Below are 144,179 nucleotides of genomic sequence, written 5' to 3' on the forward strand. Positions count from 1 at the left end.
ATAAGACTACTGAAAACAAGTTAATCTTGTGTTATTAGAATTTTGTGTCTAGACTATCGGGAATGATCTTGAAAGATCTTGAAAGAGAAATAACTTATTACATGTTTCAAAGAACCAGGACTAATTGGTGAACATCAAAGAGATAAACATTTTTATCTAATATATAAATATTCTATTAATTAGAACTACCTTGAAATGAAATGACTGCCCAATAAAGTAGTGAGAGACCTAACACTGAGGGAGATGATCAAAAATATTCCTGAATTGTACAGCAGGTATAGCTATCATTTAGCTATATAAAAACTTCTAAAAACTTCCTTTTAACTCTCCAAGATTCTATGGTTCTTATACCTAGAATATATACTGTGTAATGGCAAAATAAGACGTGTTGGTTATCTTACTATATAAATCTGATACCGTAGAAAGATCTCTAATAGAGAATCACCTTTAAAAAACAAATTTCACATACAGTAAGATACCTCTTTAAACAATTTAGGCAGTTCCTAACAAGATTTATCTTTTTTTTAATAAAGATTTTGTCAGAGAAAGTGAGAGCACAAGCACACAAGCAGGGGAAGGGACAGAGGGAGAACAGACTCCCCACTGAGCAAGTAGACCAACCCAGACTCGATCCCAGGACTCGGTCCTAGGACCCCAGGATCATGACCTGAGCCAAAGGCAGACTCTTACCTGACTGACCCACCCAGGTTTCCCAAGATTTACCTCCTTTATAATCATGACATTGTAGTAACATGTAAGGTACTTAATATTTTGTATAATATCATTCTTTTCTCAGTCTTGAAAAATCTAGTTTCATTTCAAGGCTTGGATCAAATATTTCTACCAGAGAGCATTTTTAAAAATGAAAAATGGGATTAAATAATACCATCATAGGTTGTTAACCAGGTTAAATATAATTTACGCAAAGCATTGGTAAATGGAGATTATTTTTTTAAAATATTAGATATTGTAATTAATAACACATGGCTTTATTATATCACTTACCTCTATATAATTTGTGCATTGTATCCCCCTCTTAATTATGAGCATACTGAATGTAGGTTAGAGCCATGTCCTTTGCCACTGTACCCTCAAGGCTTAACCCACAATAGTAGCTCAGCAACAATTAATATATCCATGAATCTTATAGCCTAACCATGTTGCATGAACTAAAAAAATCATGGTATTCTGGAATGGAAGAAATCTTTAAAATGTTTATAATGAGAAGAGTACAACTCAGAATGATAAAGTGACTTGCTTATTATTACATGAAGTGATGGAGTAAGAATACTGGATTTATTTTAACTCCAAGTTTTCTGTACAAAATCATTTCAAAGATATTTGGAATATTGCTATCCCATATAATAACCAACTGCATTGCTCTCCATTTTTGTTTTGTTTTGTTTTGACCTTAGTGGTCAACTAAATTCTGATTTTGTTGGGAATGACAATGTGCCCACCTTAAAAAAAAAAAAATGCATTTACACGTCTCCTTTGCATGTAGAGGTAGCAGTGTGACTACCTTCTTGTCAAAACAAGATTTTTTGTGCTCTCAGGAAAGTTAAAAATATGTATAATACAGCAAGGTGACTCTAGCCTGTTTCATTGTAAATGGTGGTCTATTAAAAAAGTCATAGTCATTTCCCAATTTTCAAAATTGTACTTCAGTAATGTTCAATTTATATTAAGTACTCAAAAATAAAAATGACCACATCTTAGGCCATGTCCTTTATAATGTATAAATAAAAAATGGAAAAGTAATTTCTGGTTCAATTTTTAGATCTTGGCTCTACACCACATTTCCTATGTTAGTTTGCCATCTTGTGGCCTCTTACTCCTGTGCAACTCATTATCTGACCACCACACACTCACACATCCACTTTTCCTGTTTTATATGCAGCATGTAAGTTAGATGCACAGCAAATTTCACTCCCAGACCAACATCATTCCAGCAAAGTTGACAAATCTGTAGTCAGAAATACAAATGCTGGCAGCTACAAGTGAATCATCTAATTTAAAAAATATGCTCTGAGAGACAAGTACTTAAAAAAAATCTGAGTATTTATTGAATAGAACATGCATACGTTTGCTGAAAAGGAGTTTATGTCTTTTTTTTGGTGAAATCAATATATGAACATGGCCTCTGATAAAGATGGGAAAGCAGGTAATAACAGGATTTAGATGTAGATTTTACCAAATCAAAATGGTGACATGGTCTTTCTTCCCATTCTGACAAAATTATAAAATCTACTACGTTCGCTTTCTCTGCTGAAGGTATACATATGTGTGTGTGTGTGTGTCTGTGTGTGTACACACATATATACACCATTGTGATTACAATTTAAATTTTCCTTCAAGCAGTATTCTAGGCTTAACCTCAGTAATAACACATAGGTTTCTCAGAATAGATGAGTCAAGTGGTGACATATGAATAAAAACTGTGACAATTACCTCCAATACCAACTACTTCCTTTCTATGGCTGTGATTAAATGAGTTGACATCTAATGAACTTAGAGGTCTGACACAGTTGTTTATTAAGTATTATCTATTGCCCTTATGAGATAGATAACACCAGATTTCAGTCTTTGGCTCCCCAAACCTCCCTTCCAGGATCTTTGAGCTCAATACTTTAACTGTTGCTCCACTAATTGCCCAATTCAATGTACCAAAGACCTGAAGGCTCTGACGAATGGAGCATCTTTGTCCTTCACTTCAGTGTTGTACTTCTGAGAAAAGCTGTCCACACAGATATTATAGCTTGGTCAACGAAAAGGGAAAGAAAAAAAAAAAGTATCCATCCTATAGGACTGGGTTTCTGCCAATAAAGTTTTAAAATCAAAATTCAATTTTTCTCTTATTGTTGGGAATAGTGGCGTAGACAGAACAATAACAAGTTAGAAAACAACCCACCATTTTATGGTAGAAAGGCTTACACCATTATACAGAACATTCTGGATGTTTCTGGTCACTTCACTTCTAACAGAAGAGCTGCTGCCTCTCATACTTCTGGCTCATCAACTCTGGTTGGGGAGCTGGTGTAGGATCAAGATTTTACTGGAAGAAACGAATTGCTTCAGTTTCTCATTTTATACTGGTAACATGTAGCCTACATTAAGAAACCTATTTTTAAAGTGTAAGACAACATATGCCATGACATGTGACAGAACTTCAAATTTTGCCTTATTTACTCCTAAGTATACTGCACTGCCTTCCATATTTGCAATGATAATTTTCACTATATAATCCTGACACTCTCTACAATCATCCTTCTGCTTTGAAATGGCAATACTTTCAGCCAGCAGGACGGTAGAGAAAGCATTCTAAGTGAGGGCTCAGACCCGTTTTGTAGGTTTGCTGTTATAAGTCATTACATTTCTTCACCTCACTGCCCTCATCTATAAAAAGGTTGCTACTTTTTCTATTCCTCTTATGGGACACGCTATTTGAGAATTCCATTTTAAATTGCCTAAGTAAGTTAAGACCACCATCCAAATGCCATCATGGGATGAGAAAATTCCCTTTAAGGGCATATATTTCAGAAAAACTTTGTAATGCTCCAGCTTTAAGAAGCTGTTAAGGTTTAGTAAATACTTTTAAGGGATGTTTTGAAACTTTGAAGTAAGTAAATATAATAATGTGCTTACCAGCTATGTTTTAGGGTTGGAGGTAACAAGTAAGAATTGCCAATACGACTTGTTTGAATATTTGGGCTGTATAGATTACAGAAATGTTTTTCCCAATATGTAAGAGATTCTCTGTACATCCCATCCCCCTTCCCACCCAAGTGTTTAAGTGTTGGTTAACATCTTGAAGTCTCCATATAAAAGGCGTTACTTTGGCTTGGTGAGGAGGGGGGCACACTCATTGTAGGGGTGACTTCTAGGTACCTGTTTCCAATGAAGAACTTCCTGGTGTGATCTTCTCCTTAATAGTTTGAAAGTTTTTAGGCAATTAGGAATGGTAGTACTAAAGGCTGTTTTAAGGGCAGCTTGCGTAGTGATGTCCTTTGACATGCCCATAGTTAGAGAGAACTTCGAAGAAACACAAGAACCTGGAAGCTGAAATGGCAGCAAACAAAACATGTGACTACCAGTTTCAATTATAGGGCTCCCAGTACACACCATAGAGTGAGAAAACAGCTGGTCAGAATTCATTCAATCCCTCTACAACTGCTTATTTTCCTCTCTTAGCTTCTTTGGTTTAATAGTACACAGCTGCAGCAAAGATCCCTAGTAGTAAGTTGTTCTTCTGTGCTCCCTACTTTCATCAACACAGCTACCTTCTTCATGGCAGACTTGATTCCAGAAGTTCATCTTTGGATGAACTCCCCCCTTTGAAATCAATATTAATTAACTGTAAACAACAGCAAACAATGTGTGTGTGTGTGTGTGTATACAAACACACATAACAACATTAAAAATGTCATTTACGAATTATCTACTAATTGCCTGGGGGACAATTCTCTTCAGCTACCACAACTTTTACATCATTTCAAATAAAGACACTAAGCAACTTGTTACTTCATTTGGCTGCCTATGTTTTCCAAATAAAGGCATATGTAAGCTCTGGAGTCTGAATATGGAGTCTGAATATGGTTTCAGCTCTCAGCTATGCCACATACTAGCTGTGTAACTATTAGGCAAGATACATAGTTTTTCCTCATCTTACTCAATTTCATCCTAAAATGAGAATATGAGCACCTAAGAATTGATGTAAGAATAAATGGAAATACAAGGGAAGTTCTTAAGCACAGTCTAGCACATAGCAGCCAATAAATATTGTTACTATCATTAGCAGATCTGATACATGGGACCTAGGCCTGGGAGAGCTTGGAACAGCAGATTTTCATTAGACTGTATGTAGCCTTGGTCTTGAAGAAGTATTCTCCGTACTACCTCCATTCTTACTATTCTATTTCCTCTCCCTGACTTGTGCTTAACCCTTTCAACTCTATTACATTCTTTAAAGAGTTATCTCTAGGACTGTTTGCTACTTCACAAATTTGTATTCAGCAGCCTTAACTGAATCTGGATCTCCCAAGACTGCTGGGCCAAGAGGATGTAAGAAGCTACTTTCCCAAACTCCTTCCATGTCCCACAGAGCGTGGAAGCTTTCTTCCTGACAAACCTCTTAATTAAGGACTTCAGCATTTGACTCTGTCTCCTTACACCCAGTTCCTACTAGGGATATCTTCTGTGCACAGTCCATTCAATAAACTAGACAAAAATTCTTTAGATTTTTCAACTCCAACAACTTTCATCTACATTCAAATTCAGCAATCTACTATAGCCATTTCCAAACACTGCAAGCTGCATTATTCCTGAAGTCTTAAATTTCAGTGCCCTAGTCCTTCATACCTAAATTTTGGCTTTATTCCCATCGTACTCTTTGGTGCCACAAGACCTCCAGTCCCTTGACTCTCTTCTCTTCAGTCCTTTTCGCTTTGTTTCCTACTCTAACTGGGCTCACTTCATTGATGTATTTACTCCTGCCATAGACTATCCAACCTCTTCTCTCTCCTCCACTCAAGCTGAGGAGCAGTACTGGAAATACTGCATAATCATACAGATGGTGCCACTACAGGATCAGGCTCTCAACTCAGCTATGTTGAATGCTAATCATCCTTTTATATCTGCTACTTAGCTCCTTCTCCCATTCTTCAGCTCAAACCTTTTTTAAACCCTGGTTTCCTACTTTTCCAAGGTTTGCTATTCTGTATCTTTGTTTCCTTTCTTCATGACAAGGAGCTCAACATTTTTACTGAACAACAGTCTGAGAGAGAAGGGTGCCTGGCAGGCTCAGATCATGATCCAAGGGTCCTGGGATGGAGCCCAACATCAGGATCCCTGCTCAGCAGGGGGCCTGCTTCTCCCTGTCCCTCTGCTTGTGCTGTCAAATAACATCTTACCAAAAAAAAAAAAAAAAAAAAGCCCCACCACAAAACAATAGTTTAAGAGATGTCCTTTTTCATTGTGTAAAGCTAGTATTTCTAACCTGAGATCTTAGGGTCAGGTTCCATCTACTTAAACTTCTACCTCTTTCACAAGTACCTCCCCAGAATCCACAAATATTCAAGACTCATCTTAAAATCCTTCAAATAAGAGAAAGCATTTACCCAATTTCCTTTTCTTTCGTGCAAGATGCTTAAATAATTCATTGCCTTGACTTCCTTAGCTCTTTCGCCAATTGAATATAACTACACGAACATTTATTACTTGGCATTCACTAAAACTTCTTTAAAGATCAATGACTACCAAAGATTAATTCTAGTAGCTCCGTTATTCTTAATGATCTCCCAGTGGCACAATACAGGACCCAAAACTACCCTTCATCATTCTCTTCCAGCTTCTGTAATGCCCTATAACCTTATCTCCATTCCTGGTCCTCACCTAATTTAAACCTTCCTTTCCAGGTCATCTTTGCTAGTTTCTTTTTTCTGCCTACTAAGTGTTGGTGTTCTTCAGGGTTCTAGCTTTGGTGATTTATCCTTCCCTACATGCTTGCTATTTCTTTCAATTCCAGCAAAATTTAGTAAGTGCTCCCTATATCTCAGATTCTGAGCAAAATGCTCATGAGACAGAGGCCAAGATACTTGTACTCAAGGAGTAAAGTCCACAACTGTAGTTTCAGACCCGATAAAGAACTGATCACTATTCCTCTCTGCCTTAATGACCTATAAAAACCTCAAATTCAGTATTAGCCTTTCATCCAACCCTATTTCTTCTATATTACCTTGGCAAACAATGTCACCATTCTTAATTACCCAAGCCAAAACTTGAGAATTTTACAACATATACTATTTTTCACATCTTAACCCCTACTAAATCTTTCTCACTGGAACTTAACCCGTTCTCTAGCAAATCCTTTTCAATGGAACCTGAAAATGCTCGATTTTCCTATACTGTGAAAAACTGGTTGGACTCCATGACTCTTTTAGCAACTATTGGGTTAGTTTTTTAAAAAATTATTTCAATAAAATACCAAAAATAGGTGTTTACACTTGCTCTCTACACCTCTCAAACTGACTTGCACTCAAACTAATTGCAAACGTCACAGATTACTTTACCACTAAATCCAAAGGAGACTTTATAATTCCCTTATCTCAGCAGAACATGACACCTGAAATAGTTCCATCCTACAAGGCTCATGATTTTTTTTTTTTTTTTCTATTTCTCTTTTCATCTACTTTCAAAATTCTGAGTTTCTCAGAGTTAGGTCCTGGATCCTTTTCTATACAATCTTCCCTTATGCAATCATCAATTCACAGAACTGCTCTTTTATCCTCACCCTCCTAAATAACATTTCTTCAACCATTTATTCAAACTAAAAACCTGTAAAATTTCTCAATTTCTATCCTCTTCCTCTTTTCCCATAATGATCAAGTCCTGTCAAATATCCTAGATCTCTCAAGTCTGTCCCCTTTTCTCCTTCAGCCATCACCACTCTTCAAGACTGTATTTGTTCTTCCCTGGACAACTTGGGCAACCTCTTTAACTGGTCTCCTTTTCCACTGGAACACCCCCTCACCAGAATGAACTTTTAAAACCAGCTTGGGAGTTTTCTCTAACTTCCTTCCCCTTATCTCCTTCTTTAGTGAAGTCTTTATTAACTGTTTTCCCTCATTACAGACTACATAGTACCAAATTCTCATTGTTATATATCCTTATAATGCCCTTGGCACTAATAATTATGCTAATTGTACAGACTCTGAGCTCCAGAGACTCTTTATTCCAGTCAGAGTCAAGTTCTCTTTATCTCCCATTTAAGCATTCAAGAAGTTTTTACTACCATTAAATATGTACTATGTTTGAGGTATTGGATTGTTCCTTGGCACAGAATAAGCAGCAATTACAACCTGATAAATGCTATCAAGGAAAGCTGAATGCTGCAATGGAGTAATTGATAATGGGGATGAGGTCTGAGGCCTAAAGAATGAGGAGCTAGAACACAGTAAAATACAGCATTTCAAGCAGAAGGAACCACTAGTGCAAGGGCCTTGAGATATTAAAGAGCTTGGTCGGTTTGAGGAACTCAAAAAGAAATCCATGTGGCTAGAACACAATGGGCAAAGGAGAATAAGAATTTAGATGGGCAGGCATCATAGTAAAACAAACATCATGTTTTATCTAAAGGGCAGTGTGCAGAGAAAATTTCATTTCTCCACACACTTCCCACAGACCCACTAGAATTACCTTTAAAAAAAAAAAAATTTAACCCAGCTGTTCAGTGGGGAATATTCTGGAAGAAAGCTCATAAAGAAAGTTACAGTGGGGTAGGCAAGAAATGATTTGGATGAGAAGTGGGTTCCTTTTTGCTTGAGGTAAAAATGCCTAAAATTGTGACCAAACATAAAGGGTGTGACTTGGTTACCATGATGATGTTAGAGAACCTAGAATGAGGAACCTAGGTAGTTATTTCACTTATCCAGATTAGGAATAGCCGAGAGGAACGGATTTAAGGTGGGGTAGGGAAAGAAATGATTTGGAGGTGTTATGTTGGAGGTAGGCAGTTGAAATTACAAGTCTGTAACTATGAAAAGTTTGGTCTTAGAGGTATAAATTTGGGTGTGACAGCACATTCATACTGAACACCAGAGAATGGGCTAAATCACCCAGAGAGAGAATGGTGACATACACACACAATAAGCCAAGGTTAGGTATTGGGAGGGAATAGGGTTGGACTCAGCAATGTAGCAGCCAAAAAGGTAAGATAACCAAGAGAGAATTATTTCCAAGAGAACTCATTAAACCTATTAAATGCTCCTAAAGCAGTGAACAAGCAGAAAAAAGAATAGATATGGCAGCATGGAAGAGAATGGTGATCCTGATGAGAGCAATTTCACAACAGTTGTGGGGAATATATATAGTGGGAGTAAATGAGAAGAAGAGGAATGTTTGACAACTCCGATTAGCTGATGAGAACCTAATAAAAGGGATTATAGTGAAATGGAATCTCTTTGAAATTATAAATTTGCCTGTTGTAATGATTTCCCTCCCATTCAACTGCTCAAGAGCAGACAGGTTTTGAAATTGTTCTAGATTACGACAGAGAGAAAGGCATGGTCTGAGGATACCTGTATAAGAGTGCATGTAACAGTGGGATCTAGTTTCTAAAGTAGGACAAGTTAAGGACAGGGTGGTAGGATTAACTGACTAGTTTCAATGAGGTAGAAGTATTTTTTTAGTGGATATATCCCAAGCAGGTGAGCTAGCAGTTTGTGGTTGGACAGGGGGAATCTAAGTTCCAAATATGGAAGTGATACATGTAGGGCTCCCATTCATGGAGAGCTGATCACTGAAATGAACCACCTCTAAGGAGCAAAACCATTGAGAAGTAAAGCAGATACTATCATTTTGTTCACTGAGAGGTAGGTAGTGTTGGGAGGCACAGACAATAAACAATACAAAATTAAAAGCACTGTTATAAAAGGACATGTGAAACCTATCAACTGGAATGGATAAATTGGCCAATCTGAAAAATCACCATTTGTAAACAGCTGCTACAAGTTGCACTAGTGCACACACCTGCTTATTCTCAGCCCTGATATAATGAATGCTATTTTAGAGGAATGGTTCCTAAAAGGTTCTCCCTAGAACACTAAGTTAGTAGGATATATTTAAGTATTTCTTTCATTAAAAAAGAAAAATATTTTCATTTTCAGTTAAGTCTGAAAAATTCCCATGTAACAGTTAATATGTTCCCTGCATAGAACTTTTTTTTTTTTTTTGAACTTTCAGTCTTTAATATACTACTGCACACTGGATTCTTTAAACTCGCAATTTAGACAACTCTGATGACAGGATGCTCCAACCTGGTGCTATCTCACTACAATAAACATTCTGAAAAAGAATGTCTTACTGTTCTACTTCTCTGTTAAGACCTTTTCTTCGGGCCCCCACCATTTTTTGCTTCAATTCTCCCAGCTTTTAACTTCCAACTTATCCGATCTATCTTCCTCTATAGAATACATATTATCTTTCTAAAATTGGCACCTGGTCAAACTGTTGAACTTAAATGCATTCAGTAACCACTCAACAAATCAAAACTGAAAACTATATGGCATACAAGAACCTTCATGACCTGGCCCATTTCCTCTTCAGCTTCTCCACCCCCTATCTTTCCACACAGACCACTTGCAATATTGCAAATGCACTATGCTGCCTCATACCTCCATACCTAGAATTTCCATTTCCCCATGACCATTCAAGGACTAGTCATTCTTCTTTCAAGACTCACCTTTTCCAGATTTTCATAAACACCCGCCCCTGCAATACAGCATTCTCTCCTTGATTATCTCTAGCTATAGTATTTATGTCATCTTAATAACTACAGCAACTGTTTCCTTACCCGATGATCAAAAAGAAACTCGATCTCTGTCTGGCCCTTTAAAATAATTTAAGCTGAATTTAACACAACTGAAAATTTCCCAAACTGTTACCTTTTCACTTCACATGATATATTATGAATAACATGTTCTGATCTGTAGATTAAAATTCTTTGGGTTTAGAAGAAGGGAAAAAAAATCCATTTTTAAATGATAAAACCTAAGCAAACTAAGGCTGTAGAAAGAAAATACCTCAATAGACTGAGGAAAAGTATACATGAAAAATACATACTTTAAGATTCCTTTTTTAATACTTAGGCATTACATTCCATATCAGATTTTACCAACATGCTGTTCTATAAATCTGTATTTTTATACCATAACTTGATTTTTTCTGTTTCATGCTAAAAAGCCCACTCTGCTATAATTATGTTTAGTAAGCAGTACCTGGAATAAAAAAAAATTAACTCAATGTTGGCGAACTTTCTCCTGACATGTAGAACAATTACAGAAATGTCTAAAGGGTCAATTTTCTTGAGCTAATGAGCGAAAGAAAAGCCCCAATACAATGGTATTTTCACTTAACAGTGGTTCATCACTATATTCACCAGAAATAAATCTACTTGCTACTGCACTATTTAGGGCAGTTTTTGCCAAATGCTTATCTTTAAGAGCTAGGTCAACTTCCAAGAAACTTACGGAAACATTCAGTTGTTAACAAAAATTTAATATTAAAATTATTCAGAGTTAAGTTACTGTTAATTTAGAAAAACATGATTAATTACCCATAAGAACAACTTTTATTTTAATAAATAACAGTGGGCTTATCAAAGGGAAGGAATTTTAATGTGTCAAGTTTTATGCATATTGGTAATAAACCTTAAGAAGGTGAAACCAACTATTCAATACAACCCATTAGGCCCTAAAAATAAAACTATAATGCTTTAATAAAACTTAAAAAAAATATTTTCCAAAAGAAAATAATTCACTCCTTGACCATGCTTATTTATTCAGAGTACCAGCAATTTCAGTTAAGTGCTTCATTTTTCCTGCAAATCTGATGTTGCACAGGGAATATACACATTTTCTTATTATTACAACATCGTCAATATCTCAGGCTAATAATATTGTGAATGCAACTGGTTTATAACAAACATAAAGTCAAAAATCAATGCTACTATATATGGCAAACAGAAACAAAAGTAAATTCAAAAGGTGTTTTCTTTTGTTTCCAGTCCTGACTTTAGCTGGACTTCAAATGAAGGTAATAAACTCTCCTGAAATAACCTCTATCTCTGCCGTGAATCCACAGTATAAATATGGTGAATAAAGCTAAACTATAAGAGCTAACTATATACTGAATAACCAAAATAATCAATTATAACAACTAATACTGCTCTGGAAGACCAATCTAATGAAAAAAGTATCATTAGATGTGGTGGGAAAATACAAATCTGTACAATCTAACATCTATAAACAGTAAAATCAAAACATCCAACTTCCTTATAGAAAGTGTTTCATCTATGTAATTATAAATGTTAAGGACTCTTGCATTTTATAAACACAAGATGGGCTCACTTTGATGATACCAATTTTAAGATTTATAAAAATGTTTAAAAAAATCTTTCCACAAAAGTTTATACAGTTTAAAGCTATACACCAATCTATAAATCTCAGAAAATGGAAAAAAAAAACTTTGTAAGATCACATGTATAAAACAAGAAATGAAATGTGATTTTATTTAAGGCAATACTGGGCTACTTCACAAATCACCACCTCAAATATTTACACTGCTCCACACTACTAGTTTCTATCACATTCACAAAGGATTTTTTTTTAATACCAAATGTTTAAAATCTTTGATGTAGTAAATTCTTTATTCACATTTCCATTATATTTCATGGAATCATAGTAACTATACCCAATTAGAAGCATTGAAAAAAAACCTGTAGCTATAGGAAACCGCTAAAGAATCTGCTATAATTTCACATGATTACCACCCCAAAATTCTGGAGGATAAATTTACAAAGCAGAGCAAGATATTGATATAATATGTCTACTTTGTGAAAAGTAATTCTGAGATCTTGTAAATAAATGTTTTATGTAAAAATCGATGAACTATGGCAGTTTCTACTTTTAGTTCAAAAAATTCTTAATTTAAAACAATAAAAGAACAGTTTTAAAAACTTGATCACTCAGTTAAAAATTAAAATTCCAAATATAAATGTGTCATTTAATAGTTTAGACTTACACACTGCTGGTGGCAGCAAATGATTTACAATAATAAATATATACAAAAAAGGTATCTACAAACAAAGACTACTGTCCTACATGAGCAGTGACCTGGTGAAACCTATCAATCACACAGATAATTCAATTTAGTTCATGGAAAGGGCAACTGGCTGATAGAAATTTGAGGTGTAGCTCAACTATTTACAATAACTGATTCTGTTCCTCAAGTCCCATAGGGATAAAAAAAAAAGTTTTACATGACAAATGTCATGTTTTTTTTTTTGTTTGTTTGTTTTTTTTTTGGCCAGGTTAATTCATGTCAACAACAAAAATTAATGAAAAAGTTTCACAATTCTAGCATGCTTAATGGCTTCCTATTTAAAATGAAACCGTAAATAATGTATTTATAGTACATTAGTTATCAGTACTGCCCTCTACCTGTAGCTTTACCCATACTAATTTCTTTCATAACAGATACATCTGGATCATTTGAATGTACTTCAAGTTTTTTCAGACTGACGGTAGGTTTCATTTCCTGAAGTTGTTTTAACACAAGTTCAGTGCAATCTTTAAGAGTCTTGTCTAAAACAATTTTTACATTATCACTGCACTGAAGCTGTGATGGATTGGCAAACTGTACAAAGGTTTCACTTTCTTTACAAGAACATACATGATTTCCACTAGTCACAGCAGTCTTATCAATATTTTTTCTTGAATTTGAATGGGATCCTTTCTTATTTCCACTATTTGGATGGTCTTTGTCAGAATTTTTCTTCTGCTTCACTGCAGACTCCTCAAGAAACTTCAGAAATGATACTTCAAATCCCATCGGTTTAAATGAGCTCCAGTCAAAAGATGCAGGATGCTCCTCTGTAGTTTGAATGGCAACAGCAGTTTCTTCTTCTTTATGCGTACTACTTAACTCAACTGCCGATGCTGGTTCTGCTTTTTCAACTTTTCTCTTTTTATTTTGGGAGACATTTTTTTCTTTATTAACTCTCTTCAAATTACTTGTTTTTTGTTTTTCTGACTGGCAGGGGTTATTTTCCTGAAAATCATTACTTACATTTGAAGAGGTGTGAGCTTGGGTCTCCATACTTGCATTGTCTTCATTTATTAATTTTGTAATAAATAATTCTGTTAGCTCATCCATTTCATCTTTTTCATTTTTTTCACTTTCCCTCTGTGGAACTGTAGCTGTTCTGGAGTTATCATTACTCTCTGATACACATGCATCAGAATTTTTCACATCACTCTTATCACCTTCTTGCTCAGAAGTGTCCTTTAGTTGTGATTTGAAGACAATGAGAAGGTTACGGTGTTGTGATGTAAATGCCTTTGATAATTTATGGCATTTATAATGTCTTATTATATTGCTTTCACTTGTAACAACTGAGGTGCACCCTTTTATCATACATGGATACTGGGTCACAAATCTGCTCGTACACTCAGATAAGGCATCATTTCTAGCCTTTATAGAATATACGTGCTTTCCACGTTTCAGAGAATAAGGCTTATTTTCTTCGATCTGCACAATTTTAGCAGTCTTATTTTCTAAGTTATTTTTTTTCTTTCGTTTTGTCTTAGGCATTTTGATTCCTTCCTTTCCAGATCTGTGTTTTGTCCCCCGATGCTTAGATTTTGTCTTTTCTTGGTTTGCTTTGCTTGATATATTTTCTTGACCAGGTGTTAGTCTTCTTGGCCGAATCAAATGAGCTTTATGTTTGTCATTATGCTTATTAAAAATGTGTCGGAGGAGATTTGACCGAGTTGCATATATACGGTCACAGCCTTCACAGTCACACTTATATATGCCATCTTCTTCAGTTTTACTTCCCCTGATTCCAATTCCATGATCTGCCTCAAGATGAACAACATAGTTCAAGTATGTGGTAAATGAAGACTTACACTCTAACTGGTCACATGGAAATTTCCCAACATCCACAGAAGCAGTCATACTTTCAATTTCTTCAGGAGTCATTTCATGAAGTTTCATGTAGTGTTGTATCAGGCCAGTAATTGCTTGGAAAATTCGAGAACAGTCACTCACCTGACACCGAAATTCTTTCACAGTCTGTTTGGTTTCAATTTCTTCACTTTCTTTACCAGCTTCACTTTCCTCTTCAACCTCTGCAGAAAATGCAGGTAGATCTGACTTGTGTACAGCCTGGTAATGCAGAATTAAGTTTTGCTGTATAGTAAAAGCAGCAAAGCAACCCTGGTGGACACATCGATAAGGTCTGTAGGGGCTGTATCTTGTTGGAAACTCAAGAGAGTGAGAAACTGGTTTCTTCCGTTTTTTCTCCTCCTTTTCTTTCTTATGTCTCCTAATTTTTCGTCCTTTGGTTTGTATGTTTGTGAGAGAATTTGTATTACATTGTTCTGAAGTAACTGTGATCACCTGCAAGGTATTTTCTGTTTTTTCAGGACTTTTTTTTTCTACAAGTTGTTTTTCTGGGATCACAGCTACATTACTGAGGGCATTCTCCTTCACTGCTCCCAAGTCTAAAGCAGGCTGGAATTCCCTTTTATTTTCCTCTGTCATAGTTAGCTGTCTTTTTACTTGTGTAACTCGTGGGGCTGATAAATTTTCACTCTGAGATTTTCTCCCATAAGGTCTTTTTATTTTTAACTTTACCATTTCTTCTGTTGTAAAATGATGGACCAACTGGCAGTGTGCCCGGAGATTAGAATTTCTTGTAAATGTTTTTGTACAGGTAGGTACTACACATTTAAATGGAGCAAATTTCAACTGATTCTTTTTAATTTCAAGAATCATTTCTGGAGTGTACTGATGAATCTTACCATAGTGCTTAAATAAAGCATCCTTTGTCATAGCACTGTAATTACAGCCTTGGTTTTGACACACAAAAGGTTTATTAACTTTGTCACTGAACTGAATGTTGCTTATCATTTCAGAAACTGGCTGAACAACTGTGACATTTGGAATTGGTTTAACAGGAGTGGGAGTCAGTGTCACTGATGTATTTACTAGTACACACTGGGGTGCTGGAGTGGACAGGTCATTTTCTAATTTCAATTTCTGCAAGCCTTCTAAAATTTCCTGTATTTGATCCTCCTTATGTAATATTTCAGATGGAGGAATGTTACTTTTTGCTGGCATGACACCTACGAAGGAGGAAAACTGAGTAGTATCAGGTAACTTGTTATTTTGTACAGTGTTTACTGAAGGAAGCTGAATGTTATAATTTATTTGAGCATTCTGTGACGTTTCACCAACACTGTGAGATCCAGTTTTTACCTCAAGTATTTGAGAATTCATAGCACTTTTAATAATTTCAAGAGTCTTTTCAAAGTTTTGTATAACATTGTCTTCAGAAATCTGCAAATCAGAATTTATTGAAGTTGTGCATGAATTCAAAGCCATCATTTGGGAATCACCATTTTCAGTTTTTAATGTTAAAGGCGCTAACACTGTATGGGACTCAAGATTGGTTTTAAAGTTTTCTTTCACATCAGTAATAAATAACTGATTGTCAACACTATTTAATTTCTGTGTTAGGTTTTCCACCAAACCCTGAGGCTCACAATTTGTAATTACATTTGAATGAAGGTTACTAGTTGGTATCTCAATACTCTTTGCTATAAGTCCCATTGCTGTTAAGTCATTTGTTACCAAGTTTTGGGAAGCATTAGGTGCAATTAGGGGAGGAGCAACTTTCTTCCTTCTCTTTGAAGCACTGTTTCCCTTTTTATTTAAATGACCAGACCTCGTGTTCTGAGGACCACTTATAACTGAAACACGTGAACTGTTATTGGTAAAATTTTGTGATGGCCCACTAGAATTAGGGAATGAACTAGAACACAAACCATTTTCAACAGTCTTCAGTAGTAAGTCATTTGTTGGGAAAACGGGCAAACTGCTGCATTCCTCAATGGAGGAAGTTTTCGAGTTTGGTGTCCTATTCTGGTTTGTCAGCAGGGGGTTTGGGTGGCATACAGTCTGCAACAGGGGTGGTACAGCTGGATTTGGCATCACTGTTGTATTTACTTGTGCTGCATCTGGAACACAACCTGCTGGAACATGAGAAAGGATTTCAGAACCCTCAAATGTACTGGGAATGCCAGCAGTTTCCAAAGCCTGTTTAATAATTTCACTTCCTTCTTGGCTAACACTGGTACTAAAGCTAGTCACACCAGTCCGAGGAAATGTATTTGGTAAAAATGTTGGGCGATTTTCAGCAGCAAGAAGTTGCAGGAACGATGGATCTTTAAAACATGCTTCTGGATTGAAGGTAGACTGTTGCGGTTGCTGCAAATTTACTGCGTTTGTGGAGAGAATCATGCTGGCAAGAAGAGAAGGCTGTCCATTATTCTGTAGAAGTTCTTGAGCAATTTCTGCTCCATCCAGTGGTTTACAGTAAGATCGCTTAGATAAGTGTCCACCCAGAGATCTGGGATTAGTAAAAGCCCTGTAACATCTGCTACAGATAAATTTCCCATCTCTGATAATTGCAGGCCATTTAGCCCTTTTGTTGTGCTTGGGTTTTCTTTCCTTCCCATTTGGGCCCCGCCCACGGTCTTTTTTAACCTTTTCAGGTGCAGACTGTTGGGCACTGGTGCTATTGAAGTCATTTGCAACACTGACTTGTGAAGGAAAAACTGCATTTTCACCATTACCTCCCTTCAAAAAGGAGGAATTAGTGTTTCCTTCAACCTGTGAGGAAAAATGATTGGCATTGTTTTCCAGTTGGGAAAAAACAGAATTAGCCCCACTCTCTGCTGGTGAAGGGAAGAGAGACATTGAACTACTTTCCGCAGGCAGAGGAAGGAAAGGATCTGAACCACTGTCAATATTCAAAGGCAAAACTGTTTTGGTTAGATCTTCCATTTGTGCTGGCAAGGTAGTAGTAGATAAATTTTCCATCTGGGAACATATAATACCACCACCTTGTTCATTTTTATCCTGAGAAGGTATATTTGGATTTATGACACTTTCCACTGAGGGCAGCAGTGGAGTGGACACACTTGTTAAGTGAGCTGGAAAAATGGAAGGCGAGACATGCTGCAACTGATTTGAACAAGTAGGATTCCCGTTGGCTTTGGTCTGTGGTGTAAAAAATGCATTGTTAGAGCTGCTCACCTGTGATGGCAAAAAATAAACAAACTTTCCATTATTTGGTGTATTTAAGTTGTTAGATTTCTGACCTTTTTTACTTTTGCGCTGCATTTTAAATGCAGCATACTGGTCAGGGTGTGCTGTCTTCATGTGTTTCCCAATACTCTGTGAAGAATTATAGGTTCGAGTACATCCCTCAACCTGGCAACTGAATTTCTGAACTGGCGCTTTTGGAGGCACTGATGGAGTTCCTAAAGAACTACTTGGGTTGGGCTGTGGTGGAACAAATGTGATACTTTCCAATGTCTTAAGAGGTAAATTATAAAGACTGGATGATGTTTTGACATTACCTCCACATTCAAACTTGGAAGCTGGTAAACTGTTTGGAAATCCTGCCTGATTTTGCACAGAAAAGGTCATTAGGTTGTTTACTTGTCTTTCTAAGTTTTGTGGGGTAAGGTCACCTATTTTGAGGGTTTCTGAATTTACTAAAGAACTCTGTGTAATCTGGGCTTCATTAAAGCAATCCTGCTTTCTTTCTTGAAAAGTTGGACGACATAAATCATTACAAGTATCTCCACCTGCTGTATGTAAGTTTGTGACCAGTGATTCACTAGTGCCTTCCACAGTTGAGTTTTCCTGTTTTCCAAAGTTATCCTCGATCCCCTGATTGAGGGACACTTTAATGGACACAGCTACTTCACTGGCCTGAAGCAGAGGAGTAGTCTCAGAGTTCTCCAAACCATTTGACAATGGTCCATCAGCTGGCCTGAGCTCTGATGTAGAAATCTGGTCTTGTTTGGTCACAGCTGATTCTGCTTTGCTTTTATCCCAAGCATCACCTCCATCTGTTGGTAAAGTGTTTTCAATATTATTTTCTGAAGGAAGCACAGACCTCTCTTTCTCAAAGCTCACTTCTGTGTTTGGATTCACTTTAGAAGGCTGAACGCAATCTCCAGATGAAGTACGCTGGTTTTCAGGAGGCAGCACTTTTTCAGGAGTACTGTGATCGTCCAGATGCTTTTCTAGCTCGCTCTGAGAACGATAAACTTTACCACAACCTGTGAACTTACAAGTGTAGGTATTATAATGCTGTGCTTCATGATCATACAGTAAATAAGCTTCTGAAAAAATTCTGCCACATTTAGGAAACATACACTTTGCTCTAAAAACTTGATGTTCCTTTCGGTGTGTTAAGAGCTCTGCGTAACTATTAAAACCAGCCTTACATTTCATCTGTATACAGATATATGGTTTACTGCCACAGTGCATTTGTAGGTGATCATTAAGATGAGTAACACTTACAAAATGCCGTCTACAGTACTGGCAAATAACTTTTTTGCTTTGCATTTCAAGAAAGCGCTTGGCATCTTCATTATCCTTATGCCCCTTTACATGAGCGATTAAATTTTTAAAGTACTTAAAGCCCTTTTTACAAAAAGTTACAGGGCAATTAAATTCATTAACAGGTACTGGTTTTTGGACTGGGATTACTTCTGGTTCATAAGATTTATCTTTGTCGTCATTCTCATCATCTGAACCATCATTGTCATTAAATACTATGAAGTCTGTTGAATAGAGACTATTCTTTTTTATAGGTCGCTGTTCCTGTTTGGTCACAGCATTAGTCTTCTGATTCTCGTTGGTAGTTGTGATCTTAGGTGGCCTCCCCAATCTTCTTAATGGTTTCATAGCTGCTAGTCTCTCTTTACTAGATTGTTTAACATGCAATGTGACATGAGGGACAAAAGTTTCTTTAGAATTGAAGTTCTTTGCACATATAGGGCAACTGTAAATCCCATCTTTGTAATGTTTTTGAGCATGTCGTACTATTCTATGACCAAGGAATTCTTTGTCACATAGCACACAATATTGCATGTAGGCCTGCCAATTCCTAAACCTAGCAGAAATAAATCCCCTCTCTCTTAATTGTTTTATTTCTCTCTTCTTCTGCTTTTCATCACAGATGTCTTTAAGAAGGCCAGAATTAGCACCAATTCCACCAGAAAGTCCATTCACAGAAGTTTCTTTAATCTCTTCCTGGTAGTCCACTACTTTCTCATAAACTTCACTGTCGTTTAGTTCATCTATTGAAGACACAATAGATGCTTCTTCTCCCATTAATGCAAGACACTGTCGTTTTAACGTTTTCCAATCCCAGAATTCTGGATCAAAGGGCCACTGAGTTTTCAATACAAGTAGGAGCTCACAGCGTAGAGAATTTGGTATTGGAAGATTCTCTTCATCATATTTCTGGTCTGGCTGGTTATACAGCATCTCCACAGCATAATATGCATCTACGGTAGGCTCAATAAGAAATTCACTTAGCTGACAAGCACGTTTAACCTCTAGATCATCAGGCAACAAGCATGAAATGGTCTTGCAAATAGATATTTTCACTTCAGTATTTTCTGTAGATTCCAAACGAAGGGCTTTTACACATAATTCTATACAGGTGGCAAGTCCAGCCCCTTCAGTCTGTGAAAAAGCAAACAGGAAATGTTAATTTAATCTATACTAACCAACACATATTTGCGAATTCAGTAATTTTGAAACTAACGTTTGCTACTCTCAAATTCTGCAGCTGCAACATATGAAATGCTGCCTCTTCTAAAGCACTGTAGCTTAGCTGTGTGTGTGTGTGTGAGAGAGAGAGAAATGAACTATAAAGAACAGCAGGAGAAAGATAAGCATTGGGAATAAAGAGAAGACCTGGGTATAAAATCACCTAAAATAGCTAGGCAAACCTGGAAGCTACTAACTAATCTAACCGTTCACAACCCACTTATAAAAATCGAAATAGCATTTAAACTTTGTTAAACTACTGTGAACATTAATAAATATGTATCAAAAGTATATGATACAGTTTAGTATAATGTCTGGTACACAGCAAGTGATCAATAAATGTCAAGTTTATCACAAATCTTATTTCCTAAGTTTCTATTTAGAATACTTCTGAAATAAAAACCCAATTACAGAACTGAGGAAGTCCCTGTATTTCCTAATTTACTAGAATGAAAGGAGATTTTCACTTTTAACAGAATAAAGTTAACCTGATCCTTCACCGGTGGGGGGGGGGGTGTTCTATTATACACTGGCTGAATGCCAAATCACTTACCTCATTGTTGAACCATCTTAAAAATCAGAAGTACAAGGAGACACAATAAATGTTTTTCCTTTTGAATAAGCATCTTGAACTATTATTATAAGATAGCAGTAATGAAGGTAAGAGTCATTTGGAGGTAGAGGTAGTGAAGAGATAAAAATGGGTTTTAAAAGGACTAAGAGGACATAAATCTAAGAAGTAAACCAGTGTAAGATGTGGTCACATTCATGGGAATGGAATATGTATTATACCAGATCAAAAGGCAGAGAAGAGAGAAGTAAAAAAAAGCTGACAGGGTATTTTCACAGGCTAAGAAGGAAATAGAATATTTTACTCAACCAGCTTAGATTTGTGGGCCAATACGAAAGTGAGGGGAGGATACGAAATTGGCTTGACTTCATGAAAAGCAAGGGTACAAAGACCAAGAAGAAAATGGACAATAGATGATACCTATTTTTAAAAGTGACAGTGAGGAAAGGACAACAGGAAAGAAAGGACAACAGGGACCATATAGTTGTCTCCAGCTTTCATGTCAAAACCATATATTTATTTTCTACTATTTGAGATAAATCTGAGCCAGAAAACTTTAACTGTAAAACATCTGTACCTATGTTACATGCCTGAGGGGCTACTACTAATAATGGATAATCAGGTCACTCCTTTCTTGTAGTATGAAGGGGAAAAAAAGATGTGGTGAGGAAAGGTATGTATTACAGAGAGGATGTCTTGGAGAAATCCAAGGTGAAGTCAACCATAAAGATGATATGAAGTGATAATGAAGACATACCAGAAGGACTAGTACGTTTATACAGAACAAGAATTGTGGAGAAGGATGTTTTTCTTTAGAAAAATTCGGGAAATGATGGAGGAAGAAATGGCTTTAAGAAAGGTTTCAGGAAGCCTGTTTTGTGGATGCCATCTGCACTGAGGAAGAGGGACTGTAACTATTCTGTCATGTGACTGTTGATCCCTTCATAAACAACAAAAGCAGATTCAAAAATTCTACTTACTGCTTAAAAAATGCAACTAAAATTATTTCAGAGAGAAACTCAACAGTTCTAATACAGTCTTCTATTGGATTCAAGGGTGATTTCAACTCATTAAGGGCAAATGGCTTTGAATAAATTTGCTTTAAAAATACCTTAATGTTGTAATTAAATTTGAAATCTTAATGCCAATGAAACTACACGAATGTTTTTTTATTCTTGTGAATTTTTCATCTTTGTGATTAAAAATTGTTTATAGGTAAGTAAGTGTTTTTAAAGATGAGTTTGAATTAATAACTTCCCATAAATATGTAATTAACAATTAGCCCATAAAAATCTACTTAATTCCGGGGTGCCTGGGTGGCTCAGTGGGTTAAGCCTCTGCCTTTGGCTTAGGTCATGATCTCAAGGTCCTGGGATCAAGCCCTGCATTGGGCTCTCTGCTCAGCAGGGAGCCTGCTTCCCCCCCCCCCCCCCCGCTACCCCACCTGCTTCTCTGCCTACTTGTGATTTCTCTCTGAAATAAATTAATAAAATCTTTTTTAAAAATCTACTTAATTCCTATCATTAGTTAATAAAAGTTACTGATAATACCAACTTGAATTTAAGAGTGACAGATGAAAGTTGAGTGCTAAAAATTGAGAGGAGGAACATAGCATCATCCCCCACTGACAACGATCCAGCATGAGGCAACCTTCTAAAAGATAAAAGATTTCATCTTTGGTACCGCGCCCCCCCCCCCCCCCCGACTTTTCTGTTCCTTTCCTCTGACTGCCTAGTATCCTTGGCCCAAAACTACCCGAGGTTTAAAGACTGATTAGCTTCCCCCCACCATACATCCTATTCAGCCTTCTCCATTCACACACAGCAACATGTCTTAACCTGCTTTAAAATTCTTAAGTGCTTACCTTTGTACCTCAGATATATATTCTTAATGGGGAATACAAAAGGGCCTTCACAATCTTTAAGTATGCCTCATCTGGTCTAGATTTAACTTTTATCTTTTGCCTTATCCAAATAGCCTATATTCCAGGTAAACTAAGCTAACTGTATTTCCTCAAATATGCCATTCCCTCATTTGTCTTGATACCACTTGTGATATTGTGATATAATACATACATATATTTTTTGGTTTTCATCCAGGGTTCCCAGCAAGTAGCTCCTAAAACCTTTGTAATTTCCTAAGTGATAAGTGCTGTATGGACATCTTTTGTTCCCAGCTCCTGAAACAGCTCCAGAACCTTAAACTGTGAAACAGGTGCTGTTACTAATAAGGCCCCTTTAACCACAAAGAAGTTTATTTATGTTAATGAGGCAATTTTTGGAAAGCCCCTAGATAACCACCGGATGGGGGCTGACAGGGGAACAAACCTGTGATTACAGGGTTGAATCTTTCAGCTCTTGCCCACACCCCCATCCCAAGGAAGGGAGAAAAGCTGGGGTCTGAATCAGTTGCCAGTGGTAGCTGATGATTTAATCAATTATGCTTATGTAACGAAGCCTCTGTAAAAACCCTAAAAGAATGGGGTTCAGTAATCTTCTGTACTGGTAAACATATGGAGATCTGGGAAGGCAGCTTGCTCCTTACCCTATGCCTATCTTCCATCTGTTTCTTCCTGAGTTGTATCCTTTCATAAAATCAGTAATCTAGTAGGTAAAAGTGTCTTCCTGAATTCTGTGGGCCACTCTAGCAAATTAATCAAATCTGAGGTGGTGGTTGTGGGAATTAGCCAGTTGGTCAGAAGCACAGATGACAAACTGAACTTGTGATTAGCAGCTGAAGGGGTGGGTGGGTGGCAGTCTTGTGGGACTGTGCTATCTCCTGGTAAATACTGTTGGACTTAAGTTGTAGGGTACCCAGATGGTGTCCACAGAATCAGGTATCTGCTTGATGCAGAGACCATCCAAACACATTTGATGACCCAAAATATTCAGTGAGTAGTGAAGAGAGGAGAAAAGTTTTTTCCATATATCACTTTTCATGCTTTTTCTATTACTAGGAACACTTTCCCCTCCCACTCTGTGCGGCTACCAGAGTCAACACAGACAAGTGGGTTAGAATGCCCACCTCTTTTATTCATTCAGCTACTTTATACCAGGCACAGTGCTAAGCAATGTGCTCTGACAGGAGTCTCAGCATTCCACCAAAAGAGAAAGACCCATACACCATATTGCAACTGTTTGTGTGTCTCCATTAGTAGACTATGAAAGCCTTAGGGCAGGGCTGTATTTTTCAACTTTTAATTTCAAGGGTCTAGGAAAAAGCATGAATAAACTATCCAATAGCTCCTGGAATTCTGAAAGAGGGCTGCCAGGTAACCCAAATCACTATCTTTGAGACTAAATTACATCATGTGAAAAATAAGGAGTTACACTAGAATCTAGTTACCAGAGCATTAACTTTAAAGGTTTCTTTATTATGTATAGGTTTCTTTATTATTATTATGTATATTATTATACAGTAATAATCTACGATTCTAGAGTTTTTCTGTTTTGTTCTGAGAGAGAGAGTATGACGCACACATGCCACTGGGGGTAGGGGCACAGGGAAAGAAAGCTCAAGCAAACTTCCCACTGAGCTTGGAGACCAACGTGGGGCTCGTTCTCACTGAAATCCTGAATGGAGCCGAAATCAAGAGTCAGATGCCTAACCAACTGAGAAACCCAGGTGCCCTAAGATTCTAGTTTTAAGATAAAACCTCTAGAGGAACCTGGTGGCTCAGATGGTCAAGCAATTGCCTTTAGTTGAGGTCACGATCCCAGGGTCTTGGGATGAAAGTCCGCATCAGCCTCCCTGATCGATAGGCAGCCTACTTCTCTCTCTCCACTGCTTGTGCTCTCTCTCAAATGAATAAAATCTTAAAAATAAATAAATAAATAAATAAAACCTCTGTCTGATCAGATTTCAGAAAGTAAACAACAAAGGGCAAAACATTTTATGCAATAGGAAATAAGATTTTGGGGGCAGAGTAACTGATTAGCAGGTTCCAAGTTATTCTTGTGAATAGGTGAGCTCCCCTGACCCAACTTTCTAAGCTATTATTCATGCTTGTAACTGCTTTTTAATGGGCTTTACTTCCAAACCTAAAGTCTCTCCACAAAGGTACTATTCAGCAGAACTGTCCATGATGATAGAAGCATTCTTTATCCTATTCAAGGTCACTAGCCCCATGGAACTACCGAGCACCTAAAATAAAGGGTTACTGGTTACCATAATGGACAGTATAGCTCTTATCCAAGTTTTTCCCTCTCCAACACAATCTCCTTATTAGTGGGGTGTAAGGTTGAGGGAGGAGAGTCATTTTTACCTAACTTCCTTGATTAATCTAAGTAAGAAATGAAATACAAAGTGGTTCGAGTTACCAGGTGGTCAAGAGAAAGTCACCCAATCTGCCAGGCTTCTAGTTTCAAAGTCCTTCCACTTTGCTATACTGCTCTTCAAGTTAGACATAAAGCAGTGGCACAACCTGTATTTTAAAACTGCACAATAATTTTTAAAGAAACTTAATATTTTCTTTTTACCTGCAGCACAATATATAAAATGAAAAATCAGAATGAATTAACAAGGTTGATAGACAAAAACTATATAGATGAATTAATTCACCCCTGTTCTTTACTCCTGAAAGAGAAATTCTATTGTTCTGAAATTATTTCAAGAAAAAAGGGGAAATATGTAAGATTTACTGACCAACTACAGATTTTAAAAGTTACTTTTAAAGGGGGAACAGGAGAGTATCTTTTGTCTGTCCTTTCAAAAAAAATTACAGATGAATTAAAAAATACTTCTTGAGGCTTCTGGGTGGCTCAGCTGGTTAGAAGTCCGACTCTTGAGATCATCTTAGCTCAGGTCATGATCGCAGGGTCCTGTGATGGAGATTTTCCCTCTCCCTCTCCGTCTGCCCATCCTCCCCCACTCGTGTGTTCTCTTTCTCTACAAATAAATAAATGAATCTTAAATACTTCTTTCAAGTTGCATCCCCGTTCTTAAGGATTCCTAAACACTGTTTGGCACCCCATTCTACATAATATTGGCAACTTTAGAAAATGTCTTCTGTGTACATTTAAAATGGAAACCAACTGCTTTACTATAAGGGTTACTGTAAGAAAATAAATTAATTCTGGGGTACCTGGATGGCCCAAGTGGTTAAGCATCTGCCTTCAACTCAGGTCATGATCACAGGGTCCTGGGATTCAGCCCCATGTCAGGCTCCCTGCTTAGCAAGGAGTCTGCTTCTGCCTCTCTCCCCTGCTGGTGCACACTCACTCTCTCTATATCTCAAACGAATAAATTAAAAAAAAAAATCTTAAAAAAAATTAATTCTGTAAAACTTGGACTCCAATTGAGATAATGAGAAACATTTATGTAACCTCTGCTTATCAATTTCCTCTTCAGTTATATCTAATCTTTGATCTACTTATTAAGTGTTTTCATTTCAATAACTATGTTTTTTATTCCTAGAAGTTTTGACTCTTTAAAATCTGCTTGGTCATTTTGATAATATCTTTCTTTCTCATGCTTTACTTCCTTATTTTGTCTTTCAATATATGTATTTTATGTAATTGTCCATAATTGCGTTAAACTGTTACGCAAATCTAGTTCTTTTTCTCTACTGAAATGTATTCACGTCACTGTTTGTTATGCTTTACAAATTTTTAAAAAAAATTTTGTGTGTGTGTGTGTGTGAGTGTGTGAGAGAGAGAGAGAGAGAGAGAGAGAGAGAGCCGTGCACACACACACACATGCACACAAGCAGGTAGAGGGCAGAGGGAGAGGGAGAAGCAGGGAGCCTGATGTTGGGCTTGATCCCAGAACCCTGGGATCATGTCCTGAGGTGAAGGCAGCTGCTTAACCAACTGAGCCACCCAGGCACCCCGATGTATAAATCTTGATGGTTAAATTTATGTCTTTAAATAGTCTATTTAATTCTACTGTTATTTTTCTCTGATAAAATTCCCTCATGACAAACTGTTTCATGTTCCATAATTCTTGATCATCAACTCATCTTAACCAGGGCTTTACCTGAGAATCCAGTACTGAGTATATGTCCCTTCAAAGAAGTTCTGCATTCTGCCAGGTGTTACCAGCCCAGTACTCCACTCTTACCTTCTTAAACATTACTTACTTGGCATGGGGATTTCTGGACTATATAAATAGGGTAAATTTAGGCCACAAATCTGTGTGAGGGTAGACCTATCCTTACAACTTCTTAAGGGAAACATTTTTCCTTCTCTGACCCACAGCCCAGTAGAACATGCACAAGCTTCCCTATCATCTATCTGTACTAAAAAGCAGCATTTTTCTAGTCTACTTTTTCAAAGAAATTATAGAACTTTGTAGGTGGGACAGGGGGACAGATTGCTGAGTTCCAACTCCCCAACTGGTGAGGGCCCATAAAGCTATCTCCCATCCCAATGTGCAAATACCTTGGTTACTGCCAAGTAGTAACCTATTCCAATACCCATCAGGCCAGGAGAGACCCAGAAGCAGCTTAAGAAAGCTTTAAGTTCTGCTTCAGAAAGCTTTAAGTTCCTCTTCATTTTGGGCCTATGGATTCTCCCTAACAGTCCTGCAATCTTAGATGCTATATATCAAAAGAAATATTTATTTTATTTCACCGAGTATGTTAAGGCACTTTGTAGAAGGATTTTTAGATAATGTAATCTGCCAAACTGCTAGCAAAGGAAGCTATTTCCATATCTCTCTTTATACTTTCTTAAATTTCTATAAAGCCAATTATCAAAATAGTGTAACACCTAGAAGCAAAAATTGTCAAATGATAAAATACCAGTATATGCATATTATTTTTCTTTAGGTCAAGAGCAAGCCCCTGGCTCTCATTTGTAGTTTTAAGTTTTTCTGTTATCAAATGCCTATAAGACTAATTAAAGCAATGTTCCAAACTCTAAATGAAATAACAGAAGTTCACTGGAAGAGGTGCCAAAATAATAAAGTTTTTATTAAAGGTAATTAATACATCTTAAATTGAGGAAAAAATAGCTTGATCATTCTTACCTCTGAATTAATAACTTTAATCAGGAAGAAAATGTGATATACTGTCTTGGTTAACAGAGAAAGTTGCCGACATCTTTCTAGGTACACTTGTATAGATGGTTCTACTCTTTGCTGTAATTTACTCCAAAAGAGAGTGAGCTCCCTAAAAAAAAGTATTAAAAATAGTTGGAACAATAATGTAGTAATCATGGACTATATTGGTCCAGTCATTACATTTGAAATTAAAACTGGTTTTAGATTCCAAATTCTACATGTGGAAATTAAATTTAAATTAGATATAAAATATAAAGTATATTTCAATTTTTTTAGAGACTAAATAAAATCAGGATATCATTCTTTTAATATTTTTCAATGTCAGAGAGAAGCAATACCCATTACTAGTAAAGCACCTCTCATTTAAACACGTTATACAAATGGTATCTGAGCCACATTGATCTATACAGATCAATGGTGTATTTTTTAAAGTATTTAATTTTATCTTCTACCTGAAACTGACCAACTGGCCACTTAAATTTAAAAATTTGTTATTAAATATTAACAATCAATGATGACAAAGAACTCAAAAGAAAGTAACTAATTTCTGTCAAATTGGTGGAATAATAAACTTTGAAAAATGAACTTTGAAATTTATTTCAAATACAATTAGAATGTATGTTTTACAGAAAATAATCCTACGAAACGATGAATTTTCCTCCCTTTTACCCATCGTCCTATTTCTCTTCTGTCCTCTGTGGTTAATTTCCACAAAAATCTTCTTTCTTTCTTCAACTTTTTTCACCAAGTAATCTCCTCAATACAGGCCTTTCCTATTATTAGTTCCTCAGGAACTCTGCCCTTTCACCACCCACTTGAATAACTTGCTCATTTACTGAATTTTAACCTATATACTGAGGACTTCAAAATCTGTCTCTCCAGTCTTGACCACTTTCACCTCTCTAGTTCTTTATAAGACTTCTCCAATTTGATCTCTTCTGAAACCTGAAACTTAATATATGAAAAAGATGATTAACATTCTTTCCAGTTCACCATCTTTGTAATTTAATGCATCATTATCACTGACCCTATAAAAGTCTCTGCTTTCTATTATCCTAAAGACTGTTTGTGTCAACATTTTTTCAACCCATCCTGCATCCATAAGGAAGCCTTCTTAACTTCCCAGATAGACTGTTAACTGGCTTTCTAGTTGACTTTTCAAGCTCAACTCTGTTCTGCCACTTCTTCCCAACCGTCCTCACTGTTGAGACCCCAAAGCATTCTCAAGTACTTGTATTAAATAGCATTTCTTAAACATAAATTTCTTTTTTACCCCCCTTACTTAAGAAGTTTTAATAGATCGCCTTCGTTGTAATGAAATTCAGACTTTGATGAATTTTTCAAAGCAATGTAAGAGTTAATTTTTAAGTCACTACTAGTAATTTATATTACATGGAAAATCTACTTCTCCTCAGTTAAATGCATGCTTTTTATTATCTCTTCATAATCTATCTACCTTTTATATCAATCCTCTGTGTACTGCATGACTTTCCCTTCATAACAAAACTCAAAACTGCTCAGAAAACCTTTATAACTGTGAACTTTATTCTTCTTTAATTACACACTGATTTAGCTTGCCTGTCCCATATTCGTGGGATTTGTATGTCGTATGTCATTTGGTAAAAATTCTTAATGTCTGAATGTTGTAAACTGAATTTTGTGTTTCCAGTATTACCAACACAACACTGAAGACTAATAATGCTGTTCACTGGCCAGATAAATTGTCAGTTTTAGCTAACACATTAATTTAAGACAGCTGATCTTAAGATTTTTTTTTTGAGGCAGTTGAAGTCAACATCTCTATTAGTTATATGTTATATATAACAGGCTTCTGCACACTTGAAAATGTACCATATAAAGAAATATGCACTCAAGAAGTTAGTGAAGTAGAATGGTAAATGAACTTTATTTCCACACATAAATGACTAAGCTAGTTATGTAGTTGGAAGTGTGTAATATGTAGAGGAAAAAATATACACAATCACAGACTGCTTAGGTATCTGAAAATATTGTGGCATTAGACAAAATAAACATTTCCTTCATCTTCTAACATCTAAAAATTTCCTGATCATTATTAATCATTATACAACCATTACTGGTATACTAAGGAGTTGTGTGGTCCTTAACATAAAAAAGTTTTAAAGTTACAATATGAACTACTTCATGGTCAGTCTGAACAGCATGTAATAACAGAAAATAACTTTTATAAGCTTTTTGTTTTGGTAAGATTTTAAAATATTAAGAAGTATATTCTTAAGCACTCTGAATTCTCACAACCTATCTTGTATTCTTATTTAATAAACTTTTCTTTACAAAATAAAACCAACTCACCAAGCACAGTACATATCTCCTTGTTGGAGCTGACGTGATAAAAACGCAGTACATAAGACAAGAGCACTTTTTTCATCACCCTCGGATTCTAAGTTACAAATCATTTCTAGTGCATCTTTGCAGTCAACTTCTGAAATCTAAAGAAAAAAGGATATAGAAAATATGCCATAAAATGGTTTTATTATTAGGATATATAATAATATACTTTTGAATCTTCACTAGATATTTACAGATCATTTTTTATCAGTAAAACCTCTAGTTTGTCATTACTGGGCTGCAGTAAAGAAATAATTTTTCTTCAAGTCGGAGAACTATTTTCATAAACTTTACAAATACTTATTTATCTGAAATAACTAATGCTAATTTTAAGTATACTCTACCCATTAATCAGGACTACGATACTGAAAAAGAAAAGCTGTATTTTCCCCCCTTTATCTGGTAATTTTAAAAGCATTAAAATCAGCAGAAAGACACAGAAAGGTATGCTGGATATACACTAATAAAGTGTCTATTCATCTGAGGGGGAAGAAGTATACTATGAAACATTTTATTTAGTTATACCACCTTTAAATTAAGCTCACCTCAGTGTTCTATAAATCTCCATTATTTTTCTTTTCATATAAATTCATTCCATCTCAAAGCCTGTCAACAGTCATGCATGCATAAGTATAACCTAGATGAAGGCAACTTCTTCATTTAATTACACATGTATTATCTATTACTTATTTTTTGAAAAATTAAAATTACATTACAATGATTTAATGATTTAATGATTTAAGTATGTAAACAGATCTCCATAAGCATTTGCTGTAAGACAAGGATATAAGCAAACAGCATATAATCACAAATCACTGGTGTTCCACAAAATAAAAAGATTAATTCCAACATGGTATAACTGACAAATGGGGAAAAAAAAAATGAAGACCAATACAGATGACTGGCACCCATGTACCAGAGAGATAACGATGCCCCTCCTTGCTGACCTTCTGTCTGTCCTGACCAACTCTTGAGTAAAGGGAAAGTGTGTGTGTGTGTGTGTGTGTGTGTGTGTGTAAAATGTAATGTGTTTGGGACTGAACAAATGTCTAAATGAGGATAATCTTGAGACTAATCTTTGAGGATAAAGGTTGCATGAGGATAGATTCTGAGGTTCCATTTTATACATTAAGTTGGGCTAGAAAACTCTAAAACAAGACAAGACCCAACTCTGAGTCTGTGTATTAGTGGCCAAGTTAAATTAGTGGCCAAGTTAAAACTGAAACCTATGTCTTGGAATTCCCTGGTGCAGTGCTCTTTCCATTATTCTTTCATTTCTTTCTAACAAATCTTTAAGTGACCCCACTTAAAAAAAAGGGGGGGGGGCAAATCAATATATAATCATACAATGAATATTTTCAAATTTCTACATTGTTAAGTGCATTATCAGACATATTTTATTATTTAATCATAAATTTCCTACTAGGTAGGTATTATCATTAACATTTTATAAACAATGAATGCGGCGTTCAAAGAAATCATGTTCATTTGCCCAAACTGCAACAGTTAATTAAGCAGTAGAGCTATAAATCAAATTTTGTCTAACTGGCATTAAACACTCAAGCTCTTTCCATTTCATCACATTATCTTTTATTGCACGCTGTGTTAACTTTAAACAATTACCCCATTACAGACATGCGGAAAAATGTTAGAAGTCACCCCGTCAGTTTTATTTTTTCATGTTAATAATAACAATAATGGCAGTTACTATTTATTTATTAGTGCCAGCTTCTTCAGAAGTAGCACTGCTAACCAGCACAACAGCTTGCCTGGTAGATATTACTACTAACTTTCTAGACGTAAGGTTCAGAGAGGTTAAGTTACTTGCTCAAAATCACATGCTTACTTAATTAGTGGCGGTCAAGACTTTAACCCAGGGACAGCTTCAAAGTCTGCTCTTTCCAGAACTCTCCATGCATAAACATACTGAGGCCTTTTATTGCTAAATACTGACCCTTTACATGTTCTGCTTTAATAAAAAATCCTATTTCCTGACAGTACGATTTGTTTTGAACTGATCTTTTGTTGTTTTTGTTGTTCTAAAACTAAGCTAATCTTCTTGAATGCTCAAATGATGCAAAATGTGTACATTATATATATATAAGGAAATTCATTTCCCCAATGACATTACCTACATTATTAGCTTGCACTTAGTAATTAGAAATACATATATATTTGTATTAAAATAGCCTCAATATGTTTATTTCACATATATACAACATATCAAACTGTAACATTTGCCATATTCAGCAATATACAGGGAAAACAGAAACCATATTTAAACTAATGGATGGCTGAATTCAAACCATGAAAGTACAAGTCAAATATAGCTAACAATGAACAAGAATTACTATTTTTTTTTAATCCAAGGCAGCATAAAGTAGGAATTACCATTATATACATAATAACTATATAGTATAGATCTTTTCTCTATTGCTTTGAAAACTGAGCAATAATTTAAACACCAGAAAATTTAGAACTGTGAATAAACTGTCAAAGTCAGAATGATCTGTTTGTTAAAGACATATTATGTTAACTCCCTCTGTAAAACAAAAAATCATTTTATGAATGTGAATAATGATTTTTATGTTTTAATATGGCTCTTTATGCCAGGTATTCAAAAAGCACAGAACACTTCAACAGTATTCTATATACAATTGCCAAGTGTACTTTTAAAATGTATTGGCTTAAAAAAAATTTTTTTTTTTAAATAAAATGTATTGGCTTTAATCACATTTTAAGAAGTCTTGCTTATTAACATAAAATTGCTTTCCAACTAAAAAAGAAGTTAGAAGGTGCCTGTGTGGCTCAATTAGTTGAGCACAGGACTCCTGATTTCAACTCAGGTCATGATCTCATGGGTCCTGGGATGGAGCCCCTGGTCCTCCACCTCCCACCTCCACCTCCCTACTAGGCAAGGAGTCTGCTTGAAAGATTCTCTCCTCCTGCCCCTCCCCTCACTAGCCGTCTCTCTAAAATAAATAAATCTTTAAAAAAAGAAAAAAGAACTTAAATGGTAACCCTATCATACTGAAAAAACGTAAAATCAAATCATGAGCTACTATTTAACTCTCAGGCAAGCAAAAATTTAAAATACAAATAATCTCCAGTGTTAGTAAGAGGAAATTTCATATACTGTTTATGGGAGCCTAAACTGGCATAATCTTTTTTGGATGGTAGCATGGCTCTATAAATTAAAACGTATAGACTCCTTAATCCAGCCAAATGTTTCCAGAAATTTGCCCTACCAGTGTACCACTGACAAGAACGAAAGGATGTATATATAAGGAAACCATTTAAATGTCATCTAGTCTGACCAAAGATATCATAAATCCATACTATGGAATTATGCAGCCATGAGAAAGAATGAGGTTGATTTATATGGAATGATATGAAAGGACGTCCATAATAAATGGGTAAAAGTGAACAGCAGGCAGGGTGTGCATATGTATGTTTGGAGCATATAAAATATATGCATGTACATAGAAAAGGATCAGGTTATATATCAAATTTCAAACTGAATGAATACTTGGGGAAGTATTAAATGGAGAAGGGATGGTTAGAGGAAAGAGGATTTTACTTTTTAAATTCTTTGTTTATTTTAAGGACAAACCAAGAGCTATACTGGCTCTAAACAGTTCTAAAATACTAAAACACTGCTTTTAGACCTACACCAAGAATACAGGCCAAGGTTTTCCTTCCAGAGAAGCCAGATAAACACGCATCTCTCTCAGTCCCATTCCTCAGCCATCTACCAGCGCTAGCTGCTATTTCTATTACAATGAAAGGATCCTGAAAATCCTAGTCAATTCCTTGCTTACTGGCTTCCCTGAAGAAGGATTTCCTCAAAAGGACTACAGAATTCAGGCCATGGTTGACTCTCTCCAATATCTCTTCCTACCATTCACTAATGAATGGGTAAAAAACTCAAATGCTTTTAAGAACCAGACAGGTAAAAGCAAATGAATGTGAGAGAGAGAGAGCATACCTCTTATGAAGGGGGCATATCTTTGGGCAATTGTTACAAAGTGACTACCTTCCCCTGGGGCAAACTGCCTGGGTGACAGCCAATCTTAACCCACTTCACATGGAACAATGAAGAGAAAATTTCTATTATTTGTAATAGGAAGATAAAAGAGTAACCAAACAATCAATAAGCAAAAGAGGACTTTTAACAAGGAATGTGTAGACTTACACATATCCTGTCCTGTTCTGCACTTTAAGATCTAGTGTTGTTTCTGGAGTAGGGTACAGAAACTTTTGGTGAATTCTGCTTAAAAACAAGGAATGCCTTAATTCTACCTGCTTAATGTAAGAAGAAAAAAAAATCATTTTATATGATATCAGAGATACCTGAGGCCCTCACAGAGAATTTTTCCTGAGCATCTCCCAGAGCAAGCTAGGCTGCTGCTACTCAAATCTGAAAAATTAAACCAAAAGGGAACTTAAAGTTCAGTTCCACAAAATCTTTTGACTATTCAAGAGTTAGAAATACAGATTTTTCCTGCAGATTACAAATTCATAGTCTTCAACTTCAAGCAGGGACTTTAGAGCTAACCTAACAACCCTACATTTAGATAGTTTCCTATTAGAAGTTAAGTTTCTTTAGGCCAAGACTTACACCTTAACTGACATTTAACCCCCAAGGGCTTAGACAGCACACATCATTCACTTAATAAAAATTTGATGAAGGGAGAATAGATAGATGGACAGACTGACATAAGGGCAAGGAATGAACTGGTAATTAAAGCTTTATTAAGGAGCTGAAAAATATCTAAGATATAGCAGCAACACAATAATTTAAGAATTTTAGAAAAACTCTTAAAATTCAAAAGCTATCTCAAGAAACTCTGTCTGCCAACTGTCTACATAGCTATTCTGAACCAATAAGAAAACTTCAATCTTCTATATGTCCGAACTAATGATATAATTTCCTAGACTACAACCCTTAGTTCTACTCTGTCTAGCCTAGGAATTGCCAGACATCACTTTTCCCAGTACCCTCATTATCCTCACCATCCACAATAACTTTATTTCTAATCTTGGTCCAAGCCTACCATTTCCCTCTTCATTTTCTAAAAAAAAAAAAAAAAAAAAATCACAAAATTATCACTACCATTACCACCTCTAATCTCATGTACGCATTCAGCTTTTTGTCTGATGCTGTCTGATCCTTCTTCCAGACTGATTACATTATCTGTCTACACAACTGATTATGCAAGCTCTCTTAATTGTCTTGGTTTATTTCTCAACTCTTCCTGTTACACATCTTTAAGTGTGTCCTTTAGTCATTTTCTTCTCCTCTCCATTGCTCTGAGGTTGAAGGATACTTGTATTAGAGATACAAGACACTTGTGTGCATTAAATGCTCAGTCAACACTGTTAAACATTATAGTTTTTTTATCTAAACTATTTAAATACATACTCCCTGTATCTTATTCAGCAACTTTTAATTTTCCTACCCTGTCTCCAATTTCATTTTGGAATTATGAGTCCTCCAAAATCCAAATTCCCATTTGGACCATGATTCTATCTCAGAATTCTATAGTACAAAATAAATGCATGAATATTATGCTTTATGCCAAACTAGAAGTAAAAAAAGCATTATGTCTCACAGAAAATAAAACTTTATATTAAATATGCAAATAAAAATTGATCTTAATAAATATAGATACTTAATATCTTAATAAATATATATACGTGTGTGTGTGTGCACTTCTCCCTAGGAATACATTATGCGTGTGTGTGCACACACGTGTGTATAAAACAAAGAACATATTTTTAAGAGGAAGTCATATAAATTCTATAGTTACTTAAATTAGCCAGTTAGATCTACAAGTTTCCTGAAGTCAGGTAAAACTAAAGTTAAGGTCCAACTGCTAACAAATAAAAACATCCTACTCAATTATTAAGCCACCTCCACCGTCCTGTAATTTAACCTCAGCAGTAAAGATTCAATTTAAAAAGAAGCTAGGTGAAATCAGTTTACATACAACTCTGAAAGCTGCTTAGAATCACTACCCCAGGGCATACTAAAATTTAAGATTGACAACAGTCCCTCACTATCTAAGAGAAGTCAAAGACATTCTAATCTAATTGAAAATTAACTTCTTCATTTTTAAAAATAATTACTAACAAAAGAAAACATACTCACCTCTTCGATTAACTTTTCATTTGGTGATGATGTACAAAGACAAACAAGGTAAGTTTGCTTAAAACTACCTTTTGTACCAATCTCTGGATGATCAGAACACAGCTTTGCTAGAGCAGTTGCTTGACTTAACTGATTGGTTTTGATTAGATGTTTAATTCTCATATCCAACAAGATGGGACCCTCAAAAGCTAAAAATTCATTCACTTTAAAAAACAAGACATAATAGATTGTTAACATTTGGTAATAATTCATTTGCAATACAAATACTTGGAATATCTTTTTTAAAGCACAGGAACTAATTTTTTTTTTCTTTTTTTGCTTTGCAATTCTTTATTACTATTACGTTACAATAAAATAACTGACTTTAAAAGCAAAAGGAAATTATATTGCTAACTTTTAAAAGTTGCATTAAATATTTTTACCCCTGAGAGTACCATTTAGAATGAGGTGAATTAACTTCTTTATGGTAAAAATAATTTTGCACTGAATTCTAATAGTCCATGCTATTAAAATTACACTAAATTCTTTCCCCCACAGCATTTATTCTTGAATATCAGAAGTTTGCATTCCTGGAGATCTGCAGTGTTGGGGCATTATGCACTTAAATTGGTAACCACTGGATATTCTAGATGAGATTCAACTAAAACTGTGTTCGATACTAATGATGTATTTTTTATTTTACAAAGGTGAAGTCTACTTTGCTTTAATAGATATTTTAGAACAAATTAAATATCTACAGAAAAATAAATAAGGGGGGGAAGTCTACTGAAATTTCTGTAGATTTGTAATTTTTAAAACATTGACCAGTAAACCTCAATGTTTGCTTAAGAACCACTTACATATAATACATTTCTAATCTGAATTTCCTACTACTTGTTTGATCAACTACAAATAAAATTTTTTATTTTTTGTGTTTGTGAGTGAGACTTTCAATTTTAACAAGTGCAAATTTAAACTCTTCTCTGTTTCTTTACCAGAGTAAGAAAATCATGTTTAAAAATTTACTTGGTGATAGCTAGCCTGAAACCTTTGGAAGGTTTTTAGTAATAAAATTTTAAATACTCTAAATAAAACAGACAATTTCTCTACTTATGAACAGACTGGAAGATACATCTAATAAGTAATTTGTGGGTTAAAAGATGGAGAGTGAGAGATGTTCTTCCTTTTTTAAATATTCTTCGCTACCTGCTCGTACTTTCATTTTTTAGATTTAACAGCACTGTATTCCACTGTGAAAAGATTCTTCTATGAGACAGTATAATCATGGCTCCTCAGTATTAAAACCATGAACGTACAAGTATTTTAACACAGGATCCCAAATTCTATCCTTTTCTTGAAGTCTAGACCTTTGTACCTGCCAGACTTTATTCTACTCTCTGCCACATTAAATCAAAAAGTATAAAGACTGAACACAGATAAATAAAACTAAATGCATAACTCTGTGGTGCCTCTGAAGTAATGTCTTACATATACAGGTTATTAACTTTTCTTTTTTTAGTATTACATGATCCCCCTTGCACAATTATATCACAAGTATCATTTCACCATTCAGTTCACTGTCAAATCAAAACCAAGAAAGATTCTAAATGAAAACTTGAGAAAAAAAGAAGTTAAAGTTTTAGCCATAAATAAGTCATAGACTTAAAAAACAACTTTACTTTCCTAACACAATAATTCTCTCAAAGGGAAAATCCCAGCAATAAAAAGTCTGAGAATTACTTAAAATACTCCCACTAGAATTCATAATCAACAAATTCTGAGGATTGTGGCAAAGAAATGATTTAAAGGTGGCAAGTATTTAATAAAACTGATGACACTGAATAGAATCTCAAATAGTCCCTAAAAATCTCAAATAGCAACATATAAATTAGAATGACAGATTGTGCAAAATAATTTCTGTGCTACTATACAGGAAAATATATACTAATATAAAATTTCAAAAACATAGATTTTTTTTTTCTAATGATGGAAAACCACTGCCACACTTAGGGGAAAACTGATTCATTCCAAAGAAATATAGAATCTTAGAGCAGAAGGGACTTTACAGATCATTTTGTCCAGCTCCATCATTTGGCAGATGAGTAAACTGAGGCTCACAGAAAGTAAGTTAACTTCACAGGGTCATAAAGCCAGTTAATGACAGAACCAGAACCGGAATAATGGGTCTTCTGACTTCCAGCTTAATATAGTGGTGGGATGAGAAAAACATATTCACATTAAGTGTGTCTACTTTGGATTAGAATGGCACTTAAAGCAGTCAAGAGCTGTGAAGTAGCATTAACTTTTAAAGGAAACTAATCATGTATTCTGAAGCTCGGGATTCAAATGATCAAAAGTAGATTACATTCTAATACTCAATTCAGAACCTGCTGAATGCTTACTCTCCCTGGCCTTTTTTTTCATTTCTCCTTCACTGCTTTCCATTTCCCATTCTTTCTATCTTTCTCTACTTCTCTCCAATCTGGGATATGCTTTTTCTTACAGCGTTATGATATCACATCAACAACTACCTGTTTTCAGGCTTGCCAGACTTACAAAAAAAGTTTTATATTTATCCCTGGGTAGCTAGTCACATCATACCTCATTCCCTACCCTGCTTTTCCCACTCCCATCCCAGAAAAAAAAAAATATCCTGAATTTTACTTGTGTGCAGCCTTTTAATCTATTTTTTCTATTTATGGACTTGAACAGAAACACAGGTTTTACCACATTAGAGTCTATCAAGAGAGCTGGATGACATAAAATGACAATGTAAATCAGTAATTTAGCCAGTTCAATTTAATTTAGCCAGTTCAATTAAGAAAGAATGGCTTCTTCTCATAGAATGCCACTTACATAATATTAAAAAGTACTAGTTTCTACATTAAAGATAATTAGCTTTAAATATATTACAATATCTAAGTTCAATTTTTGTGACTGATCATTATACAAATATTCAATGAACATGTCCTATGCACCAAAGCTTAGACTAACTAGGTCCCGGACTTCCTTCAAAGTGGAGTCAACTTATTTACTGGGCATGTATTTCTATGGCCAGATTTGCACACAATCTTCTCTGTAGCATCTCTGAACTAGCTATTTAGCAAACATCTCAAACTCTGCATACAGAAATCTCTGTACCACAGTATCCATTATCTCAATTCACTTAGTCATGTTCAAGCCAAGAACCTAACAGTGGCCTTCAAAATGCTCTCTTGTGCTTTCTTCTCATCCACACATCCAAATCTACTTCTAATGCCTGAATACTCCATCCCATTCACTTTTCTCCATCTCTACTCCTGCCATTCATCCACTCCTCCCAGCCTGTCATTTATCCATCAGACCACTTTGTACCACTCTGCTAGTTTTCTGCATCCACTCTTACAACATCAGATCTTCTCTCAGGTTAAAATGCTCCAGTGCTTTCCCTTTGACTTCAAAGGGTAGATTCTGAACTTTTCACCATGGCCTACCTGAATCTGCATCAACTACTCCTTTTTAAAAAATACAGTTTGTATTTTCTATTAAAAACAATTTAGCATTTGGGCAAGGAAAAGAAAAAAAAAAAAAGAAAAGGCATCCAAATTGGAAAAGAAGAAATAAAATAATCTGACTACAGGTGACATGATCTTTTATTTAGGAAACCCTAAGAATTCAACAAAACAAGCAAACAATTAGAATGACTTTAGTCAAGTTATAGAATTCAAAAATTAAAATACAAAAATAAGTAGCATTTTTATATACTAACAATGAACAACCTGAAAAGGAAATTAAGAAAACAATTCCATTTGCAGTATCAATAAAAAATAAAATACTTAGGAATAAACCTAAAGAAGGTGAAAGACTTATACCCTGAAATCTACAAAACATGGCTGAAAGAAAGACGCAAGTAGAAAGATCCCCATGTTTGTGGATTCAAAGGTTTTTTTATTTATTTATTTGACAAACAGAGATCACAAGTAGGCAGAGAGGCAGGCAGAGAGAGAGAGAGAGAGAGAGAAAGAAGCAGGCTCCCTGCTGAGCAGAGAGCCTGATGCGGAACTCGATCCCAGGACCCTGAGATCATGACCAGAGCCGAAGGCAGAGGCTTAACTTACTGAGCCACCCAGGTGCCCCCATGTTTGTGGATTCAAAGACTTAATATTGTTAGGATGTCCAGCTATCAAAACTTTCTAGATTTCAATACAATTCCTCTCAAATCGCAATAATTTTTTGCAGAGAAAAATTCATCCTAAAATTCTTATGAAATCTCAAGGGACTCCCAAAAGCCAAAACAATTTTGAAAAAGAAGAAAGTTTGAAGTGTCACACTTCCTCACTTCAAAATAATTTATAACGCTACAATAATCTAAACAGTGTGGTACTACCATAACGACAGACATATAGGTATATAGGCAATGCAACTGAGCAAAAAGGCCAAAAACAAACCTTCACAGACATGGCCAAACGATCTTTAACCAGAGTGCCAAAATCACTCAGTAAGAAATGGACAGTCTCTTCAACAAACAGTGCTGGGAAAACTCATGACCACATGCAAAAGAATGAAGCTGGACAATTACTATATAGCTCAAAATGGATTAAAGATCTAAATGTAAGAACCAAAACTATAAAACCCCTAGAAGAAAACAAAGGGGATAAGCTTGAAGACACTGGGCTTGGCAAGAATTTACTGGATATGACACCAAGGTAGAGACAACAAAAACAGACAACTGCAACTACATCAAACCTAATTTTTTTTTATGCATCAAAAGAAAGAATTAACAGAGTGAAAAGGCAACCTACATAATGGAAGAAAATATCTGCAAATCATATATCTGATAAGGGGTTAATATCCAGAATATATACAGAATTCTTGCAACTCAACAATAAAAAATCAAATAATCCTATTACAAAATGGGTAAAGGACTTAAACAGACATTTCTCCAAAGATGACTTACAAAGCCCATCACACACATGAAAATGTACCCAACTAATCATCAGAGACATGCAAATCAAAACTACAATGTGATATCACTTCATACCCATCAGAATAATTACTATTAAAAAAAAAAAAACCAACAAACCCAGAAAATACTGCTGGTGAGGATATGGAGAGATTGGAACCTTTGTGCACTACTGAAGGGACTGTAAAATGGTACAACTTCTATGGAAAACAATCTGGAAGCTCATCAACATTAAAAACCGAACTACCTACCATATGATCCAGCTATTCCACTCTGGGTATGTACACAAAAGAACTGAAAGGCGGGTCTTCAAGTGATATGCATATGCACCCCCACGTTCATAGCAGTGCTACTCACAAGACCAAGAAGAGGAAATAATCCCAATGTCCACCAACAGAAGAATAAACAAAATGTGGTATATCCATGCAATGGACTATTATTCACTCGTAAAAAGGAAGAAATCCTGGGACATGCTACAACATGGATGATCCTTGAGAACATCATGCTAAGTGTAATAAGCCAGTCACAAAAAGGTAAATATAATTCTACTTACAAAGGTAACTAAAGTACTCAAAGTCACAGACACCAAAAGTAAAATGGTGGTTAACCAGGGACTGGGAGAGGTGCGGTGGAGAGAGCTGATTATTAAATTGTTACAGATTTTTAAAGAAATTATTGGGAAGCCTGGGTGCCTTAGTTAAGTGTCTGACATCAGCTCGGGTCATGGTATTGAGGTCCTGAGACTAAGCCCCAAGTTAGACTCAATACTCAGCGGGTCATCTACTGACCACCCCCTGCCCCTCCTACCACTCATGTGTACTCTCTCTTACTAAAAAAAAAAAGTTAGAGTTTTAGTTTTGCAAGATGAAAAGTTCTGGAGATATATTTTACAACTATATGAATATACTTAACAATACTGAACTATACAATTAAAAATGATGAAATAGTACATTTTGTTGTATTTTTTTTTACCACAGTAAGAAATAAATCAATGCAGCACTGTCACAAATATCCAAATTTAGAAATATAATAAAAACACAACACTTCAAGATGTACTTAAGTGGTTCTTAACCATGGCTGCACAATTATGTTGATCTTCTAAAAAGCACTGATGCCTGGGGCTCAGACCCAGAGACTCTGGTCTAGGCAGGCCTCCAGTACTGAAATACCTAAAAACTCTCTAGGGAATTCAGACAGGACTGAGAAGCACTCCTCTAGGTATCTGTATTTCAGAGTCCAAATTACCAATTAGGGATAGTCTTAATTTTTACCCTACCACTCACTCTTTCTTAAGGGAGTATATTTGTAAGAAATAGAATTTTTTACTTAGAAGATTTCATTATTTCTTAAATCAAGTTGCTTGCTTTTTCATTAAATCTGAACCTTTATGGTCATTACTTGATTACGGTAAAACTTCATGAGTTTAACTGATTTTTTGACACAGTTGCTATAAAATAGAATTTTTATAGACCAGGGGAGCTTGGGTGGTTCAGTTGGTTAAGCAACTGTCTTCAGTTCAGGTCATGATTCTGGAGTCCCTGGATCCGCCTACATTGGGCTCTCTGTTTAGTGGGGAGTCTGCTTCTGCCTCCCCTCCACTCCCACTCTCTTACTGTCTCTCAAAGAAATAAAATCTTTTTTTAAATAAAAGGATTTTTAAACACTAAAAAAAATTCCATGCCACAGATGAACCCAGTTAGTATGCAACACTAGAATTTTCATGTGAAATAAGATTTCATTATGAGTTCTGAATTTCATTAAGTTGACATATTTATCCATTAACTTTATTATAAAATACACTCATTAAAAAAGAATGCTTCAAGATGTTTCAAGAAACCAATGAGCGTATTTTAAAAACATTTTTAGTAAAAATGAAAATTTGGGGGTCACTACATGTATATTTAATTATATAAGAATATAATTAATATTAAATACAAGTATGTCATCAGCCTAAAATGGAAGTGAACACTTTTATAGGTTTTCTACAGTTAAATTCTACCCAGTCACTGATCCTCAAGAATCTAAGGGTTATACATAAGTAAAAGTCTAATTCAGAAGTGATTTTTAAAAATAAAATCTAGAATGTTCCAGTCAATTATTTTTTTCATACCCCAAGACAAGGTCAATTAAGGGCACAGAAGAGAGGAGGAGGTAAGGCAAAAAAAAAAAAAAAAGGGAACTCAACAAGAAAGAAAGAAAAGAAAGAAGAAAAAAAAACTACACAAAACTAAAGAGAAACAAGTCAGGCCAACTGTATTTCTAAAAGTACTTAAAATAGTCTTTAAGGTACGCTTTTTAGTGACTTTCTGTAAGAAATGTCCTAACACAAAGAAACTATGAATAGATTTAAGTCTAATTTTCAGAGTCACCTCTTCTGGCATTCTCTGCATAGACATGTAAAGCTATACATACATACATGAAAAATATACCAGAACTATCAGAGTGAATGCAGCTCCATGTGATCAGATCTGACCTTATCCTATTTACCTGGGAAGTATGAGTTATCACCTGCTCTCTCCTCCCATCTCCCCTCCCTTCAAAATATTACATCTTATACATGCTAACATCTGATGAACCAGGGAACAATTTTTTCACCTTCACTTTTAAAAGTAAAGTTTGTTACTGAAATAAAGACTTATTTTCTCACAAAATTCTTAAGGATTTTTAAGTACTGTGGTAAATCTTAAGCTTTAGAAATTTCCTTTGAAAAAGAAGGGGTGGGGGGAACTGCAGCTTAAGATTAAGAAAGGACTGGCAAGCTAACAAAAATGTGACTTGTGCAATTGCAAAATATCCCAATATAGAAGCATAAGGGACAGGTTTGAAGGAATTCAGTGTGACTGTAATAGGGCACTCTCAGAGTTTAGATTATGAAATGATGCCATGTACAAAATGGAAAGCAGGCTTAGGACTAATGATGCACACACTGTAAGTGTTACAGACCTGGTACTAGCCTATGCTGGTACTAACCTATGCAAAATGTTATTAAGGCTAAAATCCAAAATGATCCCTAGCTTACCAAAAATGTTGAGAACAATCAAACTGACAGAGGTGGGTGACTTCTGGAGAAAGACTATTTGGGTTTGCCTAGTATTATTTATGATGACAAAGAAAAAGGAGAATACCTCTAATGGTGGTTCTGTTAATAAGCTTTGGATTTAAAAGGGCGGAACAATGGAACAAAGGAAAATAGATGGGATAAAGTAATTTTCAAAATGGGGCTGAGCAACACATATAATCCTGAATAAATTTCAAAATTAATCATATTAAAAACATGGCTTGTGATTGTTCAGAAGATATATGAGTGTTAAGAGCCAAGACAGATTCACTAAACATAAACTAGGTTACACCTGTCACAAAAATTATCTCAGTATGTATTGGAGACCCAAATGTTAAATGTGAAATTATAAACAAATGCCAGTTATTTTACTTTTTTGTATGGATTTTTTTTTAGATTTTATTTATTTATTTGACAGAGAGAGAACACAACTAGGCAGAGCAGCAGGGAGAGGGAGAAGCCGGCTCTCCACTGAGCAAGGAGCCTGATGCGGGACTCGATTCCAGGACCCTGGGATCATGACCTGAGCTGAAGGCAGCCACTTAACCTACTGAGCCATCCAGGTGCCCTGTATTAATTCATTTTAATTCCAGTATAGTTAACATAGTGCTAATGACATGGTTTTTAAAAAGATTTTATTTATTTATTTGTCAGAGAGAGAGCGCGCGCGCATGCGCGCTCAGGCAGAGTAGCAGGCAGAGTCAGAGAGAGAAACAGGCTCCCCGCTGAGCAAAGAGCCTGATGTGGGAATCAATCCCAGGACCCTAGGCTCATGACCTGAGCTGAAGGCAGCGGCTTAACCAACTAAGCCACCCAGGCGTCCCGTGGTAATGAGTTTTGGGGTAAAACACCAAAAGCATGATCAATCCACAAATGGAAAAATTTGTGTAAGTTGAACTTCATTAGAATTTTAAAATTTCTGCTCTGTGAAAGACACTGTTAAGAAAAAGCATCAGCCACAGACTGAAAGAACGTATCTGATAAAAAACTCGTATCTAAAATATAATAAGAATTGTTATAACAACAGGAAAACAAACACACTGATTAAAAATCAAATTGATTTTATCAAATGATTAAAAAAAAACCTAAAGGGATGCTCATCAAAGATACACAGATGGCAAATATGCATATGAAAACATGTTCAGTATCTGATGTCATTACAGAAATGCTAATTAAAACAAAAATGTGGTATTACTACAGACCTATTAGATGGGTACAATTCCCAAAATAGGTAATCCCAATTACAAATGAGGGTCTAGAGCAACAGGAATTCTCATTCACTGCTGGTGCGAATACAGAATGGTATAGCCACTTTAGAAAACAGTTCGGCAGTTTCTTACAAAGCAAGACATAGTCTTACCATATGATCTAACAATTTTTTTTTTTAAAGAACAGAATCTTTATTTTTTTTTTTTAAAGATTTTATTTACTTATTTATTTGAAGGAGAGAGAGAGAGACAGCAAGAGAGGAAACACAAGCAGGGGGAGTGGGAGGGGGAGTGGGAGAGGGAGAAGCAGGCTCCTGCTGAGCAGGGAGCCTGATGTGGGGCTCGATCTCAGAATCCTGGGATCATGACCTGAGTCAAAGGCAGACGCTTAACAGCTGAGTAATCCAGGTGCCCCATGATCTAACAATCTTACCCCTAGTATCTACCCAATTCATGTGAAACTTATGTCTTCCCAAAAACTTGCATGCAAACGTTTACAGTAGCTTTATTCATAAACGGCAATGGTAGTAAACAAGATGTCTTTTAATTAGCAATAATTGCGCCTCGGATAAACCTCATTGGCTACGATACTGCCACTGCACAAAGCTAACAAGATGTCTTTTAATAGGTGAATGAAGAAACTGGTACAGTCATACCACACATAAAATGGTATACAATTCAGCAATAAAAAGGAAGGAGTCATTAAGGTATTCAAGACAGATGAATGCTAAATGCATATGCCAAGTAAAAGAAGCTAGACCAAAGGCTATAATTAATGTGACATTCTCAAAAAGCCAAAACTACAGAGATGGTAAACAAATCAGTAGTTATCAGGTGTTAAACAAATCAGTAGTTATCAGGTGTTTAGGAGAGCATTCAGTGGGTGAAGATAGTTGATTTTTTTTTTTATGTATCGTAGTGAAACAATTCTGTATGACATTATAATGGTGGATACATGTATATACTATGAATTTGTCAAAGCCTATAGAACTTTACAGCACAAACAAGAAATCTTAAGGTATGCAAATTTTAAAAAAATATTTAGAAGGTTGGGGAAGCCCAGGATGAAATGAATACAGGGGATAAAAAAACCTAACTGTATTACAAATGTTATGAAAGAACTTCACTGAAAGAGGTAGGGAACTAAAGTGCTCGCCTATCTTTGAATGAGTAGAGTCTATAAGAAAAATGGCAAGAGAAATTGTACATAAGCGCTGTATTCTAATCAGTAAAGTTGTTTTCCACAAAGGTATGTATTATCAATTCTGAAATCACTATACATGTACACTAATACTGATTAAGTATATAGATAGCCAATGGTAAAAGGTCAGTCTGAGAAGACTGTATTAGTGCATGATTCCAATTATAGTACAGTCTGTTGAAGTGAGAGGTTACAGATAAGCAAAAAGAAAAGACTAGAGTGATCCTTTTGGTATGGATTAGTGGAAGAAAGATATCTGTATGGACCCTCCTATCTAGTCTGATGTAAATACAGCTGGTTACATATGGAAATAGTTATAGATGTGTCTACACACAGATTAGTATACCTACATATAATTTGCTTTGTCTGTTGAGAGGACCTAGAAGCAATGACACCCTAGAAGCAACGTCACTTCAGTAGCAATAAACACTCCCAGATATCAGGTCTTGCTTTCTATTACTGTTCTCCAAGAAAAAAGAATAAGGGCTCCTTGGAAAAACAACTGATTCTAGGACTGAGACAGGAAATATGTAAAAGAAGCTGGAGCACCTTACAGTGCCGGAAAGCAAGAGAGCACTCAAATAAAAAACAACCCATAATGACAGGGGTATATCAAAGGAACACAGAAATTAATAAATAAGAGAATTCCCAATGGCCAAAGTTGGGACAATTTGAGTAACAAAATAAAGTAATATTGGATTATGACCAAAGTATAAAATGAATATTCATTCATCCATATTGATATAAACAAATGAATGGGGGAAAGATAAAGCTGTGTAAATTCCAATAATCTATGTAGATACTGCCCCCCTCCAGGATGTGGAGCTTAAAATGTCACCACTTAAGTGTGGGCTGCATGTAGGAACTTCCCTCCAAAGTATGGTATAAAAAGGGAGAAAAAGAGTAACTTTAAAGTGGAGAAACCTGACAAACACACTACCTCAGCCAGGTGATCAAGGTTAATATCAACAATGAGAAGTCATGTGGACAGTATGTACCCTTGATATGATGTGATAACAATGGCATTTTACCTCTGTGATCTTCCTCCCCAAATCCGTAAGCCCAGTTCTAATCACGAGAGCAACATCAGACAACTCCCAATTAAGGGACATTCTACAAAATACCTGACCAGTATTCCTCAAAACTGTCAAGGTCATCAAAAACAAGGAAAGTCTGAAAAATTGTCACAGCCAAGAGGAGCCTAAGAAGACATGACGACTAAATGTAATGTGGTATCCTGGAGGGGATCCTGGAACAGAAAAAGGACATTAGGTAAAAACTAAGGAACTCTGAATAAAGTATGGAAGTTAGTTAATAACAAAGTATAAATACTGGTCTATTAACTGTGACAAATGTATCATACTAATACGAAACATGAAGAGTAAAGAAAATTGGTAGTGGGGTATAGGCGAACTCCTCACAATTTTTCTATAATTCTAAAACTATTCTAAAATAAAAAGTTTAAAAAATTATAAATTAGGTCACACTAACCTCAGTATTAAACATTATAGCTTAAAAGAACTCTAGCAAGAAAACAAAAAACAAAAAAACAAAACTCTAGCCAAATACTTGTTATGGTGTTAGGGTCTTTCATCAAATCCTTATATACAAAAAAGGAAAATCATGGAGCAGACACAAGGAAAAACAGGCATAGTTTATCAAGTAACCATAATCAGAGTATTGATTAAGGACTGAAGGCAAGAAGGAAGATTTCTGTTAAGTATCTGAGGGGCTAGGTTTCTGGACATGACCGTTTTATGGTTATTTTCAAGGACCTGGATGTCAAAAGAATATATGTTAATAAGAGGCAACTGGTAAGGGCAAACACCTTGAATAACAAAATCAAGATTGAAAAGAATACTGAAAAGTTGCAAACACAGAATGAATCTAACACTGAAATTAAACAGGGGAGGCCTGCTTCCTCCTCTCTCTCTGCCTGCCTCTCTGCCTAGTTGTGATTTCTGTCAAATAAATAAAATATTAAAAAAAAAATGTAGTTGGTAATTTAAGGGTACTGTTTATTTTTAAAATTTTTTGTGTGATTAGTAATCTCACAGAGTTGTGAGAATGATATGGCTACCCCCAAAATTTAATGTCATCTTAAGTCACACTAGAAGTATAAATTGTCAGACCGAAAAATCAGAGAACCAATGACCTCCAAGTCAGCCAGATCATATTCAGGGTACACATTAAGTTCTGAGAATTACATATTAAAGAGATCCAAAAAATGCATTTAAAAAACCTTGCTATGGCATGAAAGAGGGACTTATACTTTGTTTGGCATGGCTCTAGGAGTAGTACTAGATCCAAAAGAAGGAATTCTAAGAATGTAGTTTTCACAATTTTTATAGTGAAGAATCACAGGTTAAGAATAGACTGAACTACACAACAAACCACTCTAGCAAATAAATTGGTGTTTAAGAGAAGGCCAATTGGGGTGCCTGGGTGGCTCAGTTGTTAGGCATCTGCCTTTAGCTCAGGTCATGATCCCAGGGTCCTGAGACTGAGCCCCACATCAGGCTCCCCACTCAGAAGGAGCCTGCTTCTCCCTCTTCCACTTCCCCTGCTTCTGTGTTCCCTGTCTTTTTGTCTGTCAAATAAATAAATAAAATCTTAAAAAAAAAAAAAAGAGAGAGAGAGAGAAGGCCAATTTATTTGTCAGTGATATTTAGAAGGCAGTTAAAATTGGGGGGGGGGGGGGAAGCATTGTCTTTCCAATCCTGAGATTATGACCAAAGAAAGATATAATATGTAAGCTTAAAGCTCCTGTGAAATTCAAAGGGCATCTACTTGAATTGTGTAAACTTAGTTATTAGAGTTACTTTATTCTAGGATGCTAAAACCTTAATAGTGAAACCAGCATTTCCACCCATCCTCAATCCCCGAAATCGAAGAGCATTTCTTGGATTAGCTGTGTTTTAGTGAGTCCAAATTTAGTCAATTAAAAAAAAAAAATTCTGGGATGCCTGGGTGGCTCAGTCGGTTAAGCCACTGCCTTTGACCCAGGTCATGATCCCAGAGCCCTGGAATCAAGTCCCACATAGGGCTCCTTGCTCAGCAGGGAGCCTGCTTCTCTCTCTGCCTCTGGATGCCACTCTGCCTGCTTGTGCGCGCGATCGCTCGCTCCCTCCCTCTCTCTCTCAGAAATAAATAAATAAAATATTTTAAAAGAAATCACAATTAGGTAGATTACTGTTCAAATACTGTATCAAACTCCAAAGGGTTCACTATAAACAAACTAATGAGCATAGCCTCTTGAGATGTATTATTCTCTAAGCTCTAGTTCTCTTCAAGCTTGCTGTAGTTAAGTTAAACTAAGAGACTGGGTATTTAAAGCTAAAAGTTCCCCATCCTTCTGAATCATCAAGCTTGATAATGTAAATAAATTAATATTTTGTGTAAAATGTTAATTCCTTCAACTTTTTCAACATACACTTCTAGCTTCTGTGATTATCCATAAAATGACTCCCATCAAAGAGACATTCTAAATAACAGAGAACCAAGTAAAGATTATGGCTGCAAAATCTGTCATTTGACATCTGACTGCTTCACTTAGTTGTATTAAAGTCTGGTTACCTACAATCCACTGCTATTTTAAGAAACTCCTCTTGGTTGAATAATCCAAATTACTCCAGTAGCTATGTCAGGCAAAGAACAAGAAATAAAGCAGCAAAGAGATGGGCAGAGACTTTGTTAATAGAAATGATGTTAGGCACATTTAAGCAAGTAAGGAAATGGAGCACATATTCTTTTAAAATAAATTTTAAATCTCTGCTAAGGTAAGGTTCCATTTTCCTGTTTTAGTGTAATGTGTGAGCTCAGCAAAAATGCTCTTCAGAAACTAACAGAAAAAAGGAGTGAATTATTTAAGCTAGGTGCAATTTTATTAGGCTAGGTGCAACAGGGCATGGTTTAAAAGAAGAGAGGTCCTGACTTCAATTCCTGGCTCTGCCTCACAACACTGGCAAGTTCATACTGAAAAGACAACCAATCTTTCTGAGCCTCCATTTTCTCATCTGTAAAACAGTGATAATAAAGATCCTACCTTTTCCACAGGATCATCAAGGTTAAATGAAACCATGAATATAAAAGCACATTTCAAACTGTTAGGAACTATACAATGTCATCTGATATTAGTAGTCATATATTATATCCAGTATTTCCAAAAGCTGAATAGATTAGAAAGTATAATTTGATTATAAGAACATAATCTTAGTGGTATTAGCATACTGGGAATGTAACTAATATGCCAAAGGCAAAAAAAAAAAAAAACAAAAAAAAAAAACTAAGATTCTCAATTTTAAATGTTGTTCTTATTATTAATTTAAATAATGAGTCCAGTCCCCATTTCTCCAAAGTCTTGAGAATACTGTAATACTGTGAGAATACTGTGGATATCTACCATGGAAGGGGGTACTAAAAATAATTTGTTTGTGAAAATTAAGAATAGATAACATTGCTAGAACTATCAGGAAAGCACAGAGAAATTTTAAGAGGTGAGCCAGGTAGGAAAAACCGGCTTGAGGAGAAGTTTGGGGATTGGCTGGAAGGTATCAATGTACCAGAAAAGTTCACAAGCAACAGACCTAACTTCTTTCTCACAGCCTTCACAATTTGCTACAATACAGCAAAATACCTAAAGTTTGCCATCCATCAACAAGCAAAGCAGCAATAAACAAGAGAAGTTTATTTACTTCTTCAGTTAAATACCTTGGGGAAAGTTTGGGTGAAATCTGGACACTTTCCTAAGTAATTTCAAGAAAAGTACCAAAGACAGTAACTATGCTCTTCTTCATGGTATATAAAATTTTTGAGCTCTGAACATAAAGCGTTTACACATATTACTTGTGATTTAACCATCTACTTCCAAGAGGGTATCTGCCAGTTGAGTTTAACTGGGATCTTTATTGCCCAAGCTCATAAAATAACAAAACAGAATAAAATAAAATGAATGATAAGCTGTTGAGAAAGAGTACTAATCTTAGAGGCAGAAGACTTGAGAATTCTAGGTTTAATTTCTTTCTCTATTTTGAGGAAAATCATTTAACTACCCTACTTCTGCTTCCCCATCTGTCAAGTAAGTTATCAAATATAAGCTAGATTGCCACCTGTCAGGATACTGCAGAGGGAATTCCTCTATGTGAAAACGTGTTGGGGAAAAATTTTAGTTTTTCTGTTATTCTAAGACTGTGTAATATCCTATAAATACATCTTCCCCCAAATAAAATTAAGGTGAAGGGCCTCAAGCACCTTAGCTAAAATTTAATTAAAGGGTCCTTCTTTGGGAAATCTTGAAATGAATTATATTTATCAAAACAATTTTAAGTACTTATTTTTTTTCTAGTCTAATAGTTCTTTTTATTTTTTTTCTCTCTCTCTCTAGAAAATTTACCTTTATCCTTATCCAATGGTTCCTGGGAAAGTATAGTGCACAGTACCGGGTTTTTCCACACCCCAGTCTCTTGAGCTAGAGTAGCTAAAAAATGCAATTCACAGCTGCCATTCTCCATCAGCTTTTCATGAGCTACCTATAAATATTAAATAAACATCCAAAGAATTACAACAGATTTTTAAAAGCAAGCTTATCAGGCTCTAAATATAATACTAAACTTTTGAAAAATCAGACTTTTATCTTAAAAATTTCACATCACATTACAAAGTGCTGAATTCCTTTACTTCCGATTCTTAAAGATGAATCTCAAGAATTTTATCAATTGTAACTTTTTAAATAAATACAATGTATTTCTAGAAATAAGTCAAAATTATTTTTCCCCCAAAATCTAAACCAAGAACAAAGTTACTTCTGAAGGAAGCTATCAGAATATCCATAGCATAAAAGACCTTACACATTTTATATCCTGTGTTAGTAAAAAAAATTTTTCCAAAAAAACTACCATTAATAAAGGACAGATTTGCCTAAAAGACAATGTACACATATTCCAATAAGAGGGACTTATGAAAACAACTAAATGCATGATTTTTCATTTATTCATTATATATATCTGGCAATATTCTATTTAAAACTGACACTAAAACTTGATTACTAGTTGTTTCCAAGTGTTCATGCAATTAGCATATTCTTCAAGACACGAAAGACCAATGGTTTTTATTCAATTCAGAAAATGTTTATTGGGAATATCTATGGGCAAAGGACTAGGGAAGAGAGCAACTGGTCCCTGCAGTTATGGGGCTTATCCTCTAGTGGGGTAAAGAAAGTTAAAATAGTAAAACACAGGTAAAATGAAACAAATGCTGTTAAGCAGGTACAAAATAACTACAAGGGAGCTCTGAAATGAGAGCAAAGTGTCATGGAAACTCTTAAAGCTATATGTTATGTTTATACCAAAAGTTTATTCCTCAAAACCATAAACTCTCCCCACTGCAACAAGTTCCAGTGCTTTAAGAAAGTTTCTTCGAACAATTGCTGAAATCTACCATATGAGGATTTAAAGAGTTATTTCCTTCTCATTAACCCATATGAAAAAGTATCAACTAGTGCTACTGTTTCAAAAAGGAAAGTTTAAAAGTTATCATATGCTGACAAAATAGCATAAGGAATTCAATATTGTATTTGTAAACAACTTAATTCTGAGGTAGAATGCCAAACAATGAAAAGTTCTAAAATAATTATTTGCCTAAAAATAAATACTTGCTGGAAAAACCACCTAAGACATGAGCTACTGATACACTGAAGTAGAAATTGCATGATCAAAAAGTTAGTTGCAATGTAACAAACACAAGACACCTTCATTTCAACAATTAATTATGTGTAAGATACTATGTGGAATCCTCTGATATTAAGATATAAATCCTTTCCAGAATTTTGCAACTGATGAAGATTTTAATGGTTAATATTAAAACAGGAAAGCTGACTTCTCTACCTAACTACAGTTTATTTCACATGCTTCTGAAATTTGAAACTAATTCTCTTTAATCGCTACAGAAAAAAAACATCAAGCCAAAACATACTTTATGAACTCTGGCTAGAGAAAGAGAAATACTTTCTGAAACTAACTAGCAAAATCATTCTTTTTAGTTAATCAATTAATCAAAACTTACTTGAAGTTATAGTATATCCAGCACAATCTAGTGCTTGAAACAAAATTTAACATTCTTGAAAATACTCCAACACAACTAAGTACTAAATTGTGTAGTACACTTCTGTAAGGTAGAGTAACAGCACTAAATAAGAGACAAAGCATGTGTTTTCAGTTATAGGTGAAAAGCATGGAATTTGAAAAAAAGAACCTTGATTCAAGTAACTACTCTGTAGTATTAGCTGTATAAATTTGGGCAGATAAATATTTTAAAGTATGAGCCTCAGTTTCCTCACCTTTAAAATGGGAAAAATATACCTTCCCCCACAAAGTTTTCATAAGGATTAAATGATATATTAAATTCATTTAAGGCACATTGCAGATGTTCAGCAAGTAAACTGTTTCTAAATACAAATTAGGGCATTTTCTTTTGTTTTCCCTTACTGGTCTGGCAAAGTGCTAATTAACTGATCTTAAAGAACGGTGCAACAATATTCAATCAATCTATTTAAATGTGTATCATCATTTAACACACATTTATTGAACGTCTAGTATATGAATGAAACTAGTGTTAATAAGAGCTGCAAATAATGCCTGTTATTACTTAGATGGTTTGAAGTGTAAACAAATAATTTATTGAGAATAAAGAAAGGATACGATATACCGATATGAAATCTAATGGGTAAATATTCTCACCTGCACCAGTGTCTGAAACTGTTCCCACTGTTTATCTGATAACTCAACAGGCAGGCATAGTAAAAGTTCAACACAGCTTCTAAAAAACAAAAAATTGGTAAGGATACAAACATTTATTAAAATTCAAAGTAAAATAAAACAAATAATCCTAGTATCAGCAGACACCCCATAACTATTTTATTTAAAATTAAACTATCCTGGGCGCCTGGGTGGCTCAGTGGATTGAGCATCCGCCTTCGGCTCCAGTCAAGATCTCAGGGTCCTGGGATCGAGCCCCAGATCGGGCTCTCTGCTCTGCAGGGAGCCTGCTTCCCCCTCCCTCTCTGCCTGCCTCTCTGCCTACTTGTGTTCTCTCTCTGTCAAATAAATAAATAAAATCTTAAAAAAACATTTTAAAAAAATTAAACTACCCTGAGATACAGAATTAAAACAAAAAAACTTAATCTAGGGGTGCCTGGGTGGCTCAATTGTTAAGCATCTGCCTTCGGCACAGGTCCTGATCCCAGAATCCTGAGATGGAGCCCTGCATCAGGCTCCCAGCTTCTCCCTCTCCCACTCCCCCTGCTTGCATTCCTCTCTAGCTGTGTCTCTCTCTGTTCAATAAATAAGTAAATTCTTAAAAAAAAAAAAAAAAGCTAAATCCAATTTTTTATTTACTCAAAGGTCTACTCACAATGCCAAGCGTTCCAGAACCAATGCTACATTTTCACATTCAGAGGTAAGGTAAGGTCGGGCTTTAACATAACTTTGGATAGCCACTGTGTATACCTCCAATAAAGGTAAAGGATCTTCTGAAGTTTTCCATTTCTCTGCATATTCAAGGAGTGTCTGTTTTGGAAAGAATAATAAAAAGTATTCAATGTGAATCAAAATACACATTGGCTCATCAACTGTTTCTCTTTCCTCCCTGAGAAATCTTGAAAAACAACATTTATTTTAAAAAGTAGCTTACACTGATTAAAATATTAAAAGTAATAAAACCATCATCTTATTTCCAACAGCCCTCTGTAGGAGAAAAGATTAGTGTTAATTATCCAACAACAGCATCATTTCATGAAGGATGTTAAGTACTGCAAGCAGCATCTTCTTTCTTCTCTAGTCAAAATGCCACCTTTCACCTCAAAACTGCTAAGATTTAGAAGTTATTTTAAAAAGAAAATACCTAGACAAGCTTCACCAGAAGGCAAGCAGTAAAGAATTTCAAATATTTACATTTCTATTTTTCATATAAGGAGCATAAAATTCAGCACCTAAAATAAATAAATTGCATACAGCCAGAAGACATGTAATTTTTCAGTTAATAAAAAAATAATAGTACAACATATTACTATTTTTGACAACCTTTATCATTTAAAAAATCATATTAAAGATATTAAAAATTGTAAGATTAACTTTTGGAATAAAGTGCTTATTTTTTAAAATAAAAAACTCTTTATCCCTTAGTGAAGTAAATATTTCAAATATACCTTATCAGAATTACTGAAAGTAAGAAAACAAAACAACAAAACAACCTCCCCTGCTATTTATCCTATAGAAGGAAGAGGTGGAAGAAACTGGCAGCAGCATTTAAAGACACCCACATTTAAGACTATACAACTATTAAAATAGTGAATTACTAAGAAGTATTATCTAAAAGGTTCTGTAATTATACTAATTGTTTTCATAAAACAGAAAACTGCCATAGTTGGTTCTCTTCATGCTTCAAGATTTAAGACTCATCTCCCTTGGGGCGCCTGGGTGGCTCAGTCATTAAGTGTCTGCCTTCCGCTCAGGTCATGATCCCGGAGTCCTGGGATTGAGCCCTGCATCAGGCTCCCTGCTCAGTGGGGAGCCTGCTTCTCCCTCTCCCACTGCTGCTTTGCCTGCTTGTGCTCTCTTGCTTTCTCTGTCAAATAAATAAGTAAAATCTTAAGAAAAAAAAAAAAAAAAGACTCATCTCCCCACATCTGGAAATTCAGGTGCCCTCTCCCAGAAAAGAGGGTATTTTGGATGTAAAATTTTACATCCTCTGGCATACAGAAGCAGCTTTTAAAAAATATGTAGATAGGCAGAAAGGAAGGAAGACAGAAAGTTAGGAAGAACGAAGGAGGAAGTTACAAACACTCAAAACACTGCCTTGTCCTCTCTAGTCCCTCTAACAGCAGTAAGTGATCAGGGAGAATAAGGAAGAAAGAAGGACTAAAAGGAGGAATCTGGTAAACTAAAGGGCAACACAGTAACAACTCACTCTCTGAGCAGTCATATATTCACAGACCCTGATCCTCTCCAAGTTGGACAGAAGTACAGGTAACCTGGAGACCCAAACTTGCCACTAAAGCGAGGGCAGTCTTGTGGGACTGAGCCTTTAAACTGGGGGGGGGTCTGACGCTAAGTTCAGGTAGTTAACTGTCAGAATTCAATGGCAGGAAATCTAATCTGGAGAGTTAGAGAAATGGTATAGTGAAAGAACATGGATATTGTGTTAGCAGTAAAAAGAAAAAATCCAACAGAACTTGTATAAATATCTAGCCCTGTGTATTCTCCCTTCCTCCACCCCTCCCCCAACTCGTGTATGCATGCACGCATGCTTGCTCTCTAATAAAAATATAATCTTAAAAAAAAAATTTATAAAATCTAAACCAAACCTACCAACTGAATGGAAATATCTGCATTTTGGGATTGTTTGTAACCATCTTTCTATTTCTAGGAATGAAACAGAGTATAATGTTCTGTTTTTAAAGTTGGTTTTAATGTGTTCCTTGGGCATTTTATGGTGATGTCGCAGAGGACGACCTCACATCTTCAAGAATTTCAGAATAAAAACTGCATACAATTCTTACTTTAGCTACACCTGTCTTTCTACACAAAATTATTAAATATTATTTTCCTTTTTCTAGAAAAGTGTTTAGATGTCTAGGAAATTTCATGCCGGGCAAATGTTTCTAATCTAACATGAATAAGATTTAAAAGTTTATGTTTCCCCTATTAGTCCTCTAGCAGTAACGAATCAATTTCCATAAAAGAATTCTAACTTTAGCTGGAAAAGAAGACAAAATATAGCACACCACTTTCCGAATGGGTTTGAAATTATAAGCTTTTTCCTTTTCTTATCTCCTAACCAAAAGAAACCCTAAAAAAGATCTACACACATGTACATATCTAGGAATACCTCTTTTGTTGCACTATACTTCATTGTGCTTCAAAGCTGAGTTTTTTTTAAAATTGAAGTTTTTTGGCAACCGTGCACTGAGCAAGTCTATCAGCATAGTTTTTCCAACAGCTATTTTGCTCACTTTGTATCTGTCACATTTTCATAATTCTTACAATAATTCAAACTTTTTCATTATAATTATATTTGCTACGGTGATCTGTGATCTTTGATGTTACTACTGTAACTGTTTATAGGGCACCACAAACCGCGTTCATCCAAGACACTGACCTTAATCTATAAATGCTGCGTGTGTTCTAATTGCTCTACTGACCATCTCTCTCCCTCTCCTTGGGCCTCCGTATTCCCAGAGACCTAACAATACTGAAATTAGGGCAATTAACCCCACAACAGCCCTCTAAGTATTCAAGTGAAACAAGAGTCACACATTTCTTTAAATCAAAAGCTAGAAATGACTACGCTTGAGGAAGGCATGTCAACAGCCAAGACAAGCTGAAAGCTAGGCATCTTGTGCCAAACAGCCAAGTTATGAATGCAAAGTCAGAGTTCTTGAAGGAAAAGTGCTACTCCCACGAACACAGGCATGCTAATAAAATCAAACAGCCTTACTGTTAGTATAGAGAAAATTTTAGTAGTCCAAATAAAAGATCATGAGCCACAAGAGTCCCTTAAGCCAAAACCTAATCCAGAGCAAGACCCTAACTCTCTTTAATTTATGAAGGCTGAGAGAGGTAATTAAGTGTCAGAAAGAAAGTTTGAAGCTAGCAGAGGTTGCTTCAAGAAACGGTTTAAGGATGGGGCACCTGGGTGGCTCAGTGGATTAAGCCTCTGCGATTAAGCCTCTGCCTTCAGCTCAGGTTATGATCCCAGGGTCCTGGAATCGAGCCCCACATCGGGCTCTCTGCTCAACGGAGAGCCTCCTTCCTCCTCTCTCTCTCTGCCCACCTGTGATCTCTCTCTCTGTCAAATAAAAAAAAAAAAAAGCTTCTGCCTTCTGCTCAGGTCATGATCCCAGAGTCCTGGGATCCAGCCCCAAATAGGGCTCTCTGCTCAGCAGGGAGCCTGCTTCCCTTCCTCTCTCTCTGCCTGTCTCTATGCCTACTTGTGATCTCTGTCTGTCAAATAAATAAATTAAAAAAAGGTTTAAGGTTTAAGAAAAAAAAACAAAAACATCTCTGTAACATCAAAGTGTAACATGAAGCAGCAAGTCACCTAGAAGATCTAGCTAAGGTCATTAATGGAAGTGGCTACAGTAAACAACAGATTTGGGGTGTAGACAAAACCACCTTCTATCACAAAAAGATGCCACCTAGGACTTTCTTAGCTAGAAAGGAGAAGTCAATGCCTGGTTTCAAAGCTTCAAAGGAAAGGCCAAATCTTCTGTCATGGGCTAATGCAGCTGGTGACTTTAAGTGAAGCCCATGCTGGAGACCCTAGGGCCCTTGAGATTTGTGCTAAATCTACTCTGCCTGAGCTCTATAAATGGGACAAAACTTGAAGGATAATACATCTGTTTACAACATGGTTTATTTAATATTTTAAGCCCACTGCTGAGAAAAAGATTCCGTTCAAATATTACTGATAAATGCACCTGGTCACCCAAGAGCTATGATGGAGATGTACAGGATTCATGTTGTTTTCATACTTAATACAACATCTGTTCTGCAGCCCATAGATCAAAGAGTTATTTCAACTTTCAAATCTTATTAAAGAAGTACTTTCATAAGGTTAGACTGCCCTAAACAGTGATTCTTCTGATGAATCTGAGCAAAGTAAGTTTAAAATGTTCTGGAAAAAATTCGCCATTAAGGACACTTGTGATTCATGGGAAGAGGTCAAAGTATCAACATTAAAAGGAGTTTGGGAGAGGCTGATTCCAATGTTCATGAATGATTGTGAAGGGTTCAAGACTTCAGTGGAGGAAGTAACTGCAGATGTGGTGGAAAGAGCCAGTGAACTACAATTAGAAGGGCAGCTTAAAGGGGTGCTTGGTGGCTCAGTCAGAAGAGCATGGGACTTTTGATCTTGGCTGAGGTACAGAGTCTGCGTCCCACATGGTATGTAGAGATTAAATAAAAACTTAAAATATATGGAGCCTGAAGATGTGTATGTATTGCTGCAACCTCATGATAAAACTTACACAGATGAGGAGGTTCATTTTAGAGATGAGCAAAGAAAGTGGTTATTTGAGATGGAATCTACTCCAGGTGAAGATGCTATGAAGACTGTTCAAATGAAAACAAAGGATTTAGAATATTACATAAACTTAGTTGAGAAAGCAGTGGCAGGATATGAGAGGACTAACTCCAATTCTGAAATACGTTCTACTGTGGACAAAGTGCTATCACAGAGCATCACACACTACAGAGAAATTACTGGTGAAAAGCAGAGTCAATCAAAACACACTTCAGTGTTGTCTTATTTTAAGAAAATGTCACAGCACCCCAACCTTCAGCAACTACCACCCTGATCAGTCAGCAGCTATCATCGAAGCAAGACCTTCCACGTGCAAAAAGAGTATGACTTGCTAAAAGCTCAGATGACGGTTAATATGTTTTAGCAATAAAAGTATTTTTTAAATTAAGGTAAGTACAAGGGTGCCTGGCTGGCTTAGCCAGTGAAGCATGCAACTCTTGATCTTGGGGGTTGTAAATTCAAGCCCCATGTAAGTGTAGAGCTTATTTACAAATAAAATCTTTTAAAAAATTAAGGGAGTATTTTTTAGACTTAGTGCTACTGCATACTTAATAGACTGCAATACAGTGTAATTTTATGTGCACTGGGCAAACAAAAAATTCATCTAACCCACTTTATTGTGGTATTTGCTTTATTGCAGTGGTCTGGAATTGAACCTGCAGTATCTCCAATGTATGCTTGTACCTACACTTTTCCCAAGACCTACATTTCTTGATGTGTCTAACTCTGCAAAGGGTACTCATCCATTATTTCTTTCCTTTATGATCTGAGTTCAGCCGCTGCCTTCGGCTCGGGTCATGATCTCAGGGTCCTGGGATCGAGCCCCACATCGGGCTCTCTGCTCCGCGGGGAGCCTGCTTCCTCCTCTCTCTGCCTGCCTCTCTGCCTACTTGTGATCTCTCTCTCTGTCAAATAAATAAATAAAATCTTAAAAAAAAAAAAAAGTTTTTAAACTGAACTCTAATAGGTAACCAAGGTTTAACAGAGTCTGAAGTGATGAGAAAAACAACTGACAAATCACAGAATGTTAGAACCAGAAAGCACCTTAAAAACTCTCTCTCCTCACCTCATTTTATTGATGAGGAAAGAGGGAGAGGAAGCAGATTCTGATGAAAACGAGACCACTCAGGTGGCTATTTAATAGTCTGGGAATAATGTAACTAGGAAGAGGGTAGAAAAGATGACAGCAGATTGAGATAATATGAGAAATGTGATGATATACTCATAATGATTACATGTAAGAAAATAAGTTAAAAAGCTGGTTAAAAAAGCAAGTATCTATGTGTATAGAGCTTTGAGAGTTGGTATTTATAGCCGGTAAGTGTATTAATAGTAGAGCTTCCATTGTTTCTCAAAACACTAAGTAGAACCACTGTGAAACTGGACTATCCCCAACATAATTAGTTAATAAATTATGCTTCTTCAATTAAAAAATATTTACTATAGGCTAAGCATTGTTCTGAGAGCTTTACACGTAATACCTATTAGCAATTAGATAAATTACAGTACTATATTAACTGGACCAACTGGGGTACGAAAAGATTTAAGTAACAAGCTCCAACACTACAGAGCTAGTTAAGAGGCAGAGAAGAGATCCAAACCCTAACAAGCTTGACTTTAGAGTTTAAGTTTTATGCTCTACATTTCTGAAGAAATTTTTGATTCTCAAATTCACAAATTTGAAGACCTGTCATGTAAGAGAAGAATAAATTTTATTCTGTGTCGTCTCACAAAACAAACCAGGACCACTAGGTTAAAGTTTGAAGAAGATACATTTCTGCTTCCTCTGAGGCAGAGCCATCAAACAATCAGAATTAACCAAAATAGGACAGGTTAGCCTCCTGGGACAAGAGGATCTACCACAGTTATTCAAGCAGGGACTCAGAGTTCAGGATGCTGTAGGAGAGTCATATTTTGGAGACACAGTCTATCACAGTGGAAGAGACTACACTTACTGTGGTGTGTGTGGGAGTGTCCCAAACCAGGGGTTCATAGAGGTTCTGAATGCTGTATTATTTTAAAATTATTTAAATTAGCTTCTGATATTTAAAAATAAGTTTTTTAAAGGGAGAAGGGGCAGAGAGAGAGAGGGAAAGATAGAATCTTAAGCAGGCTCCATGCCCAGTGTGGAACCCAAGGTGGGTTCAATGTCAGAACCTGAGATTATGACATGAGCTGAAATCAAAAGTTGGACGCTTAGCCAAATGAGCTAACCAAGAGCCCCTAAAAATAAGTTTTCCATAAAATTTGGATTTCTGGCTTTTCTCTTTAAAAAAATTAGCAATTTTGACAACTTTGGGCATATAATCCACTATGACAACAACTGGCTGGAGCTGAGTGATGAGCCAAGGTCCTTGGGCATAAACTCTCTGGTTGCTACTAGCTTTACCTAGTTATCTCCCTCTTTAAGGGACCTACTGCACCCCTATAAGGTATTTGTAGTTACAGCCTCTACTCTTTGGCATTATGGAGTAAGCCTAGAGAAGAGAAAAAAAACATAAGTGAGAGAAAGGTTAACAGATCATGCTCTAATAGGACCTCTAATGCACTGTTTTCCAACCTCTTTTTTCTAAGGAAACTTTTGACTTTTTTTCCCTAACCATCCCCCATCTCCAATGAAATTTTAATACCCAGATGTATTGTATACCTCTTTATGGGCCACAAACTATTATAATTCTAAGTTTTTCTCTTGAAGAGCCAAGTTTTACCCCCTTGGGAATAATAATGCACACTTTAACATTTTGGCTCTTAAACTTATTTCTCATTATCTAAGTCAGCAGAGACTGGAACATGAATACTTTAAGGAGAAAGACAGTATAAATTAACTTCCAGCAGCTTCCTTTTGTTCCTCTGAGGGTTATTAGGTAAGAAAAGAAAATAATTTTGAATAAAACTACAGGAGTGTTAAATTTAATGAGCATGAGGACTAAACCACATTACTGTCCTATGTAAAGCTGAGACTGGTGGAGTGTTGGATATGTTTATACTATTATACTCATGTTCTGTTCCAATTTACATCTAGGATAGTCTAGAGCAGAAGCTCTCAAAAGTTTTGACCTCATGACTCTTTATTCTCTTAAAAATTACTGAGGATACCAGTGACTTGTTTTTTACGTGGGCTACAACCACTGATATTCACCATATGAGAAATGAAAACTAAGATTTTTAAACTATATATTTTTTAAATAGATCTTTAAAAAAAACCTATGTTACTACAAAAAAGATATTTTTAGAGAAAAACTTTTCCAAAAAATTAGTAAAATGTCATTATTTTACATTTTTCAAATTTCTTCAGTGTTTGACTTAGAAAAAAGCATGACTCACCTATTCCTGCATTTAATCGGTTGCAATATCACATATCCTGTAACCTCTGGAAGATTCCATTGTACACAAGTGAAAGAAGGCAAATAACATCTTATAGTTTTGACTTTTTGGACCCCCTGAGCACTTGGTGTGTAATGCTCTTTAAATTTCAAAGTTATTAAAATTTAAGGTTTTGTGTAAAAATGACTGACTGGTTACCCACATTTTTGCACCCTGCTCTCTCCAAACTTCACGAAAGTAGCATAAACCAGGGGCACCTAGGCAGCTCAGTTGGTTAAGTGTCTGCCTTCGGCTCAGGTGATGATTGCAGGGTCCTAGGATGGAGCCCTGCATTGGGCTCTCTGCTCAGTGAGGAGTCTGCTTCTCCCTCTTCCTCTGCTGCTCCTCCTGCTTGTGCTCCCTCTGTCAAATTAATAAAATTAAGTATTATAAGCCCACATAAACCAAGAAAATAGAAATGGAGGAAAGAGAAAATTTTAAACACTAAAAAGCATATGGAAGAGTGGAAGAATGGCACTTTAAGAAAAGTGACTCCTACGTATATAAATCACTAACTGCAGGAACACCAAAGGGTTCAAGAATTGGGAGCACCAGGTACCTCTAGAAATGGGGGTGAAGGTGGGTCTAGGAAGTGGATTGGTTGAAAGTCTATTTAAGCAGTTAGGCCTCTCTGATTTCTTAGTCGCTCTCCACAGTTAGGTGACCCAAGCTAGGAACTATCCTCTCTATTGTCAGCAGAAGCTATTCTGTAGAGAAGTCCTCTTTCTCTCTTCCTCCCCCACCCCCCCACTTTTTTAAAAAGGTGTCCGTACACAATTGAGGAGAGCTATCTAACTTTTATAACAAAGCATTAATCAACTTTACACACAAGACTAACCACAGAGGCAGCTCCATTTCTCAAGCCCTCTTCCCAAAATCATTGTCAGAACCTCCAGAGACTTTAGTGGAGCCCTTCTCTTGGAACTCAAGAGAAAAGACCCAAAGATTCTGCCAGGCTTTTCGGGGTGGGCGGGAGGAGACGACTAGCTAGGTTCCCTTTAGGTGAAGATCACAGCAAACCCTATTCAGGGGCTTGGAGCTCTGAATCACTTTTTCAGTAGTATACCTTTAGATATGCACAGGCAAGGACCAAATAGACATTTGATAAAAAGCATCTAATAGTGAAATCAAAACGAACAGTAATAAACAAACAAAAACCACACACACACAAAATCAAAATCAAAACAAAACAAACAAGAAAGAAACCTGGAGTAAGCAGGGACTATGAGACTATGGGAAAAGACAAAATCCCAAAACTATCATTAACATCCTCAAAGGTAAGAGAATACATTAGACCTATGAACAAAACACAGTGTCATATTGGAAAAAAAGATTTAATTAAAAATAGCAGAAATGAAATCCTCAAAGAGGTAGAAGATAAGATGAGGAAAGGTCCCCAGCAAGTAAAATAAAAGGGATAGGAGAGAAAAGATAAGGAAATCTGGAGACCAGTGCCTGACGTCCCATAATTAACAACAGGAATTCCAGAAAGTCAAAACAGAGAAATGGAAATCAAAGAACTAATTCAAGTGAATTTCCAACAACCTAAGGACATGAATTTTAATGGAAAGACCCACCAAGTGCCCATCATAATTGCTGAAAGTAGACCTACACAAGGCACTTTTTCATAAAATTTCAGAGCTCAAGGACAAGGAGGATCAAAATAAACTCAAAGGAAAAAAGACTTCTCAACAGCAGGAATGGAGCCAAAGGAAAATGAAGTGTTGTATTAAAAACTGAGGGGAAATTATTTCCATCCAACTATCATAATATTAAGACAGCAAACTCATTTTCAGACATGCAAGTTCTCAAAAACTTCACCTTCTAAGTACATTTTTTCAGGATGCTACCGAAAGGAGAAGTTTGCCAAAATGAGAATAAAGCAGGAAATTAGTGACAGTGATATCCAAGAAAAGGGAAGCTAACAAAGAGAGAGACAATGAAGATCCAAGAAGAAAGCTGTGTAACAGGCCCAAAGAATAACTGCAACCTAACAGATGGCTCTAGGAGAAATTTCTTCAAGAGGAACCTGATGACTACCTGATGTGCCTGAATAAACTGAAAGGAGATTTACACAACTGAGGGCAGAGTCTGGATTCAATTAGCAAAACATGTACACATATATACATATGTATATATATACACATATATGTATATATGTGTATATATATATGTAATTCAGATAAAGCAAAGAGTCTTCAAAAAATGGTAAACAATTAGAGAATGAACATTCCTTACAAACACAAATAAAACATTTACAAAAACTAACCACAAATTGGTCACCGAAGGGGGGAAAAAAAAAGAAAAAAAAATACCCACAAACAATTCATGTCATATATTTCATTCTTTGAACACAGTGAAATAAAGTTAGAAACTATTACCAAAAGAATATTCCTGTAAGGAAAACTACAAACTTGAAAAATCTTTAAATGTACTTCTAAATCATGACTGGAAGAAATCATAATAGAAACAAAGAATACTTAGACTTGAACTACAGCAAAAACACAATATATCAAAATTTGTAGGATGCAGCTAAAGCAATCTAAAAAGGGAAATTTATAGATGGAAGTGTTTACCTCAAAATTCTTCTATAGTTTTTTCTTAAAAAAAAAAAAAAAAATACCCAGGGCGCCTGGGTGGCTCAGTGGGTTAAAGCCTCTGCCTTTGGCTCAGGTCATGATGCCAGGGTCCTAGGATAGAGCCCTGCATTGGGCTCTCTGCTCAGATGGGAGCCTGCTTCCCTTCCTCTCTCTGCCTGCCTCTCTGTCTACATGTAAACTCTGTCTGTCAAATAAATAAAATCTTAAAAAAAAAAAAAACCCACACATTTGTTTCAACACAGTATGAGCAAGACATGAATTTCCCACTCGCTTATGTGTGATTTATTTATTTATTTATTTTTGGGGTGAGAAACATCAGGTGAAAGCAGAAAACTGAACCCAGAGAAACTGAGCCGTGCTGGAATATGCAAAATACACAAAACTAAACACATGTACCATCTATATCAGTTCACCAGGCGTGTTGAACCACACCTACAGTATTACTCTTTCTGTCCAATGTCAGAGAACCCTCCTTCAACCACCTCACAATAACCTGCAAGCTGTATCCCTTCTGACACCTACTTCCACAAGCAAACTTCAGGTCTTTTTCAAGGCAAGTACCACATTCATTTTAGTATTTACATATGTCTTAACCACTGAATGGATATAAAAGAGTACTACTGTTTTTATAAGGTTCTCTGCCGGGGCAGGAGGAAGTAAAGGAGAGAGGGAAAAGGAAGAAGGAAGGAAAGGAGAGAGAGACATGAAGTTTTTCAATGTTGTGCCTCTAACCCCATTTTCTCTATAAACCCTGTGATTTTTTTTTAAAGATTTTATTTATTTAGGGGCGCCTGGGTGGCTCAGTGGATTAAGCCGCTGCCTTCGGCTCAGGTCATGATCTCAGGGTCCTGGGATCGAGCCCCGCATCACGCTCTCTGCTCCACGGGGAGCCTGCTTCCTCCTCTCTCTCTGCCTACTTGTGATCTCTCTCTCTGTCAAATAAATAAATAAAATCTTAAAAAAAAAAGATTTTATTTATTTATTTGACAGAGAGAAGGATCACAAGTAGGCAGAGAGGCAGGCAGAAAGGGGGGTGAAGCAGGCTCCCCCGCGGAGCAGAGAGCCCGATGTGGGGCTCCATCCCAGAACCCGGGGATCATGACCTGAGCCAAAGGCAGAGGCTTAACCCACTGAGCCACCAGGTGCCCCAAACCCCGTGATTTTTGTTGTGCAATTGCACAACAAAGTCTGCTAGGAATACATATGTTGTGATAAAGCAAAACTGACTGCATTAGAAAAGACACAATGAAGAACACTTATAAAGGATATTACTGGGACAAATACAGAAGTCTAAACATACACTGTAACTAGATAATATTAATGTGTCAATATTAAATTTCCCGAGTGTGATGACAGTTTTTGGTGTTAGGATATAAAAATATAAGAGGGACAATGTCATGATGCCTACTAACTTAAAAAATCCAGGAGAAAGAGAAAATAAAGTGTGAGACAAGCTAACACAGCAAATGTTAACAGCTAGCAGATCCTGTGAAAGGTGTCCATTGTACTATTCTGTAATTTTTCTGTAATAAAAAGTTTGGAAAAGCAAAACACTGGCGATGGCAAGAGTGGCAGACTGAATTTTCCACTCCCTGCATTCCAGGCTCTTTTTGACATGACTTTGGAATACTTCCCATACTGGTAGAGAATGTTTTCTTGTCCTTTGCAGCTTTTTTTCACCAAAAGAATGGGGCAGGAGTAATGGTAGGCCAGCTGTAAGTTTAAAGCTCTTTTCCTGTCTTTTGCTTCTACTTTCAACATGAGAAGATATCAAGAGAATGAGAAGCAGATGTCATCTGGTTGCTCTGGCTGAGGCCAACCTGTGTCAGTCAACATCCAGCCACTGTCCTACCTATGTATGACTCTAGCCAAGACAAGCAGACTGCCTAGCCAACCATCTTCCAACCTCGGACAAGTGAGCAATACATGCTGAGTGTTACATATCACTAAGACTTTTGCGGTTATTATGTAGAATTTTGTGAAAACAACTAAGCAGCCAACTTAAGCCAACTTAACTTAAACAATAAACAGTTAATAAACTCAAAGTACAAGAATTTTTTAAAAGTTAAAAAAGTGTAAGAAATAAATGAAATAGAAAATAAAGATACAAGAGAAAGGATCAACAAATCCAAACACTGGTCATTTGAAAAGATTAAAAAATAAGAAATCTTGTGACAAAATTTATCAAAAAAAAAAAAAAAAAGAAAGAAGAAAAAAAGCACAAATACATAGAATAGGAATGAGAAGAGACCACCACTACCGAAGCATAATAATTTTTTAACTCTTAAGTTACTACATTAAATAACGTTACTCCTTATTTCAAATGCTTAAAAATCTTTTTTTTAACTATTTAACTGAATTGAATTTAATAAAAAGGCTAAAAAATCTGAATGGGAAGTATTTCAGAAAAAGTTTCTAAAACTAACTCAAAAAGAAGTAGAAAGAAAGAGTCCTTTACCCACTCAATCTGAATCCAACTAAAAAAAAAAAAAAATCACCAAATGATTTTTACAGGAAAATTCAGCAAACAATCTGTCAGAAAACAGATAATCTCTTTAGTATAGAAACTTTTGGAAAAAAGGAATGAGAATATGGAGGGAAAGAAAACTCTCCCAATTCATCGTCTGAGGCTATTATAAACTTGAAGACAATTGAGCATACGTAGTATGAAAAAGGAAAATCTCAGGCCAATCTCACTTATAAACAGAGATTTTAAAATCCTAAATATTGGGTGCTTGGGTGACTCAGTTAAGCGTCTGTCTTTGGCTCAGGAAATGACCTCAGGGTCCTGGGTTTGAGCTGTGGGATTGAGCCCCACACGAGCCTGCTTCTCCCTGTCCCTCTGCCTCTGCCTGCCACTCCCCCTGCTTGTACTCTCTCCTTCCGTCAAATAAATAAATATTTTGTTAAAAATCCCACGTATAACTAAATCATATCCTATAATAAACATTTAAAAAAATTTTAAAAATATTTTGAAACAATCACAGTTACAGAAAAACTGGCAATACGTAGAGAAAATTTTTTCCTGAACCATTTGAAGTTAATTGCCAACCTGATGCCCCACTGCCTTTAAATACCTGCATGTATTTCCTACAAACAAGGATCTCCTATGCAAACAGAGTATGACCATGAAAATCAGGAAATAAATAGATAAGTTAATGCCATTTAGTTTTCAAACACAATTCAAGTGTGCCAGTTATACCGATCATTCCTTTTAGAGAAAAGTACACGGTTTGGAACCATGCAATGTATTTAGCTATTATGTCCTTTCGGTCTCTAAGACTCATTTAGGACCCTTACACTATCAAAGATTATGGACCAGTTGTTTTGTAGAATGTCCCTTAATTTAAGTTTGGTATTTTCCTGTAATTATATTCATGTTATGCATTTTGGCAGGAATACCACTGAAGTGATAGTGATTTCTTCTCACTGTATCTCACTGTATTAAGTGGTATCTGATTTCAATCTGTCCCATTATGACATTCCCTTTGATCACTTGATTAAAGTTGGGTCTGCCCTCTTTTGGGTTCTGACTTAGCATGCTGGAATTGGCTGTCTTCCACACACACTCCCCGGACCACCCTTTTCCCTCTGCTTAGGCTCTGACAGAAATGCCCCTCTTCCCCCCTGGTCGGGCTGTGAAGCTCCACCTCAGGCTGCTCCCTTTCCTCTTCATGGATGTTCTCTACTCATCACTCTTGGGCTCTAAATCTCCACACACAGCCATGTAAAAGTCACTTTCCTATGGAGCATTTGTCATCCTAACTGGGCTTTATTCCCGCCCCACTGAGCTGCTATTCTGTGCAGATACCCTCTTTGCCCAATCTGGGCTTTGACACTCACTCTGGGTCAATGCAGCACCCCTGCTCCCATCCCAGATCACCTATTTCACCCTATGAAATGGATTAAAGATAAGGACTGAGTTACTTCGGAAGGAAAGAATGGCTACAATGTATTTTTAAAATGTATCCTGGATCCAGTGGGATTTATCCTAGCAATACAAGGACAGTTTAAAATTAGAAAAATATATTTACAAATTTACCATAATAATAAATCTAAAGGGGACCTATATGATTATTTCAGTAATTACTCAAAAAAGAACATGGAGGGGCGCCTGGGTGGCTCAGTGGGTTAAAGCCTCTGCCTTTGGCTCAGGTTATGATACCAAGGTCCTGGGATTGAGCCCAGCAGCGGGAAATCTCTGCTCAGCAGGGAGCCTGCTGCCTCCTCACTCTCTGCCTGCTTGTGATCTCTGTCAAATAAATAAAAAAAATCTTTTAAAAAAAATGGAAAAATGCAACCCATTCAAGGTAAAGAAAAAAAAACAAACAAAATCTTCTTTGCAACAATGAATAAAAGGAAAGCTCCTCAACATAATTGAGGGTATTCAGTAAAACCCAGAGCAAATCTCATGCTTATGGTGAAATGTTAAAATATTTCCCTTTAAAAAGTCCGAAACCAAATAAAATGTGCCTGCTATCAGTGCTTCTATTCAACACTGTAGGGCTAATCAGTGTAGTTAGAAAAATAAGTTTAAGTAATAAAGGCTAGATGTGGGGGGGGGGGGGCATCATTTATCAGGGTGCCTGGGTGGCTCAGTTAAACGACTGACTCAGGTCACGATCTCCAGTCCTGAGATACAGGCCCGTTTTGGGCTCCACACTGGGCAGGGAGCCTGCTTAAGATTCTTTCTTCCTCTCTCCCTCTGCCCCTCTCCCTGCTGGTGTGCACTCACGTGCTCTAATAAACACACACACACACACACACACACACATTTTAAATGTCATTACTGCAGACAATGCATACATAAGAAGTTCAAGGGAATTCAATATAGCTGCAGGGTTATCAAGCCAATGCAAAAAATCAATTCTGTTCACAAGTAAATAACTAGAAAATATAATTGCTAAAAAACACCACCTGCAATAACTAAACCCATGAAAATACCTAGGAATAAATTTAGCAAAACATTTTTAAGACGTCATCAGAAAAAAAATACGAAACTTCACTTAAAGACATAAAAGAAGGCCTGAATAAATGGAAATAACCTCATTCACAGATGTAGTAAGATAAAATTAATAAAGATGGCAATGTGACCCAAAGCAATGTCAATGAAATTCCCCCACAGGAATTTTCATATAACTTGGAAAAATTCATAAAAAAGGACAAACCAATTTTGAAAAGTAAGGTGGCAGTATTTGCCCTAATGAGAGAGCAAAACTTATCCTAAAGAAAAACTAAGAGAATGTGATATTGGTAGAGGTACAGATGACAGAAGAGAATCAGAGCTTTTTTTTTTTTTAAAGATATTTATCTATTTATTTGTTAGAGAGAGAGAAAGAGCACACACAAGGGGAGCGGCAGAGGGAGAAACTGGCTCTCCACTGAGCAAGGAGCCTGATGCCGGGCCTCAGCTGAAGGTAGCCGCCTAACCCACTGAGACACGCACGTGTCCCCAAAATCAGAGCTTTAAAACAGCACTACTAGGTATACAACACAGGAGCTTAGTACATAAAAGATGTGCCATTAAGAAATCAGTGAGTAAAGTACAGACTATTCCTTAAATAATGATGAAACAACCAGTTATACGGGGAAAAAATTACAACTATTCCCGGCATACAGCCAAATTACGTCCCATATGGATTAAATACAAAAATGTGAAAAGCAGTATCTGAAAATTTTAAGAAGAAAACATAAGAGGAGAATATCTCAAGAGCTTGAGAATATCTCAAGGGAAAGTAAAGGGCTTCTTAAATAAGACACAAAATACAAAATCATAAAGCAAGACAATGACAACTGCAGCAACATTAGAACTTAAAACGTCTGTCCATTAAAACCCCACAAAAAATCAAACAAAAAGCCATGAACTGGGAAGAAATATTTGCAATCCATATTCCCAAAGAAAGCTTATTAATATATTCATAATATAAAAATAACTTACAAATCAGTAAAAAAAGAAAGAGGAAAGAAAAAAGAAACACATACACAATCCAACTGAAATGGGCCAAGGACAGAAACTATTAGCTAAATGGTTAATCCGGTATTAAGATAAAATTGTGCGGCGCCTGGGTGGCTCAGTGGGTTAAAGCCTCTGCCTTCAGCTCAGGTCATGATACCAGGGTCCTGGGATCCAGCCGCATTGGGCTCTCTGCTCAGCAGGGAGCCAGCTTCCCTTCCTCTTTCTCTGCCTGCCTCGCTGCCTACTTGTGATCTCTGTCAAATAAATAAATAAATTCTTAAAAAAAAAAAAGATAAAATTGTGATCAACTAAAATCCCAGGTAGACTCTGGGGTAATAAGATACCTCTGACTAGAACTGGTGAAAGTGAAATGTTAAAATCATTTCCCTTTAAAGTCAGAAACGAAACAAAAATGCGTACTACCACTGCTTTTATTCAACACCTAAGACTAATTAGTGCAATTCAAAAAAGAAATGAAATAAAGATTGGAGAGGAAAAATAAAAATGTCACTATGGGAGGCAATTCATACATAAGATGTCCAAGAGAATTCCAACTACCAAGCTTGTCAGAAGTCTCACTTAAAAGAACTGATGTTCATCAACATCACTTACAACTCCCAAGTCTGCCTCTTTATCTCAGGTTTGACTTTCCACCACGTTTTCTTCTGAGGATGCTACTTTCATACACCTTTTCCTAAACATTAAGAATTCAGGAGAGTCTCTTACTTAAAATGAAATGCAAGATCATTTTATCATCTTACTTCTACATTATTCTGGTCCTGATACTTGTTGCCTCACATCTTACTCTACTATCCTTGGCAAATGGCCACTATTTTAGCAATTTCAGGGCACTTTAGCATTTTTTGAAGAAAATCCATTACGGCGGCTTCCAGGATAAACACAAGAAGATACTGGGAGAGTGACATCCCTGGAGAGGTCACAGAACATTTGTGCTTTTTCTGCCTACCTTGTCCTGTGCATCTTTTCCATCTGGATGTTCCTGAGTTCTAGTCTTTATTATTAAAACCAGTAATCTAAGTCCCTAAAACCATTCAGGTGTGGGGAAGATACAGAGTAGCTGAGTACCCTTTCTTCTTAACACCATCCTCGGAATCAGCTCTGAAGATGTTTTTACCCTGTCCATCATCTGGCACAGTGCTGATTCCTTCACAGCAGTGAGGAACTCTTCAGGCTCCAGAAAGGCTGAAATTTACCTGAAGAGCACCTCAATCCCTTTCTCTCTCTCTCTCGAAAAGTTGCCACTGATATTTTTATTGGATAAAGTTTAAAAAATATTTCAATTTACAGAGGCTGATTGGTGAACTGGTGGCCTGAAGAAACTGTCTACAGCAGCCAAGGCAGAAGTCTCATACCAGCAGAACTGGCTCCCTTAGACCATGCTTCATCCCCTTTTAAAATCAAAATATTTTTCTTCTTCTGGCCTACAAGTATTTTTTTCAAAGTACAGAAAAAGACTATACTGGCACTGAGTTCCGTATCAATCCATGTTACATTGCAATCCATGATTTAAGACTACAGAATCTTGAATAACCTGTGACACTTTAACAAATAAATGTTTTACTAAGATAAAATCCATTTTCATATAATTCACACTCTCATAAACTCATTCTAGGGAGTGAGGTCATCATTCAAAAATGGAACTTATGACAGCTTTCAATCAAAAAAATTCTTCAGTACAGATGCTACAAACACTCATTCTCCAGAACTTCTCAGACTTCGAGGCCTACTTTCTTCACAGCACTTTGGTAGCATGAACATCATGATCCCCAATTTCCTATTCCCTACCCTGACATGGCCCAGTTCTTGTAGAGCATATCCTCTGCAATAAGCAAGGCTTACGTATGCAACCAGATCAGTTTCTTGGTGTAGAGGGTGTCAATATTGGATCAGTATTAACCAGTTTGATATGAAACTATTCACAATGCTCACAAGTAACTAACTTCCTATAAAACTTGATGTAATGAAAGTAGTGATAAAAAAATGCTACTACATAACCTAGAGAAGGAATGTTTCTAGATCCCATTCAATGAACTCATAATGCTATATAATTATTTCTGTACATAGGGCACCCTAAAAAGGACAATTCCAACCACGGAGTTTAACCTCCACAACATTTCTAACTTTGTATTTATATTCCAAGAACCATGACAGCATTATGTCTGGCAGATCTGTACCTTTTATCATGATTCCAATACTCAGTCCTAGAGAAGGGAAGCACAAGGCTAAAGTCGAGAGGGATGACTTTATTTCAACATACAGCAAATGTCACATGGGTGGTCCAAAATCCTGCAGAGTGGGGGAAAGAAATTCTCTACACAGAATATAACCCTACTATGTCCAAGAACCTACAAACCCACTTGCATATAACCCTATTCAAAGAAGCAGAGTCAAGATACCACAAATAACAACAGCATGAGTTTCAATCTGAACTTGCTGGGCTCAGCCAGAAAAGTACTAGGAATGCCTATCATGGGTCAGTTGCCACATATATGATATTCCCACTGTTATGGACTGAATACACGTGTATCTCAAAATTCATATGCTGAAATACTAATCCCCAAGACGACGGTATTAGGAGGCGGGGCCTCTGAGAACTGATTAGGTCTCCTGAAGGTAGAGCCCTCATGAATGTGAGTATGCCTTATAAAAGAGGTTCAAGAAAGCTCCTTTGCCCTTCCCACCATGTGAGACACAGCAAGAAGGTGCGCGCAGTCTACGAACTGCAAAGAAGGTTCTAACCAGATACTGGATCTGCCAGTGCCTTGATCCTGGACTCTCCAGCCTCCTGAACTGTGAGAAATCAATTTCTGTTCTCTCTGAGCTGTCCAGTTTATGGTACTTTTGCTACAGCAGCCCAAATGGACTAGTATACTTACCTTAGAACATGAAATACAATGGCAGGAAGCCCAGCTTAAAAGATGCTCAAATTCTTTCATTTCTAGAACTTTTAATCATTTATATTATATTCAGTGATCCACAAGGACCTTTGATTAAAAACAAATAAAAAGTTACTTCTTCCCAGGAAAAATGTTAATCAACATAAACTGACTATGAGAAGATATGATCCATTCTCAACATAACAAACGGTACTGGGACAATTGGATATTTGCATGCATAAAAGGGAAATGAGACATTTACAACACATATAAAGATTAACTCAAAATGGACTATACTTAAATGAAGAGCCAAACCTATAATACTCCTACAAGAAAACGTAGGAAAAATCTTAGTGACAATGGGTTAGGAAAAGAGTTTGTAGATACAAGGGTAAAGTGTGATCTAAAAAAAGAAAGTTGATTGGATTTTATCAAAATTTAAAATTTTGCACTTCGAAAAAACATTAAAAATGAAAAGACACAAATTTGGTGAACTGGTAAGGTATGAAACTAAAATACAAAAATCAGCTGCATTTCTATACACTAGTAACATTATCTGAAAAAGAAATTAAGAAAATCCCACTGACAATAGCACCAAAACCAGTAAAATACTTGGGAATAAATTTAACCAAAGAGATGACTATCCTGAAAACTTAAGACATCAATTAAAGAAAATGCAAAAGATATAGTTTTCCCCTGCTTCGTGAAAGTTTGCTTTATGCCACTTGGGCTTTTGCTAAAGACTTACATTAGTATCTGTTTTCACTAACTAAAAGAAATCTGAAGATTTTTGCTTTTATGAAATGGTAATTGCTCCATCGCTTTACACAATTTTGGCTTATGAAAAGTTTCATAAGAATGCTCTACTTTGGGGGCGCCTGGGTGGCTCAGTGGGTTAAGCCGCTGCCTTCGGCTCAGGTCATGATCTCAGGGTCCTGGGATGGAGTCCCGCATCGGGCTCTCTGCTCAGCAGGGAGCCTGCTTCCTCCTCTCTCTCTGCCTGCCTCTCTGCCTAATTGTGATTTCTCTCTGTCAAATAAATAAATAAAATCTTTAAAAAAAAAAAAAAAAAAGAATGCTCTACTTTGGATAGTGGGAGAAACCTGTAGATGGAAAGATAGTCCATGAACATGGATTAGAAGAATATTGTTAAAATGTCTGTAAATAACCAAAGCAATCCACATATTTAATGCAATCCTATCAAAATTCCAATGACATTTGCCACAGAGAAAGAACAATTTGTATGGAACCACAGAAGACCCCCAAATTACCAAAGCAATCCTGAGATGGAACAAAGATGGATGCCATCGACATTTCCTGGTTTCCAAACTATATTATGAAACTAGAATAATCAAAACAGTATGACAGTGGCATAAAAACAGACAGAGATCAATGGAATATAATAGAGAGTGTGGAAATCAACCCATACATACATGGTCAACTAATCTTTTGGGGTTTTGTTTTGGGGGGGGTAGTGAACTAATCTTTTGACAAGGGTGCCAAGAACAGACAATGGGGAAAGACTCTTAAATAAATGGTTTCTTCATTAAATGGTCTTGAGAAAACTGAATATTCACATACAAAAGAATGAAGTTGGACTCCCATCTTATACCACTCACAATAACCTGAAATATATTGAAGACATAAATGTAAATAAGACCTGAAACCATAAAATTCCTAGAAGAAAACATTAAAAACAAGAAACTCCCTGACACTGGTCTTAGCAATGATTTTTTTGGCTGTGACACCAAAACCACAGGCAACAAAACCAAAAACAGACAAGGGGGACAGCAAACCAAAAAGCTCTGTACAGCAAAGGAAACAACAAAATTAAAAGGAAACATGAAATGAGAGAAAATATTCACAAATCATGTATCTGATAAGAGGGTTGATAACTGAAATATATAAGGAACTCATACAACTTGCTAACAACAACAAAAATCCAATTAAAAAACGGGTAAAGGACCTGGAGACGTTTTTCCAAAGGACACATACAAATGGCCAACAGGTATAGGAAAATGTGCTCAACATTACCAATCAGGGAGTGCAAATCAAAACCACACTAGGTGGTGAGATGCCACCTCACACCTAGTATCAGAAAGATAAGATTTAAGTGTTGACCATGGTGTGGAGAAAAAGGAATCCATGTACACTGCTGGTGGGAATGTAAACTGGTATAGCCATCATGGAAAACAGTAAGGGGTTTCTCAGAAAATTAAAAATGGGGCTACCATATGATCTAACAATCCTACCTCTGGGTATATACCTCTAGGAAATAAAATCAGTATCTCAAAGAGGTATCTGTATTTCCGTATTCAATGCAGCATTACCCACAATAGCCAATATATGGAAAAAACATAGCTGTTGACAAATTAATAAAGAAAATGTGGTATAAATTCACTACAGAATAGTATTCAGTCATTTAAATAAAAGAAAATCCTGCTACTTGCTACAATATGTATGAACCTAGAGAACATTATGATAAGTGAAATAAAACCAAACACAGAAAGTCAAATACTGTATGATGTCACTCATACAGAGAATCTTTAAAAAAAAAAAAAAGCCAAACTCATAGAAACAGAGAATACAGAGTGGTGGTTGGCAGCAACTGGGGGTGGTAGTGAAGGAAATTAAGAAATTCAGTTATAAGATGAGCAGATTCTGGGGATCTAATAGTTAGCATGATAATTAGAGTTACTATATAACAATATGTATTGTAGGGGCACCTGGGTGACTCCGTGGGTTAAGCCTCTGCCTTCAGCTCAGGTCGTGACCTCAGGGTCCCGGGATCAAGTCCCACATTGGGCTCTCTGCTCAGCCGGGGGCCTGCTTCCTCCTCTCTCTCTGCCTACTAGTGATCTGTCTCTCAAATAATAAATAAAATCTTAAAAAAAAAAATAATAGTATGTATTGTATACTTCAAATCTGTTAAGAGGGTAAATATTAAGTGTTCTCAATGCACACGTGGACACACACACACATACACAGAACTGGCAACTGTGAAGTGATGAATGTTTTAATCAACTTGATTGTAATCATTTCATAATATCATCTTGCATACCTTAAATATATATAATTTAATCTATCAAGTATACCTCAAAAATGGGGGGTAAAAACATTTCTCATTTAAAAAGAAGATTAAAAAATGAAAAGAGCACAGGCTGGAAGAGAATGTTTTTAAGTGATATTATCTGATAAAGGCCCTGTATCTAGAATACATAAAGAACTATTACAACTCTATAATAAAAAGACAAATGACCCCTCAAAAATGGGCAAAGGTAAATGGACAGTTTGCAAAAAAAAAAAAAAAAAAAAAAAAGGCTTAGAAAGTACATGAAAGATTCTCAGTATCATTAGTCATCAGGGAAATGCAAATTAAAACACAAGAAACCACTACACATCCACTAGAATGGCTTTAATTAAAAGGACAAACAATACCAAGTTTTGGTGAGGATATAGAGAAAGTTTGTTTAGGATTGTTCTATAGAACCAGACTTGAAAAATTTTAAACAAATTAGTGTCCCTTAACACACAGATCCCTAGCTACCTGAATTTTCTGATATAAGGAATCAAATTTACAGAATGAATTTGAAACTAATCAAAAAGAAAATACCAATCAACATATATTAAGCTCTGCATAAATATTAATGGTTCAAAATCATATTACTTTAAAAAAAAATTAACTATAATTCAGAGGTACCAAAAAAATACTCCTAAAATAGAAATTATCTGAAAGCTACTTTTACTATAGCAACCTCAATACCCCTATTCAGAGACGGAAAATTAAAACTTTTTAAAGACTTTTTCTTTGCAAAGTATATGTGTAACAAAAAGAAATTAAACCTCCAGAGTTGTCAGAGATAAAAACATTACAAGGAGAAACCATTTCACCCTGCAAAATGGCAAAAAGTATAAAACTTTAAAAACAACCAGTGCTGTAGAATATTTATCAGTGCAGTCCTCTGGAGGTCAAGCTGGCAATAAAAACATTTCACATGGGCACAACTGTTAAACTAAAAATTCTGGTTCTACAAAATAATCCTAAACAAATATTGCCACATACATGCAAAAATAGAGATATAAGGGTATTCTGATATTTCCTGTAATCCAAAATATTGGAAATATCTTAAATGTCACTAATAGAAGACACTTTAATAAGTTATGGTATGTCCATACTATGAAATGTCTTATTTAAAAAGAATGAAGTAAGGGTTCCTGGCTGGCTCTGCTGAAAAAGTGTGTGACTCTTGATGTTGGTGTCACGAGTCAGAGCCCCATGTTGGGTGTAAAGATTACTTAAAAAATAAAATCTTAAGGGGCGCCTAGGTGACTCAGTTGATTAAGCGTCTGCCTTCAGCTCAGGTGATGATGATCCCAGGGTCCTGGGATTGAGCCCATATTTGGCTTCTCCCTCTCCCTCTGCCTGCTGCTCCCCCTGCTTGCTCTCTGTCAAATAAATAAATGAAATCTTAAATAAATAAATAAAATTTAAAAATGAAGTAGTTTTGAGTTTATTGACAAGGAATGATGATCAGGATATATCATAAGGTGAAAAAAATGTATGGCACAGAACAATATACATGATTCCACTTTTTAAGCTTGAACATATAAATACGAATGAATTATACTAATGTCAATACATAGAAAAACGTCTGGAAAGATACTCAATTTTATAACTAGTTACTTCAGGAGTAAAAAGTGGAACAGGATGGAGAGGATAACAATCTTTGTATTGTTTGGATTTTTAAATAACAAGAATGTTATTTTTATAACCTAAAAAAGGAAACACTGAAGAAAAAAAACTGGAAAGGGGCTTTTTATACTATGTACTAGAGAGTTAAGAAAAGCTAATCACAAGTGTATCTGTCTTAAAAGATGTTTCCACTACCTAAAAACTGTTAGAACTGACTTGGGATGCTGATTACATTTCTATAAATAAATTAGTATCAGTGATCACTCCCACCCCAACCAATGACCTCTCTGGCTCCTAGTAAATCCAACTATACAGGCTGATATATAGGGAAGTCCAATTACTGGAAATGAGTTTTATACCACCAAAAACTTGATCAAAAGTAAAACAAACTCAGGCTTCAAAGATGTTTTTTAGCTATTTAAACACTCCTTTGAAGGAATTTTTTCTTCAGTCTTCTTAAAAATATATATCCACTTGCTTAAAAACTCCTTTTCCTGGTAAATTTCCCTCTAGCAAGCAGAGGCATTCTTTACGGCTCTGACAACTTCAAAATCTTCCAGAATCCTCTATCCTGACAATGTTCACCAGTGCCTCTGAAATACCTGAATGAAGAAGGCTGATAGGGCATAACCACTGTTAATTATGGGGCTTTAGGGTTAACAAAGGTGTAAAAATGGAGGGATAATTAGTACATAAAACATAACCTGTATTTTAAAATTTTTCTTCTAGATCAAAAGACTTGTGCTACAACACATCCACACGCAACACACACACACACACACACACAGACTGGGGTGAAGAGCAATGTCAAAGGCATACATGAATCAACTGGAAGAGCTCCCAATGTCCAAAGTTGGAATAATCTGGGCAAGAAAATACAGTACTGGATTATAACACAAAGTATACAATAAATATCCATGAATCCATACTTATGTAAATAAGTGACTGAATAAGTAAATGCAGGAGAAGTGACAAACCTCTTACAGAAAAAAATTCCCAATAATTTACCTAGACTCCATTCTCAAGGAAGTAGAGTACAACTTCCCACCTCTTAATTGTGGCCTGTACACAGTGACTTCTTCCAAAGAGTACAGTACGGAAAGAGCTAAAAAAGAATGAATGACTTTACAGTAGAGAAAACTGACAAATACTGCTAAGCCAGGTGATCAAAGTTAGTATCAACAGTATTAGGTCATGTTGATAATATGCACCCTTAATATGACTGTGATGACAATGGCACTTTACCTGTGTGATCTTCCTGCCAAAATACCGTAACTCCAGCCTAATCAAGAGAAAAACATTAGACAAATTTCAACTGAGGAATATTCTACATAGTACCTGATCAGTACTCCAAACTTAAAGTCACCAAAAGTAAGAAAAGTCTGAGAAATTGCGCCAGCTCAGAAAGGCGAAAGGAGTTAAGACAACCAAAAGTTAATGTGGTATCCTCATGGGATCCTGACAGAAAAAACATTAAGATAAAAACTAAGGAAATCCAAATATAGATTTTAATGATACTGTATCAATATTGGTTAATTGTGACAAATGTACCATACAAAATGTGACTAATGTGGGAAATTAGCTGTGGGGTATTTGGGAATTCAATTTATACTGTCTTCACAATGTTTCTGTAAATTTAAAAATACTTTAATAAAAATTTATTAAAAAAAATACAAAGATTTATCGGGGCACCCACATAGCTGAACTGGTTAAGCATCCAACTCTCGATCTCAGCCCAGGTCTTGATCTCAGGGTCATGAGTTCAAGCCCTTCACTGGGCTTCATGTGGAAGCTAACTTAAAAAAAAAAAAAAAAAAAAGGACTTGTATTTGCAATTATTTATTTTTAAAATTTGTATTTTTAAGGTTTATTTACCTGAGAGAGAGAATGCAAAAGGGAGAGGGACTAGGGAGCCCAATGTGGGACTCCATTCCAGGACCCCAGGATCATGATCTGAGGCAAAGGCAGATGCTTAACCAACTGAGCCACCCAGGTGCTGCCCCTAAGTTTTGTATTTTTAAAAACCCTTCATTATTATACTCCTTTTTATACTTGATATTGGTTATTTTTACCGGGCCATCGAACTTGATACTGGCTCTTTCAACACTGTGAACTAAACTTGCTAAAATAATCAGAAACTAATACAGCTGTCCATTATTAATCTAAACTTGAGAATTTTCTCAGATAATGCAAAAAATTAAGCAATACTGACGTAATATAAACTAATTTTAACGTAAGTATATTTTCTAAATTTTAACCATGTTAGCTGCAAGTTAACATGGTTGCAAGCTAGTGTTACCTGATTGGTTCTCTTCCATCCTTCCACTGAACTATTCATGAAATCATACATGGGGTATATACAATGTTTAAATAGTTCTGGAATGTTAAAACACTGGCTGAAAATCTGTTAGGCCTCAGAATAAATTAAGCAAAGCAGGAAAAGACAACCAGGAAGATGGTTAAGAGATTTCTACCTATCTGCCAGTGAGAATCTTTACCTTAAGATCTCTCTATTACAAATTAGGTACCAAAGCAACCTGAGTTGTTTCCCTCCCCTTACCTCATTGGCTATTTGTACAACTCTCTTCCCAGATGCATTCAGGAGACTACAATTTCCAGGGATGCAAATGAAAAATGGAAACACATATAGTGTGATGGAATCATAAAGAACCAAAACTCACTCTGAAGGAGGAACTGTTTTTCATGTCCTGTTTCTGGCAAACGACAGATCACTCAAAATACCCAGGAATAAATTTAAATTACTCAGACATATTTTGTTTGGCTCATACAGTGTATGGGGGTGTTTCCCCTCAGACATTTTTAATTACTTGCCAATATTTCAAAATTGTGCTGTTATACTAAGAATCTGGATTTCTAGTTCTTGGGAAATCAGAAGATCCAGCAACATTAGGCCAGAATTCCCACACAGCAGTCAGTAATAAGGAGGTAGTCAGCAGGCAGGGAATCTGGGTGGGAACTGTTCTACCTCACTATTCTTTCCCTACCCTACTTTGCATACCTGGGGTTTGTAGACATTTATTGTCACTGCGGTTAAGTAAAGACAGTAGTTTTTAAATGATTTTTTAAAAAAGATTTTATTTATTTATTTGACAGACAGAGATCACAAGTAGGCAGAGAGGCAGGCAGAGAGAGGAAAGGAAGCAGGCTCCCTCCTGAGCAGAGAACCCTATGCAGGCTCAATCCCAGGACCCAGGGATCATGACCTGAGTGAAGGCAAAAGCTTTAACCCACTGAGCCACCCAGGCGCCCCTGACAGTACTTTTTAATACAGAAACACCAAACTATATTTAGTCATCAGTAAATATCATGTATCTGTCCACAGAATAGGTTCATCCAAAAGCCCTTCGGCTACAGACGTGGCTATGGATATATGCATTTTCCAGTAGCAAGTGGCCAGGTCTTGAAATCCAGAGATTTAGTCAAGTGTGTTATTGGAAAAGAGTTCCCAGATACTTATCACAATTGATCTGTACCCATAACTCACAATATTTTTAATGTATTTAAGTCAGAAAGAATTGACAAACTGTTTTATATAAGCACTTTTACCTAAAAATTTGATCACTATTTTTATTAGGATGAGAAATTTAACACAAGGTCACTTAAAGGGGAAAAAAGGTAATTTATTCACTCTCATAATAACTGTTAAAAGATCAGAGTGATGACAGCGCAACTGGAATCCTGAACTTATAAAAGCACACACAACAGTCCTGCCCTATTCATCTACTCCATGAAGCCTTGCTGCTAATGTAATGTACATAGTTAAGAAAAAGTTTCAAATTCAAGTTTTCAGAGAAATGATGGGTTCAGGAGCACAGAAACTTAAACAAACAAAAAGACTGCACTCAGCAGTAACGAGGCAGCTTGTCTCTTTGGAGACTCTTCTATTCCAATTATTCTTCCCTAAATTACCTATATTTCCCCATTATTATCTACTTAAAATCTTATCTACCTAAGACATATCCACACATCCCTATAAATTATTCTAGATGTTCCTTAACAGAAACACACACACACACACACACACACACACACACACACACACACACACACACCCACCCACCCACCCTCGTTTCTAACTTGGATAGTAAGCTTGCCTAATGCTCAAGAGAAAGAATAGGAAACCTTCTTTCCTGCATGGCATAATGTCCCTAGAATACGAAATAACATTACAGCATACACTGTAGGGGTGCCTGGATGGCTCAATTGGTTGTGTCTGACTCTTGATTTTGGCTCAGGTCATGACCTCGGGGATTATGGGATCACCCCACGACAGAGTCTGTTTCCATTCTCCCTCTCCTCTGGCCCTCCCTCCTTGCACACACGCGCTCTCTCAAATGAAAAAATAAATCTTTAAATAAAGAATAAAGCATATACTGTAAATAACAAAAGACTTTTGTCATTAGCCTGGGAGTTTTACCTCTATCAATAAACACAGAAAAGTATGCTTGTAGTTCTAAAAGAATACAAACAGTACACCAACAAAATTAAAATTATTACTCTGTTAGTTAAATTGCCACACTGTGTTAACTGAAGAAGCCTCTAAAAAAGTTTTTAAAGAAGTAACTTCTTAGTAAGATACAATATATACCATGTGAATTTCATGTTATACTTTTCTTGCAGGGGCCAGCAGGAAAGAGAAAAATGTATCTGACAGCAATATATTTTATAAAATATTTTCTTTCTTATTACTCTTACTGTTGCAAAGAATTCTATTTTCTGTTATGATTAGATTCATTCCCTTGTAATTATCTTTCTCCAGTACATTACACCCTTACAGAGTTTCACATGTCAAAGAACAGAATAAAATAGGAATCTTTTCACTGCAAGGGAGGAAAACTCCTATTTGTAAATTTATTGAAAAGTATTTTCCCAAAAAAAAAAAGAAAGTACTTTTTCCTTTTCAAGAACATTCACTTTATACATAGTAATTATATCCTAAGTTTAAAATAAAAGGGGGGGGGGCTCCTCTACAGAAAACATCATTTGCTTTTAAAAATTTACTTAAAATACTAACTAGATAAATGTCCCACTGGGAAGATCATCATCTACGCAGTCAGTGGCATCAGTTTTATCTCTAATAATAGCTCTACCCAAAGTTGTCACAAATAGTGAAATTAAAGCAGTAGGTCCAGGAGGAAGACCCCTCATACAAGAGTCTAATATCCTATTTTATTGATTTTACTTTAACATATTTAATACAAAATGCAAATTCTTTACTTCTGTACCAGTATAAGAGCTATGAGATATAGCAGATTTAACAAATTTTGCTATAGAATCAATGATCTATCATTAATTCTATTCCTTCCTCCTTCAATTTCTGGAGCTACTGTCATTATCCATTTTAAATATATATCACAGCTTCAAAGAAAAAACAAGCACTAGGGTACACAGAAGCCAACATATTAAGTCAGAAATTCGGTATCCACTGAATTGAGAAAAATGCTTGGGAATGAAGGTAGTATTAACAGAACACCTTAGTCAACTGCAAAGAAATAACTACAGATATGTGATGTTATGAAAGATATAAGGGGATCATAAAATTAGCAAAAGTACTGATTTTAAATACCCACAAGATTTAGATATGAAAATGAACAAATTTACATGTCTACAAATAACATTTAACAAGTTAGCATTACTAATAAATTGGTCACAACAGCATTTCTGTGTCTCCCTATTCCTTAACAGTCCCACTTCCTCTAAGAGTGTGGGTGTGCTTTTCTTTTAATCCAACCTTCTATATGGGTAAATTTTAAAAAGATAATTCACAAGACTGTCATTTGCTAATTTATTCAAAAAGAAATGACCAGGTGGAAATTTTCTGAGCTATCAAATATGCTCATAACTTAATAGGATTGAGAAGTACTCACTTGGTATTTCTTGACTGTTTAGAGACATAATTAACTATGAAAACACAATTATTCCATCCCCTCATCTCAACAATTGTTGAGGCCAGTGAACTTTTTTCAGATTTATTTATTCATTTCAGAGAGAGAGAGTAAGCGTGCATGTACATGAGCACACACATAAGTGGGATGGAGGGGGTGCAGAGGGAGAGCGGAAGCAGATTTCGCCCGCTGAGCCCAGAGCCCAACTGAGGGCTGAATCCGAGGACCCTAAGATCATGACCTGAGCTGAAAGCAAGAGTTGGACACTCAACTGACTGAGCCACTCAGGTGCCAGAGACTTTTAAGGATGACTCCTAGACAGTTATAAGCCCACTGGAATGAATAACTGAATTTTACAACCATGTTATTTTATTTCTTTAATCTAAACTAAGTTTGCATCGACTAGGTGATGACCCAAATAATACTGTGCATATGAGGGGAAAGGTATCAGTACCAATCTATAGGTTTTATGCATAACTATAGTATGTAATTTATTTCATTTTAGCCTACTGCCTCAGGGTTCAACCAAGAAATAGGAACCACACAGTAATTTGAAAAAGGAAAGTTGCACTGAAAGAAATAAACCAAGGGAGTAACATATATAAATGTGTAAAGAGAACTCTAAAGAATACCAGAGGGCTGGGTGAAAGTATCCAAGGCAGAAATAAACACAGAAAGAGGGCTCTCCCCCCCAAACCAGGGTATGCACCAAGGAAAAGGTGTGCTTGCAGCCTGCTGGATGGCAAGGAAGTTCACCAGGTTGGGATGCCTGGACCTAACAGGCTGGTTAGTGAGCACATACAGGGAGATGAAACACAAAGAACCTGACCCAACAGTGCCTACAGGGAGGGCCATGGAAAACAACTCTCAATGGTATAAGACATGCAGGGAGAACTGGAGTGCTAGCTGCTGGCTCTCCAGAAAGGAGACATATGTTCGGGGTGTGCAATGTACATGTCAGGGGAACTATGGGGAGATGGTCACGAAGTTGGGGCTGGGACTGTGAGCTCACCAAAAGTGTGTTTACTGTGGACACTTATCCTGGGACAGAGCACCACGGGATGTCCCCATACCTGTCCCACTAGCAGTCATGCAGTAGGAGAGAGAAACAAAAACTAAAGCCCCTTCCTTGTGTAGTGTCCCTTCAGTTTGCTCTACTAACAAAGTAGAACATCCAAGAAGAAATGCTTAACTTAGGGTCAAGCTCCAATATCACAGAGCAAGCAACTGAGATGATTTAGAGCTGAGAGGGAATCTGGTAACTGGGACAACTTAATACTCAGGTATCTTTATAAAGGGGAAAGTGTGACAGAAGCAATAAGCCAGAAATACATACTACATTAAATTTGACTAAAAGACAGTAATTAAAATCTGTTGTCACTGTTGTCATATCTCCAGTACACTCTGAAAATGGGAAAAATAAATCAGGAAGTTATTTAATAATTTATGTCAGAAATGTCAGCTACTCATAGCACTATAAACCAGGTTTCCAAAGAAAGAGTATATAGTGAAGTACAGAAGGGAAAAAATTTCTTGTTATATTGAATTTATCTAAAACATAAACTTTGTAATTTAGTAAACATACTCAAATAACTATGTAAGCGGTAATAGTACATATATGTGGTGTGTGTGTACACTCTCTCAAAATATCTTATTGTGCTACACTAACCCTTGTTCTTCTTAGGATGAAATTATGTAATGCTTACCCAATGAGATAAAGTGAATGACATAGGCACTGTGATGTAGCATTCTCCGAAACCTAAGAAAGAAAATGAAAGATCCAGAGAAAAATAGATGAAGACTGGGGGGAAATGTGTAAGATGGTACAGGTCTTCTTCATGAATTTTCAAAAAGAACTAAATGTTAGCAATGAGTATATTTGTGGAAGGGTGCACAAGTTTCACTATTAACATTTATTGTTATTCTGATAAGGTACAATTTCTCTATTCACATTATATACATCTCTAATATTTAAATATTAGATACAAAAAATCCCCGAGTTTATTTAATGTGACTTAGTACGTAAAACAAAAGCAAGCCACACAATTACAACTCTTTAAAAATTAAACAGAACATATGAAAGTTCTGAGTGATGGCTTTATTATGTCTCTAAGACAAGAACATCCATTATGTCCTCCAGAATACAGAGAAGAAAGCAGTAAAATGAAGAAAACAAAAGGGGAAAAAACCCACACCTGTTTAAGAAGAAAATAATGTCAGAAAAGTATACTGAACTCCCTTTACAACCTCTGGCAATGGTATTGTTACATATGCTAGATGAGTACTTCTCAAACTTTTCTGCAGAGGTAACTTCTCTGTTTTATACATCAAGATACCAGGTAAGAGTTTGGGGTAAAGGGAAGGAGTTCCCTTAATTTTTTAAAGTTTATTTTTTTTTTTTAAGACTTTATTTATTTATTTGACAGACAGAGATCGCAAGTAGGCAGAGAGGCAGGCAGAGAGACAGAGGGGAAAGCAGGCTCCCTGCCAAGCAGAGAGCCCGATGCGGGGCTCAATCCCAGGACCCTGAGATCATAACCTGAGCCGAAGGCAGAGGCTTAACCCACTGAACCACCCAGACACCCCAATTTTTTAAAGTTTTAAAACCACTATCTAGATAACAATAAATTAGAGAGTATTTTACTAACACTAAGATTAATGTTCTTTTACGAGGGAAAATTTCAGATCTAGTCCTCTTAAGTGTATTAATAGCTAGCAATCACTGTGTACTTCCAGCATTATAACATGCAAAGTGCTCAGCAAATATTATGGCTTAATCACGACAGCTTTAAGGCAGGTATTACCTCCACTCTGTAGATGAGAACACAGACACAAAACGAAGCCTGAAGTCCTAAAGGAAGTAAGGGAGTTGTAATTTGAATCACAGTTCAAAAACTGTACTTTTAGTTACTCTGTAAAACCTTCACCCATCCCCAGCCTCTCAGATCCCAGGTTTAAATTTTGGACAAAGGAAAGGTTTCAGTAATTGTAAAGCCAATAATCTACTCCTGGTACATTCCATACATCAAGTAATCTCTCTCCCGCTCACACCCCCAAAATCAAAACAATTTTTTATAAATTACTATGAAATAAAATTCCACCTTCTCTAAAATACAGACTTCAAAAAAGTTGGTAGATCAGTACTCTGTTATTTTTCAATGTGATGATAATAGATGGCATTGAATATGACAGAATTTTTGTTTTTAAATTATGCTAGGTCATTATCATATATAAAACATCAAAGGTGTTTCCAAAGTAGGCTCTAAGTGTAAATGAAAATGTTGCTTTATATTGTAACAATCATTTAAAATAACTTCGTGTCCTTGATCAATTCTTACAACAACAAAGGTCTGTACCATTTCCATTTCAAGGATAAAGCAGAGTTGTAAGTAGCATGCCAAGGGTCATAATAAACAATTTTATGGAAATTAAAAGCAGTGTCCTTAGAATCCAAACTTTAATTCACAGTATCTAATGGGCTGTCAAGCAAAGTATCTATGAGGGACAGGATGTAAAGAGTAAGTTTTTTCCATTAAGTAAAACACATGTAAAGATGATTCTCGGGATGGGGTGGATATCAAACACCGCAAATGGTTTCATTCAAGATAAGTAAACCCTCAAAGGTTTTTTTGGTGTTAAAAATAATTTCTCTTTGGCAGCATTTGCAACATCAGGTCACCTTTTCAGAAATATTTTATAAACAGGTCACAATATTGAGTATGCTAACCGTGACTTGCCGACATACTCAGTTTTATACAATATGGTGGTGAATTCTTAATTACTAAAGAAACAGCAGTTATGGCACATTCAGAACTGTTCCTATAAAATATTTTCATGCTAACAAAAAAGTTCATGATCAATTTGTTCAAGGATATACATTTTATTCATCTTATCTGTTTTTATGTGCAATATCTCATTTTAGGCAGGCAACTTTTTTTTTTTTTTTTTTGTAATTACCCTAATAGAGCTTTAAAATAGTTACACAGGGGTGCCTAGGTGGAACAGTTAAGTGTGGGACTCCAGGTTTCAGCTAGGTCATAAGATGGAGCCCCATGTTGGGCTCTGCACTCAGCATGGAGTCTGCTTAAAGCATCTCTCATCCTCTCCCTTGTACCTTCCCCACCCCTCCTTACCACCACAAGGGCGCACTCTCTCACCCTGAAATAAATAAATAAATATTTAAAAAAAATAAAGTTATATAAATACAGTTTGGATAAATTGTGGTAAGTCACAAGATTCAAACTACTTAAGTATCAATTTTAGTAAGCATTTTATTAAACTTTGTTTTATTCTTTTCAAAGATAATCTTATGAAAGTTTTGTTCAAAAGTTAAAAATAAAAATTCATAGTTTTCAGAATATAAACTGACAAAATGATAATGCTTTTGAGTTAAATATACACTTCAGGTTTTTTACAGACAGATTTATCATATTTGCAAAAATCTGGTAAAGATCAAGAATATGTACAATGTTTATACAGATAATATAAAATGTAAGCTATTAATTTGGAGTAAGATTCTAAATGCCTCATTTTGATGATAATGGCTCATCCAAAAGAAGTAGTAAAATCATTCTTATGTAATAAAATAATTTTCTCTCAAAAATCACAAATATCTGCTTCAATTAACTTTGGTAAGCTAAAATTACCGCAGCAATTAATTTAAATACTTGACAAACCAACTTTCTAATATCTTGATAAAACTGTTTATGATGGGACTCCAGTCAATTGTTAATTACCACTTTTAAATTTAGATTATCTTCTTTTAAATATAAAACCTATATCTGAGTTATGAATTTAATATATAACGCTGCCTATGTCAGGCATCAATAAGGATGCCAAATGTTCCACATGAATACAATGTCCAGACATTTGAACTGTTTTCCTTTTAGCCATTTATCCAAATATCTCAGTCTTCCTAAACAAATGCCTAACAAAATTTAGTATTTTCTGATGATTCAGTGTCATACTAAACAATATTATTTAGTAATGATGAGATCCTAGGAGGCAATCTGGATTAAGTGAGACATTTAAACAAACTGGTATTTAATCCTATGATCTCACAGGTCTTCAGAACAAAAAATTCTAGTAAAGCACCTAACAGTGCCTTTCTGAACATTAATTCTCTTCCTCTTCAATCTTAGTCCAGCCTCTCTAACTCCAAGCTTCCTCTCATCTCACTTATTTTTTCAAAGAAAGTATGAGCTAAAGATCTTGTCCTGATTAGAGATGAGCTCATATCTGACATCAAATCCATTTGGTTTTCAACTACGTAACACTGCTCCTCCAAGAAAATCAGAAAGAAAGTAAAATGAACAGGTAGGTATACTTGTGAGGAATGAAGAGCCAATTTAAATGGAGCAGAAAGTTCCTGTTGTAACAGCGAAAGGATGGGGAAAAAGTAAACAGAGCAAGCACAGTCCTGGCCCGAGGCTTAAATTTGTATGTTATCCTATGCACCAGTATTTCTCGAATTGGATTCCACAGCCATTATGCCGGGTTTCTGGCATTCACTGTTAAGAAATTTAAAACCAGGGACGTCTGGGTGGCTCAGCTGGTTAGGCGACTGCCTTCGGCTCGACTGGGATCAAGTCCCACATCGTGCTCCTTGCTTGGCAGGGAGCCTGCTTCTCCCTCTACCTCTGTGGGCTACTCTGTCTGCCTGTGCTCGTTCGCTCTCTCTTTCTCTCTCTCTGACAAATAAATAAATAAAATCTTAAAAAAAAAAAAGAAATTTAAAACCGTATTTTCATTTTGATCTTCCTCCTAAATAAAGTGTAAGAAGTTCTGAATCAGCTAGACTAGAAGGCTGGCTTAAAACTTAGGACTGCCTGCCTTACCCTTGTGCTAACTACTAAACTGAGCACAATGATTCCCCTATAAGGAGGGGGGGGCTTGGTTATGACTATCAGTGGACTATAAAATCAAGAGCAGCTTTGCAAAATAATAATAATAAAACAGAATACATCATACCTAGTAAGGGTAAGTACTGTTTTGGGAGATTTTTGTTTGAGAGTGATAACTACATGGTGAATTAAAAAAAAAAAAGTTACATATTACTATAAGCTGAGGTCAAAACCTGAAAACCTGAAAGACTCACACTTTTTTGGTTTCTGCAAATTCAAGTTTGAGAAACAGTGTTACAAATACTGGACTGCCAATCAGGCAGAAAGATAAAAGCAGTATACTAGGGACTTTCACAAATTGAAAGTAAGGTTAAAAGCAAGTTTATCAGTTAAAAAAAAAAAGAAAGAAAGAAAGGCCAAGGATTAGAACAAGACCTAGGAAGCTACTGTAGGACTGCATAATGTTCAGAAAGCACAAAACACCAAACTGAAACCAGATTTAATATTAAGGTAAAGAACTATTGTAAATAAACAGGCTGTTCTAAAATTTCCCAAAATTTGAGTGATGTAGTGGGGCTAAAATGGAACTGGAAATGCCTGTAGCCAATCTATGAGAAAAGGAGCAAAGAGATGTGCTTTGATTGCAGAATATAGATTGACAAGAAAAAAGCAGAAGTAGGGCTACAGAGAGGAAAAAATGAAATCTGACCTATAAAGTATCTGACACTGCAGTGGGGAATAAAGGGAACTGGGATATGTGTCAGACTGTTACGCTACAGAAAGAATCCCATTTCCTTGTACCCAAAAGAAGCTGGGTTTGACCACATGTACCCAAAAGGATCTTGGCAAACATGACACAAGCAGAGGCTTAAAAAGCAGTTGTGCAACAAAACTTATCTCTTCTTTTCATGTAAAGAAATCCCAGATTACCTTACTAGATGATAAGAGTGGAGCAGATGAGCCAACCCAAATGAAGAACCTTGGTGTCCAACACACCTGACAAGACAAGTGAGTGAGACCATCTGGGACCACTCAGCCCCAGACAACCTCCCAGCTGACTGCAAACCATCCAACAGACCCCTAGACTGGAGTACAGTTAATAAAAACAGCTATTCTTCTGGGTCAGCTGGCTGGCTCCATTGCTAGAGCATGTGACTCTTGATCTTGGGGTAGCTGAGTTACAGCCCCCCATCAGGGGTAGAGTTTACTTAAAATAAAACAAACAAACAAACAAAAAAACAGCTGTTCTTCTAAAACCACTATGCTTTTGGGTAGTTTGATACACTGCAATAATACAGGATACTTCAAGAAAAACCAAAGCTGGGGGTGCCTGGCGGGCTCAGTCAGTAGAGCACGTGATTCTTGATCTCAGGGTGCTGAGTTCAACCACCACACTGGGTATGGAGCCTACTTAAAAAACAAACAAACAAACAAACACCTGAAGTTATGACATTCAACTTTTTTGTCTGTTTCAATGTCCCAAATTTAGAAGGGTGAGTGTTTAAGCAATGTTACTATATATTATCTATACTTAAAAGATCAATTAAGGGGCGCCTGGGTGGCTCAGTGGATTAAGCCGCTGCCTTCGGCTCAGGTCATGATCTCAGGTCCTGGGATCCAGTCCCGCATCGGGCTCTCTGCTCGGCAGGGAGCCTGCTTCCCCCTCTCTCTATCTGCCTGCCTCTCTATCTACCTGTGATCTCTCTCTGTCAATTAAATAAATAAAATCTTTTAAAAAAAAAAAAAGATCAATTAAAATTCCTTTGTTTGGATCCTAAACCCTTACTCTGGTTCTAATTTACCTTTTCTATCCTATTTTTCAACCCAATCCCTGACATTTTCCTCCAAGATACCAGTTTGAAGTTGTTTCATTTTTCTGTTTATTCCCACCCTGCCCACTTCTGTTTACTTATCCAAATTCATCAAGGACTCAATGTAAATAAGTGTTTTCCTTTCCAGATCAATTTTTACTAAATTAATTTCAAAATGCTCTTAATTTACACTCCACCTACTGTTATTTATCACTAGACACATTACTATCTAATACTGTTGTTTAACTGCTAATATACACATCAAATTTGTAAGGGCTTTGAAGGCAGAGATCTCCATAATTCTCCACAGCTCCCTTAGTATCCCACATGAGGAATTTAATTACTTAATTAAAATAAATTAAGGAAAGACCACCTGGGTGGCTCAGTGGGTTAAGAGTCTGCCTTCAGCTTAGGTCATGATCCCAGAGTCCTGGTATCAGCTCCACATCAGGCTCCCTGCTTGTGGGGGAACCTGCTTCCCCCTCACACTATGCCCACTGTTCCGAATACTTGTGCTCTCTCTCTGGCAAATAAATAGAAATTTTTTTTAAATGGACAAATTAAGAAAAAATACATGTAACTGACTGAATTTTAACACATCTTCTTGGCTAAAAATGTGTATTCACAGACCATAAAGTTTTTGTAATGTAAAGTTAAGGGGGAAAAGATTAACATTTTAATTCTGAGATGCACTGTGCAACTCTCAATGCTAAAAAGGAAATAATGAATCAAGAGATTCTCCTGGGAACAATACGTAGTTAAAAAGTTATATGGGGTATGTAACAAATGCATGAATAAAAAACAAACTTTCCATTTTATAAATGAGGCTCCTCCCATAGTGACTGGTTAATTTCATGAACTGGATTTATGTGTGGGTGTTAGAAAAAAAGGTAAATTCTCAACTCTGACAGAATTTTAAAGAACATAAATACAGCAAAAGCTTCATATGGTTAAGAACACATATTTTCAAAAATCCTTGGTTTTACAGGTTCGTCACATAAAATATTACGAGGGGCAACTGCAGAATACATCTTATCTTCCTCTATTTCAATTTAGGACCAGGAAGTAAGTGTCAAGAAGGAGGCAAGCAAAATTTGGCAAAGTTTTCCTTTGCTAAAATTGGTGGAAGCATATTCTGGAAAGTGGAATTTAATATCTCCAATATGCAATCATACTAATTATGAACACTCAAAAAATTATTTCCCCTGAGCATTACCTACACTTTTAAAGTTTAAATGACTTATTACTCCCTCAATACCTAAAGTAATTATCACTAATTAACAAGCAAGCCATCCTTTCTTCCTATTCAAAGTGTCCTAAAAATTAACTTAAGATATCCTCTAATAATCAAAAGAAAAAAAACCTAGCTTTTTTTTGAGGGAAGTGGGCGTCTTCAAAACGTTTGCCATTGTAACAAAGCTAAACAGAACATACAGATAAAACAATCAACTTGTATCAAACAGATGAAACTAAAATATACTCTGAAATATTTTAATTACATAATTCAAATACCCAGAAGCTCTTCTAACAGTTTTACTTTGATTGTTGTTTCTTATTCCAGTAAGGCACCAGTTAATAAAAGCAGTAGGGTCCGGCTCAAATCCTCTCTCAGTAAGGCTTTCTCTGATACCCCAGCCAGAAATGCTTACCTCCTACTTTGAACAATTTGTTGAAATTACTATACATAAAATTAACTTATTTCTCTAAATAGCCACCAATAATTAACTCATTAAACACTGCCATAGACTGGAATTATTACAGGATTTTTTAAAGATTTTATTCATTTATTTATTTATCTGAGAGAGAGAGACAGAGAGAGACAGCACAAGCAGGTGGAGGGGGAGAGGCAGACTCCTCACTGAGCAGAGAGTATAGCCTGCTTCTCCCTCTCCCTCTGTCTGTCATTCCCCCTGCTTGTGTGCTCTCTGACAAATAAATAAAATCTTAAAAAAAAAAAAAAGCCACAAATTTACATGAGAAGCTATGGGATGATCTCAAAGATATGTATTTTTTTGGTGAATAAAAGCCAGATGCAGTGTACAGTATGTCCTTATCTTTATTTATTTATTTGACAGACAGAGATCACAAGTAGGCAGAGAGGCAGGCAGAGAGAGAGGAAGGGAAGCAGGCCTCAGGCTGAGCAGAGAGCCTGATGCAGGGCTGGATCCTAGGACCCCGGGATCACGACCTGGGCAGAAGGCAGAGGCTTTAACCCACTGAGCCACCCAGGAGCCCCATCATCTTAATTTTTTAAAAAAGAGCAAACATGTATTCCTGGAAAGAGGAATTAAAAAACTATTAAGGGACTATCTTTGTTCAGAGTGACAGGAGGTCTGGGATAGAAAGATCAAGTTTTTGTTATATGTCCTTTCTCTGTTTGAATTTATAAAAAAAAAAAATTCAGTACACTACACTTCCTTTTTAAAGATTTTATTTATTTGCCAGGGATGGGGGGGGGGGGCGCACAAGCAGGGGTGCAGCAGGCGGATACAGGACTCGATCCCAGGACCCTGGGATCATGACCAGAATGGAAGGCAGACACTCAACCAACAGAGCCACCCAGGCGTCCCTTCATTGTATTTCAATTTAAAAAAATATAATAAGGCGTTCCTGGGTGGCTTAGTTGGTTAAGCTACTTCCTTCGGCTTGGGTCATGATCCTGGAGCCCTGGGATTGAGTGCCACATCTGGCTCCCAGCTCCGTGGGAGTCTGCTTCTCCCTCTTACTTTCTCCCCTCTCATGCTCTCTAAGTAAATAAATAAAATCTTTTTAAAAAATAAGTAAAAAATAGAATAAAAAATAAACTTGTTAATGATACACTGCATTTTGACCTCTTCAAGTGTCATCTTGAAGTTTTATCTAAATCTTATTTATATACTAAAGAGTCTTCTGTATCTTATGTTCCCTGCTAACATCTTAATCTAGTCTTTGCATTAAATGCTTTCTTAAAAGTACAGAATTTTAATTATATCAAAAGGTCAAATCTGTGCTTTAATCAGGACAATTAAGTATGCTAAATTGCCAACCTCTTACCCCAGTAAAACAGAATTGTTTTAGTAATTGTTTAAGTAATTGCTTGTAATTTCTACTAAGGACGCAGACATTTTCTTGACCTCTCAAGCTCAGTGTGAATTTAAGTATCGCTGAACAACATTTACCTAGACCTGTTCCAGATTAGCTACATTTCTTAGCTACATACTTATAAAAAGATCATAGCAACTAAAAAAAATCTTAATATATTATTTTTCTTTCTGTTCACTGCTTCTCAAAAAAACACTGTAGGATTTAGGCAGAGGAATCCATTTTGGTGGAGTGGGACTGTCCTACTAATCACCTCAGAAAATTTAGTATCCATGGCCATGGACACTAAATGCCAGTATCACATCCACAGACACTGCAATCACCAAACAACTGACCCCACATATTTTCAAATGCGCCTAAAGAAAGATCTTCAGGAGAGAAAGTACTAGGTAGTTAAGAACCACTGTTTATATGAAGTATATGTTAGTATGAAGTGTGTGTGTGCATGTAGGCACACATGGAAAATACATTATTTCCAAAAATGCAATCCAATCTTTTAAAGATTTTATTTATTTCTCAGAGAGCAAGAGCAAGCATCAGCAGGGAGGGCAGCAGGCAGAGCAGGCAGAGGGAGAAGCAGACTCCCCGCTGAGCAAGGAGCCCCATGAGGGACTGGATCCCAGGACCCTGGAATCATGACTTGAGCTAAAGGCAGACGCTTAACCACTGAGCCACCCAGGCATCCCCAAGTCAATCTTTTAAAACAATTATCAGCCACATGAAGATGAATGACCAAAACCAGTCACAACTCACGTATTAATCAACCCAGTCATTTAGCCCTGTGTATAATGCTGTCAACAAATACCACCCCCTAACAAATCATTCTTCAACTATTAAATGGCTTAACTTTTTAAATGAATAATTTTAAAATCCTTTTAGAACAATTCTTCTATTGAAATGCTTCTGTTTAAACTCCCAAATAAATAACCTTCCACTGTACTGCACTGATCTCCTAAATAAAAGATATAAGTCACAGTACACAACAATCAGTGGTTGTCTACCTCTGTGAAGCCAAGGACCATGATCATGATCGGCTGGCCCACAGTGTAGGTATTCAATAACAATGCTGAGTGACTGAGTGAACACTGACCCCATCCAATACAATAAGTAGTCCAAGAAGTTCCAATTATAATCAATTTTTATGTACAGTAATGATCCTGACACAAATAAATGTTAAGAAATTATTTCTGGTTATCCTGTATTCTTATTCTAAGTTGATTTTTTTAAAAAATGAAGTAAACTACATTGCCTAGATTAAAGCTAGCTTGTAAAGATTTAAAGAAATTTGAGATTTCTGACAGGCACTCCCTTATACTCATCCTCTATCACCTTTTCCTCCTCCAACTTAAGCTTTAAGCAAATGTTCAGGTAAACAAGTAAAAGTGGGGCATACTTCCAACACAATATAAAGAACAAAACAATACTGTTAACAGTAAGAAAAACTTAATATCTTTTATTTCTATTTTACTTCTCAGAACTAAAGAAATCTATTGTACTTCACTGCAAAAGAAAGAAAATCTACAACTAGGATGCATAAGCAACTTCTTCTTTTGTAGGTTTCACTGTATTCTCCAGAAACTCATCTTCTGCTGAGGTAAAACTTCAAAATATAAACTAGTTCATTTTTTTAAACTAATTTTTTAACTAACTCATTTTTTTAAAAACAAATGAACAATAAGGACTGCACAATCACTAACTGTTAACAGGTATAGAATATTAAATCTGAAGCCCACTAACTCTGACAAATATTTGTTTATCTTTGCCTTTCTGAAGCATGTGAATATCACAGTTTTACAGAAAAACTTACAAAGAAAAAGCTAATCTCAAGGTTAGAAACAATTTCCAGCTCCTAGCATATCAAATACTGTTTTTAAATTGCTCCAATAAATTCTTTAATTGCTAACCATTGTTTTGCTCAATTCCTTCCTATCAGCATGTTAAGTAATAATGGCTGGGATACAATTTTAAAGAAACAATTGTTTCAAGTTACTGCCCATTCCACCAAATCACTAAAACAGATTATTAAAAAAACAAAAAACAAAACAAAAAACAGAGCATTTGTTCTAGAGGGAATCAAATATCAGACACATTCTGTAACTTTTCAAGTAATGGAGATTACTTTTAAATACATTTAAATTATTGTGGCATTTTAGTGCATGAAATATTTCATTTTTCTTGAAATCCAGAAACTTAGCATTTGTTTTATTACTGTTTCCTGCAACACTGGTCAATAAAAACTATTTACATGGTATAAAACTAATCATTTAAAACACAGTAAATTCCTTTCATATTGATTAAAAAACGGTGTTCATTCACTAAAAATACTTCTTAGAGTGATAAGTTTCTGATATTGCATACACTCAAAAAAGTCCAACCTGCATGAGATTCCTTTTTCCAGAATTATTAATCAGGCTTATAAATATTGCTGGCTAAGAGTATTTACGGTAACTAGCTAAAAACCCATCAGTGGATATTGCTATTTAAAAAGTACCTTTTGGCAAAGCTAGACTTTAATACTTTTCACTGGCTAAAGCAGACTTTACTTATAACAGAAACACTTCCTTTTATGGGTACTTTAAGTATTCTCTCACAACGAAAATAAATATATCTAAAAGACCAATTAACAATGAATTGGCACTCCCAAGGTAGGTTAAAATGGCAAATTTCAACAATTCTTTAAAACAAGGATTCAAAAGAATGATGGAATCTCTAATTTTGCCACAGGTATTCATCAGACCTTTATTACCTTAAGTGGGAAGCTCTGACACTGCACAGACTCCTAGACAAGTCACCACTTGATCTCACAAAGTTTTTTTCTTTTTTTAAGATATGAAGTACTACCAAATAATTAGTGACAATAACGTGCATACATTAATGGACAATTTTTTTCTACGAGTTCAAGTATCCCTATCTTCTACAGGGAAGATTTCTGAAGACTAAAAATTAAATGAAAATGTAATCTTTTCGGAGATTTCAAAATAGTCCACCCATTGTTCGGCCTTGGGCTCAGTATCATTCCAAAACAACTTCTCTATAATGATACACTGACAAGTTAACTCTAAATGTGATCCGTATAAATTGTCTGTTTCCTCCTCGAGAAGACAATCTAACCAAAATCTTCACCACAGCCAGGAGCAGCTCCTTGAAATTTCAAACGTAACTGGAGGGTTTGTAATCAGGGCCAAATGTAGACCCAAACTCTGCGATTTCTATCGAGCAAACGTGCTTTTAACATTCTAAATCCTGGTTAGAACGCAGTTACTGGAAAGCAATGTCCTTGTTCAAGAAAGGGAAGGAAAGGGCTGAAACTGACCTGAGCACAGGTCCATAAGAACCTCAATCCTCTTTTTCACCAGGAGGCCAAATAGGGATGGCTCCAAGTAATAGAGGCGGTGGGGAGATTGGGGGGGGGGGGGGGGGAAGGTCAGAGGAAACCGTACTCCTCGAAGAGTGAAAGCAAAAAGAGAAGCAGACTCTGGAAAGCCGCCCCACAGGATGCAGGGAGAGCTCCTCTCCTCTACCGAGGAGAGCAACCTTTACCATGGAAGCGGTGCACCAACCAGGCAAGCAAAGGCAGGAAGGGACAACCTCTGAGCCCCCACCCCGGAACATCTCAGCCAGCTACAAGGGGTCGGCGAGGACTGTTCCACGGAACATCAACAAAGGCCCCTTCAGTCCTAAGGCGAAACTCGAACAACAAAGGCCGGGAGACAGCGAGGACGGGGCCGGGGGCGGGACGGATGAAAGCAGGGGGAAGCAAAGGAATCAAACCAGTGGGGGCGGAGGCCCGTCGGAGTGGGAAACCAGAGGCGCAGAGGCGGGGGGCGCGGTAATCCCCAGTGCACAATAAGAGGAGGAGGAAAAAGAGGACCTGGCCTCCATTCCTCCTTTACCCTATCCCTGCGGCAGAGAGAACTCCGGTCCTTGGCTGTCCACATCTCCCTGGCCTCGGGGACCAAGCAGTCCCGAGCTGGGGGAAGGAAAGGGGAGGGGGATTTTCCACCCTGACCACAACTCCCTTCCCCCAGTCGGGAGCTACCGACAACAACCGCCACAACGGCAGCCACACAAAGGCGCCTTCCTCATACTCTCCGCTCCCGCCTGGGCGGCGGCGCCAACGATGGCAAAGAAGGGACGACCACCGCTCAGCCCCCAGGCGCTCGCTCGCCCTCTTCCCCCTCTAGCTGGGGAAAAGGGGGAGGGGACCCCCAGGCGCCCTCACCTGGCACAGATGCTGACAGTACTCCGTGGCCGCTTCCACGGCCGGCACGCGGCTCTCCCGCAGCTGTCGCTCCAGCTCCTGGAGCCGCTCGCCCAAACGCTGCAGCTCCGCGACGCAGCCACCTCCGCCGCGACTCAACCTCTCCTGCTCGGCCTCTTCGTCCGCCATCTTCACACCCCGCTCCGTCGCGTACGCACCTGGGTCACGTGATAACACAATGCCACGTTCGGCGGGGTCACGTGCCGGGCGCGCTCGCACGCCGCCGAGCACGTACAAAGGGCCCGATGGGGAGGATGGGGGAGCGGGGAGAATGGCGCGAGGGAGTCCGAGGGAGGTGAAGGGAAGGGGAAAGGAAGAGGGCGGGGTTGGGGCGGTGCGGAAAACCGCGGTTTACTTACCCCGAGCGGGAAGTGGGCCGCAGCGGCCGAAAGGGGCGGGCTGGTGGAGGCCTGCTCTCGGTCACGTGGGTCCGCGACGGGGGGTGGAGGGAAGCCTGCGGAGTGACTCCCCTTTCGAGTATCCCGATCCCGGCGTAGCTTTCCCCAATCCCCGAAGTCTTCTGCGGACATTTGCCCCAGTTCCCCAAGAAGATAGGTGAGAGAAAGCTCTGGGTCGGTTGGGGCAATGGCTACACATGCGGCTGGCCTGTAGGCAAGCCAGAACAGGGGAAAAGGGAGAAGGGAAAACCTACCCATGGACCGCAAGCGTGAGAGCCAAAGCGGTACTATGAGCTGTCAAAATTGTCTCTGACTTCTCACCAGGCGGGGGAGGAGGGATCTAGTTCCTGAGGTACCAGATATCTCACTGAGCTCTGCTCTTCAGTCCCAAGAACGCCTCTCCCGTGGAAACACAATCTCTAGGGGGTGGAGGCAACAAAGAAAAATAACAATTGGATCAGAGCAGGATGAGGTTCAAATCCTCTGTCTGGAAAACGGAGAGAACTCGTGAAAAACGTAGCTTAAAAGATTTCGCTTTATGAAATTGTGGACGATGTAACCAGATGATTTTTAAGCCACGAAAACATTTCTAAAATAAGTGATAGTCAACTAATCTGTTTCACTTTTATTGAAGACTTTTCTCCTACACACTACAGAAATCACCATCACTGAAAACACTCTATATGAAAGCTCCTGAAAGTAGGTCAAGAAAAAAAAAACAATAAGAACTCCATTAAAATCATAACGGAGGAAGGAAAATTGATGCTAAAATAAAAGAACAAGGTTACCGTGAATTATTTCAACAGCATTTTTTTTTCCTGGTGCTGCAAATAGAGATGGCATTCTCAACCATATTTTATTTGGTTATCTGAAAGGAATGAATAGGTGACACTTGAGCAAAACAGAAGAGGTACAACAAAAAGTCACGTCCTTAATCCTAATGCTCAGAATAATAAAATGAATATTTTGTTAGTAATAAAAAATTAGACAAGATGTTTATCTTTCTTAAAACTGAATGGTCTACAAAAAGTCAGAAACTATACTGATCAGGCACCTACCTAGTCTTTTCACTATCATTCAAAGTGATATTTTTCTAGTACAAGAATTTAAAATAAGAATTCCTATTGTGTGCAGCATCCTCTTTCAGAGATTTCTAGCAGCTACAGAAAATATTCTAGATAGTATGTTGTCCAGAATGAATGTTTTGTAATGCATCAGTGGTAGTGACATTTGTTAAGTACCGATGTATAAGATGAGTGGGCACAACTGAACCCCTTATGAAAAACAGTATCAGCTAAAATACTAGTACTACATAGTGTACTGATACTACATATTAACAAGACAAGTTCTCCAAATATGTACTTAAGGAAGAGTCTAGGGAATGTGGTTATATTTTAAAGTATCACTGATAGCTGAAAAAGCAACAATTAAGGCACCTAACAGATTTTAATATTTGCAGCTCACTTTTCCCAAGTGAAGTATTTTAGACATCCAAAACCAGGTTTCTCAATTTATGTTATTTTAGGATGACAGTGCAAATATAAAAAGTGAGAAATATGAAATTTAGCCAAATGTACCAGTAAATCCAAAGATAGATATCAAAAGGTTAGCAAGGCATATTTTCACTTCAAGAATAGTGGCTTGCACCACACCTAATCTACAGAAAGAAAGAAAAACAGAGCAAAGAAAGGAAAATGCATGAAAAGAGAAATATATTCAAATACGGATTTAAAAAAATAGCCTGAGATGTAGGTCATTCCCTCCTCCGGCTCAGGATAGCCCTAAAACCAAGAGACTTGATTAGCAAATTGATTCTGAGCACTATAAAGTTCTTGCAAATGTCCCTCAGCAGGAATGATTAGGTCCTTGGCTTTTATCTGTTATCTTTGAGCTCTACCTCCCCATTCCTCTGTTTTAGAGCCTACAGAAAATGGAAGGACTAGGAGTAAGTGGTGTAATAGTTAATCATCATTTACTGAGCTTTTATGTACATGCACTGCTTGGTTTGGGAACATCAGAGGTGAATAAACACTATCCCTGCCTTGGAGAAGCTTACAGTTGTGAGGAAGAATCACCTGCAAAGGCATTATTTACAACATAAGTGTTCTATTATGAAAATGCATGTAGATTCAATTCAGAACACAAGAGTCTGAGGTGCTGAGTAGAATGTCTACCATCTCAACAAAGTACAGGTTCCCCAGAATCTCAACAAAGTACAGGTTTTTAATGAAATGAGAGGGATTGGAAATACTCTCCCTTAGGAGGTCAACATTGTATTGGAGATATCAGAAATCTCATTCTTATCCATAGAAAACACGTATCCACAAGTACACCACTTGTTCCTACCTAAGTCCATTTGTTCTTAAATACCAAACTGTCAGTTCATGAGAATCATTACACACACACACACACACACACACACACACACACACACACACCCCTACTTACTGAGATGTTCCTGGGGAAATCGCAGGCCTGTTCCACCGAGAAATAAGAATAAACCCTGTGGCCAAGATAATCCGCCTCTCTGGAGAACTCAGTGTCAGCACAGCGAATGCCCATGACCATTTTGGACACAGAGCAACTGCTATGGACTATCATATGGACTTTCACTCCCAAGAGGCTCTACTTCACAGTAAATCTGAGAGACAGGAATAGACCCCTATCCCACTCCTGCGATCAATAAAGCTGGGGAAAACTTTAGGGGACAGATATGTTTGCATCCAGGCCACCTGTGCCTGCCTGCTTCGCGAGTTGCCCTGCCTGCCCCGGCCTGCGTTTCGCCAGTGCACATTTTTTCACTAGAATTCTTGAAATAGCAGGGCCCAGGGGCAGGAAGGGAGCTGGGTTGTGCCTGCTAACAGAGCCAGAGGGCCGTGCCAGGGATGCAGGGAGCTCGATGTTTGCAGAAAACGTATCGCTGAGGGGTGAGGCCCGGCAGGTCCTTCCAACCCCGGGCGCAGAGAACCACCGTAGCCGGACCCCCACAACCCCAACACACAGGGAGAGAGCGCAAGGCAAGGAGGTGGCAGAGACAGCGGGCTGCTCTCGAGCGGCTGTTTCTCCCTTCCCGGCTATCTCTGTGGTCACCCGCGGCTGAGAACGTCCAGAGGACTAGAGCCGGACTAAAACTCTCTGGGCTCCTCTAACCCTGCGTGCGGGGCTCCAGTCGGCGGAGGCCACACTTGGGTCCCCGGACCGTGGCCCATCTCGCTCGCTAGCCAGGCAGCCGCCGGAGTGCTTGCGTCCGCGGTGGTGGGGCCGCCGCCGCTGGCGCGCTAGCAAGGAAGCCCTGGCCAAGGAGGTTTTCCCACCTAGCGCCGCAGATCAAGTCCACAGAGCGGTTGTGTCTCCTGGCCCAGGAGCAGCGGACGCCGCGGGCCTCCGGGCCTAGAAATGCTGGAGCTTCAACAGGGCGCGGCGGGGCGCTGGGCCTCCGGAAACCGACCGGACCGGGAAAGGATGCTCCTCTCTTGTCCTGACGAGGCCGCGATGCGGGCACGGCTGCTTTGGTCTCTGGCAGCTCAGCCTGCTCTCTTCCAAAGAGCCGGGCCGCCGGCCCCAGACAGGCCACCTCCTGGAACTCAGAAGTGAGCGCTGGAGTTTATCTGGGGTTCGGTCCAGTAGAAAGTATCCCCAGAGTCTGGGAACCACTGCCGTGCCGCAGACACAAAGAAAGAGCATGGGTTTAAGGCTCTGTTGGCATCAGTTAAAAACCTACCACACTTTGACAAGGAAGACATTTTTCTTGAGAGGAACAGGGAAGGGAGTCAAGTAAGATATTGAAAACACAAGACAGGTGCTGTTGTACTTGCCGGAAATGATTCCAAACGCACCGGGTCACAGGACCCACATTTAGGAGGATTAATTTTAGTCCTTGAGTTTTCCCCGAAAGAAGATGGACAGGTAATTAAGTGAGGAGGGACATTTTTATTGCCTATTTGGATATATTTTTTTTTCTTTTCACAGGAAGAAAAGCCACGTGTGAATGAGAAAGAGGAACAACACCTTAAGGAAATGCTTTTTTTTTTTTTTTTTTTAGGATTTTACTTATTTGACAGAGGAATACAGAAATACAAGTAGGCAGAGTGGCAGGCTGAGGGGAGGGAGAAGCCGGCTCTCCATGGAGCACGGAGCTGCAGGTGGGGCTGGATCCCAGGACTCTGGGATCACCACCACAGTGGAAGACAGCCCCCCAACTGACTGAGCCACCCAAGTGTCCCAGGAAATGCTTTATAATACAGCCTCAATTATTCAAACTTAAAAATCAACCAAGGTGAAAATAATCACTAACTAGAGCGAAATAAAATCTTGGAAGCATGAAAGTAGTATTATGCATCATTTCTGCAGAGAATCCTTGAGTTAGTTCACAGTATCTCTCCAAAGAAGCAAAAAAAGAAATGTAGAAAGTGCCTTTCTTATATTTCTGTTTTAATCACTGTTTCTCATTGACCTCATTGGAAATCCAGCAGAGAGTATTACTTTTGTAGCATGAAGGATCAGAAAAGTTTTCCCTTCTTCCCTTCTAGGTTCTAGTGATTAAATCATTGTAAGACAGATAAACAGGAGAAAACAAAGTCCAATAACATGTATACAGACCCAGGGAAACTGTAAGCCAGGTATGGTTGTTATGCAGATCTAAGTCCTGGTCTCTTCTGTTGATAGGAGTTTCTAGAGATCAAATCCTCCTCTTCTGCTTCTTCCAGACACAGTGAAGGAGGGAGACACCCTTACAAATGGAGATTTCCCTTATAAATATAAATGTGACTTACAAAAGAGTAACTTCTACTCAGTTCTCAGAGCTTAACTGTGTCTGCTGTTTCTTAAAAATAACCAGTTTAAGGGGCGCCTGAGTGGCTCAGTGGGTTGGACCTCTGCCTTCGGCCGTGGTCGTGATCCCGGGGTCCTCGGATCGAGTCCAGAATCGGGCTCTCTGCTCAGCAGGAGACCTGCTTTCCCTCTCTCTGCCTGCCTTTCTGCCTACTTGTGATCTCTCTCTGTCAAATAAATGAATAGAATCTTAAAAAAAAAAAAAAAAAAAACCAAAAAAAAAAAACAGTTTAAAATAATCCAGACTAAGAGACACATTTTTGGGGTAACAAATTCTGCTGCCCTTTAGTCCCGCCTTTGAAACCTTAAATAAGAAATTTCACAATCAAGGAGCTTGAGTTGCTCCATTTCACTGAAGCTGTCTCTTAATCCTGACAATTGTTCAGTTCAGTTAAGCACTCCTTTCAGAAGGCAGTCTAGATGGGATCCCAAAGTTAGGCTGTATTGTGAAAACAATCAGATAATTAACAAGAACCATTTCTGTGGAAACAAAAGAAAAGCAAAAGTTGATGATTGGAGCACATAATAAATCCGTTTCTGAGCCCAGGGGACAGCCAGTCAAGATTTCTAGTTGTCAGGGTTGAAGCACCTTCAGATGGAGCGAGGGGAGGCAATGACAATCTGAGAGATTTTTGTGGTTTGCAGTTTGAATGCCTCTGATTATATCATCTGTGTACCAATAAGCTTCCTGAGAAGACCATATAACAACAAGTGTGAAAAAGATTGTCTAAATATGAGCTGTTGTGGCGATTTCTCTGAATTTTCTGAAAGATTGATTTATTTGAGGGATGCCTGGTTGGCTCAGATGGTTAAGCATCTACCTTCAGCTCAGGTCATAATCCGGGAGTCTTGGGATGGAGTCCTGCGTCAGGCTCTCTGCTCAGCAGGGAGCCTGCTTCTCCCTCTCTCTCTGCCTACTGCTCTGCCTACTTGTGTTCTCTCTTTCTTTCTCTATCAAATAAATAAAATCTTTTTAAATTTTATTAAATTTATTAAATTTTAATTTTTAATTTTTAAATTTGAGAGAGAGAGAACATGGGGACAGGGATGGGGAAGAGCTGTGGGAGTGGGAGAGAGAAAGTCAAGCTGACCCCGAGCCGATCATGGAGCCCAACTTCCGGCTGGATCTCATGACCCTGAGATCATGACCTGAGCTGAACTCAAGAGTCAGACACTTAAAGGAATGAGCCTCCCAAGCACCCCAATTTCTCTGAAATTTTTATTAAGTATCTAGTTTCAGTTTGCAGGGCTTCAAAGTGAAGGACAGTTTTATTTCTCAGTGATTCCCAAATCAAAGGATAGGAGAAAAATTGGAAAAGTTACTTTGGAGATTGTCACCAGATGAAGAAACTAGAAGAATTTAGGTCCATCCAATTTACAGGAAATACCAAGACCTCAAAGACAATTAACATGACTGGAGTTAACAGGATTAAAATCTGATATCTCTGCACTATAATTTCTACTGAGGCTTAATTCTTTCTTTCTACAATCAATATTTTATCTTATTTGAAAATGATTTAGATATTCAATAAATATCTCATCTTTTATTTTAACTTAGCAAGACTAAAGTTTCAGATTACCAGAACTCTGGGAAATTTTTCTAAGGATACATACTTTAAAATATAATTGCTGTTAAAAAGTTTATCTATAACTTACATCTTATCCCAGTTACGTCTATCTAAATCATTTGTTCCCAACAACTGTTTAGAAGAATTTGTTTTTAAGCCAATTAGACAGAGCTCTCCTGCAAATTAATTTTAGCAACAAAAATATCCCATATCTATTAACATGTGTTTACATGCATAGATACACATAAACATATAGACAGACTCAAAGAAATCTTAAAGCTTTGTTTTAAAATATTAGCTATGAGGGATGTCTGGGTGGTTCAGCTGGTTAAGTATCTGACTCTTGGTTTCAGCTCAGGTCATGATCTCAGGGTTGTGAGATCCAGCCTTGCGTTGGTGCCCAAGCTCAGTGTGGCATCTTCTTGAGATTCTCTTTCTCCCTCTCACTCTGCCCCTCCTCCTGCTCATGCTCTTTCTCTTTCTCTCTTAAATAAAGAAATACATAAATACATAAATAAAATTTTTTTTTTATTAATTTGACAGATAGAGATCACAAGCAGGCAGAGAGGCAGGCAGAGAGAGAGGAGGAAGCAGACCCCCCTGCTGAGCAGAGAGCACCATGCCAGGCTTGATCCCAGGACCCTGAGACCATGACCTGAGCCAAAGGCAGAGGCTTTAACCCACTGAGCCACCCAGGTGCCCCACATAAATAAAATCTTAAAAAATAAAATAAAATAAAATTTTAGCTAAGAGATGGGCCTAATAATGTAAAACTTACTGGTTTATAAAAGAGAAGTTGGATCCAAGCTGTTTCTGGCAAATGGAATAAATTAAGTTTACCTCCTTAGATGGCTAAAGCTTTTTCTACTAATATTTGTGAAGAATCCATTTAAGATTTTTTATTAGCCTACTTTCTAAATACCTACCCTCTTTGTATTTCTTCTGATGAGAAACTTCTCCCTAAAGTTTGCATTTCAAAAAATGGCTCTTAGTTCCCAGAGAAGATGGGAGTAGAAAATCGACATCATGGTCACCTGGGTGTCTCAGTGGGTTAAGCCTCTGCCTTTGGCTCAGGTCATGCATGATCTCAGGGTCCTGAAAGGGAAACCCTGCAGGGAGCCTGCTTCCCCCTCTTTCTCTGCCTCCCTCTCTGCTTATTGTGATCTCTCTCTCTGTCAAATAAATAAATAAAATCTTAAAAAAAAAAGAAAGAAAGAAAGAAAGAAAATCTACATCACAAAGACACAGAGAAATTATCCAGTTTTCCTCCAAGATGGTGAGAGAGGGAAACTGAAGAGATGCAAAGGAAAACAGCAGGTTTTTTTTTTCCTTTGCTCCTTTTCCTGCTTCTATTCTTGCTAGAACCTGCACCCCTGCCTTAATGTATGTCCTCCTTATAAAGGTCAAGGAGTTAATGATTTTTTTTTTTTTTTGAGACTTCCAGCATAATAGATAACATCTAAAGAGTCACCAGGCAAGGTTATCAAGTACATTTTCCAAAACCACTGACTACAGACACCCTGACACCAAGACCCCTGGCTTTAGGGCATAAGTAACTTATGGAGTACTGCTAAACCCTTGTCCTTGTTCGACCAGTTCCTGAATGCCCGAGAAGATATGTACACCAGATGACAGTCCTCAGTAAAAACACCAGACCCCAAGCTTAAACAAGACTCATTCTCTTTTTCCTTTCAGAGTCTCCCAGCCTCTCCATCTATATCTGCTCTTTCTTCGTATATCATCAGTAAACTCTAGTCTCACTTCCTACTGGCTCAAATTTGATTTCTATCCTGCATATAGCCAAGGACCCCTCTGGCTGGTCCTTCCGGACCTCGCCTGGGTCTTCAGACCTAGCAAGGCCTCACAGTAGGAGCTTTAGGGTATATTTGCCTCTTAGCAGAGGTTTAAATTAATTACTACCTTGTTTTGTTTTGGTTAATTAAGCTCTTTGCCAAATGTGGAGGTTGAACTAATGACCCCAAGATCAGGAGTTACGCACTCTACCCACCAGCCAGGCTCCCCTATGGTAGTTACTATTTAAATGTTTTCCTTTCCCTAAGGGCATGACGTTTGTGCTTCCAATGTCCTGATCTTTTACAATACCTGTAAGTATTTTGAGATGAGTAGGGAGTTTGGGGATTGGTAAGAATAGTAAGCTTTGAATTGCTTCTAGAACCACATTTCTGGCTTCATATAGATTTGCATGATAAAGACAGTTGTTTCAAATTCCTTAAAGAACTGGATTGCAGCCTGAATATCAGGGGGCTGACCTACCCATCCAACTAAATTATCTTCGATTTGTTTCTTTATATCAGGAAGACTGTCATTACAAATAAAATGGGAATTTTAAAAAATGTCCTTGTTTTAGAACTTCAGGGCTTAATGTTTTATGTCTTTAAAAAGTCTGTATACAGTATTTAACAAAGGCCTTTGGATGCTCTTCTTTCCAAACCATAACTCAACCTTAGACCAATTCACTTTAGGGTGAAAGTCTCTGATATTGTTTCTATCAAGCCCCTATCAGCTTCCAGCTGAGCTATTTCCTAGTCATTTGGAGGAGGGTCTGGAAGAGATTCTGGTCATCTGTTTCCTTTGGGGGTGAGGGAAGGAAGTTCCCCCAGGGGGCCATCTGGCTTGTCTGATAACTATAGTATAATCTTGGGAGGGAAGAACACCCCTTAACAGACAATCTAGGTCTCTTTAAGTGGGCTTGTGAATGACCACTAATCTTTCCAACTCCCTTCTAAATTTGGTGGGGTCTTCTGAAAGGGCTTTATAATTTAGAAGATCTGTTGCTGTCCAGGGGATATGAATGTTTTGTAGTGAAGGTCCAGGATACATCCACAAAGAACATTGTATAGGAAGGCCTGAAGTTGGCACCGTGTGATTACAGAGTCCTGGAAAGTAGGAGGAATTGTAAGAAACAGCAGAGTGAGCTCTACCCTAGTCTGAGGTGCTTCTGCTAAATTCACTTCCTGACTTTTAATATACATGAGTAACCTGTATACCCTGGGGGTGGAAATCAGATTAGAGTGCCATCTATAAATCTTGTAGAGAAAGGTAAGTCAAAACAGGCAGCTTCAGGGGTGGTGGGGGGCAGAGTGCCTGGGTGGCTCAATTGGTTAAGCATCTGTCTTCCGCTCAGGTCATGATCTCAAGGTCCTGGGATCAGGGTCCTAGGTTGGAGCCCCATTAGTAGCAATGGCGTTGGGCTCCCTGTTCAGTGGAGAATCAAGTTCTCTCTCTCTCTCAAATATATACATAAATAAAATATTTTTTAAAAAGATTTTATTTTTCATTTGACAGACAGAGATCACAAGTAGGCAGAGAGGCAGGCAGAGAGAGAGAGAGATGGGGAAGCAGTCCCCCCCACCCCGCCACCCCCGCCCCTGAGCAGAGAGCCTGATGCAGGGCTTAATCCTGAGATCGTGACCTAAGTGAAGGCAGAGACTTAACCCACTTGAACCACCCAGGCACCCCTAAATAAATAAAATCTTAAAAACAAATAAACAAAAACAGGAAGCTGGGTATTTAAGGGATTTTCTGGGGCAATTGGAAAAGTTTTGGTAATGTAAGGGACAATGAGGCTGGATTTTGAAATGGGGGTTAAGCCAGGGGGCCAGAGATATAAAAGATCTTCTGAAGGGTCTGGGACAGGGAGGTGGGGATAAAGGAGTGTATGAGAGAGTGGAGAAGGGGAATTTACGTTAGATGAGGACTATAATTTTTGTACGATGTTTATTCTATACTTCCATCTTATTAAGGGAGTTGGTCCCTAAGGCTAGCCACCATCCTTTGTATTTACTTTTCAATTTGATCTTTCCAATAAGACAATTGTTTAGGATAAAAGCTCTTTGGAAAAAAAAAATTTAGATACAGAAATTTGTCCAGTGCAAAGGATCCATCATCCAACCATTGATGAATAGGAACTTATTTTAATCTTAATAATGATTCAAACCAACAAGGCTTTTTATGCCTTAACCACAGACACAAGAGGTGTCCCCGAGGGAGAACACAAAAGATGCAGCACCCACAACATTCAAAAAGCTCACTCCCAGCAGTAGCCTCAGAAGCCAGTCTTCACTGGCACAGGTGGTAAGAATGGTGTAGAGCTGTGTATCCAGTTTCCCACGAGAATGTGAGATGCCTCCGGTCACAGACCCGCTAATCTGTGACACTGGGCAGGCGCTGCTGGAATGGGACTTTTCCAGCACTCTCAAAACAACAGAGGTTGAAACAACAAAGGTCCCTTATGAACCCGGACCCCTTATAACAAACTCTCCTGAGAACTGGCACTGTTGGACAAACAGAATGTGGTTGCCAGTTGCAAGCCCAGGCTGTTACCTATGCTTCTGACCCACTGGCTATAAATCAGTTCCCATGACTCCCTCTCTTCTTGGATCCTCAGCCTACTGGACTGTCAGTTAAGTGTACACCAGTACGTGCATCCTGCAGTTGGCAGTGAGAATATTCTTTCCGGTCACAAAGCTGTGCTCCTGAGACATAGAACACTATAGGAAAGCCTCATCCGGTTTTTCTGATATGCACGTTAACAACTTTAAGCCTTGGATCTCTTGGAGTCAAACTAATACCTTAGGGGGACTGTGTGGTGTTTCACAAAGTGTCTCTTTGCACAGAAATTATCTTGGGGTTGGTGGGTGACCTTGCGTCAATCTAACCTGTTCTGTGACCAACGTATCCTAACATGGGGGTTCTATGGGTTAGGGGGCAAGCACTCTAACCACTCAAGCGCTCTATTTGTGCCCACCGATATAGTGGCTTTGGCTTTTGAGATGCCCCTTAGCAACAACCTCACCTCATGTTCACATTAACCTACAGTCAAGTTTGTTCATACAGATGCTGGTCTGGTGAGAACCATGAACTGCCAGTCCAAGGCTGGCTCGAAAACCTGATGGAGAGGCATACCTATGCCTCCATCCTACCTTATGGTTTTCCTCTTGATGACAAACAACACAACAGACAGAAACTAAGAAAAACATTGAGTATCTCTGGGAGAAAAAGGATCAATAAAAACCAACTCTATTCAAAACAAATCTTTACCAAAGTCACTATACCCAAGGAAATAGTTCCACAAATATTTTCTTTGCTAATATAAATTTAGAAAAGCAAAGCAAATAAAAAAATAAAAAAGGACTCTCATCACTTTCACTTCCACCAGACCCTGCAGGCAGAGATCCGGGAGACTGATGCTGGTAGGAATTCTTACCTTCTGCCAGCTTTTTGTCAGAGGTCCCAGAATCTCTCAGCTGCAGATCATCTAAAACAATCAGTGACTGGCTGGTGAAGGTCCCACCCCACTTGCTAAAACTCTATGGGTGGAAAAGTTTTCCCTTCTTACCATCCAGGTTCCTTGGCTGGCCTCATCATTAAAATGATATAAAACAGATAAACAGGAGAAAAATGAAGTTTAAAAACATGTATATGAAGGGGTTCAGGACAGGCCCCTACCGAATGTGCCGCTTTGGCCTATGGGTCATTTTGAGCTGAAAGCACCTGAGAACTTGTGGGCCCAAGTGAAACTTTTGTTCCTCCCTTAGCCACACAGAAGAATCTAAACTGGGGGCCTTTCAGACTAAGAATTATTAGCAGGTGTAAATTTTATCTGAGTGACCTATCTGTACGGTAGGGCAAAATCTAATTACCAAGCATCTGTTCTTCTGAGCACCCTGAGAAGTTCATTCCTCTTCTCTGAAACCCCAGACCCCCTACTCCCTCTACTTGGTTCTGAATGACATATATGCCTCATTTTACATGACAGTCTTTGGAATTTGCTTGTCTACGTGAATTCCCTGCGTGGACACCTATTAAATTTGATTTTCTCCCATGAATCTGTCTTATGTCAATTTGGATCTTAGTCCAGTTAGAAGGACATTTGAGGGGACAATGTGGGGCGACCCGATTGGGTGGAGCCTGGTGGCAGGTGGTGAAAGACTGTACCCAAGGCAGAACTAATGATATGGAAGGTTTTTTGTTTTGTTTTAATTTTTAAAAGATTTTATGTATTTGGCAGAGAGAGAGAGAGAGAGAGAACGCAAGCAGGGGGAGTGGCAGGCAGAATGAGAGGGAGAAGCAGGCTTCCTGCTGAGTAGGAAGCCCGATGCAGGGCTCATCCCAGGACTCTGGCATCATGACCTGAGCCAAAGGCAGACTCTTAACCCACTGAGCCACCCAGGTGCCACAGGAGGTGGGAGGGTTGAATACACTGCAGAAGAGCAGGCTGCAGGATAGCAAAGGAGAGACTGTTTTGCCAGGAGGCCGTGGTGAGAGGCTTAGTGAAGGGGGGAAGGTGAGGAGTTGGGAACATATGGAATTTTCCTTTTTTGGTTCCCGTGCTGGGTTGTAAGTTGCCCATTGGTCAGCTAAGGGCTATGGCTATTTCAAGGTGGGTTGCCTAATGAACCTGTTTGCATTCAGCCCCACGGTTGCTATGGGCCCTTTTATCTCCATCAGGTTTCCATTGTTGAACCCTGTTGCCTAAAAGTGGCCTCTACAGAAAAGAATTCTTGCTTTCTCATATATACTTCCTGTATACATGGAAGAGACCTTGGAAAGCTGAGTAACCCCCAAATGGCCAAAGCCATCCAAGCCCCTTAAATATCATCTTCAGCTAAAGACAAAAGAAGATGTTGGGGGGGGGGGGGCGGGCAGTTATGGGAGATTACAGGGAAAAGCACACCAAACCAGGGTATGGTTGTAATTGCAGATTTCAGTCTTGTTTTCTCTATTGATAAAAGCTTCTAGAGACTGTGTCATTCCCCTCTTCCGGGCACAGAGAGGGAGACACCCTTAGAAACAGAGATTTCCCTCATCAATATAAATGTCTCTTAAAAAGAGTAACTTCTCAGGTTTCAGAACTTGACCTGTGTCTGCTATTTCTTAATCAGTTTATAATTAAACTTAACCAGTTTAAAATAATTCTTATGCTGTCTCTCTTTCTTCTTCTTCTTTTTTTTTTAAAGATTTTATTTATTTATTTGACAGAGAGAGAGAGAGAGAGAGAGAGCTTGAGAGAGGGAGCACAAGCAGGGGGAGTGGGAGAGGGAGAGGGAGAAGCAGGCTTCTGGTGGAGCAGGGAGCCCAACATAGGTCTCGATCATGTACTCTGGGGTCATGAACTGAGCCAAAGGCAGACACTCTTAATGACTGAGCCACCCAGTGCCCACTCATGCTGACTCGTAATTCTAGGGAACAAATAGGTTCACTGGAGGGGAGATGGGTGGAGGGATGGGGTAACTGGGTGATGGGCACTAAGGAGGACACGAGATGTGATGAGCACTGGGTGTTATATACAACTGAAGAATTATTGAACTCAACATCTGAAACTAATGAGGTACTGCATGTTGGCTAATTGAATTTAAATTAAAATAAACCTCATGCTAAAGAGACACATTTTGGGGTGGTAACTTCTGCTCCCTTTAGGCATCTGGATTTTTTTAACGCTTTCTTTTATTGAAATAAAATAGATGTACAATGTTATATTACTTTTATGTATAAAATATCAATTAAACTATTGTATACATTATGCAATTCTCATCCCAATAAGTATGGTCACCATGTGTCACCATACAATGCGATCACAATATTTTAGACTATATTTCTTCCTTATGCTGAACTTTTCATCACCATGACTTATTTATTTTATAACTAGAAGCTTGTATCTCCTAATGCCCTTCAGCTATTTCACCCACAAGCATCTGGTTTTTTAAAAATAGGCCTGCCAAAGTGGGACGAACTTGGAAATGCACAGGTCTCTTCCCGTTTTAGGACGTCAACTTTAAAAAGATTCGCTTTAAGAAGTTTTGCTGATGTCTGTGACTCTTACAGACATATTCTTCAATAAAACAATAACAATCATTCAATTAATATTACTGGAGTATTTAGTATTCTATTCATGTACTGGGCAGAATCAGTCCCACTAAGCACTTACCCTCTCTCATATCCTTTACAAAAGTGTTCTCTTACTATTTCTTTCCCCACATCCCCATCCTCTTGAGCTCCTGTGTTGAAGACTTCCCTGGTCTGCTTGGGTGGAGGGAAGTCTAGGTGTAACATCATTGTTAGAGTACATTTGACTCATTTGTTCTGCTTTCCCTTACCTACCCTTCCCAGACAGAAATAACAGCTCTTCAAATACCCATACCTTTGATTTGCTACTTACTATATTTGGTTTGGAATCTGTCACTTTGCCTTTTATTTCAGTTAATCTATAGATGAGCCTTGCTTGGGAGCCCATAAGCCTTTTGAGGGTAGAGATCTTGTTTTGTATTCAGCCTCAGTTCTCTAAAATCCTTTGGCACATTGCAAGATAATAATAAGTAGTCAGTAAATGCCCATTGAAACCAATTCAATTCAGTTTATATTTTACAGTCCTATGGATATGGATTTATACTTATCCTCATTATTTAAAATGTCCTAGACTCTGCAGGGGGAACATATGCCCTCCAAACTTTAGGAGCTTATTTACAACTGTCTTTCAAATATTTGGGGGATCTATACTTTAACAATGAAATTGTGTATAATCAAAAGTTGTAACGCAAGTACAATAGAAAGAAGAGAATATATATGCTCAGTTGTTCCATGGTAACAGAGGAACTGCAAATACGTGGGCTCTAGCTTTCTCTTTCACCACCTTAATCTGTGCTTCAGGTCTAATTTAGTTTTGTCTTAGGTCTTGGATTTTGTCACAATATTGATTTTTTTTTCCATCATCTTCTTGAAAGAATCTAAATTTCCAACCCAGTGATTTTCTTAACATGACTGGTTCTTTTCTCAATTTCTTCACCATGAGTTTACCAACTAACATCTAATGTACTGCTTAATATGGGCCCTTACTACCTTCCCAGAAATCTAAAGAGAAAATAAATGTGAGGAGACTACTTCTGGGTCCAGGTACGACTTCTTCTTCAGTATCTGAATTCTCTGAGAGAAAAGCTTTCAAATTTTAGTATGGTAAAGATCAACTGGACAAGTTAACTTAAATGCAGTTTTCCAGACCACACTTCTAGAAAGTCTGATTCAGTAGACTAGGGTTGGGCCCTGGAAACCTGCATTTCTAATTAATACTTCAGGGGACTTCAGATCATACTGTTCTAGACCTATGGTTGTCTAATTCTGCCTCTCCTTCCTTCCCTCCAACTCATGGCCCTTGCATCATTTTTTTTTCTTTCTTTCTTTCTTTTTTTTTTTTTTTTAAAGTAAACTGGTGCATATATCTTTTTTTTTAAAGATTTTATTTATTTATTTGACAGGCAGAGATTACAAGTAGGCAGAGAAGCAGGCAGAGAGAGGAGGAAGCAGTCTCCCTGCTGAGCAGAGAGCCCAATGTGGGACTCCATCCCAGGACCCTGGGGTCATGACCCGAGCAGAAGGCAGAGGCTTTAACCCACTGAGCCACCCAGGCACCCCACTGGTGCATATATCTACCTATCTGAGCAAGCAAATATCCATGGGAAAAATTCCCCCCAACTAGGAATTATTGGATCAAAAGCAATGTGTGCTTTTAATTTAGTCATATTGCCAAATTGCCCTTCTAAAATGTTGGACTAACTTATAGTCCCAACAACAGAGTAGAAGAGAGCCAGTTTTCTCTAAATTCTTAGTAGAACTGTTTTGTCAAACTTTTAAAACTATTTCATAGTTTAAAAATAGTACTCCATTTTAATGAGCATTTCTTAAATTTGGGGTGAAATTGAGTATCTCTTGACTTGATCATTGCTCCTATTGATTTCTGAAGGATATAGTCAATTAAAATCAGATAGGATTTTAAGCAATTGTTAACTCTACATAACATTAATATGGAATTCCATAAATATACTGTGCTTGAAATTGTTTAAGTTAGATTTAAAGTATACTCTTAGGGGAATACTTTACTCTTAAGTTGATAGGGGAATATTAAGATGGACCTAATATTTCTTTCTTATTTGATATTTCTGCCCATTGAATAGCTTTCTGGCATACTATTCCTCTTTTGAATTAGATAAAGGTAAATGGGTTGATTTCTAGGGAGAATTACTTATTCTATGCATGAAATATAATGTGAAACAAGGAGGCAACTTCCTTTCCTCTTTGCTTCAGGATGCTCAAATCTTGCTGTCCCTTCTATTCCACTGAACCATTTCCTTCTTTGAAGCTCTGCCCTATTTTAACTGTAGAAAGTAACAGAACCTTTATAAGCACTCAACTGTTTGCAGCTTTGGTGCATCATTTAGAAAGCAAGAATCATTTTTGGCTGAGTACTGACTGGCACAACACAGCAGGGGAGCAAAGCTGAAAGGAGAAACCACTAGAAATTGTTTTCTTTTTGCTCGAGTTTCCTGTCAAACGCATAAAACCAGGACTTAAAAATGAACCAGATGTGGTTCAAATGAACTTTCAAGATTAAAGTCAAAACATGAGTTTTTAACTTCCAAATGATCAGTCTGTATTGCTCCTCACAGGATTATTGGAAACTGCTCTGTACTTTTCCTTTGAGGTTATAAAGCTATACACTCTAAAAACTAGTTTTAAGACAAACTCAATCTTTTGGAGTATTTTGCATCTTTCATATACTTGCACTATTTATACGGGAAGCAAAAGACTATTTTTAAAAGGGTAACTGATTACCATCACTTCCCTGTATAAGTTTTTTGTTGTGTTTTGTTTTTTTTTTTTTTGCACTGAGAATTTTCACAGTTATTCCAAATGCTTTCCCTTTAAAGCACAGTAAATGTAACCCCCTTCGTTCTGTTGAAGATGACTGAAGATTATCACACATACCTTGAGTGTGTAATGTAGGATGCCCAGAAACTTGCAATGAAGACTTTCATGAATTGAACCGCAAGCTCCTTCCTTCCACCTCTGATCTCATAAAGCCCTTATTTATACAATTATTTTAGAAAATAACTCCTTTGTGACACATTTGCCAGGAGTTTTTTCCCCATAAAACTTAAAAGGATTTTAATTTCCAAATCTTTTTTTGAGAACACAAAATCAATGTAATGCAAACCAGAACATCCAATTAATAACAAGAAACCATGTAATTTTGTTGCCTACACTTACCCATTTGTTACAGGCTAACAAGGTTTCAAATGGTGGAGCTTCTGCTGGTCTTTCAGTTCGTTCAGTCTCTTGATGGCAGACGCTACTGTGATGGCAGGAGTGGCATTGGGGGCCCAGGCAGCACTGGCTACTATTTTCATGCAGGAAGCACAGCGCCAAAGCCCCACAGCTGGTCTCTTCACTTTGGATTTGCCACCGAAGGAGAAAGTGTACTTGGCATGCTGGCTTATTTCAATTTTCCTAGCCATTTTCTGGAAGGACACACCATAATGGCTCCTCTATTTGCTGACAATTCTGACCTTGGTGTGTTTAGCTATGTTGCCACAAAGTAGGACCAAGACCAGGAAGAGCCACATTTGCACCATTAAGTATCTAGTTTGGAGACGTATCTTCTAGGTCCTTAAGATCTGAAATTGCATCTTAGTTGCTCAAGATACTGAGTTACTAATTGTTTTCCTCGTTCTTGTCTCCAGTGATATAATGTGATTCCATTATATTAGATCTTTGATCTCACTAGAAACTTTTCAGAGACTGCTAAATGGTTTTTTAAGTTCCTGCTATCAACCTTTTTTTTTTCTTTTTCAAGATTATATAATATTTGCCTTCATCTTCTTTGACTCTTCTACTGTCAACCTTTTCATTATATCTCTCTCTTGGCAGCCTCATCCATGTTCATGGCTTTAAATTTTATTTTGTGAAAAGATGACTCCCCAAACCAATGCCTCCCATCTGAAATTGTCCCTGAGTTTTAGCTTCACACATCCTCTTGCCTGTAGGCAGCCCCACCCAGATGTTTGGCTGGCAATTCAATACCCAAATGAACTCATCAAATTCCCTTCCCGCCCTTGTTCTCCCCCAAGCTCTGGCTTTCCTCTTTTTGTTTGGGGCATTACTATCCCTCCAAACTTTAGGTTCCAAAGCTTGAGTTCAGCTGTGACTTTTCCCTTCCTTTTCCCTGTTGCCATAAGCTGTTCAGATGTGCCAAAGAAATCACTACATCCTTTCTCTTCTCCATGCCTAATGTCTTTCCCAGTGGCTCTCCTTAATCTCTCCTAGGGTAAGTTTTCTTAATTTGTCCCTTTACCATCTTCCTCTTCATCTGTTTTGTGCTAAGGATTCCCAGCTAGAGCTGTCCTTCTGATTTTGAGAGAAGACAATCTAAAAGAGTTGAACCCCAAATGTGGAGTGAGCTAAGTGTGGGGGATTGGTTAAGCCACTTTATCTCTCATACCTTCTTCCCTTATTTGTATTGTGGATTTTAATAATTCCCCCAACCTGTAGTTGGTGCAACTGAATGGAAATATGCACATAAAATTTTCATCCCTGGCACATAATTAGCACTCAATAAATGTTAATGGTTATTATCATGTCACTTTGCTGCTCCAAACTATCAATGGTGCCATGTCAACCAAACAGTGCAGCTCTGGCCTACCTTTCTAGCTCGGAATCCCATTTATTGACCTTTTAAAACTCTCTTTAGTCACATCTGCTGAACTGTGTTTGTACACATATTGCTTATTTAAGATGTCTCTTACTTTCTAATTTGTCTTTTAGCATTTATTTCATTTCCCCTGTCTTAGTCAACATTCTCTTAGTTACAGATGACCTGCACTCTTCACAGTAAGTTAAGTAAAAAGGAAGGGAATTATTAACTCACATGTGTGGGCTAGCCAGGAACCGGAAAGTGCTCAGGAACCATGGATGGCACTCTTTAAATCATTCTCGATTTGGGATTGCTGGGGACTTCATTTTCTGCCCCTGCACTTTGACTTTTTCAAGTTCTCCTTATACCCAGGAGAAACACATCTCTCCATTAAGGCCTTGTTATTTCCATTCACTTGCTTCCACACACAGATCGAAGGGCCCTACTTCCCAATTCCAAATTCTGGGGAAAAGAATCAGGTTAGCACTCATTCTAAGCCAGGCGGTCAGTCACAGCAGCAGGACAGGTCATCTCAGACAAACCTGGCTTCCAGGGCCCACCCTATGTGGGCTGGGCTGTTCTCAGAGAAAGTCCCTTCAGGGTCAGATGCTCCAAAGATACTTAATGTATTTAAAAAATCGGGTCATTAGAGCACAAGTAGTGTTTTTCATTTTTGTATTTTCTCATCATCGCATAGACCCTTTCAAAAAATTGTTATGGAAAGAGCTGAAAACTTCTATTGTAAGGTTCCTAGAAACCATGCTGATATTAAAAGTGAAGTTAAACTGATAATTTACTTAATCCACAATGAACAATACAGGTTTGATTGAAAGGTACAGGAGCTCACAATGCAATGGAAAGCTTTCCCACAAAATGAGGGAAATACTTGAACATGTCTAAACCAGGGAACTTTGAAGAAATGCAAGAAGCCATCTCTACTCATCTTTGGTAAAATTCCATTTTGGGTAAAGTTTTGTGTACTTTGGAGCCCATTAGAAGAAAGATGCTGATAGACTAGAAAGTATCCATACAGAGTCAATGAGGGCGATAAGAACATAGAGTTTGCATCTGTTTCTTAGGTCTGCTGTAATACTCATACTTTAATAGCACAAGCTGCATGACCTAAAATGACAGAAATTTACACCTTATAGTTCGGGAGGCTAGAGTTTCAAAATTAAGATGCTGGCAGCACTGTGTTTACTCTGAACCCCGTGGGAGAGAATCCTTCTTTGCCTCTTCCTGGCTTCTGGTGGTGGTGGTTGTAAGTTGTTGACATTGCTTGGATGGCAACCCCGATCTCTACCTCTGCCGTCGCATAGTGTCCCCCCACCCAAGTGTCTCTGTGGTGGTTCGTCTATGTATCTATGTGTCACAAGGCATTTTTCTCTTTTTTTCAGGATACCAGTCCCACTGGTATAAAGTCCGAATGACTTTATCTTAACTCAATTACATCCACATAAACCTTATTTCCAAGTAAGGCCACAGTCACAGTAACAGAGGTCAGGACTTTGACCTAACTTTCTGGAGGACACAATCCAACCTGTAACAGAGTATAACCTATAAAGACCTCTTAAAAGTTGAAATGTATCTTAGTCCAAAAATGAGTCTTTGAGGATGTGATAAATTACAATGAACATTGGGATACTGTGGTGGTCAGAATGATCCTTCTCATCTACAGGTGTCCATGCCCTAAGCCCCAGAACCTGTGAATAGGTCAGGTTACAAGGCCAAGGAGGATTATGGTTGCATAATCCTGACTTTCAGATAGGTGATTATTCTGAGGGGACCTGATGTCATCGCAAGTGTCCTTTAAATGTGTAAGAATGAGGCAGAAGAGGAGGTCAGAATGATTTGAGGTGAGAAGAGCTTGACCAGCCATATCTGGCTTTGAAGATAGAAGGGGGCCTCTGGCCAAGGAGTACAGTGGCTTCTCAAAACTAGAAAAGGCCTGAAAAGGGTTTCTCTCCTAGAGCCTCCAGAAGGAATGCGGACCTGTCCAAACCTTGATTTTAGCACAGTAAGATCCATTAAGGACTTCTGACCTCCAGAGCTAGAAGATAACAAATTGGCATTGTTTTAAGTCACTAAGGTTGTGATAACTTTATTATAGCAGGCATAGGAGACTAATACAAGAGCTAGTGTCACAAAAGGAAGATAGTATTTAAACGGGTCAATTTTAATATAATGATGAACAACAACTTGAAGCTTTAAAATAGACACACTTAGGGTAGATGTTAGTAATTTGGCTCAGATAATGATTTATCAAAATCAATTGCTAATGTGTTACTGCTGGAAGTAGTTAAAAGATACCTTGTTAAATAGGGGTTTAAAACATGTAGAGAATGTTCCCACATTTGTTCAGGAGCATATACTTAGAGGAAAAGTAAGACTTTCAGTCATATTATTTGTGCTTTGTTTTCCCTTTACTAGAATAAAAATACTATAATGATGTATATACTCATTAGAGCGTGTTGAATTCAATTAACATAGCTTGGATCCAGAATTTCAATTTCACTGGCAGTATCAGAAAGTTCACCTGTAACCAGCTCCCTCTGGGGAAGATTGCCTTCCCGTGTAATCTGATTTCCATAGCTACATGGAATGAGAACCTGGCCCCTTGAAAACAAGGTATTGATCTGGTAAGAATCTACCTTATTCTTATTCATAAAAGCTGTTTTCAGTTGCAAGCATTTAAGTTTCTGAAAATCACCCTGTTCTAAAGGAATACTAACTAAAGCTTGAAGGGATGACTGTTACTCTAATTTTGCTTCTAACATTTTATGGGTTACTACATAGCAAAATTGTATTATATTCTGCAAAAATAATATTAACCATAGAGAAGTCAAAAAGTTTCTGGCTCTGATTTTTCTCCAAACTGCAAATTTTGAATGGTCCTTATTACCTTTTGGTTTGTTGGTCCTTTTCAACAAAACACGTCTGATTCTAATTTCTAAATCAAAAGGCAGGAAAGGTGGAAGGCTAACTCTCTGACAGCTTTTATGGAGAGGTCAGAAGGACTATGGAATGATTTGTGAGCCTGGAGATTTTATGGTTATTTTACAAAATTTCCAGTATCTTGCAGGGGTTTATAGTTAATTGCTTTTTTTTAACACAGGTTTTTCTTTTCTTTTTTTAAGATTTTATTTATTTATTTGACACAGAGAGAGAGAGACAGCGAGAAAGACACAAGCAGGGGGAATGGGAGAGGGAGAAGAAGGCTCCACACCAAGCAGGGAGCCCAATGCAGGTCTTGATCCCAGGACTCTGGGATCATGACCTGCACTGAAGGCAGACACTTAACTGAGCCACGAAGGTGCCCCTATAGTTAATTGTTAAATTTAATTCTGTCCAAAGTGTTTTCTCGCTTCCTTTCTTTTCCTTCTTTCTACTATCGAAACATTCCCTGGCAAGTTTCATTTATAAATTTTGCGTGTGCGTACACTTGTACTGCCATTCCAAATAACACTGAGTTCAAGTTCCTGAGGATAAAATGTAAAAATCATTGCAACAAGTTTCTTTACATTAAGAAAGAGTGCTTATACACTTATACACCATGAAATTCTTCCTGGCAGGTGGGAGAATCCTGCAGGTGGGTTCTAGAACCCAAAGAAGTGCTGACTGAACTATGATGGGTATGATAAAGGACTAGGTACCTGTATGAAGGAGGATTATACTATACACAGGAAGAAGGAATTCCCAGGTACTGTGCAAACATGGAAACTGGTGTATGAAAAGTTTGAGGTCCTGGTGTAAAAACACTTGATTTCTATTATCTCCCTATTTTCTGTATCTGGAGTTATCTGGTTTTCTTTACCAGGACCTCTAAGTGCTAGTTAGATTCTTTTGATATGTGTACCCATCCACAGCCATGTTTTCAAATTCCCTTAATTTTAACTCTGTACTTCCCTTTCTACTCTCAATATCAATTTCTGTCATATTCTAATTTAGGTGCTACAATTTCTTTAAAAATTTGATCTTTAAGCTTTTCTTTTCTTCTCTTTTCTCCTTCCTTCCTTCCTTCCTTCCTTCCATCCTCCCTCCCATCCTTCTTTTCTTTCTTTCTTTCTTGTAGGCTCCACACCCGACATGGGGCTTGATCTCACAACTCTGAGATCAAGAGTCACATGCTGTAAAAGTGAGCCAGCCAAGTGCCCCGGCCCTTAAGTTTTTAGTTTCCTCATTTTAGTGTCTTGACTTGAGGGCAGGTGGTATAATCAAATAACCCAAAACAATTCATGGTTTCATATGCCTTTTCCTAAGAGAGGAGTTTGGTTTTGCCTTCCTAGAAAGCAAACACTATTTCCAACTCTTTTTTTAGATGAAGGTTTTCTATGCAAAAATTGCAGAAAATCGAAGTAGTCTCAAAATATCCTGTTATGCTATATTACCAGAGGCAGAGCAAATATGAAAGAAAAAGTTTCCAAATTTTCACATTTGAGCTATGTGAAATAAATAATTTTTTTCCAAATTATATTTCCTTAAATTTTTGCCAATTATTACTGAGAATTGCATTATTTTCTCAGTAAAACAAACCAGAACGTTTTAAAAGGCTTTCAAAAAAGACAATAATAGCGAGGATGAATTCAAACTCAATTTACTAAGTGCTATGTTAGGTCCTTGGGGTTTTTGATTGATGATAAACCTATGTATATTACTTGTGAAATGTCTATTGATTTCAGCCATATGGTAAAAATCATTGCTTAGTGGAAAAACAATAACTGTGCAATGATAAAATGAAAAACAATATAATATTTATTTTAAAAAAGATTAATAGGATTAAGAGTCATTTATGGTTTGTCTCCCTCCCAATCCCATCTTGTTCCATTTATTCTTCTCCTATCCCCCTACCCCCCCATGTTGCTTCTCCATGTCCTCATATCAGGGAGATCATATGATAGTTGTCTTAATCTCACAAAACAAACTGGGGGTTGCTGGGGGGAGGTGGGATTGGGAGAGGGGGAGGGGGCTATGGACATTGGGGAGGGTATGTGCTATCGTGAGTGCTGTGAAGTGTGTAAACCTGGCGATTCACAGACCTGTACCCCTGGGGATAAAAATACATTATATGTTTATTAAAAAAAAAAAATTGGAAGGGGAGGCGAACCATAAGAGACTATGGACTCTGAAAAACAACCTGAGGGTTTTGAAGGGTCAGGGGTGGGAGGTTGGGGGAACAGGTGGTGGGTAATGGGGAGGGCACGTTTTGCATGGAGCACTGGGTGTTATGCAAAAAGAATGAATACTGTTACGCTGAAAAAATAAATAAAATGAAAAAAAAAGATTAATAGGAATACAACGAATGTAATAAATTCCTCTTGTAACATAGTTGACTAGCAGTAATAAGAATGTAGAAAATATTGGGAGAAGAATGTAATGTTAAGCACTTTTTAATAAAAAGCCTTTATAACATATATTTCAGCAGCTTAATTTACTTTCCTACAGCTCTTTGTATACAGATAATTTTCGCCCATACAAACCTTTGCATTATTTACAATTAGTTCACAGTTCATGGTGATAGAGATTTTAGCAAGAAAATATTAACTTCCTCTCCCAAATCTCCCCGGAGATCAACAACTTGCAAATACATTCCTTGTCAGGGATGCACAGTCTCCATTTTTTCACGCCCAGATAACAGCTCCTTACACAACTATTCCCTTACTTGATTAGGGGCAAAATGTCACCTTCGCTGAAAGCAACCCACTGCTTTCACAGCAATCAGAGATCAAAACTCCACTTTATAGATAGAAATTGCACATGGACTTTCACAGGAAAAAGGTTGTTGATGGCGTTAAGTTGTCGCCTGAGCTAAGACTTGGGGAAAAATGAAGGAATCCAGGATAAACTTAATTTTATGATTCATTTAAAAATGTTTGAATTTATTACAAAATCCTGTTCCCAGAAGTATAATTTTATTTTATTTATTTATTTGTTTGAAAGAGAGAGACAGAGAGACAGAGAGAGCACAAGCAGGGGAAGAGGCAGAAGAAGAAGCAGCAAACTCCTTGCTGAACCGGGAGCCCAAACTGGGGCTTGATCCCAGGACCTGGAGATCATGACCTGAGCTGAAGTCAGATGCTTAACCATCTGAGCCACCCAGGTGCCCCCAGAAGCATCATTTTAATAAGTTCTTCAATACTTATTGCAGTACCACTGGCATTGAACCAAATTGCCATAATCTACAACTAGATGATATTTCAAAATATGAATGGATGCGGTCTCCTTCTATTATTATTATTTTTTTATTCCCTAACTCTTCCCCAATAACACACTACTGGATGATAGGCCATCATTGCCCCAGGGACAACTGAACCAGAGAGCTGAGGCAGGAACTTCCTTTTTTTGCTTGCTTGCTTGCTTTTTAAGTTCAAATTTCCAGGACCAAGGATAAAGCAGAAAGACGGGAAGGAATACTTGACAAGTGAGTTCCACTCTGCCCCAGCCTCCCTTTGTTCCTACCTGAGAGCAATGGAAACAGGCAGGACAACAAAATGAAACCCAACTCCCATATGAACCTCATCCTGCACTGGGAGAGGAAGACAACACTGGAAAGTAAACAGTAGTCAGATGTTAGTGACACATCCCTTGAAAAGAGGTCTGCACCTCTTCAAACAACACTCTGGGTTAAGAGTGGGATGTTAATAGACTCTCCAGATAAATTTGGGTATCCAAGAGTGGGTGTGTCTGGTGTCCTGCCTTCTTCCAGGTGGCCCTATGAGTCAGATGAGATGCTTTGGGTGGCAGAAACAGTGAAGAAGCTTTCAGGAAGAAGTCCAATTAATTGCACACAACTTGCTCTCTCCCCTGCTTCCTCTCTCTTTTTAAAAACTGTACACTGTGGGTATGTAATTAATAGACTGGAGCTATTTATAAAGCATATCAATGAATCAGTCAAATATTTATTGAGTGTCATATCTGACCACCTTCAAAAAACTTTGAGAAAATTATGATGCAGTCCATATAACACATGTTTTAAGAGCCAAGAAAGTTTCATGAAGGAGATAGGTCTTGGATGGGAAGTGAAGACATTGGTTTTCAGTAAAAATATAACAAAGCCCAAACACAAAAGTCAGTCAAGTAAGGCACAAGTTTTCAAAAGAATGATATTTTAGGGATTCCTGGGTGGCTCAGTGGGTTAGGCAGCTGCCTTGGCTCAGGTCATGATCCCAAGGTCCGGGGATCGAGTCCCACATTGGGCTCCCTGCTCAGTGGGGAGCCTGCTTCTCCCTCTGTCTGCTGCTCCCCCTGCTTGTGCTCTGTCTCTTTCTCTGGCAAATAAATAAGTAAATAAATAAAATCTTAAAAAAAAACCCCAAATAGTCTTTTATTCCTGGAATCCCCTGTTGGTTAAACCCAATCACTGAAGCACAGCTGTACAGAAACTGAAAAGAATTGTAAGTGAACAGTAAATGATAACTCATTTTTCCCTTCAACATGTCCAATCCAGTAATGGGCAAAGGAGTGCCTTTGTGGAGGCTCAGTTGTGGACACAAATATGCAAGTGGACTAGTTCAGCCGGAAAAAGGGCTAGGGGAAAATCACTGCTCCCTGTTTTTATTTGTGTGGCTAGTCTTCAGGTGGAATTATCAAAAACACCAGAAATTATTCTGAAATGTAAATTTCCCTAATAGAATCATCAAACTAGAGACCACATTGTGGCTTGTATGAAGAACCAAGCACCATAGCTTTGGGGATTTTCTCAGATGCCATGTTGTGAACTCGTGTGTGTGTGTGTGTGTGTGTGTGTGTGTGTGTGTGTCTGTCTGTCTGTCTGTTTGTGTGTGTGCATGTATGTAGTTCAAAATAGGGCCCTTGCCCTTGTACCTACTACATCATTCTCTCCAGGTGATTTTCTTTTTCTTTTTTTTTTTTTAAGATTTTATTTATTTATTTGACAGAGATCACAAGTCACAAGTAGACAGAGAGGCAGGCAGAGAGAGAGAGCGGGGTAAGCAGGCTCCCTGCTGAGCAGAGATCCTGATTCGGGGCTCAATTCCAGGACCCTAGGATCTTGATCATAGCCAAAGGCAGAGGTTTTAACCCACTGAGCCACCCAGGGCCCCCTCTCCAGGTGCTTTCACACAAAGCTTAGCTTCTGCGTAACTATTCCATAGCTCATTCTGATGAGGTATTATGACGTTGCTGTGGACTGAATGGTGTCCCTTCTCCTTAATGCGTGGTTAAGTCCTCACCCCCAATTTCATAATGTTTGGAGATGGGCTTCTGGGGAGGTGATTTGGTTTAGACGAGGTCATCAGGGTGGGGTCCTGGTGGTGGGTTTAGTGCCCCTTTAAGGAGAGATGCCAGAGCCTGCTCTTTCTCTCTGCCATGGGAGAATGTGATGAGAAGGTGTTTGTCTACAAGCCCGGAGAAGGATTCTCACCAGAACTGACCATACTGGCACCCCGATCTCAGACTCCCAGCTTCCAGAACTGTGAGAAAATTAATTTCTCTTGTTTAAACCCCATAAAGTATTTTGTTATGGCATCCTGAACAAACTAAGGCAGAAGAATTGGACTCACCAGCACGAGGATGCTTTCTGAATGTCAAGTGGTTATTGACTTTTAGTCTACAGCAAAGCATTAGCATGAACATAAACTGCTGCTTCTTACCACTTCCATGTCAGCACGTCTGTGCCAGAGCTGGGTCTAGTCATAAAATGCCGCTGGCAAAGACACGCCAATTGTTACTTATTTAAGAGAAGATCACTTAGAGAACAAACGACGTGCAAATTGCAGAGAAGTCCTTCGTGTTATCTCAGGGATTAGGAAGTCTCACGTCTTTCTCTGGTAAGACCATGCTTTTACAATTTGTACAGATTACGAGCTTTCTTTGAGAATCTTATGGAAAAATTATCCTGTGCTGCTGATTATTGGTGCAGACACAGAGCTCAAGATTTTTTGCTTGATGTGTATGTCTTGTTTAATGAGTATAAAACTAAAAAAGCACAGTTTACTACTGAAGATGTAAACTATCTACCAGAGAAAATGCCCAGCTCTGTAGCAATGTCTTCTTAGAAAAATGTAGGGTAGGGAACCATCAGGATAATCAGACTGAATGATTAAACAAATCCCAGATTGGTAATGGCTTCACTGGGTGTGAAGACATGTGCGGGGGAGGGGGTGGAGGGAACCGCTTGAACTTTTTAAGCCACTCATAAGCCAGAAACAAGAATTATCATCTCGGCTTTGGGTCAAAGTCACATTATCCAGTAAATTATTATGATTATGCTGCATATACACAATCAGGGCTATTTGCATGGAAGTGATGCCTAGAAATTATATTTGAAGTCTTATAAAGTCAGCGATCCTTCCCTAGGTGCAAGTTCCTTCTATACGAAATTCTAGTGTACTTAATTTTATTTCTACATGCATTTTGATAATTATGAAAATTTTATTTCCAAAATAAGTGCACACTTATTTTGTGAGCAATAAAAGAAAGAGAGAGCTGAAAACAAAAAAGAGGAAAATGACAAAAGTGTTAGTGGCAAATGAGGAGAGCAGGATTTTAGAAATCTTGAGTTAGACAAAGATGGAAAAAAAGAAGCCACACTTTGGAACCAGCCTGCTACCTCTGTTAGAACAAAGGACACTGAGATAGCTCTAAAGGAGCAGGTGAATTGGGACCTCCCTTCAGGGCTACATTGGGATTCTGGGACAACAGTGCAAGTCCTGGGTAATAAGAGCAGAAAGGCTTTAGCATTTGCAGCAAGAAGCAGCTGCAAAAAAGGGACAACTTTTAGGATGTGTACTGTCTCCAAGGAACTGAAACAAGTTTACCAGCATTTCCATGAGACTGCAAGAGAAGGAGATTTGGAAAATTTTCTAGCAAGCAGGAACTAGTAAATGAAAATTAATTGTATGGTGCCCATTATTACCTATTTAAAATGTTTTTAGACCCAGCCTCAATCAACCCCAGTCCCTATCTAATGGGTTAAACATGTGGCAAAAGGAAGACTGTATCTGGTAGCTGTTTTTATATCTGTTCTGGTCAATAATTCCATGTCTGCAACCCTTGGGGATAGATGTATTTCACAATTTATAGACATTTTTAAAAAGGTATTAATTTTTTTAAGAAGTATATGTGTATATATGTTTTGCTAAGAAATATTGGGGTGCTAGATTATTTGATTTCAAGTTACTTTCCCCAGCTCTACTAGAGGGTATAGACATATATATAAATATATAGAGAGAATACAATATTGTTTGGTATCTCTCTTTGGTACAGTTTGCGAAAATAACTCATAATCAAGTGTACAAACATTTCTTAGCAAAACATAAATATTCACACAAAGTAAAATAAAGGTTATAAATGGTTTCCTCAGTTCAGGCCAGGATTTACTGCCAAATGAATCTAAATTGGGTCAGGTTTTATTGTCAACTGAATTATGAATAAAATTTCAGTTTTAAGAGATTTTTAGATTTCAGATGTAAGGCTGTGGGATTATGAACTTACATGACTTTCTTTTAAAGCCAAAACTTCATTTTGGCTAAGAACTCTGGAGTTATTTATGCCAAGTTATACTTTTTCGGTGACAGCTGAGGTCAGAGAATCTGGGTTGGACCAAGTATAGAGTAGATGGGCTGATATGGTGTCCCCCATGGGAGCAGACTATGAAGACGTCTCCTCATAGAGACCAGGTGTGCCCAGAACCTTGGAATAATCTTGCTTTGTGATGCTGGTCAGAAGGACATGTTCGAATGTTCCACAATTTCAACAAATGACTTTGATGAGGTTGAGGAGTTAGGCAATCTTTTTTTTTTTTAAGACTGATTATTTATTTATTTGACAGATAGAGATCACAAGTAGGCAGAGAGAGAGAGAGAGAGGAATAAGCAGGCTCCCCGCTGAGCAGAGAGACTGATTCGGGGCTCGATCCCAGGACTCAGGGACCATGATCCAAGCCGAAGGCAGAGGATTTAACCCACTGAGCCACCCAAGCACCCAGGAGATAGGTAATCTGTCTGGGCCTTACAGATGGTCAGGAGTCCAGGGTCTTTCAATTCTGGGCTGCTTAGCTTACTCATCCCAGAATGCCAACTCATTCCATCAAACTCCAGTTTGCCCCACAAAGAGTGAAGAACACATTCTTCTCAGTTTTTATGATGAAGTGTACCAGCAGCATTCTCTCTCTCTTCATCAACAAGATCCCAATGGTGCTGCTAAGAAAGAAGCTGCATGGACTATTACTAGAAGTCAGACTGAGAACAAGTGTGTCCTTAACTAAGTGGCCTTTATGTCTTCAAAAACCACAGGCCGGTCTGTAATTATTTTAACCTGTGCCTCCAACAAAGCAAAAGAAAAAAATACCAACAACAAACCCTGTAAACCCAGATGTGTAAAACAGGAACATTTTGAGAAAAGTGAATAGAGGGAACAAAGCAGAGAAGCAGAAGACAGGAAATGCAGGGGATGTAAGGAAAGTAGATAAAAGCCTCCCAGGACAACTCCATTGGGGATCATAATGGAAAAGAAAGCTAGAAAAGCAGTGTGGGACCAGGTAGGGACTGATATGCATGTGCTAAATTGTCTCCATTACTAATCTTGTAATTTTTGTGCCAAGCATAGGGGGGATGATGATGATGATGATGATTTTGCATAGAACTTTTTTTTTTATGTGCCAGGCATTGTCTAAGTGCATTATGTGAAGTAGCCTTTTCTTAGAGAGGGAGAGAGAGGGCGGGGGAGGAGCAGAGAGAGAGGAAGAGAGAGAATCTTAAGCAGGCTCCATGCCCAGCATGGAGGCTAAGGTGGGCTCCATCTCACTACGCCGAGATCATGACCTGAACTGAAATCAAGTGTCGGACCCTTAACTGACTGAGCCACCCAAGTTCCCCTGAATTAGCATATTTACTTCTCACAGCAACCCCATGAAAAGAATTCTATATCCACATCTTATAGATGAAGAGACTAACAAAACGAGCAGTGAAGCAAACTTGCCCAAATTTACGGAGCTAGGAAAGAGTAGAGGTGGGATTTAAGCCTGACCGCCTTCACTCTGAGTGAATGAGTATAGGGATCAAACAAGAGGAAAAGTCAAAAGTAATCCCCAGATGGAGGATGAGGTTGGAACAGAAGTGAGATTGTAGGGCAGACAGTGGCGTTGTGGCCTGGCATCTGAACTCCTTGGAGTTAGTGATAGCCTTCAAGTTTTGTTTTGGGATCTCTCCTTTCAGAATCTCAGTCTGTGTAGCTCTCACGCACTGAGTTCCATCAGGCCCTGAAATGTGGAGGCAGGTGATTCGGGTGATTCCATCCTGGCCAGACCTTCAGTTTCCTTGGCCCTAGTCATCTGAGGCTGACCGATCCCAAAGGAGTCCCTAAGACAGTAGGAGTCTTTCTTGAGGAGAAAGGCAGATACTCCAGGCTGCTGGGTTAGAACTCAGAGACTGTGAAGTCCAGAGCTGCTACAGCCGACTGCTATCATGTGGAGCCGGTGACTAATGCCCGCACAGTGGAAGGGAGAATCGGGAGGGAACAAGGAGGGATGCTGAGCTCCAAAGACAAGTTTTGAGCCCCGAAGCCAGCTCAACTATCCCTCTTGATGAAAGCTTAAGTTATATGAGCCAATAGATTCCCTTCTAAAATGAGCTCCATTTGTATTAGTTTTCTGGTAACTTCAAAATATATATACTAGCAAAAATAGAATAAGAATTTGGAAGAGAAATGTTTGGTTTGAACAAGTTGTGCATAAGGTTGTTAGAACAGTAACTGGAGATGTTCCACAGACATTTGGAAATATAAACGAAAATGCAAATATGTGGAGATGTTTGCTCAGAGAATCTCCCTTTAACAGTTAAAGTTGGTGGTAAGGAGGCTGATGGAACAATGAGTGTGACTAAGCAGGTGTTATACAGTAAGTGGAAAATCAAAGACAGAGCTCCAGGGCAGTGGTCTTCATAATATTTTCATTATACATGTGCCCAGTCAATACATTTTTTAGGTTCTAAAAAATTTCCATTGTAAATTTAAGAAGTTGCAAAGTGTGTAATTTCCTGCTTATTCTAAGCTTGACATTCTAAATTGAAATGGTTATATCACTCTTTTGAATGTATTACATATAATGCAAATGCTGTACCAACTTGATATCTATCATAAACCATCTAAAAAAATATATGAACTCTTCTTTAATAAAGGAGTTTTACATTGTTGCCTTTTTCCCCAAGCTCATTTCTATTGCATTTCCCCACATAATTTTATCCCAATGTAACATATTTCAATATTTGAAAATCCTTATTAGATAATCCTAAAATCCTTCTTTGCCACAAAAAATATTTTTAGTGCCAATTCAGCAAAACAACATACATATATTATGATTTGATAATTATTAACACAAAACATTTGGGCAATGTACGTGGAGATACCTGTGATTCACAATTGTCCACTCTATGATGATGATAATGACAAGGATGGTAATAGTCACAGGTCATGTGTATTGCCATCCATTTTGTGCCACACAATATCTAAGTCCTTTTCATGTTAGTTTATTTACTTTTACACCAATCCTATGGTGTGGTGATGCTTACCACTCACATTTTAGGTGCATCTATGGGTAACTGTTATCATTATAAGAAGGGATTTTCAGCCTCAGTTCTATTCTATTTTTGTTTATTTTAATAAAGTAAACTCTGAGAAATCTTTATTCCTATAACTAATGGAATAGAAGTTTTAATGTGGCAATTTACTCAATTTAAAAAATTTCTTTCAAGTTATTTGCTAAAAATATTGCAACTGACATCTTGATTAGTGGCTCCTCGAATTTTGTTGAAAGCCCAGAATTAGAAACCACCTAACTTACTCATTCATTGGAGTCCTTTGATTTCTGGGAAGTCTCCCAAAGAGGCTTCACTAAGAGTTATAAAATGAGTATTAGTTACTCTTACTTGTTCCCTTAAGGCATCCTAATATGTTCAGAAAGGACTGGGGAAATTGAGAAACCATTGATGTCAATTCACTTTTGCAAATATATTCTATCTTGTGACTTACTTTTTTTTTTTTCTTAAGAGGGGTAAAATCCTTAGAGCTTTCTTCAATCTATGAAAATGTCCAAAGTGTAAAATGGCCACACCAGCCCTTTTGTTCAACCAGTGAGTCAAATAACATTTACTTTCCGTCAGAAGAAATCTGATTTCTTTTTTGAATCAAATGTATGAGTTAGTATGCATCCCATCAATTACCACTCTCTTTCTTAGTTCTAGTGCTAGGGTAAGTGTGTAGATTAAGTCACTGAGCTTTGCGGGGAGTTTGTTACTGAAAGAAAGAAAAGACTATTACTTTGCTTGGCAAAGATTGTTTTGTTTTGCTCTCAAGAGAGCCTATTCTCGGGGGCAATGCACATTGTAACACTGTGTAGATGATCCGGGTAATGAGGTCTTTGAGCAACAATTGCCATCACCACTGCTGTCCGACTTCACTATCCATCTGTAATGGAAACATCTCAGGGTGCCTGAGATTACTTTAAAAAATTTAAATTGAAACATCTCAACAAAGATTTCTAGCACCTAAAAATGGAAATAAAGATTTAATGGAAATAAAGATTTAAGACAAAGAAAGATGCTAAGGTCTACTGTGAGCTTATGGCATCTCAAAGATGGCTTCAGGGGCACTGGGTATCTCAGTCAGTTGGGCATCTGCCTTTGGCCAGAGTCATGATCCCACAATGCTGGGATCGAGCCCAGCATCGGCGCCCCTGCTCAGTGGAGAGCTTGTTCTCCCCATTCTCCTCACCCCACTTGTGTGCTCTCTCTCTCTCCCCCTCTCACTCTCTCACTTAAATAAATAAACAAATAAATAAGAGCTTTAAAAAAATAAAGATGGCTTCATTGATACAGATATTTTGGATTATTTTGGATCTTCCTCTGTTTTCAGTCTGTGGATTTTTACTTTCAGGGCAATACAATTAGTAAGCTCTGGGCTGCATGAAAGACATGTCTTTATTCTGTAACATGGGAAATGCAATTATGAAAAGAAAGGGAAGGTAGGAAAGGAGAACAGGCATGTCTTGACTGTGTCAGGTGTTCTCAGGCCGATCAAGTTTAGAAAAGAATGCCTATGGAATTTGAGGATTTGGAAATTGATGGTCTCAAAACTATTCATGTCCTTTATTCTTTGAAAAGTCTTAGAATACTCCCAGGATCATGTACACCCCACTTAACGACTATGCTTTACTCATAGGAAGTTTGGGGAAGAGGAATCTTCTGAATTAAATATCAAGGAAACCCCCACAGAGAATGGGTTCTAAACCTGGAACTTGTGGATGGGCTTTAGTGTAGTGCATAAGCCTCTTAAAACTCTGCTAAATGTCTTTTGTGTTTGTGCATTTTGGAGGGAGGGAGAATTTCCATAGCTTTCATCAGTAAGTAACTATTACTAAAAATGTTTAAATTTCATATTATGGAGAGAATGTACTAAGTAAAATTTCCTATAACTCATGTATTCTTTCTTAGTGAAATTTGAAAGATTATTTTGTATCTTGCATGGTTCAAAAAGTTTTCAAAAACTAAATATAATGAAACAAGATAAAATATTACTTTAGATATGTGAGGGGACCAGAATAGATAGAACATAGTATAGGGAAGTAATGTAAAGTTAAGAGCAAGAGTAGAGCACAAAATGCTTGTTGAGAGGGTCTTTGCTCCCTTGTTAGGTCAGGCCATGTTTGTGATTATATACTTTTTACCAGTCAACACAAGAAGGACACAATCATCTAACTAACAATGTCTAGGAGGTGGATCCCCTATTCATTTCACTGAGACCAAATAGAAATCTTTCCATACTACTTTGTGAAGAGATTTCTGAGGAGCATAGAGGACAATGTTCTTAGTAATACCTTTATGTTTCTGTAACAGTGATCTTTATAGGATTGGTCCTTATAGCAGCCTTCAGTGAAATGATTACACTTCCTGAGAACTTACCATGTGAGAAACACTTGGCTAAGGCATTTATTTACACACATATGTCAACTAATCCTCACAAAAACATTGTGATACAGAATAGAATCAGGTGAAAGTGTTGCAATGGGACTTGGAGATAGGTCATAAAAGGCAATGTGGTTTCCTGCCTCCTTCTGTCTTTCTCTTGGCTCACTTACTCTGGGGGAAGTGCCCCCCGCCACCATGTTGAAAGGACACTCAGGCAGGTTATGGAGAGACCCACTTAACTGAGCAACTAAGGTCTCTGGCCAATAGCCAAAAAGGAACTGAGGGCTTCTGTGTGAGGGAGCTTGGAGGTAGATTTTCCAGGCACAGTTGAGCCTTCATAAGATTGCAACCCTGGTCAGTAGTTTGACTGCATCCTCATACGAGATCCTGAGGCACAGTACCTAGCCAAGCCATTTCCAGATTCCTGACCCATAAAAACTGAGTTAATAAATGTTACTTTAAACCACCAAATTTGGGAGTAATATGTTTTGCAGCGATGAATAACTAATAGAAGTGGTAAATGTCCAAACCTCTCTGATTCTTTAGTTAAGACCAAAGAATAATTTAGTAAATATTTTAGAAAATCTACAGATGGAGGCAAATATGTTTGAAGTGAAACCTTTCAAAAATTTGGTGATAATCATGTAGTCTTTCCCTAGAAAATGTACAAAAGGACAACACTTAAGTACAATTTCAAGGGATTTAGAGTCTTCCTGAGGCCCGTCCAGGGATCCATGGACTCCAAGGTTAATGTGGGTTAGAGTAGTGCTTCTTGAATGTTACTGGACATATAAATCTTGTTAAAAGTTCAGATTCTGATTTACTGGTCTGACTTAGGGCCTTGCTTTCTGCAAATCTAACAAACTCTCTGGTGATGCAAATGTGTAGAGACACAGGCTTTAGTATTTAACAGTGTACTGGTTGCAGGCACAATTTAGAGTCTGATGAGGAAGCTACCTCACCTCCGCACAAAGATAGCTATGGCAACATCTTTAGGCAGGGCAAAATTCTTCTCGAAAAGTGGGATGTAGTGAACTCTAAAACATAGATAAATGAGCTCTCAGAAGGTCAAAGTTCTTCACCCTGATTACATCCACGATTATTTCATTAGAGAAAAACTATAGAGCAGTTGTAACTAGACACTGGCCTTGGCCATAAAGCTATTTTAGTAAAGGATCCAGAGGATGTACACCTTTAAGAAATATAATTTCCTAGTGAACATATTAAGTTAAAGTGATTGTTAAATATTGATAAGTAGATTTACAGAGTTTAAAGTCATGAACCCATTTAATGTGGAGTGATTTTGAACAAAAATGATAACTTTAGGGGCGCCTGGGTGGCTCAGTGGGTTAAAGCCTCTGCCTTCGGCTCAGGTCATGATCGCAGGGTCCTGGGATCAAGCCCTGAGTTGGGCTCTCTGCTCAGCGGGGAGCCTGCTTCCCTCTCTCTCTCTGCCTGCCTCTCTGCCTACTTGTGATCTCTGTCTGTCAAATAAATAAATAAATAAATAAAATCTTTTAAAAAAATGATAACTTTATTTCTAGAATACTTGGTCTCTAACCATTTGGTGGTGGTGAGGGGAAGCAATGGTTAATTCTTTCTTAAAGCCAATCTTAGAATGTTTGAATAGAGATATATCATCTATATAAGAGAATGTTTATCTTTCTTTTTTTCATAGTTGGGTCATGTAACCAGATCATGGAAAAGTGTCAAATCACAAGGGCAAAAAGATATCAAAGAGGGAGGCCATTGCAGATTCCCATTTTGCCTCAATGGAAATTATTAGCTAACATATAAAGAAACCACTCTTTAAAAAGTTCTTCTTTTTCTCAGACTCTTATTCTCAAGTTACTTCAAATATATATGGATTTCAAATAAGCATAAAACAAAATTTCAAAAAGATTTCTATTTGAGTTCATGTAACCTGACCAATAATTTATTCTATTCTCAAGAGACAAGATGGATGAATAAAAGACTAGAAAACTATTATTTGTGGCAGAGACAGTAATGCTCACAAATGTTCCATTTGACCTCCTGCATTTATGAGTCTCCTTGTAGTTCGTAAGCCCTTGTGACTACTTTGGCCAATGAAATAGAAAAAAAAAACTGATCTTTGGACTGAGGCAGTGAAAAACTATGTATGATTTTCCAGTCTCTCATTTCTTCTGATCAGGGATGCTGTGTGTTCCATACAGAGCATCTACGCGTTGGTGGGGCTTTTGTCAGCCTGGGTCCTTGAGTGGAGTAGAAACTCCAGCTGACCTGTGATGGATGTGTAGTATGAGCAAGAAATAAATCTGCATTATGTTAAGCCATTGAGAAATCAGGATTAATTTGTAATCACTGTGTAACCAGTATATTTCAGCTAATACTTTTTTTTTTTTAAATGTAGGTGATAGAGTGTATTAAAGGGTGGCTTTATACTAAATGGCTGCTTGGGGAGAAACAAAAGAGGAGAGGAGTAGGAGGTGCAAGGAAATGTTATGTTAAATGTAGTGCTCAGGGAAGGTCCCACTGAGAAATCGGCACCTGAGCAGATGTGAAGCGGGGGAGAGGATAAGCTGTGTCAGAGGAAAGTGCATTTGGGGCAGGAGGCATAGCTCTGAAGGGGAAAACTGCCTGTTTAGAATCAGCATCTAGAATCAGCAAGGAAGACATGGCTGGAGCAGACAACAAAGGAGAGAGTAGAGGGTCAGGAAACAGAGGACAGAGATGGGCCAGTGTGAGAAGGTCAGGATGGATGGTCTCACTCCATCCCTGAAAGGGAAGGGTGGGTAGTGGGGTAGACAAGCAAAATGAAAGCGAAGGTTTAGCAAGGCAGAACATGCAAAGGGAAGAGAGACACTGGTGTGTTCCAAGAACAGGTGCACGAAGAGAAGGCTGAAGAGGTGGGCCCGAGTCCACCTCTCAAGGTGGACGATGGGAGAGGGCTGGGAGACTTGGGACCCCTCAAGGCTCAAGGGACGATGGGAGAGGGCTGGGAGACTGTCCAGTTGGCAAGGGCAGCAATGAAAGAATTGTAAGTGGGGAATGGGTGAGGCTGTGCTTTAAAAGACTGTCATTGGCACTGCTGAAGAGCAGACTGGCAGGGTTTTGTGGGGCGAGGGGGGTGGGAGAGGCACATAGGTGATCCGACTTGCTGCAACTCTGGAAGCTGAATCGACAGGAATTGCTGTGGGAAGGTGGAAATGATGCCCTACCTATTGGCTTTCAATGAATACATTTTTCTTCTTCCCGTCCCTACTAATACATTTTTGTAACGGATTTCTCCACAAGATAATTGGAGAGCTTAATAATGTTAATAGGGAAATGACTTTCTCTAAAGAATGCCTGCTCTTCACAGCCAACATTGGTTTGAGAAAGCCAGCACTGAAAATACACATTGGATGGAAGATATGGTAAGTTACTAGGTTAAAGAATTGCCCTTGGAAATATGGGATTAAATTACTATTGGTGTCTAAATTGACAGGTTTCTATGTGTAGAGTTAATGAAAGTAAACAAAGTAGCATGCATTCAAAAACAATGCTTCAGGCTTGACAATTTACAGCCACAAAATCTTGTGCTCCTACTCTTTTATTCATTTAGGTTGAGTTCTAAAGTCAATATACAACAGATGAAAACAATACTGATACTTAATCAGAGAGCATTCTGGGATGTGGGAAGTTGGGGATTGAGTTCAAATGTTGGCTCTACTGCTTTCCAGTTTTCGAACTGACTTTTCATTCATTTGTAAAATGGGGATAATTTTCCCCATTTCTTAGGGCTATTCCTTTCATTCAGAGTTGTTATGACCGTATTGTAGTAATATGATGTATATCAACTGCTTAGTCTGAGTTTTGACCCTCAGAAATCACTTATAACTGTGATGGTAAAGATATGATGTCCTCAGTTTAACTCACAAATTTATTTCTCAAATAACTTGGCCCTAGAACTTTCCCTCATTATACCATATGATCTGATAGTTAAAATCTCAGATCCTGTTGTAATCCAAGATGAGTTTGAGTGTGTGTGTATGTGTTATTTCTTTCCTTCTTAAAAAAAAAAAAAGAGAACTAAGGAGATTAATCATTTTTAGGGAGTAATAAACCAATAGCAACTTCCAATTTGTTTTAGAAGTCTTGTTACTACTTATGGCTTTTTGACTCCTACAATCTTTATCAAGAGTGTGGCATGTAGGTGATCAGCAATCCATAGATAAGAGGTGAAGGGAGCAAACTTGCCCTTGAAATAGCAATGCCGAATTTTAGAAGACACCCATAGAACCAAGAATATTCTTGATCCCTTTCACTTTTCCAGCACCTTAAATTTTGCCATTCAATTCCGATAGTAAATGGCTTCTAGGTAAAGTATGTAAAAGAATGGAAAAGGGGAAAAATAATCACTTTATCCTTACCCAAATATTCAATTTGAGAGAAAGCAGGGGGAAATAAACATGATATCATCTGTAACTATATCCAAGGTGGATATACAGTCAATTTTTTTTTTCTAGATTTATCTTACTTGTTACCTTTCAGCACACCCAGATTCTGTGCTTAAATACTTGTAGAGAGAATTTTTCCTTTCCGATAAATATGTCTGAATCTTAGGGAATGGCTCACTAGAATGCTTAAGATAGGGCTCCTCCCCAGGAAGTCACCTCCAATCCTTCATGGGCTATTTAGAAAAAAAGAGAGAGAGAGAGAGATAGAAGAACATAAAAGAAAAGCCATATACCCAAAACTCAGGGTGGGCCTTTATTAGGGAAGTGTGAGTGTTAAATTACCTAAGGATGAAAGAGGTAATTGTGGTTAATTCATCTTCATTTCTTATTTTTTTTTTAAAATCAGAAATTTAGAGAGAAAAACTCTAAAAGTTCTCTGACCTGTTTCCCAGCTAAATTTATTTCCCTTAAGTTTTGTTTCACATTTTGTCTCCTCCTTTCCTTCATAACATTACTGCAACTTATAAGTAAATATTTATTTGTGCTTATTTAGTATTTATTATCCCTATAAGCACTGAGAAGGCAGGGATCATACATATCTTGTTCATGTATAAGTTTTGTTTGTCCATCGTCAGTGTCTGGATGAACAGTGTCTGATATGGGGGAGACATCCAATGAAAGCTATTGAATATACCATTACATCTTATGTTATATTTTTATAAATGTGATAAAGTTAATTCCTTTTTAGAATATACACATATATTTTCTATCCGTAGAATATATATATATACCCCAGAAAGCCAACATATTAGAATCCTTGCCTTTAATTTACCAACTGGTCATATTACAATAAAGAAGTCTTAGCTGTTGAGGGTACTCAGAGGAGTTTAATAACTTAATCAAGTAAAACACTTCACAGCTATTCATTCCCTCATGTTGTCTGGAACATAGACATGATATATGGGTGGCATGCTTCCGTCTGCTCCAGCACTGTGCTACATGAAGGATATGTGATAGAAGATAGTCTTTATCCCAAAGGAGCCAGCAGTTCCATGGGAGGCAGAGAAGTAAATCCTCACCGTGCATGATGAGGACTATGGCAGCGGTTGGACAATACGTAGGAGCACTCTTGGGGATGCTTCGTTCAGGAGACGGTAGGCCAGGGATAATTACCCAAAAGGTGATCCTAGGGTTGAATCTTAGAGGATAATAGAAGCTTTTGGACAGTCAAGGAAAGGACATTGCAGCCAAAGTCATGAGACATTGAAGAACATGTTCAGTGCACCATGATCACTGTGGTATTAAAAGGACAAAGAAGTTGGGGCACCTGGGTGGCTCAATCAGTTGAGCATGGGACTCTTGGTTTTGGCTCGGGTCATGATTTTAGGGTTGTGAGATTGAGCACTGCATGGGCTCCACTCTGCCCCTCCCCCTGCTTGTGTACTTGCTCACTGTCTTCCTCTCTCTCTTTTTCAAATCACTAAATAAATATTTTTTAAAGATTATTTATTTATTTATTTAATATGTATAGAGAGAGCACAAGCAGGAGGGAGAAGGAGAAGCAGACTCCCATAGAGCAGGGAGCCCGATGTGGGGTTCTATCGCAGGACCCTGGGATCCCGATCTCAGCTGAAAGCAGATGCTTAACTGACTGAGCCACCCAGGCACCCATAAATATTTTTTTAGAGATTTAATTGATTAATTATTTATTCATTTGATAGAAAGTGAGAGAGCACAAGTAGGCAGAGCAGCAGGCAGAGGGAGAGGGAGAAGCAAACTCTCTGCTGAGCAGGGACCCTGATGTGGGACTAGATCCCAGGACCCTGGGATCATGATCTGAGCTGAATGCAGATGTTTAACCAACTAAGCCAACCAGGCATCCCATAAATATTTAAAAATCAATTAATTATTTAATTAATTAAAATAACAAATAGTTTATGTAGGGATGATGACAATGAAGTTAGGGAGCCTGACAAAGCAAAATTGAAAACATTTCAAGGGTCAAAAAAAAAAAAAAAAAAGAAAAAGAAAACATTTCAAGGGTCATGCTAGGTAGTTAAGATTCTGTTTCCAAAAGCAACGGCACAGTACCAGGCATAAAATATCAATCATCACAGAACCATTGCTGGTGGTTCTGATGTACAGGCTGCTCACAATCGATCCAGAAATCAAAAGGCATGGTCACAGAATTGATGTTTGGCATTGGGACTGTTACACTGACATTTTTGCTTTGGGAGAGAAACATCGATGTTGAAACATTTAATTTTATGCATTTTTAAAATCCAAAGATCACAGGCATGAATATGACAGGGCAGCTGTATATGAAAGGAATGAGGAAGACAACTAGAAAGCTTGGAATAATACACATTACGGCTTGTTCAGAGTCCCTCTACATTTCTAATACACTAAATACTGACAGCAGGAATCTAAACTGCTAATTTATTGATGAGCTTCTTGAGGTTCTCAAGACACCTTGAAATTTTAGGCAAAATTTTGAGTACATACGCATGTATTTTCCAAAGGAGAGAGTTTTGAATTTTTTTCAGGTTCAAAAAAGTCCTTGTCTCCAAAAAGATTAGGATCCACAGGGCCCTATTATAGGCAACTGATACAAAAGGACATGAAGCAACATTGTTTGGACATTGCATTGTGAATTACAGTGGTAGTGGGAATTTCTTTCCAAGGCAATGTAGAGTTTGCAGGTAGACCAACACCCAGTGGTCTAATAAACAGTCTCTCCAAACCCAGAGACTTATCATAATTGCAATTGAATTCTGGCTCACCTCACAAATCAATGCAATCAGTGGTGGGAGGTGGGGAGGTACAGGGCTGTGCATGACAATGTGGAGGGGAGGTCTCCTGTATACAGACTTTTAAAGATAGGTTCCTTCCATGCTGTGGTTCTGCCAGCTTCAATGTGTCACCTCAAAAGCCCTGGCATCATCCAGGTGGCACAAAGGGGACGGCATGCCCCTTTTGACTGTCATGATGAGGCAGTTACACATCCTTTTTCACATTTCGTTCTAAAGATCCCACTTCTAGGTGCAAGGAAGTCAGAAAAATGTAGTTTATCTGGGTGCCCAGGGAGGGGAAAGACATTTGGTGAATATCTAGCTAGTCTCTGCCATGGGGAGTTTTAAAACATCATTTGGGGGGGGCTGGCTGGTTCAGTGGTTAGAGCGCGTGACTTTTGATCTTGGGGGTTGTAAATTCAAGCCCCACCTTGGGCTTAGAGATTACTTAAAAACAAAATTTAAAAAAGTAAATAAAAAATAAAAAACTATCTGGATTTTTATTTACTCCTTACAGTTTTGGTCTAGTTCTAAGTGAAAAAGGGGGGTCGAACTACATATCCTTTCTCAAAGACCTTCTTATGGTTGTGTATAAGGGTTTTTTAAAGTGTGTGCTTTAAAACCCATTTTAGATCAGGGTCACAACCTGAAGAACTCTGTGATTCATTAATGCACTCACAGGTAATCACCTTCTCAGAGTCTCAGATGAAAGGTAGGCTAGGAGTCTAAGACTTCAATATGGAAAAACTTTTCTCTGTATAATCCTTCATTTACTAGAGATAGCTAACAGTTTTTGAAGGTCTTGTGTATTTCATTGTCAAATAAGATTCACTTTCTGCTCATTCTGATAAGCTCCCTTTTAAATCTTTAGTCCAGAAGCCCCTTAACTCAGACTGCAGAGCAAGTCAATTCCAGAGGGGGCACGAAGGTCCAGTGATTCAGATCATCTAAGAACTGAGGCATATTAAAATGTTTTGCTTTGAAAGACATTTTCAAGTGACTACTTTAATCATATAGAATTTTGCTAATTAAACGACCAATTTAAGTGCCAACTCAACTAACTGTATTTTGAGCTACATTTAATCTTAATTGTTTCTGTTCTCTAAAAATATACATAAGAACTTTTAAATTTTAATTTCACTTTTTACACAGCAGTTGACTCTCCCACACAGTCAGCGCCAGCAGTCGCAAAAGCAGAAATAAGTGCTTGCTGAGGGCACAGTTTTCCAGTTTTAAGCTTTTAAAAAATTTGCCTGTTGAAGTGTTTACTTATTGATTTATTTTTGAAAGCTTTTATTTTTAAGTAATCTTTACACCCAACATGGGGCTCAAACTCCCAACACTGAAATCAAGAGTTGCTTGCTCCACTGACCGAGCCAGCCAGGCACCCCGTGTTGAACAGTTTAGATTAAATTCTTCTCTTTATCTTACCAATCTCACAAAAGCCAAGCAGACAGTGTGATCAGATTGAATGTAGTTGTGGTCAAATTTTGATTTTATGTAGTCTTTTTTGGACTTTAAATAGTTTCTTCTCCATTAAAAAAAGCTCTGCCTCCTTGGATACATTGGGTTAAATACAATATATTACTAAGATTATAAA

General features: G+C 37.6%; 1 protein-coding gene and 1 pseudogene across 4 annotated transcripts; both read right to left on the reverse strand.

Moving 5' to 3' along the window:
• Window positions 1-11,309: 11,309 nt before the first annotated feature.
• ZNF292 (zinc finger protein 292) lies at window positions 11,310-103,922 on the reverse strand. Of its 4 annotated transcripts, XM_046004965.1 has the most exons (10): window positions 103,019-103,922; window positions 100,532-100,989; window positions 100,134-100,330; window positions 55,091-55,245; window positions 54,418-54,496; window positions 52,077-52,212; window positions 36,297-36,499; window positions 30,107-30,243; window positions 27,743-27,884; window positions 11,310-20,115 (listed from the first exon to the last, which is right to left on the reverse strand). In XM_046004965.1, exons 3-10 carry the CDS (start codon window positions 100,299-100,301, stop codon window positions 12,979-12,981), a joined length of 8,157 nt encoding a protein of 2,718 aa, XP_045860921.1. In that variant the 5' UTR covers window positions 100,302-100,330; window positions 100,532-100,989; window positions 103,019-103,922; the 3' UTR covers window positions 11,310-12,978. The 4 variants fall into 4 exon arrangements, with proteins under 4 accessions (XP_045860921.1, XP_045860924.1, XP_045860922.1 ...); XM_046004968.1 differs by lacking the exons at window positions 54,418-54,496; window positions 55,091-55,245; window positions 100,134-100,330; window positions 100,532-100,989; window positions 103,019-103,922 and having other exon boundaries at window positions 36,297-36,308; window positions 52,077-52,158; XM_046004966.1 differs by lacking the exons at window positions 36,297-36,499; window positions 54,418-54,496; window positions 55,091-55,245; ... (1 more) ...; window positions 100,532-100,989; window positions 103,019-103,922 and having other exon boundaries at window positions 52,077-52,206.
• Window positions 45,941-46,091, reverse strand: LOC123942803 (annotated as a pseudogene).
• Window positions 103,923-144,179: the final 40,257 nt, after the last annotated feature.

This window comes from Meles meles, chromosome 5, assembly GCF_922984935.1.
Source record: "Meles meles chromosome 5, mMelMel3.1 paternal haplotype, whole genome shotgun sequence".
NCBI classification, from domain to species: Eukaryota; Metazoa; Chordata; class Mammalia; order Carnivora; family Mustelidae; genus Meles; species Meles meles.

Bases quoted from the DNA above. Each gene is read 5' to 3' on its own strand.
- ZNF292 (XM_046004965.1), bottom strand. From the start codon at position 100,301: ATGGCGGACGAAGAGGCCGAGCAGGAGAGGTTGAGTCGCGGCGGAGGT. The intron at 52,213-54,417 runs GTGAGAATATTT...TAATATTTATAG, and splicing joins AGTTTCAGACACTGGTGCAG to GTAGCTCATGAAAAGCTGAT. The intron at 27,885-30,106 runs GTGAGTTGGTTT...ACTTTTTTTTAG, and splicing joins GGAGATATGTACTGTGCTTG to GGAGCTCACTCTCTTTTGGA.